General features: G+C 42.4%; 7 protein-coding genes across 8 annotated transcripts; 3 read left to right on the top strand and 4 right to left on the bottom strand.

Moving 5' to 3' along the window:
• Positions 1-19,528: 19,528 nt before the first annotated feature.
• On the bottom strand, positions 19,529-20,924 carry olig3 (oligodendrocyte transcription factor 3). The gene has a single exon (XM_079560248.1). The coding sequence runs from the start codon at positions 20,829-20,831 to the stop codon at positions 20,019-20,021; it is 813 nt and encodes a 270-aa protein (XP_079416374.1). The 5' UTR covers positions 20,832-20,924; the 3' UTR covers positions 19,529-20,018.
• Positions 20,925-34,809: 13,885 nt separating this feature from the next.
• Positions 34,810-37,972, bottom strand: LOC306965241 (uncharacterized protein). The gene is made up of 2 exons (XM_079559508.1): positions 37,857-37,972; positions 34,810-35,952 (listed from the first exon to the last, which is right to left on the bottom strand). The coding sequence occupies exon 2, from the start codon at positions 35,875-35,877 to the stop codon at positions 35,104-35,106; it is 774 nt and encodes a 257-aa protein (XP_079415634.1). The 5' UTR covers positions 35,878-35,952; positions 37,857-37,972; the 3' UTR covers positions 34,810-35,103.
• A 2,796-nt stretch (positions 37,973-40,768) lies between these two features.
• On the top strand, positions 40,769-58,575 carry ifngr1l (interferon gamma receptor 1-like). Its single transcript, XM_079559509.1, is given in 6 exon segments — positions 40,769-40,970; positions 56,645-56,771; positions 56,849-57,030; positions 57,925-58,178; positions 58,180-58,339; positions 58,419-58,575. Coding segments are annotated over 6 exon segments (942 nt in total). The 5' UTR covers positions 40,769-40,894; the 3' UTR covers positions 58,562-58,575.
• Positions 58,576-64,160: 5,585 nt separating this feature from the next.
• Positions 64,161-67,876, top strand: il22ra2 (interleukin 22 receptor, alpha 2; the record flags this gene model as incomplete). The annotated part of the gene is made up of 5 exons (XM_079559393.1): positions 64,161-64,224; positions 65,059-65,173; positions 65,250-65,428; positions 65,505-65,653; positions 67,733-67,876. 5 exons carry the CDS (start codon positions 64,161-64,163, stop codon positions 67,874-67,876), a joined length of 651 nt encoding a protein of 216 aa, XP_079415519.1.
• A 5,644-nt stretch (positions 67,877-73,520) lies between these two features.
• map3k21 (mitogen-activated protein kinase kinase kinase 21) lies at positions 73,521-90,620 on the bottom strand. Its single transcript, XM_079559499.1, has 10 exons — positions 89,098-90,620; positions 79,408-79,588; positions 79,173-79,321; positions 78,750-78,925; positions 77,907-78,147; positions 76,525-76,647; positions 75,183-75,333; positions 75,005-75,099; positions 74,041-74,829; positions 73,521-73,922 (listed from the first exon to the last, which is right to left on the bottom strand). The coding sequence occupies exons 1-10, from the start codon at positions 89,876-89,878 to the stop codon at positions 73,564-73,566; spliced, it is 3,045 nt and encodes a 1,014-aa protein (XP_079415625.1). The 5' UTR covers positions 89,879-90,620; the 3' UTR covers positions 73,521-73,563.
• An 836-nt stretch (positions 90,621-91,456) lies between these two features.
• pcnx2 (pecanex 2) lies at positions 91,457-112,924 on the top strand. Of its 2 annotated transcripts, none has more exons than XM_079559632.1 (40): positions 91,457-91,901; positions 92,667-92,866; positions 93,302-93,419; positions 93,535-93,571; positions 93,860-94,365; positions 94,439-94,633; positions 94,893-95,366; positions 95,500-95,674; positions 95,738-95,882; positions 95,957-96,093; positions 96,176-96,251; positions 96,371-96,503; positions 96,661-96,803; positions 96,881-97,034; positions 97,428-97,460; positions 97,537-97,708; positions 97,789-97,899; positions 98,562-98,653; positions 98,722-98,831; positions 98,916-99,024; positions 99,342-99,434; positions 99,519-99,669; positions 99,779-99,920; positions 100,477-100,654; positions 100,738-100,846; positions 100,927-101,056; positions 101,312-101,370; positions 101,457-101,672; positions 101,826-102,079; positions 102,285-102,518; positions 102,607-102,710; positions 104,211-104,355; positions 104,438-104,668; positions 104,929-105,086; positions 105,774-105,890; positions 106,671-106,849; positions 108,471-108,637; positions 108,718-108,792; positions 108,986-109,162; positions 110,579-112,924. In XM_079559632.1, the coding sequence occupies exons 1-40, from the start codon at positions 91,749-91,751 to the stop codon at positions 110,750-110,752; spliced, it is 6,366 nt and encodes a 2,121-aa protein (XP_079415758.1). In that variant the 5' UTR covers positions 91,457-91,748; the 3' UTR covers positions 110,753-112,924. The 2 variants fall into 2 exon arrangements, with proteins under 2 accessions (XP_079415758.1, XP_079415757.1); XM_079559631.1 differs by having other exon boundaries at positions 96,176-96,254.
• Positions 112,925-116,155: 3,231 nt separating this feature from the next.
• rgs17 (regulator of G protein signaling 17) lies at positions 116,156-127,324 on the bottom strand. Its single transcript, XM_079559609.1, has 7 exons — positions 127,164-127,324; positions 126,063-126,170; positions 125,822-125,930; positions 123,898-124,028; positions 118,069-118,134; positions 117,759-117,990; positions 116,156-117,592 (listed from the first exon to the last, which is right to left on the bottom strand). Exons 3-7 carry the CDS (start codon positions 125,822-125,824, stop codon positions 117,404-117,406), a joined length of 621 nt encoding a protein of 206 aa, XP_079415735.1. The 5' UTR covers positions 125,825-125,930; positions 126,063-126,170; positions 127,164-127,324; the 3' UTR covers positions 116,156-117,403.
• Between the last annotated feature and the right edge of the window lie 16,855 nt (positions 127,325-144,179).

The following is a 144,179-nucleotide window of genomic DNA, read 5'->3' as shown; positions in this document are numbered from 1 at the left end:
ATCACAATCACAATATCATATATATCATTTTGCACAAAATACTACTGATCTCCATGTTACATCATGATGAATTCATAATGAATTAGGCATCCATTCATGTTCCCTTATTACAAAGTGTTAGAATTAACCTCACACGCCGACAGCTATCAGTAACACTTCATCTTAAAGTACATTTAAATATTAATTGAAGCCAATCCTTCATGTAGGAATTTAACTGGGAGTGGAAGGACAGTCCATTTGGGAGTCATGTTACGTGTTACTTGTGTAATAATAGCAGTACTCGGAGCGGCAGTTGCTCAGTTAGTTGAGCATTCGCCAAAGGACCCAGAGGTCTTCCACACGTGCACAGCCTCCTCCTCAGATATCTGCATGCACTGGATCGTGTGTGTGTGAATGGATGATTGACGTAAATCCCTTAGATGGATGAGCAGTGTATAAACTGTCTCGTATAGAGTCTGGCAGTTTAATTTAAAAATTACTAACCCGGCTGTACAGCTAAAGCTATCCCCGATTCACAACGCTGGGATACGTGTCTACCTGCAGAAGATACTCTGACTGCCATGTCATTATGTGATTTACGCAGCTCTGAGCCACAAAGGCAAGGAGCACAGAGCAGAGGCCGTGGCTTTTCTCTCCCATGAACATTAATAACATCAGCAGGAACAATAGCAGTGCTGAGATCAGACGGAGCTCCTCCATTGTCTCCACCTCTCCTCCTGACAGGGACCGCTCGCTTGGGCTGCAGAGGAGCGGGAGGATGGAGGGGAGGACCTGCCACCTCTCCACAGTACAGCTCAAGTGACAACAGCCAAAACTTAAAGAGTTGGATTGTGGCATCTCCGTTACCAATCATGTTAAATTTGATGTTGTGTAGAAGTCATAATAGAAAAATCCTACCTAGAATAAGATGACTCTTAAGTTTGTATATTCCATAACAATGACATCATACGTTGACACTTTATATCCCATTTGTAATAGATAAAAGTGGACGGGAAGGGGTTCAGCCTATAAACTGTCGCCTCCCTCATAATCACACAAACGTCACAACGACTTCAGCGGAGAGAGCAGTGAGAGGTGGACAGTGTCAATAGATCAGAGGTCCAGCGGCTGACCAGAGCCGTCCCTTTGGTCATTAATCATTGTAGGGAACAGCCACCGACAAGCTCCTCGGGACCAGACTGGTCTTTGGGACAGGACCTGCACAAATGCCCTACTTTCTAATACCTTCTTGTGTTTTGATCATATTAATCAAACCCTAAACATGTTGCCCTAAACTTGAGTTTTGAGTTTGGGATTTGAAAGGTGGGAGTGAGTCAGTGTTGCGGAGGTCAGGAGGGAGGGTTGATCATCTTTGAACATGTTTCTGCTGATTGATTAAGTGCTAAAACAAGACAGCACCTGAGTACGAAGGCCGCTGTCCAATTTAACGTCTCATGTTATTGGACTAGAATCAGTGGTGAGCCCCAGAGCAGTGTGTTGTTCAGAGTTTCAGGTCATGGCCCCTAAGAAGGGGCTGTCCCAGAAAGATGATTACCAATAACTGCAGAGGTACAGTGAGGGAGTCAGAAGGTCGATCACTGCATAGTTGTCTAAAAGCCCGCAGGTGGTCTAACATTTTTGTTGATTCAGTTGCTTCTAAATAATTTTGTTTGTAAGCTTATTAGAAATAGAAATAAGTGAATTAAAACTATGGTTTGCTCAAAATACAATCATCTTATTACTTATTAATTGGAAATCTTGACGAGAGAGAAGAAATAAAGCTTTAAATTCAGGGTGTGGATGTTGAAAGAATAAAAGAAAATAAAGTACAAATAAAACATATCAAAATCAAAAAGCAGAACACATGATCGATAAAAACTCAGTTCATGCATGATATACTATTCATGAATATTACCATGTTTTCATTGCGGGGCAGAGGTCCGGGGCAACACTCATGAATCATGTTTTTCTGAATAAATCTTTCGTGAGTAAAAGTTGTTTGAATGGAGTTTTCATGAATGTTTGGTGGCCTCTTTTTCTGGCCATAGTCTTGACAAATAAATGATTTTTGTTATGCTGGATGAAGGTGTGGCACCAGAGGCAGTGACGCTCCCCTCCTGAGTCCATCGACAGCCATGTTTCTGTTGTGTTTATTCAAACCTTGATGGGCCTTAGGCTTCCACTTGCTGCAGCACTGGTGCTGCCTTTCGCCCAAGCAACGCCACTTTGGCAAATAAAGAAGATGAATGTGTACAAATCTGAAAGCAAACATGCGAGATTGTCAGCACCGCGGGCCTGTGGCTGGGAGCTGAATGATGATGTCGCTTAGTGCTCTGACAGATCACTTAGTGCCTGGACAAGGCCACAGACTCTCCGCTTCTCCTCCGCTTCCTCTGCTCCTCTCCTGGGACCCCAGCTCCATCCAGAGCCATTTTTCAGCCAATTTATTTCTTGATGCGGTCTAACCTGGGGCATGTCCCACTGGGAAGGATTTATGTGGTGATTAATGACGGGTATTTAGCCCAGGTACCATGGGAGCCAGAGCCCATCTGCACTGCACTGACAGGTACAGGAGCAGACAGTGCAGGACAGTCCTACAGCAGGCTGCACGCTGGCCCACAGGTGTGACTCTTGGCTGTCAATGCCCAGACATATATTCTACTTCTGTTTTTATACAGGTCTCTATCTCTTTAACTTCAGATGTGTCTCTGTGCACGAAGGGAAGAAGCAGCCAGATGATTTAGACATCATTATACGCTTGAACGACCTGTCTCCTCCACTCCATCATGATCCATCCCTGCACAGAGCAGGCCCAGATGCCAGAGCAGCCTAACCAGATTAGGCTGCGGACAGGTTGGTGGCCAGTAGCTGTCAGAACCACTCTGCCTGTGTCGGTGCATATCAGCATATATGAAAGCAGGCTGTGTGATGGTGATTAATGAGCGGGCTAACCCAAGCCCCTCTCATTCTGTCAGAGAGACAGTCAGAGCCTTCACCCCAGACAAACTCCTCATCTGTGACACTGTCCTGGTGTCTCTCCAGTTTTGCCCATTATGATACTGGACACATTACATTATATGCACCTAATTGATGGATTGCATGTTAGATAATGACACAGATCAGCTCTAGATAGAGTACAATGTTGAGGAGCTGTCCGTAGAACACAAAGCCTGAAGGCCTTGGCCCCGGGACTCTTTGAAGCCCACTGAGATCAAACAGCCGAGCTGGCCGTGCACAGTTTAGGTAAGGAGCAGGGCCCGACACGACACTGTGGGCTGGACAGGGGAGGGAGGGACCAGGACAATGGCTGTGGGACAGGGTTGCCCACTTCCGAAGATAAAATCATATTTGGAGGGCAGACGTCCAAGACCCCCCCTCACGCTGTCCCACCCCCCTGTCCCACTCTGAATATGGACAATGACTGTTTGCATTTACAGAACCATAAATCAGAAGTGCCCATTGCCACAGAGCAGCTGGCACGTTTGCCAATAATTATAATTATTAATCATGCCGATTTCACGGTCTTCAGTGGGACGGCGGGAGACTGCACGGAACAGGGCGCGGCTGGCGCCTCCGGGACCGCAAAGCAGGCTGGGAAAGGTGGTCTACAGAAACCATGAGAAGGGGGACACAGTTGAATCCACACTGTACTAACTGTATCACTATTTATCTCTACCAACTTTTATGCTTCATGATGCAAATTGTGAACTAGATTATGAACCTGTTCACTGACAATGGCAATAAATCTGATAATAATAATAATAATAATAATAATAATAATAATAATAATAATAATAATAATAATAATAATAATAATAGTTTAATGTTTTTTGGACTAAAATGAAGTGAGGACCTTTCTGTTTTAAAGGTATTACAGTAACTTAATGTATTGTATTGGCAAACCTTTACACTTACATTGAGGAGAAACTCAATTTTGTAACAATTTTGCATTGACAAAAATAACCAAAGAAGATCCTCCTTATTTTTAATTTTTAATCATCAGCTAATAAAGTTTTTGCTCAAAACAACAATTAGTTCTTTCTATTTCCCATGAGCATAATTTACCTTCAATAATTTATGGCTTAGTATGTAAATGTTCAGTTTCTAATTCTAATGTTAATCCCACATAAAAGTATTGTTTTTCTCAAGCAGTTGTTGCCTGTTCCTGCTGCCTCCCTCTGCTCAACAGCTGCCTCCCAAAGCTCCCACAGACGCACTGCCAGAGCGTGCCTTGCTCTGAAACCGTACTAACCCTGGACCCGAGCATAATTAGCTGCCTATCTGTGGAATATGGCAATTTCCTTGTTAAAAATGTGCGGGGTGCTTTCCAGTAAGTGTGTGTATGCTACAATATGTCTGTGCATGTGAGCATATGTGCCATCGAGTCTATTGTCATACTGTATACATTTGTGCTGAGGGCTTCACTGCCCGCTGGACAGATGGGCGCTGCACGGGTGTGATCAACAGAGACCTGAACCCCGTGGTCAGTACAAACCAGTAAATACCACGAGGCGTTTAGGGTCCAGCTCTGCTCACTGCCGAACACATGTCTGCTTTTGGCATGCGGGCGCGCTGAACAGATGCAGCGTTTAAATCTGAACTCACACCAGAAAAGATACACTTTTTAGGCTTCGGTTTCCAAGAAGTATTATACTGTACAGCTCAGTGCCGTCCCTAATTATGGGTTTTTGTTTGTTTTAGATAAATTAACTGAGCAAATAGACAGAATAGAGCACTGCTTCAAGCTGTCTTGCAGAGTCAACATGTGTACAGCTGAGCAAGTGCATAACTGTGTTCTGTGTTACTGCTCCTTTGATAATCTCTGAAGTTTTTAGTTCCCAATGCAGTATTTTATTTTATCAGTTTGGATCTTTTTTTTTATTATAGGCTTTGCCACTTGCTTGTTACTGTAGAATGTGACCCTTAAATGCTCTTTGTCAAAAACAGAAGCTGACGTTCGCGAGATCAAACCAAAAAGAGTTGATTTCTGAGATGTCATAGAGTTCATATTGACAGCATTCTGATTCTATTGAGAACAATAAGAAACATTAAGTAATGGCTGTAGTCCATGCATCCTGAGAGCTGCTGTAACATGACGGGACAAGGCCTTTACCTAAGCACCCAGCTTTAAATAAATCCGATTATTTCTCTTTTCTTAACCTCTCACTGGAGGAGGAGACGTGACAGCAGGTTTGATGGATGACCTGAAATGGGCTCAGTTTGCTGAGCTCTCCTCCTGCCGCCCCTCTCCTCTCCTTGCATAACACAAAGTCCCCTGGGCAGTGTGGGACAGGGGGCCCACAGACAAAGGCACCGTGCTGTCCCAGAGCCCCATCCTGAGGGAGAGTGCTCTCTGCTGAGCTGCGGCCGTTAATAAGCTGCTAATGAGGAAACAGACCCCTATTCTGTGCTTACATCAAGACAGATGGACACATGCGACATGTTTGTTTTACACTTCCTACTGATATGACGGATGAGACAAGACAAGATCTCATTAGCTCTGCGTATAGAAGAAACACTGGCAGCAGCCATTCAACATCAATGGGCATTTAACATATACAGATCTGCTAAATTAAAGATGGCACTCTGAAGTACTGCACTGATCAAAGTCTTTTTCTGACTGTGCCCACAACACACACATTTCCTTTAGCACACAATTTGGCAGCCGTAGTTTGAATAAAAGTACTTCTGAGGAGATGATCAGTGTCATCTTCTTTTACTTTGTGACATTTTTTTAGCTTCCAACTAAAAGTTGAAAAGTGAAAAGGGCTGCAGTTAATTGAATTTGGTAATTAGAACAAGTATACAAGCAATAATATTTCATTTGTATTTTTATAAGAGAATCTCACAAAATGAAAGTGTATTTGGATTTATTCTTGTCTTTCATCTCATGTAGTTTTATCTATTAGTTCCATCAGCAACAGCCCAGTCAGAACAATACCACCATTGTAACCCATTATTTACATTCATAGAATAAAAAGTGAGAGTGAAAAGTAAACAAGCCTTCAACAAGTTTCTGGAATCTACAAGACTTTGGTATTTGCTCCCAGCTGTCGTGAACATGTTTGCGAAGTGAAACAGGAACAGATGAATCTATTATGAAGATGTTGGAATGTACTAACAAGACCAAATCAAAGCCAGTAGATTCCTGAACACCACGAGCCTTCCGGAGACGGGGTTTTAGGCCTGGCCGTCTCTGCTCTCCTCTCTGGCCCCCTTTGTCAGAGGAAGTGGCCTGCTGTAGACTCCAGATGTGCCATACAGACAACTGATGCCATTAAAGGCGGCACCATTACAAGGAAGTGTGCCTCCCTTGTAATGGGCTTTGTCTTGTCCAGCGGAGGAAGAGGAAGACTGACAGCAGGCCTGTCACTTAAGTGGCGCGCTCTCACTCAAAGCCCCATCCCCTCCTGACTGTCCCGTTTGAGCATACAGATATTCATATGGATGTGCCCCAGCAGAGAGGATAGCCACTGTTAATGGACCACTAACGGGATGACCAGGCCTCTCCGACCCCCCAGCACTGGATGGGGCAGATGTGTGTGACGGACACACGGCGCAGGAAGGCGGGGAGCAGCGGTGGGGGGGCGGTAGTGACTGACAGGTCCTGCAGAGGCGTCAGAAAGTGACAGTGTGACAGTTTTACAGTGGGTTTGTTTTAATTTTGTTAGTCTTTATCAGACGCCAACCGCCACATCATACATCAGCACCAGTTATAATTATAGATGCTGTAACGGAAGATTGGGAATTGTCTGAATAATAAAGAAAGCACTCACCATCACTTTTTGCAACAGGAAAAAAGTGAAACCGAAATAATACAATTAGCAGTAATAGAGAAGCTATAGGAGGCACCTGCTGTGAGGGTCGTTGGGCAGAGATGACTGATAAATCATCTCTTAATCTCTTGTCCTTAAACTTCATCCACCACAACATATCAACAATATTAACAGAACAAAGGCAGCAATTCAATGCCCTTTGCCCGTTGAAAGTAAGACTGATTGCTCCGTTGACAGTCTCCTCAAAATATGATCCTGCCATGTGCTTATTGCAGGATATGTCTGTTAGATTAAAAGAGCATTCATAGAAAAATGGTCGGATCAGTCATTCAAGATCATTTATAAGATGAACTGAATGAACCACTTGTAAATGAGCCTTAGTATCTTCCCTAAACCAAAAAGCACCAGCCACTAGCCACAACGGTCGATTTTTAGACAAATATTTGAGTTGTCCTGGTCCTGACAGCGCATAAGGAGCCCATAATCTCCGAGTATCGGTCTGGAGCTTGTATGATGGAGTGCTGTGTGCGTCCTGCAGACCGATGCTGTTGTCCCTGGTGCAGCTCTGTGTCATGGTCACCAGCTGCTGGATTCCAGCGCAGCATCCAGTGGCTATTAGCACAACATCTGCTGCTTCTGACATCTTCAATATCGCAAATCTGAGCAGTGCGGGTTTCAGGACAGCACAAGAAGCCATGGACCAGAGCGCTGTTGTGGGCAGCTAATGCGCTGCGTTAGTTTTAGTTCTCGAGTTGTAGTTTGCTCCTCTGTGATTAAACTAATATCGAACTTTTTCAGGCAGTCATGGACAAACAACACATGCTTAAGGATGTATACAGGAGGGAATTTATATATATTTCAAACTCATTGATTGTATTGGATTGGGAAACTTTATCTTTGCCATTACATTTTTGTTTTGATTTAGCACATTCTCTGATCAAACCAAACTAATAGATGGAATCATACAAATGCGTGTTCTCCCAGCAGGGTCCCACCTCTCTCACTTACAACACCTCAGATTAAAGCCCCTGTCCGCTCCTCGCATCTGTTCATTCACATGTATGTATTCAGAGATCAGAGGCTCGCAGCCGTCCCGCCGATCGCTGTGTCCTGATTGGGTGAGGCCTCAAGGGAGCCATTAGGTACAAAGCGTTAACATCTGCCAGACATTACAGAGCCAGAGCAGTTGTGATTTGTCCATATGATGAATCCGTGTGTGTGTGTGTGTGTGTGTGTGTGTGTGTGTGTGCTGTCACTTCTGCTTTTAGACGGCGGAGCATGTTCATAGTCATGGCTGGGGTATAATAACGTCATTGTAGTGATGAAAATGTTGACTCTGTTTGTGCATCATTCCTTCACTCCACTCTCAGTGATGGTAAAATGCTGCAGTCGCCACAGCAGCCCTTGGGATTGACTGACCGAGGCTGCCAATCTGTGCCATCACTACTACCACTTCATTCATATATAGGCAAGGCGGGTGAAGTGACTCAAGGACACAACAGTCATCACCTGTGGGAGCCGGGATTTGAACCATCGACTGGAGACGACCCGCTCTACTATCTGAGCCAATGTTGCCTACACAATACATAGATAAATAAATAAACAAACAAGTAAACAAACAGAAGCACTAAGTACTAAGCATGGGAGCTAATAGAGGCTTAGAGCTTATCGTCTGGCTTTGATGGAATCTTCGCACTAATCTCCGACGTGTTTGGCGACACTAATCTGCATTCACTCCTTTCTCATTCCTCTGTTTACTTTCTGTTTTTGTATTGTGGTAAGCGGCATTTTCTTCTTATTACTGGTAAGCAATGTTGTGAGCTCATTGGGTATAAATAGCTACCCAAACTAGATCTACAAAACTGATTTGCAAGGCAGTCACCAATAAGCTATACCTGATTCTTTTTCTAGTAATGGAACAGAAGTTGCTTTGTCCTCCTTTTGTAGATTTGGAACTCAGACATTTGTGGGGGGAAAAAACACTGTGCCTGTAATTATAAAGCATTTAGAACAATTGCAGGCTATAGTTTTCTTGCATTTCTGTGAAACTGACCCTGCAAGTTGTGAAAAGAAGTGCAAATGAATGGTGACTACTACGTTGATTTGTGTACTGAAGTAACGAAAACCTGGTACTGGATAACGAACTGAAATTATGGACAATTAGTACTGAACTTACATAAAGGTAACTAATTGTGCTGCCCTGAGCTGGAAAATCAACAAACATGAACTGATGTCTTAACTTATAGTAACATGCTAACTTATAGTTAAATAAATATGTCTTTTGTAATATGAACATTCCTGTCATTTCACATCATAACGAACCTGTGTGCCTTGTACTTTGTCAGTCTGTATTTAGTTAAATCTCCAGGTGAAACTCCTGGGGTGGCGTTGTGGCATTTAAAGCTAAAGTAAAATCAAAGTTAACCCTCACCTTGCCACATATGTATATGTTTTTCTCCCATTAGGGAACTTTAGGGGTTCCGTAGAAATGAGTTTGGACCACAATATGTCACTATTACCTTTCACTGTTCAACAACTGTTCAAAGTAAAGTTGTCAATTGATAGTGTGTGATAGTGCAATGGATAGACCGATATCAATGGCAACCCTTTGTCAACCAAAAGTGTAGGAAATCTCCTGCTGTTAAGTGCAAAGTGTGAGGTGACATTTATGGTAAACAGTGAAATAATACTGGATTGTGTTTGATTTGTACAAAATATGTTACTGATACTGATCCAGTTTATTTTAGCCGAGAAATCCAACTTTAAGCACTGTTTGTGGGAAAGGAAAAGTGCAGCTTGAATACTTAACACTTGTCAGAATTTTACTTTTCTGAATGACAGTTATTTATTTTATCATTATCAATATTTTGGGGTTGAAATCATCCATTTCTTTTCTTCCATCAACCACCCACACCCAGGATGTCAGCAGCACGCGTTGACAGATTATTTACATTTGTTTGTTCTCCAACAAGCTGTCTGGGTGTTGTTAGCATTGATATTGATCAAAATCACCAGCTGTGACGGAGTGGGCCTGGCAGCTCCATCAATGAGGCTGGGCCATGCCAGCTGAATGCAGGCCAGAGGGAGGAGGAAGCTAAAGAGTGCTTTTAACAAACACACACACACACACACAAGCACGCACACACAGACAGACAGGTTATCGCTCTATCAAGACGACGTCAGTGATCATCGTCCAGAAACACCTTAGTTTCCCCGACGGTCCAAACTCATTTAGAACTGATTGATGACTTTCCTATGATGAATTAATGTCTGAAAGTGTTTAGCGTTTAACAAAATCTAAGGAAAACAATGAGCAGAATCACTTAATTTCGACAATCCCATACACCCAATATTATTAAAACAGTACTAAGTAACTTGTTTACATTAAATCTTTTTCGGAGGGTAATACAAGTGTTGATGGGATGATTGGGATGGCTTTCATCTCCCCCTGGTGTCTCTGGCCAGAAAACCACACTCGCAGCTTTCCTGCACCAGGTCGGTGTCACCAACACACACTAATGGAATCATGAAGAAGAAGCTAACAGGCAAACGGGCAAAGCTAACAGCAGGCTAGCGCCACTCCATTCTGTAATTGGATGTACAATATCCCTCTCTTCCTTTGTCTTTTCTGTCAACATAGTATTTACTCTCATGGACAAATAATGAGTTAAAAAAACGCAACATGCTACGACACCTGCAGTGGCGCTTATGGCCTCTTGGGGCATGAGTTACTTAGTTCTGCTTTAACACTAGTGTTTACATGCACGTGTACATGTGAATTGTATCATCATCACAAAATCTTTCCTTTTTATTATTGCCCATTGGATTCCTTTTCTCCATCAGCTGTGTACCAATGTAATTTCATTTTTTTTTAACTTTAATTGGACTAAAGCTAAATTCATAATAATTAATGACTTAAATATCCAGATATTTCCGTTGACTCATAAAAAGTACAATTTTAAAAGAACAACTAAAAACATCTGAACTTCAGTGACACAGTTTGAAAGAGCCTCATATCATTTAAAGCCAATGCGAAAGGAGCAGGTCTGTGCTTTGTTCACGTGCGAGAAGCTCCATCTATCCGTGCAATATAATAAAACATACTAACTAAATCTTGACTAAAGCTGAACGATATTTCCATCAACAGACTAAGAATGACCACTGCTGTGTGCAATCATTATATCATCATAGCAAATCCGACAAAGACTTGTTCCCACTCACACTGGTCATGAAGAAGTTGTCTGAGGTGACGGAGTTTCTTTTACAGATGGGGTTTGATGGGGGCAGTTGGCAGGTGTCAGCGGTGCAGCATATGGACAGTGAGTGGAGAGGTGTAATGTATATACAACGCTGCCAGCGTGGGCCTGACAGACAGAGAGGTCAGCCCAGAGTGAGCGGAGCCTGTGCATGGGCCGCTGCCAAGCCACGTATTTACAACTGCAGAGGTGCCATGTCTTGAGTCTGCGCTAATTATAATACAATCTCATACCTGCTGCGATCAGAGGAAAAGGGCGAGGGTCACCTTAGTGTTGCCAGTGATTGTTTACCTATTTACTGTGTCATTACTTTGAAGCAACCAGCTAATTAGCTTTGAATCCTGTCTTACAAAGTAAAAGGGGAAGTTCACATTAGTTCAATCACATTCTTTGATTGTTTTACAACAAGGGCGGTAGGTATTATGTATCTAAAAAGAACTTTTGCGGTATTATATAGTGCTGTGCATTACAGAAAGTTAAAGTTATATTTCAGGATTTTTGACATAGGGCCTCATTTCCTAGTTTCATTTCCTAGTTTCTGGTAATATATATATTTTTAATGCATGCAGTCCTTATATTTGAAGAGTTTAGTGGTGCTAGGCTAGTGCTAGGCTAGTGCTAGGCTAGCGCAGTGGTTCTCAACCTGGGGGTCGGGACCCCCAAGGGGGTCGCAAGACAAATTTGGGGGATCGCCAGATCATGTAGATAAAATATACATATTGTTTTTAGCGTGTAGTATAATATTTTATTGTCGCATGTGTGTGTGCTATTTTACCATAATTGTATTAATTTTATTTTAGCCATATGTTTTTTTCTTTCTTTTTTAAGAATTATGTAGGCTAATGTTCCCCGATTTCTCACGGTGTGACCCAGGCGGGGGTCACGAACCCCTTTCACTGTTATAATGGGGGTCGCGGCTCCAAAAGGTTGAGAACCACTGGGCTAGTTCCTGTTTATGGTAACTAGTAGCCTGCATTAAAAACAGTCTGACCCAAGCACAGTGCACCTGAGGCAAATCACTTATAACACCAATCTACCAATATAAATGTCTGTGTTGACTGAATATTTTTGTTAAATATAATAATTTTGCATTTAAAATAACTTATATTTGAGGATCAGCTTCCTGATTGTAAGCTACACAGTTGCGGAGTGATCTGCTAGGTTACCGGATCTACAGTAGTTTGTTTACCTGCGGCCGGCATTACTTCAGGTGGAATTCACAAAGGAGCTTTCTACAAATCAGATACGGCAACGTTTGGAGGACTACCCCATGATTTTGAAGAGGTTTTTAATGCAGGCTACTAGTTACCATAGACATGCGCTAGCCTAGCACCACTAAACTCTTCAAATATAAGGACTGCATGAATTTAAAAAATCCATATATCTCTAGAAAATCCACAGCATTTTGGATAACTAGGATATGAGGCCCTATGTCAAATCCTGAAATATCCCTTTAAGTTTATCATCAGAGCTAAATGTTTTGGCAAAAGCATAGATGTGTAGCCTATGTCAAGATTTCAAATTTGCCCTCCTATAGCAAGGTCCCTCATCATTAATAATTTTGGTAGTTTCCTGCAGGTTCTCAGTGACTTTAAGGCAATTACAATAAGACACTGAATAGACAGAACACTCCGTCGCAGCATCGGAAAAGCCACTAAAAAACTTGCAGCCATCTTTGAACTTTTTATGATGCATTAAACAAAGCGTTACTGCCCTGGCCCGGACAAACACAGCTCTGATCGCTTTATTTGTGTGTGTGTGTCTGTTCTTGGCTTCAGCCGAGGCTCGCTGTTGACGCCCATGTTTCACTTTGTGGCTTGGCTCTTCCTGCTGAGTGGGGACCTGTCACCCAGCTCTCTGCCAGGCCCCGGCAACTACACACAGGGAAATACGACATACTGGTGTCTCACTTTGAAGCTTGGGAGAGTTCGGGATTCACTTGCAAACATACAATAGCTTTAAGTCTCAGAAAACTTTTGCACATAGAGCAATTTTCTTACATCTTTTGTTTCAATTGTTGATGTTTAGGTTCAATGGCAGGTCCTGTCTTCCTTGTGTCATATGTTGTTACTGTGTTTTAATGTTGCTTAGATTCTGCTTTTGGGCGGTTTAGGTTCATGCTTTTAATAATCAAACCATCTGTATAGAACCAATAGTAGCATTCCTGTCTGAATGGTAAACTGTGAATGGTCAGGAGGACTTGGTATTAACATTATTAATCACTTACACATTGGCCCGTTGAATTAAGCATAGTAAATTTAAATTCTCTTGTATGACATTTTTTGTAAATCAACACATTCATCTGATCTAAAAAGGGGGCCTTACTATGACTGAACTTTTTAGAAAGGCCGCCAGTGAGCAAGAGTTGTTTTCATCTTTTCGAACCTTCATGGTTTTCATGCTTCCAAAGAGCTTTGTTTTGCTTAAAGGCACACCGTGCAGCATTTTACCCAATAAATGAAATTGAAATACAAACATTTATTTTATGACAGATATTTTCATCATTGAAAAATACCTCCTAAATGAACAAACAAACATGTGCTTTTGCTGTGAGCAGCTCAGCTCTCCTAAGACATTTACCGGGAGTGGGTGCGTCTCCAGCTCGTCTCCATGGAGATGTGACTAAAGTCAGCAGAATTTGAGATTTAAAGGAACAGGCCACCATTTTACTACTTGAACTCCTCCACTTACCTCAAGTGGAGGAGTTCAAGTATCTCGGGGTCTTGTTCACGAGTGAGGGGCGGATGGAGCGTGAGATCGATAGACGGATCGGTGCGGCGTCAGCAGTGATGCGGTCGCTGTATCGGTCTGTCGTGGTGAAGAGGGAGCTGAGTCGGGGGGCAAAGCTCTCGATTTACCGATCGATCTACGTTCCCTCCCTCACCTATGGTCATGAGATTTGGGTCATGACCGAAAGGACAAGATCGCGAATACAAGCGGCCGAAATGAGTTTCCTTCGCAGGGTGGCTGGGCGCACCCTTCGAGATCGGGTGAGGAGCTCAGTTACCCGGGAGGAGCTCGGAGTAGAGTCGCTGCTCCTTCACGTCGAAAGGAGCCAGCTGAGGTGGCTAGGGCATCTGTTCCGGATGCCTCCTGGTCGCCTCCCGCGGGAGGTGTTCCAGGCATGTCCTAGTGGGACAAGGCCTAATGGAAGACCCAGGACACGCTGGTGGGACTATGTCTCCGAGCTGGCCTGGTGTCGCCTCGGGGTCAGAACAGCAGGAGGAGGTGTGTGTGGATCGGGAAGTCTGGGCATCTCTGCTGAGACTGATGCCCCTGCGACCCGGCTCCGGATAAAGCGGAGAGATATTTTCTTACCTGAGCTTAGACAAGTTGATGCGTAGCTGTCTGGTCTTTCAGTCACGCACAAAGACCAAAGATGTTGTTAGCATTTTGCCTCTCCTCCGCTCCTCTATGGGGCCAAACGGGGGTGAAGTAGTCTCGAAGTGCTCCTAAGGTGTTATTACGCACTGTAATCTAGTGCCCCTTTTCATCCGCTTATAAAATGGACATGTTTCATTTTTGTGTAACTATACTTGGATCACGTAACTACTCACGTAACCATATTTAAATAGGAAAAACGTGGAATAGCTTGGTCGTTTCTAACTTCATCCCCGTTTGGCCCCATAGAGGAGAGGAGGAGAGGCTAAATGCTAACAACATCTTTGGTATCTCAGTATTCAAAAACGGTGGCCTATTCCTTTAAGGTTCTCATCCAAATCCATTCTTAGTAGTAATAGTATTTTCTGTGCTGAGCTGATCATTGGGAGCATGTTTTGTACTGGCAACAGTATAGTCCAAAATGTTACGCACTGTGCCTTTAAATTTGGACATATCATCCCTATTAGGTAATCTTACAATCCTGTCTCAAATCTATACAAATTGGTCGTCCCTTTAACATCTGTGTCCCCCTGGCCTCACTCGCTCATTTACACACAGTTGACAATCAAGGACAGTTGGTTTTGAGCGGTGTCAGGACAGTTTCCCTCTCACGGGGAGTCTCCAAACTGCAGGCGCACTGGCACGGCGTCAAACACTTGGAGAGAGCTTCTTTTTTTTTTTTTTCCTTTTTTTTTTTTTTTTACTGCCAAGCGCTGAACGCCATCTGTCAGTCACCGTAGGAGGACATTACCACTGACACATACGGCCACTTTCTGTCCGCCGAAAGCTGTATTTATGGTGCACCAGAATGGGCTTGTGTGTCGCAGAATGGGACCGCCAATCTATTTGTTCTGCATAGTTTTGAACACAGCGTGCATTTTGGCAAGTCATATTTGCGCTATAGTATATAGAAAAAAATAAAGTTAATATAAAGTCCTATTGTGTGACATCACGACGCAGCGAATAGTTGAGGTGAAACTTTCAGATGATTTACGGTGCAAATGTTTGTGAAAGTATCCATAAGGTGTGATGGATGGCTTTATTAAGCGTTTACTAATGTGTTACAGATGTGATCCAGGCCATTCATTACAGACAATGTGTTGCTAGGTTGTGAAAAATCCATTGTCTGCTGCTTTTCATTGATTTTAAAATGACAGTGACAAATTTAGCCCGCAGCATCTGTTGCTTTTAAGTGGTGATAAGTTGCAACTCGCAATTAATTTTTGTTTAAAGTTTGTGCCTAGATCCATTGCATTTCACTGTGTTATATTAAACTTTTTACAAACCATCCTTTTTTTCATTAAAGCAATACTTAAAGCCAATACATAATATAACTATAGTAAAGTTTGTTTACACAACTTTTAAGACATTTTGTCATTGTTCCCATGTCTTTTTCTTGCTTTTATTATGAACTATTAACTTTTTTGTTTACCTTATGTTTGATCAAGGATATTTCAGATGCCAGATTGTGAAAGTAAAGTCTCCATTCGGGCCCTTTCCACTCCTGGAATCTTTTGAGTGCAGTCCACTTGGCATTTGCAGATACTGTATGAGGAGCTGAGGGCTGCAGCAGTTTTGAGATCTTTTTAGCTTCTGCTTTGGAGCAGAAACATCCAGGTTTCAGTGATATGTAATAGGGCAGGACGATATGGCCTAAAATCTATATCACAATATAAAAAGGAAATATCACGATAACGATATATTTGACGATATATAATTGACAATGGAAAAATGACTTCAGAATCCCATTTTTAACGGCAAATACGATCTACTCACGCAGTTTACATCCTTCATTTCATTTTACTTTTTAAGCACTGTCCCCGTGTTCTACAGTCAGTGTTTATGCTGCTCTGATGGAGCTGAGCGTAACATAAATTATATTGTGTCCACAACAATATAAAAAATTAGAATGACAACAAAAAAGTACATTGCGATAACGATATGCAATATGTCCCACCCCTAATATGTAACATGCACTACATCAGTGTTTTGGGACGTTTAGTACTACATCCAATACCTTTTAAGCTGTAGTCTTGTTGCTACTCATTTATTCATTTCCTGTAGTGAAAAATTCAATTTGGATGCCTTTGTGCAACTTGCTAAAAGTTTGTTATGTTTTGAAGCTGGCTGTACTTACATGATGTCACTAGACTCCTGGCCTCTGTGATACTTCCATGATAGTTGGGCACCTTATGGGAATCCTCTTTGCTGCCTATGTTTTTCAGAATGGGAATAAAGGTACAACATAAATGGCGCAATTTTGTAGAAAATGATTTACTTTGAATAAGTCTCTGATCTAAGTTCATCCTGTCCTCATCTGACTTCGTGTTAGACTCAACACAGACATGCTCTCCATCACACGGCACCTTCAGCATCAGGACACGTCCAGCCTGATTTAAAAAGACTGCACACGTATGCCGCTCTCCTCCCACTCTGTCGCTGCGACCCTGGACGGACAAAGGGAAGTGTCAGCAGCACCTCCTCAATGCACAATTAACATGCAAATGAGGGCCTGTCGCTAATGGCTATGGCAGAGCTGCTCTTATGATGGAAATATGCTTTCTGTTTTGGCAGTATACGGGGCTAAACATTAGTGTGCGGAATCAGCTGAGGAACTGACAGGTTATGGGACAAGGGAGCAGGGGTGGGAGGGCTCTCTGGGGGCTTCCCTTAGGGCACTGTGGGGTAAAGGGGAAAGAGAATGGTCCGTGCACCTGCTTCACTAACTACATCTAGACAGAGGACGAGCCGGCGCTTCTAATCAGCTGTCACACACGGCCAATACGTTATCCACTCAACTGCTTTTGTTCTAGAAAAAGACTTGTGCTGGAGGCCACTGACCCTGATCATGGGGAAATTTATTTTCAATTGCTAGCCTCGAGCACAGGGCTTGAAGCAAGGAAACACACCAGCCAAACCAATGGGAAAACCTGAGTGAAGGCTTAGTGATGCTGCAACTGCCCAAGCATTGCTGTCTATTCTTTCTATATAAAATATTAACTTTTATCTTTACCAGTCTTGATCAAATGTCCCCTGTGTTAGTATAATAAATAAAAAGTCCCCCCACACAAAAACAACAAGGCAAACTTCTCATGGGCCTAAAACTCTCAAACTAATATTCTATTCTACAGCCTCTGAAATGATTCAAATTTACAAGTATTTCATAGGTCTGTGTTTTGTATAGGCTCTTGTTAGCATGAGTCCGAGCATCAAAAGAAGTGCCCAGCTGAACAAAAGCTCCCTCGGCTCGTTCTGAAGTGTTAAACCAGTGACTCCTATAGAAACAGGTGTGCGCTCTGTGGAAGTGGCTTCACTTTGTCAAGCCGTCTGAAAAGACTTCTGACATCTACAAGTCCATTCAGTTATCACTGTTTTTTTGGTGTGTTTTTTTAAACAAAGTACACAGGATTTATGGAGAGGTTATCCCATCTGCTTGTTCAGTCATGGGTTAATGCTGTGGTCTGCAGCTGCACTTAGTGAGACCAGGGTCCACTTACGCCGATGTGGATGACCGTGCGTTGATTAACAGTGGTGTTGAATTCCTTGGACCACATTATTCTTTTGCCCTGTACGCACAAACAAAAACGAATTTGTCATTACATGTGCCTGGCTTTCAAATGTGTTTAAGTGAATTAGCTGCTGCCAAAAACAGAACTTTCAACATTAGGGTAATACAAAATGTCTTAATTGGAGGATCAATAAATAACAAAAATAAAGCAGAAAAGTGGTCAAAGAGGCTGTTGAGAAAAGATGTAAGCTTTAAATTAATTTATGCAAATACAATAGAGCAAGATGCAAATAAAATGCACTAATCAACTATTGTGAGTGGGACTTTTCTTTACAATCCTGCTGTAGGACCCTGAAACCTCCTCATTTACATCTTCTCCCGTTTGTCCTGCATGTTATTAACACCAGTGTTTGAGCGTGTTGGTCCGTCAGCCTGTAAAGTGTGACAGCAGCAGTTGTCTTTGCTTAACTCGGCTGCTAATTAGCCAGAATTAAGAAGTATTTCTGCGCCCATTGAGGAGTCCATTTCCTTTGAAAGCCGGGCATAATAAACCTTAAGTAATTACCCGAGCTCATGACTATTAACTCGCAAACTGCCAGCTTCCCTTGACAACATCCGCGTCAGTGTTGTGCGCTTAAAAGGCCATTGCCGCTTCCCAGCTATTTACATCCCATCTGGCAGTTCGCGCGCGCTGCACTCATTCCTAAAGACAAAAAAGGGAAACTGCGAAGTCTTTCAGCGCTTCCTCAACTCAGACACAAGCGCACACACCGAGCCCCCGATAAGTTACAAAAGGCCTCGTCCCGTTTTAATCCGCGCTCATTTGCATCGACCGAGGCCGCGGCGGTGGTCTGAATCTGAATCTGAGTCTCGTATCTCGCCTTGTGTAAGAACCTGTAATCCCGGACGCACGGCCTCTGATGTCTTTCCCTCAGCCGGTCCCCCGTGAACAATTAACTTGTAATCTCCACAAACATACATTCTGTTAGCGCGGAGAGGAGAAAAAGCGCGCACCCAAGGGACGCAGCGCGCAACAAACGCTCGGGTGCGCGGGGAGATGTTCAGCTGGGATCCATTAGCGGCGCACCGCTTTTCACTGCCTCATTTGCTTTGACCAAAATCTGTGTTCTCTGCGTGAAAATGTCACAGTGAAATACAAGGAAATGAGCGGAGCCTCTGCGGAGGGAGCGAGGTGTGGGCATGGTGACGTCGGTGTTTCAAATGGACACCCGGATCTTAATGCAAAACCTTCACCATAAATGTGCATGGGCCGCATTATTACTGTAGAGAAAACAAAATGTGTTTTAGTTATTGCACTTCTTTGTATATTTGTTTTTGTCTTACGAGGCTAACTGGTGTCACACTGGTGTGGGCCTAACGGTTGAAGGCCAAAGTTGAGGCCTGCGAAGTAAAAACTAGGCTGAATAAATGGATTAAATCATACGTGTTTATAAAAAAAAATGAAATATAGGACGTTAATTTGCTAAATTTATAGTCAGGTAAAGACCCTGCAAAAAGGCTCAAGTGGAAATAAATGTTGCAGAAAAGATAAAGAACGTCAGTATATGTGATCATAATGTGGATTTTATTGAAATTTTTTCCAGGATTTGGCAATAATAAATATCATCAATAATCAACAATGTACAAAAATAAAGACACTGGTCTCTGGCATCACAAATTCTGTTCAGCAAAACGGCCATGCTGTGATCATTGGCTTTTACACCTTACAGAAAATAGTGAGCGCACATGGGGACGCAGAAGGGCGCAAAAACACACTGCATGTTCACACACTGTACGGCCAGTCCTTGCTACAAGGCACAAAATACTCTTCGCTTTCACAAAATGATGATGAAATTAGGGTGAACTAAAGAGGTCCATGCAGCACAGACAAATGCCACTGCGTAACAGGAGACACAACTCAAGTCCGGATCCAACTTTTTACCTCTGGCAAAAATAATAAGTCCTTGTTACAAGGAGAAATAAGGTTCTTCTTTTAGACAAAGAGTCAAAACATACACACAGCATGCAGCGATGCCCAGACAAACTCTAATTTGTACAATATATACATTCCTTTACACATCTTTTACAGTGTCTGATCAGTCTTTGTCTGTCAGTGCGTTATTTCATGGTGTCCTTAATGCTGTCGGCCGTGAGCCTCGTGAGGCCGCTGGAGGAGATGGGGATGTGTGGAGGAGGCTGGCAGATGGTGCAGGGGCATGGCAGTCCTGCCCAGTGTTGGAAGCCCGGGCCCAGGGGCAGCGCGGTGGGCACCGGGGAGCCCTTCATTAGGGGGTGCGGGGGTCTCATGGAGGTCAGCCCGGGCAGAGAGCCAGGCAAAGACCCGGAGGTAGACGTGGAGAGCAGCGGGTGAACCTGATGTGCCGCCGCAGCTGCTGCTGCCGCTGCTACGGCTGCGGCCACGGGCCCTCCCGAGTGCCCCCCGGAGTGGCTCCCGGGCACTGTCCCGCAGTGGAAGGCGGAGTGTTGCCCACCGTAAATCTCTCCAACGAGCCGCTTCATTTCATCCAGGGAGCTCGTGAGCATGAGGATATAGTTCCGCGCGAGGAGCAGTGTGGCGATCTTTGACAGCTTCCTCACAGAAGGCCCGTGCGCGTAGGGCATCACCTCGCGCAACCCATCCATGGCCAGGTTCAGGTCATGCATGCGCTTGCGCTCACGGCCGTTAATCTTGAGGCGCAGGTTGTACATTTCTTCCTCCGTGACTTGTTTCTTTAGCTTGTACTTACTGCTGTTCTTGTCTCCCGACCGCAGGTGCTCTGGGGTCATTTTGTGACGCTCGGAGTGTGGGGTAGACGAGGACACGGAGGGACCCACGTGCTGGAGGTGGGGAAGATGATGATGCTCGCGTAAGAACATGTCATCCATGTCCGGGGAAGAGGCTCTGCTGCTCGTGCTGGAATCAGAATGCATTATATGTGCGCGTGGGCCGGGGTCCTCCCTCTCTTTCCGTTTACTTTCTCTCTTCTGTCTCTGTGGTGCGCGCCGTTAGCTGTGACTCCGTCCACTGCGCGTGTCAATATGTGTCTGTGCCGCAAGGCAGGATATTTATACGCGCGCAGACTCAGAGCCTTTCCTATTCGGCCGCGGGTTGAAGGGTTGACGGCGAAGGGGCGGTGAGCTGGGACAGTCCCATTCACTGCCATTATCAGCGCGCAGTCAGGGGCGCAGCGCCGCTCCTCTACACAGCTCTCCTTTTCTTCAGTACTTTTCTTTCAAACCTAAAATATATCCAAATGCACCAGAGTGTGTTTTTTTTAACTCGTCTTTTTGCGTGCTTATTTTAAAATCACCTGTATAGGCTACGATTGGCTACTTTTTCATATATTCAGGCTTCTCGTCTTACTTTTCCGGATAATGCGTAGAGCCTAAATTCCTTGAGGAAATAATTTCCTTGATGCAAACACGGTCAGTTCTCTTTTTATTCTGCTTTCTTTTTCTCAATTCAAATATTTTTTAAATCGCACTTTTCCGTTTAGAAAGGCCTAGAAAAAACACACTTACCACATTTAATTAGCCTTATTATATAGGCTATATCATCCTAAAACAGAAGGACAGCAAAACTATGCTGGCATGTCTCGTGCTTGTTCTCTGAGCCGGTTCTGCGGAAGGGGAGCTGGACAGAGGTCCACTGCGAGCATCTCTCCGGTGAACTTCACGGCGGTCAGCCTAAAGACGTTATATACGGCATTACGTCATACTTATAGCATACTACTATACTATGCAATTTCTCCATCTGTGAGATCAATAAAGTATCATCTTATCTTATACTACAACTACTACGACGACGACGACAACAACAAATAATGAAAATGATAATAATAATAATAATAATTCTGATTATTAATATTATTATTAAGTTGTACATTTTACACAGTGAAAATTTAATTTGCTTTTTTAAATTTAAGTCAATAAAACTACAGCCCTCCTGATTATAGATGGAAATGGCACATACTGTTGTTTGAGGGGTTTGTTGACATCTTATTTAGCCTCTTCATATAACATCCAAATGCACATGAAGAGTTCAGACAAACTTTAAGCCCTCTCTGTCCACTCTGAACTCTCTCCACTCTGAAGTGTCCACTCCAGATCTGTTTTGTGGTGATGGAGAGGCAGAGCAGGCCTTAACAAAAACGTGTGGACAAACACTGACCACCATCAGCTCAACATCCCTCTCCCCCTCTGTGTGCTCCTCCAAACCCCCATAAAAAAAACTGTCACAGATTATTCTCCACCGGATCCCCCTGGTCGAACCATAAAAAAAACTTGCATTCACATTCCTCATTGTTGGTCCAGCAAAAGAGTCCAGCTCATAAAGGTGCGGCCGTGTCTTTGCTCTCTCTTGGTGGCATTAGAAAGTGTAAAGCTTTGAATACCAATTGCTTGAACTGGACATATGTGAATCCGCTGTAAGCCTACTAATCCTGTCCCCAAGTGTTTCTTTGTGTTGGAGGGGACTGCCCCACACAGAGAAAGTGTTCCTAATCCTGCCAAAGTGTGATGATGTGGAGAAGAGTGAGGAGGGACCCTGATCAATACGTCTGAGTGGCAGATATGAGACTGGGTAGATCAAACTTTATTTCAATTATGTACCAAACTAAAGGTGTCAAATCAAAACTATTAAAACAAAACATAACTTGAGAACACAATGGTTTCTCTGCACTATAGTTTTAGCCACCAAAATGTTTTGCCTTGGTTTTATCAACATTTAAGATTGTATGTCATCTCAATGTGTTGTTCAAAGAAAGTATTTGTGAAAAACAGTGTAATATCTTCAAAGCTACAACTTTGGCCCTTGCTGCATTTATTTAGTGGGAGAAGCTAAGTTACTGAATGAGTCATATTGACAAGTACCTTTGTCTGTTTTTAACAAAAATAAAAGGCTTTGTAGCTCTGTTCAAATATTTGAAATATACCTTAATGAAGACAATGGCAAAGAAACCTAAACAAAATGTCTTGTACTAATCTGTTCTTAACCAGCAACTTTTATAGGCCTAAAATGTAATTATAATAATACAAATTTGGCTTTTTCTATCATCACTTTCAACTAGGGAGTCAGTTTCAGTCCCTTGGCACACAGCAGGTCTCCCACATCCTTCTCTCTCACTTCAAGTCATCTGGCTTAAATAAGTGCCCTCTACTATTGGTTACCCAGACAAACAGCCAGTTTCCAGAGCAGAGTCTGCTTTAACCAAGAGATGTGCTCCTTTAGATCAGACACAGCAGTAGTGGTGCCAGTGGTGGGTGGGCCAGAGCTAATGAGCCCAGGGCAGTAAAGAGTGAATGGAGGTGTCCCTCCTGGAGCACAGTAAGACCCTCAGAGCTGCCCTGCTGCTCCTGCACAGAGGAGGACGAGAGCAGAATCTGAGCGGGATATAAAGCTCACTTCATTGAGACGTGCTGTAAAGGTCATGGCTAAAGGTCGCTGCAGTCTGGTGCAATGAGACCAGACTTGACATGAGAAGTCCATGTCAACATACATTTGTTTTAGTGTCCTTTCTCTGGGCCGTTTACTGGCGTGAGCTTGTGTGATTGTTTTCCCACAGTTGAATGAACATCAGCAGTAATTTATTATCATGGTGAGGTAGATTTAGAGCGGGAGGTCATGAACGGCTAAAGACATGGTTAACAGATTCGGCCACAAAATCATGTGAGTGTGCATTTTGTTGCTATAGTGACAGGACATTCATGACTGAACAAATTTGATCCTATACTATATAAAAAGAACCATTTGCATTTTTTCCCTCATTGTCTGACATGAAACCAGAGTTAACTTTAAATTTTTTAGGTCAATTAAAAATGTTAAAAATATTTCTACACAGGTTTATATAACTTTTTGCAAAAAGCAAAAGTTTACTTACAGTAGATGTCATTAGTATTTGGTAGCATTGGCTTTAAACTATATAACTCAGGTCAAATGTTTTGGATTTGATGGTCCATTCCTTCAAGCAGAACTGGTGTAACTGAGACACAGAGGCCACCTTGCGTCCCATACATTTTCATCTGGATTGAGATCAGGACTTTGTGACCACTTCAAAACATTGACCATGTTATCCTCAAGCCACTTTGTAACCAGTTTGGCTTTGGCCTTGGCTGCCTGGCCTGCCAAACTACATGCTTTTTCAAAGACATGTAGTCTGGGAGCGAGCGTGATCTCAGCGATTTCCCGGTTGGCGTGACTGACAGACGGGATCAACCAAGCAGTTGGAAGCCTTTTGAAAACGCTGTTTCTTGCTCTGGTTTTAGGGATTTTATTATTTTCTGTATTATTTAAAACAGACGACAGAGCAGAAGAAAACAACGTTTCAGTCGCCCCGCCGCCATCTTTAAAGTTTTGGAAGAGTGCAGTGACAACTCCTGCCTCTCTGTCTGTGAGTGGTCCGACACCGGTAAAATCAGGAAACGATAGGCTGCGAGCAGCTTCCCAGACGGTTCTTCTTTTGAACAGAAAGGAGGAGCGCCCGGCTCGCCAGGCAAATGCTTGGGTCATTGTCCATTTGGAAGATCCATCTGCGCCAAAGCTTTAACAACATAGTGTTGTTTCTTCATGATGTCGTCTATAGGTGAAGTGCACCAGTCCCTCCCACAGCGAAACAGCCCCACAGCATGATGCTGCCACCCCATCAGTCACAGTTAGGATGGTGTTCTCAGGCTTGCAAGATTCCCCCTTTTTCCTCCAAACATGACAATGGTCATTATGGCCAAATAATTCATTTTTTTCCCGTCAGGCCACAGGATGTGTCTCTAAAAGTCTTTATCCCTTTTTTTATTTGCAAACTCCAATCTGGCTTTTTGATGTTTCTTTTGGAGTAAGAGCTAAGTAGCCTCTCAGCCCATGTCGGTACAGTACTTGTTTTACTGTGGATGAAACTCTTACCAGGTTCAGCATCTTCACCAGGTCTTTTGCATTTGATATGATTGATATTCACATTTCAGACACAGCACGTTCATCTCTGGGACACAGAACCCGAGTTCTTTCTGATCTGTATGATGGGTGGACATTTCCATTTCTTTTTTATGCTTGCGTATAAATGGTTTGAACCAATGAACCTGGCACCTTCAGGCATCTTGAAACTGCACCCAAGGATGAACCAGACTTGTGCTTCCAAGTTCATGACATCTGAGCTTTCTCAAATTGTTTAAAGGTTTAGTTATCTTAGTGTAACTTCTGACTTTGTAAAAAGTAACAAAAAAAATGTTTCTTTCTTCTGGCATTTAGCAAATAGAATTAAAAAAAAATGCTGATGTGTCTTTTTATAAAGTGTATGTAAAAATCTGATTCCAACTGTATATTTTTTTCTCCCCATTACTAGTCAGTACATTGACCAGAGACAACATTTGGCAAGGTATTTCTCACCATATTATTAAGTATAAGATCATTCTAATCAAATGTCTGCCAGTCATACCCTTAGTGATTCTTTAAAATACAATAATTTTGTTGATAAAATAACTGTGCTGAATGTCTCTTTCGGCTTAACCCTCTTTCACCCTGCGCTTTCATATCAGATAAAGTCTATGGGCCTAAAATCCTTAAAGGTGCATCATGTTTTTATAATTCTCTGAAAAGAATAGGAAAAGAATGTATTCTGGCTCCTCACAACTCATTTTCTCTAGATTTAATAATATGTAGCATTGGTTGACTCATGATATGATAAAACAGTTCAAAGTTCTTTGTTGTGAGCTTGTGTTTTCGTCTGAATATCAGATGAGGACAGGAACAGGGAAGAGAAAACAAACTCCTGCTTGGACTAACTTCTGAAAGGCGCCTTCTTACCTTGCGCTTTTGGACTAATTCTGCGTAAAAGTGGATATCAATAAGACGCGTCTCTCTCCTGCCTGTTCTAGTGTAAAGTAAACAAACCTTCAAATTACGCAGAGACTTTAATTAAAAGGATGATCAAACAGTGAAATCCTGTTAACTACAGAGCTAAGGAGCCTGAATGTGAAGCTACCAATTAATATGTGTGAGTCTGTTTTGTTCCAGGGAAGACACTGGCAGCAATTAGGCAAAACAAGAGAAATTCATGTTTTTAACTTATGAGGCGGACAGCTTCAGGTCTTGTTTGATATTGACAGAAAAAAAAGGAAAATGTTCTAATGCACTCACACGACTGTTGAAAGTACATCAGAGCGTCTTCATGTTGTTCATCAGTTTAGACCAAAATCGTTTCAGCCTCTGACAAACAACAAAAAGAGGATTTGTGTGATTACTTTTCCTGATGTGTTTTAATTCATTGCTGTTTGAGAACTGGTGCCTCTTCTGACTCGGATTCCTCTTTTAATTTTCCTCAAATTTGCTGATGATCTCGGTGATAGATTTTGACACTCGCCCATCTCCCGGGAAATTAAATACTAATCTCACATCGTGTCTGTTCTGCTAAATTACTGTCACTCTTCTAACACCATCATCTTGTTCGTTCCCTTAATCATTACCCTTTGATATCTTTTAGTGGTGACTTTTCACAGTCTCCAGTTCACTTCCAGGAGCCACTTGTTTCACTTCTCTTTTGCGCCACTGCCTGTATTATAAAGTGTCAGGAGAGTCACCAGGTAGGTCACATTCCCCCTAACTGTCCATAGCTGCTCTCTTTGCCACACATTTTAACAACCTGGTCCAAAACTTTAGTTGACTTAGCCTCTGTCCCCATCTATCAAGCGGGCAGCAGTACATGACCGGTGCACTCTTAAGTCCCCTGAATGGCGGCACTTTATTACTCCGTTGTCCTCCCTAAAAAAGTGGCATTTCCTAAGACAATATGTCATTTGTACTTTCATTGACGGCCCAGCTGCTTAGCGGTGTAACCTCCATCCACACACAGGTCGCTCCAGCTCTACCTCACGCCTCGCTCCTTACCCCACAACCGCACATGTCTAATCCCTCCAAACACACAAACAGGTCGGCTTGCGTGGAGACCACCGCCTCATTTTCTGGTCATGTGCGCCCATTTACCCGTGGCCAAAGCGGACACAAAGTGACACAGCCAGCAGAATGAAGCAGGAGAGGAGGAGAGGAGCTGAGAGGGGAGGCCCTGGGAGGTGGCTGATTGTCCCGAGCTGCTGAATGGGACGGTTAAAAGGAGAAGCTTGTTGCTTAGCCGGTGCAAGAGTGTGGTTTATGTGAGTATTAGTGATACTGCCGTCATAAACATTAATCAGACGGAAATGCAGTATTGTTTGAGTGATGTCTGCCATCATTATGCTTGGTAGACAATAAAGTTTTTCTATTCTATTCTAATATGACTGGAAATACAAAGGTTGTACAAGTTATAGTTGGAATCATTTAGTAAATAACAGAAGTGTGGCTGCCAATTCTCATAGGGGAGACCAGGGCTATTTGTCACGCAGGGGAATTTGTCACATTGCTAGTACTGATATATAATATGTGTATCCTCTTAATTTTCTCATTTGCACTGAAGACATGAGGACAGGACACATTTGAATAGTTTTTATGCCTTTTCCCAAACTTTATTTTTGTAGTGAGAGCTTCCCTTTAAAGGGAGGGTATTATTCAAAATGGAGCTTTACATCATGTCATTATGTCATTCCCTCATTAAAAACATGCCTGAAGTGTTGCCTTGGCACATTCACGTATTTTTGAGTAATCTGTAAAAACTCTGATGGCAGCCATTTTAGGGATAGGTTTGGCTGAGTCCTCCTAAGAACGCCTCCACCTCCTGGAGACGCCTCCGAGCTTTCGTCACCAGCCGAGTAACCAACCACTGCTCCTCAGCAGAACCCCCTCCCCACTGATGCCACAGACAGCGTGTGGAGGGGGCGTGTCGGAAAGGGTCAGAGGTTCTTAAAGAGACAGAGGCCTATTTCAAGACATTCGCTACAGCCATTTTGAGAGAGCAATTTTATACAAGGCAGTTATTTTAATTTACTGCATTTACAGACCAACAGAAGGTTTCGTCATCATTGTAGTGTGAGATAGACTGGTGCTATGTGATTGAAAAAAAAGCATAATACCCCCTCTTTAAGAGACTAGGTGCAAGCTGGTCATTTTATACTCACTACTGCCACCTCTGGTCTTACACCTAACTGCAGTCTCTATATTAAGCTACTGCATGACAGAATGTGGTACTGAAACTTTTTCAGTGGCAGTGCAGGATTTTAGAGGCAGTTGTGGTGAACAGGTCTGAGCTCATTCCACACATTAGGACATGACTGGAACATGTAGGGGGAGGAAAATACTTAATCTTAACATTTTTAAACTCCGTATAGTCCCTTTAAATTAGTGATCTGAAAGACAGAGACATTAGCTTTGACTTGAGCCATTTTCGAGCGAGCATGCTAAAGCTGTTTGTTGGACACTCTGGGTTATTTGTCACAAAAACAGAGGGGTCATTTGTCACATGGGGAATATCATGGTGGGACAATTTTTTTTCTTTCGTGTTTAATATGTTTTTATAATAAATATATATATATTAAATAAATATATTTTGCCGTATATTTGGGTCATTTTAGTGGATTTGTACATTTTACACATTTGCAAAATCAACAGTTAGTTCAAATGAGTGTCATGAACACATCTGGCATTGTGTTTTAAAACACATTTTGTCCTTTTATCTCAAAACGCAACAAAGCTACAAAGGTATATCAAATTTCAAGTTAGCATTAAAAACAATAGTGACAACCAACCCCACACCTTGTGACAACTTGCCCGGCATATGGGGCACATTGTCACAGTCAATTTTGTTGTGTTTGACGGCTAATAACTATTTATCACAATACGACAGAAAAAAGAGAGTAAGGTCAACTTCAAGTCAAGGGTTCAAGCTTTCATTTAATGCACGTCTGACTCTGAACTCTAGAAAATAGGTGTGACAAATAGCCCCGATCTCCCCTGTTCATGCACAGGTGGAGTAAAGAAAATAGGTGAAGTGTCTTGCAAGAGTCATTGTCAATATGCACCAGTCATACCTGTGGACCTATGAACAAATGCCACTGAGTCACTGTCCACCTTTATGAAACTGATAGCTTTCCTTGTTGGTGACATGTTCAGTCGCATCACTATGAGGCCAGGCTTGCGATATCAAATCTAAAAATGAAGACGTATCTTTTTTAAATGCACACTAAGGAACACTATTCCGAAGACCAGAGGAGTCAAGGATATTTATTCAACTTATTTATAGACCCCACAGTACGAACTTGTGAAGGTAATTTCCAAAGCACATAAATGCAGAAAGCAGGAGCATAAGATTCACATTGTTCATTGCTGGAGCTTGTCCAAAATGAAGCAGATCTTATATACTTTCCGAGAATAGGAGATAAATTGTCCATAAAATTAATCTTCTGCATATTTTAACGCTTCAAGAGAAAGTTTATGACCCGAGAACTGAACAGACAAAAGAACTTTATCAAACAGAGATGTAGAAAGGCCGATATGACTGGCTCCTATAGCACGTTGAATCATGGACTTCCCTGTGTAGTGTATGCGTGTTTTGACCACGAGCAGCCATAATAAAAAACACAACAGCACAAGACACATTTTTCAAGTTTGTTTGACGTATTTAAAATGCTAATAACCAGTTTATTATGTGCTACATCAAATGCAAATGTTCTGTTTTACTGCTGCAAAGTTGGAGGCGAAGCTATCATTTGCATATCTTATGTCTGTCTCCTTTGCATGCGCGCAGGAGCCGGGGTAGCGGGCAGACTCCCAATAAATAACATTAACAGGCACATTAGATAAACAAGTTCCCAATGATGTGACGATTAGCCGGGGGTACGGATCCGGTTGTCCTTTAAATTCAGGTGTTTGACATGGGAGCATATGTTCCTCCCAAATCAAAACAACACCGCCGTATCTGTGAGCAGAAGGATAAAAAAAAGGAAATTAGGAAAAACAACTTAACAGCAAGCGCTTTACGATGTTGAGGAAATGTGGGGGAAGAATTTGCCTCTTTAAGACCAACTGGCGACTGCTGCTTTGGTGTTTGTGTGTGTGTTTGTTATGGAGACAGTTACAGCAATAGTTTAGACTGCTGCCTAAAGTCATGATCACTTTGGAAAGCCATTGAGAAACACACCAGTATATGAAGTCCATAAATGTAGCTATATATTACAGTTAAAGCTGCGCCGCCTGTCAGACAGCAATGCATTATGGGTATGAGATGAGTACATCGACAGTTTGAGGCACACTTACAATGCTCAGCATGTTGTAGTGATTTGGTGTCATATTTTGGCAAAATGTCGCTCTTAACTTTGTTTTAACCTCCAGAACTTTTGAAACTAAGTACTTCTCTGTAGCACAATAATGTCTGATAATCATTATTTATTCAATCTGCACTTTGCTTGTTACTAAACATATCTTTACATGTGAACACGTACATTCACAGTAGACACGGAAGCGTCTTGCACAAGGACACAACAGCAATCTGTTCAAGCTTGCATCAAACCTCCAGCCTTTGGTTTAGGGGTCAATGCTGTTCACTGACTCTCTTTTCAGACAACTTTACTTGATATGTGGAATCACATTAAAGGAGCCAAAAACATCTTTATCTGGTGGCAAAAAAAAAAAAAAAAATCCCCATTTATTGATGCAATAAATGAGAGTAACTATTAATTACAATGGGTTACAAACATGGATTCAGAATAATTTTGCAACGCAGAATCTGAAAATGACATCCTATTTTCTGTATCAGATTAGGTTTTTGTGCAAAGTGTATTTATTTATTTTTTAATCGATTTTTCACTAATTAGGATGCATTTTTTAAACTGGGGGTTGCTTTATTTGAGTAGTTTTCATTTAAGATTTTGTGTAGCAAAACATACACATAAATGCAAATTATGTAACAACCAACCCCACTTAATTGTGGACAGAGAGGCACCAGGACGGAAGACTTTATAAAGACAATACCCTTCGACAATGGCCAAATCATTGAAGTTACACTTATACTTATTATTTACGTATTTTGCTTATTACACATGAAAGGTACTGATCCAAACAACGTATTCTCTTTATACAGGTTATACAGGTTATAATATACTGCATGTTTGTTATTTTTGATTTAAACCAAAGACTCTGAAAAATGAATCAAAGACAACATTCTACCAAAAGGCCATTCTAAGTGAAGTATATAATGGATAACAGCCAGGCGTTATTATGTCCTCATTTGTCTCACTCTCCATTTATCCGCTGTTTTGCCGTGAGGTAATTCGTGCTGATGCTCATTTGTTCCCATTTTACTGTACACATACTCGATACTCAACTCAAACTCCACTCTTTTCTCTGAGACACAAACAAAGTGTTGCGGCTAAAGCTGTCTTTCGGCGCTCCTCTCCTCTCTCACCAAAGTCCCACCATAATCTCAGTCTCCTTCTCTCTTGCTGCTCCTAATCCGCTCCATAGCCGTGAAAACAGTCCATGGGAGAGAGGTGACCCGTTCTAATAGGCCTGGCCCACCACCCACAAACTGGAGCCCTGGTGGGTCTAGTCCAGCGCGCACACACACACCGAAACCCAGCGCCTCATCTGGGTTTACATTGTACATTGTAAGAGGTTGTGATCAGCTGGATAGAGTGGCGTTGGCTAAAGCCCCATTATTAGCCTGACTTGGCCCTAACAGCACTTTTATAAGAGACGATGGAGCAGCACTGGTGTGTGCAGGACAGGCAGGTCACTGGTCTGGTAACATGCAGGGATGAACAGTTTAGCTTCATCAATTGTGGCATATGAGCCATCAAAAAGTATCTTGAAGAGTGTCACATAGTGTACTTTCAACATGTGTTCTTTTTGTCACACTATCAGGTGAAGAACAAACCAGCTGAAGATTTTGAGATAACAATTCAGATTCAGTAGCCAATTGTAGCCTCCCTATGAAAAGGTCTCGGTCCATAACTTCAGCAAGACCGCATTTTACATCCGGTTCCTTATCGTGATGCCCCCCCCCCCGTGGAGCCCACCCCAGTCTAACCTCTGAGCCAGGCTGTTAGCAGTTAGCTCCTCTGGCCGCCAACAGATGGGTGACAGGTCCCCGGACAGGCTCCATGTGGGGGGGGTCAGAGCCTCTTTGGGCGGCATATGACCACGCACGCCCCTGCTGACAAAATGGTACGTGCCATTCACAGAAAAATCATTAGAATAATTCAACATCTTTGTTTTTGCTTTGCTTGTGTTCCCTGGAGGAGCAGAAGCAAGTGCTGGGGAAAGGGAATAGATGCTGCTGCCACAACAACCCAACAAATGAAGCTTCCTGTGACAGCAGACAACGTTGGTAATTGAAACAAAAAATAAATGGAAGAAGGACTGACAGAACCACTTTGAGCTAATGGGGATCTGCTACTCATCAATAACTGACCAGTATTTAAGCATTATGCAAGCACAATATAGACAGCATGCAGCCCCATCGGTCAGGAGGACGGGTCCGGTCAAATATAAGAATTTAGTTGAGTTTATTACTTTATAAGAACAATGTGCAAAAACATACTAGATATAGCTTTCCATCGGCAGGCCCTGAGCAGGTAAGTTAATACATTACAAAATGTGCCCAGATACATCCAAACCACTCCGATGTGTCATCACAGACAGGGACTGTTATGGTAGGCAGAGGTGCAAGCTGCAGTGCACAGCTGAACAAGAGTCTATGTTGGGTAAATGATTGACCTGACGTGTGTGTATGTATGTGTTTCTGCAACATCCACCTCACAATTCTTCAACCTCGTATTTATATGTGCCTCTTCTCTGTGTTTTATAAATGGGAGCTGATGTGACTGGGCTGATTTATGTCCTCACGCTAATGAATTATACACATTTGCAAAGTTGGTGGGTGAAGTCTGCCAGATCTGTGCCGCCCCGCTCCTCTCCCGCTCCATCTGCACCTAAAAGACCCTCGCGGCCCGACAATGAGGTGACCATGTCAACGCCTGAGCCGAAACAGAGGGGATGTAAGAGGAGGGGGAGGGAGGGGAGGACACATTAACAAGCTATAATCTCAACTGCCTTATCCATAATGCATTGTGTGGGCCAATTTACATGGTGCTGGTCCCTCTGGGAGAAGGGAGATCATTTATCACAGTACTTTATTAGCTCCCTTACACACATGCACAAACGTTCTTTACCAGCCCCCCTCCACCCTGTCTCCCCCTGCCTCTGGTTTGTGGCCTGTTTTGTCATGGTGGCTATTTCAAACTGCTGCTGCCCCCATAAAGCAGCTCCAAACGGGATTTTGGACTCGATGACAGGGATTTTTTTTTTAAATTGTAGTTTGTTCTTGAAATGTGGCATAGGTGTGTGGTGAGAAACATAACAAAATAAAACAGCTCAGCTACAAAATGAGTGGGGGAAAAAAGGGGGAAAAAAAGATAAATTATCACTAAAGATAATATAGTCTATTGTTGTTTGCTTGGCCTATTGGTAAGTGTTGCCATGATGATTGATTTTTTTTTTTTTTGGACTATTAAGTATAAATCAACCAATGAACTAAAGACACATTTAAACATTTGAGCTTTATGCCTATGGATATTTTTGGAAATCCTCTGAACCAGAGCTGGGCCCGTGATGGCGCATTAACGCTGTACAGTACGTTCCGCACAGAGAAATAGATGGCCGTACACGCGCGTGTGCGTGACAGATCCATCAGACCACGCAGACGCCCCGTGAATAAAAAGAGATGCAATTATATCCGTATATGTGGCTCCGCAGTCGGTGCGCCATACCGTACCATTAGTATCACAAATAAGTAATAATTTGCTAATGACAACATTATGTTGAGTCAGATTAGGGGCAATTAAAGTGAGTGATATTTACATATGCCTAATGAATCACTGGGCTGGCAGTTCTAATGAATATTCATCCAGGCATTTCTCCCCTGCGAGCCGCAGTTTATAAACTGAATTATGGCTGATTTGCCCTTTTAAAAATGAACATGGGCGCATCTCCCACAAGGAGACGGCGAACAATAACGCCTGATTATAAAAATGTTTTAGTGCTAAACTGGTGCGGGGTAGACGGCGATGGGTGTTTCAATAAAGGAGGTGTTGAGGAGGGAGAGCCGAGCCTCGCCACTTTATCTGTTTCGTTTAGTTCAGGTCGATGGCCATGGGCGCGCCTTTACGTGCTACACGTTTTGTCCAATTAATCTATAGACTACTACATCATATAAACGCCATGCCTGGCTTGAATCTCGGCCAATGGGTCTCTTGTCACTTGTGGAGGGTAAAAATCCAGGGCCTCGACCACGTGACTGACCTCTCAGGTGCGAGATCAACAGGCGCCATCAGCTCCATTCAAAGCCTAACGAGCACCCGGCGCTCATCTGGCAGGTGCGGCTTCCTCGAGAAGGGGGTCTGGAAACGCTTTTATCTTCTTAAAACAGAGAGAGAGAAAAAACCCCAAATTGTCTTATGTTAAATAATGACAAACAAATTTTCTTCGCCAACCAGTGAAGAGTAGACTAATTATCCGGCAGCACATCGGCCTATGGTGATTTGGTGCTTAAGGTTCACCACAATCAGGTAATTGTACATGTATGGACAAACATGACGAGAAGCAAAATAAAAGGATGAAGAAAATAATAATGAATACAACAGTTTATTTGTCTATACACATTTTTACAAGGACTTGAAGCACCTGAAAGGGCCAAAATTAATGTAAAGTGCATTTGTTCCTTTGTGATTACCTTATAACATGCAACTACTGTCGCATTAGTCTGTGTGATTTAAACGGAAACATGGCTGTTCTTAGCGGATGTCCATCATCGATTTAAGGGATTCAATTTTAAATATTCTGCGCACCATAAAAAGGGATTTGCTGCCACCTCGTGGTGGACATTAGTCACTTTCACTGTGAGGACTACAACTGAAAACTGCCAAGCCTAGAGTCAAACATTATTGTTTCAGGTGTGTTTGGCTGTAGAACAAGTGTTAATAACTTAAGGTATTTTTCTCATAACTTATGGAGAAGTATTTGTTTGTCTTTAAGGAGTTATAGCTTTTTCTTTTTGACTCATTTTGCAGACATCCTGCATTGTGCAATAGCAGGATACGCTTAGAAAAAATAAGTTATTGGACCACTGGCAGGTTGCTTAACACGCAAAAAGAAATAGGTTCTTTCTCAAGACATTTGGATCATGCCACCTAGGCTGTGTGTGTGCAATATTCAAGCATACAATAGTTAATGAAATACAACAATGTATCTGTGCTCCAAGAAGTTTACCGTACTTTCTGGGTTATGTAACCCGGGTCAATACACAAAGCTGACATATATGGTGGATGTCTCTGGCAGCTGGGGCAAGTGGAGGTCAGGAAAAGGCAGTAGTCCATCACTGCTGATGTGTGTCTGCACAGTGTAGGCTTTGACCTCTGCATCAGAGTCTAGTACTGAGCTGTAGATGACTCCCATTCTGGCCTGTTCGTGGTAGGCTGCACCTATCTCTCTTCCCAGGAAGACATCCTGGCTTCGCAGGGGGAATAAATCCAAGAACTCTCTTTTTGCTTCTGTATTTAAATCCTTGTTTGTGTCTGTGACCCTGTTGTAGATGAATGTGCTTAAGTCTGCCCCATTCTCTGCCTCTAACTCAGAGTTTCTGGCTTCCTCCAGAATGGGTTTCCTCTGTAGATTAACCAGAGTCAGCTGCTCCAGGTGCTGAACTGCAAAGTATCCCTCTTGGCTTAAAGCGTCTGAAGGGGCAGCTCCTCTGGGCCCACCAGCACCACAGCGAACCAGAGTCAGATGTTTTACCTCTGAGTTGTTGAGAAGTCGTGCTGTGCTGGAGGCTGACGTGTACCAAACAGTGAGTCGCTTCACCCGGAAGGCAGGGGAGGAATGCAGAGGAACGCGCACAGACAGCTGCAGGTCCTCACAGCTGCAGTCGGACAGCGCAGACAGGCTGCAGGGCGGTGGGTCGTTCACATAGTACAGGTCGCTGGGTGTTACATAAGCCACACGCAGATCCAAAGATACCGCCAGCGAGAGCAGGGCACACCACAGACAAGCATGTGGGCTGGAGGCAGGCATCACTGCTGAAGGACTGTCTCACGCACCATGGTTCTCAGCGGTCACAGAGGCTTCACAGGGCTATGTACAAACCCACTGAAAAGAAATGAGAAAGTTAGGGATGTGCTTGGGTCGTTCTTCTGGCCTGTATTAAATTTACCATTTAACCACGGTCATCACAGAGGTAAATCTGCGATTATTCTGACGATAATTGTGATATGTTTAAGATTCAGTTGACAGTGCAACATTAACCTTTAAAGGAAGACTCAAATAAAAACTGCTAAAGAAAAAAAAAACAAGAATCACATTTATTTCATTCTGATATCTCTAAACTGCAAGATTAGCAGGTTATATAATTAATTGTTTTGGAGACAGTTTTTGTAGTTTTCAGAAGACATTACATTACCTAAATAACTGCAGTCTTTATAAATGATTTTCCTAGCTCCAACCTTTAAACCCTAACTTATACACCGAATGGTTCACAAAGTGCCATCCCCCCAAAATACCTCACCTTCCAAGAACCACTTCATCAGATAATGTCTAAACCAGAAAACCATCAGTGGAACTACAGCTCCCAAGAGGCAGTTCATAGTCTCGCCTTAAAATGAAAATGAAATATGTTTCAAAATAGGCGCGTGTTGTGGCAGAAAGTGAGAAGTACATTTGAATATGTTTTACTTTAAAAAGCTATATATGAGTATATGGTTTGAATTCATCTTGAGTTACCATTTTGTCCTCCTTTCAGATTCAATTCTGTAAAGCACAATAGCACAGTATAGTGGCCAATCGCGTCACAGATACGTGTTGCAATAAAAGTTGTTCACGGCAAATTCACATTCACCGCAAACAAAAGCCATGCACCTCGTTTTTACAAAGGCTTGAACATTTCTATAGCACGCCGTTTGAAGTGAGAAGCTGTGAGGTGGTTTCCCTTCGCATGTCTTATCTGGTAGTTATTTCATTGCCAAAACGTGAAGAGAGGGAAGTGGACAAACTGACAGCTGGATTAGATCAGTCTTTTGAGAGCTTTGCACAGTTAACTTGACGAGGGTGTGTTGCTCTCTCGCCTGCAGTCACGGACATTGGCAAGTGCTCAGAGGCTTAGTTGAAGTGTACGCACACACACACACGCACACACACACACACACACACACACACACACACACGCATGCACGCATGCACGCACACACACACCAGTACTGCTTGTTCCAAAAACACCAGTGCTGTTGTTGGATTGCACACACATCATCCATAACACAGTCATCACGAGTGAATGGCTGTCCCGAATCTAACGGCATCTTAAAGTGAGACAGACAATTCTCTGGAAGTTCATACGAAGAACCGAGGATGTATAATGTTACACACAGTCGTCGGGTCAGCAATTTTAAACATGCTTCTCTGAGCTGTACCAAAGCTTCACCACCTACATACAATTATAACTGCCCAGAGCAAAGATTCCAAGGAAAACATTTTCTGGGAAGACATTGTTTTTAAATGGTGGGTTTTCAAAGTTCTCGGTTCCTGTTTGGGAATAATATCACGTTTCGGTCTTTCTTCTATCCCTTCCATGAACTTTTCAAAGTGAGACTTCATTTTGAAACCAAAAGTGGACAAGTTTATATGGGATGGGTTATTTGCAGTATTGTTGTCATAAAGAATAGAAAGAAAGTGGAACGACTGTACAAATGGTCACTTCCTCAGACAATAAAGTTGAGACTATGAGGGAAGTTTCTTAAAATGTGATGCTCAAAGTCTATGTAGCAACAATAATGGAGCTATTTGTTGCTAACACTAATTTAAAAGGAACAATTAACACAAACAACATTACTCTTACATAACATAGACAAGAATGCAAATCAATGTGTGCAGCAGACAGCTTAGAGTAGTCAATGAACACAGTCCATAAAAGAAAAGCAGAACGTTTCTTTACTTGCTATTGTTACTTTATATACTATTCAAAAAGAACTGCTGGTGAAGTGGAACAGTCGTGTAAAACTTACCTCGGTCCGCTGCAGCTGGAGCTCAGACATGAATGACTCACTTTGGGCTCAGATGGGGAAGAAAAAGCACACATGCAGATGACGTCAGTCTCTGGGAAAGTATCCACCAGAGGAAGCTGTAAATGAAGAGAACATGTCGCCCTCACATTTGAAGCCAAGGTTTGAGTATGCTGCAGGTTACACAATTGTGTGTTTAATACATCCCTATATGGTTATGATATACATGTGATACATTCTTATTTAGGGTAACACAATAAACAACATTCAGGTTACCATATAATTGTAAGGCTGAATTTTGACTCTCCTTCGCTGCAAAACGTTTCTTAACTTTTCTTTCTTTAATTATCCATCTTGTACGTGTTAGTATCTGACAGATGTGGGTTTCAGACTTTGCTCTGATAGAGCACTGGCCAACAGTGTCAAGTTGTTATACTATTACAGGCTTATAACATAGGTAGAACGGGGTAATGTGGGACAGCAGGCAATGTGAGACACAACCCGGGATCTAGGCAATAGAACACAAATGTGACCATTATATTTCCAAGCCCCTCCCATTCCACCCTTGCCAGGTAGGAGAGGTTGGTGCTGGGGCTGTGGTAAGTATGTTTTTTTTTTCTTCTTCTCACAATTAAGTGTTTATTGCATGTAAAAGTACATTTTCTTGCTGAGAACATCATCAAGTGTTGTGTCTAAACAAATTGCATTGGGTAGAAAAACTTCAACATGTCCAACATGTGAACCCATGTGCTTGATGCCAGTTAAATATGAGCCTGAATTGCTAGAGATGTTCTTTCTAAAATGGTGGCTGTGGGGTAAAGTGAGACAAATGCTATGGGGTCAAGTGAGACAATAATCCAGGTCTAGCCGGTGTCCTGAGTCCCAGGCTCTTCTAACTGGTTCTGATGGTCCTATGTTCTGGGCCCCAGACTGTGTAGGCTACAAGCTGGTTTTGACCACCCTTAGTGCTGATCCCCAGACACCAGCTGTTCTGACACCCACACTGTGAATGTTAGTTACATTTTGAGTCATATTATGTTGTTTTTCATTTACTTTTAAAGAAGCCTACGTTGGATCACTTTCAAGTGTTTAAAAAATGACTCATTTGACCCCGAGACTGTGTACTCGCTGGTTCAACTTCTGATTGTCCTGTGCTGACCCCCAGACACTAACTGTTCTGACTCCCACAATGTGACTGTTAATTAAAACATTTTGAAAGAGTTATGTTGTATTTGATTGACTTTTAAAGCAGCCTATTTTGATCACTTTCAAACATTAAAGGAAAAAAAAGCTCATTTGACCAATCCCCATGATTCTGTGACTAGTCCAACATTAGTTTGGGAATGTGTGGTTGTCAGTCTAGCTTTTATTGTTACAAAATGTCTCATTATGGTATTTCTAAAGTGGTTCACTTTGATTTGATTTACCCCACCAGCGGGGTAAACTGAGACACATGACCACTATTTTAAGAACAATCATATTTTCATTGACTTTTGCCCCGAAGACATGCTAATCATTTCCAGAGCTGGGCAACATCCTGAATTAATGGGAAATGACAGATACAAAAAAAACAGATATATAATTTTAGCAAACGTAAAAACTGTATTACATTACCCCGTTCTCCCATACAATATGGTGCAGTTTTATATCGTTCATCGTTTAAAACTTGTTTTTATAAATTATTTTATACTTATAATTTTGTTTCCTCATGAAAAATACACCTGTTCATTGTAGCACTCAAACTGCCTCTTCAACAATACGGCTGATTGCTAGCTATTGTTCCCAGTTTAATTCAGATCTATTTGCGGTCTAGTATGCACACACAACATGCAATAGCCTTTTGTATGCGATTGACTGTTAGTTAGTCGTTAGTTACAGTCATATATCTCTTTTTTCTTTTCATTTCTTTTTCTTTTGTTTGTTCTATTATTGGTATTTGCTTATTTTCCTGTTATGTTTTTGTGTCTCTTTTTGTTGTCTTTACAAACATTTTCTTCTGAAATAATAACAAAAAAATAGCCTTTTGTATAAAATGATGACGCTTGTGCTCAGATCTGCTTTTTCCTGCACTGTTAAAGTAATAGTCTGTAAGTTTGCAAAGTGAGGAGAGATAAGAGTGACATTTGAAAGTAAACAATCAAATGTGTCCTCCCTTTAATCAGAAAGCTTGTCCTAGTTTGCAAAATGTGGATAGCAGAAACAGAACTTTCAGAAGTAAATGATTAAGCTCCTCCCCCTCCCTCCTGATTGGACCTGACAGGCCAGTTCACAGGAAAGCGCTTCTCATTGGTCAAAGTTGTATCCCGGGGATTCTGATTAGTTGTAGAAATCAGCAAAGGAAGGGACTTTATGAATTATATTATTTAATATTACATAAGTTACGTCAAATTTCAAGCTCAGGCAGTCAATTATAGGCCTACACAATCTACTACATTTGTAAAACATTTAAACTTTGGCCTATTTAATTGTATGTTACTTAGAGACAATATGTCGTATTTTCCTCATGGCTAATAGTTCCCCCAAAACAAGAAGTAAAACTGTTTACCATGGGAAATTTCCCTCGGTATTTTCCCGTTTCACAGCTGCCGTCACGTGCTGACCAGGCAAAACGACATCATCTTCTCCAACATAAAAAAAAAAAAAAAAAAAAACTCATTAAACTTTACTCTAATATAACGGATGTACAACTTAATGTAATTTATTTAATTTAATGAATTTATTTAAGCTATATTTACTTTTACAAATATTTACTATTACCATTTCCTCAGACAGCGGTTGGAATGATTTAGAGGAGGCGGGACTTTTCACCATACGTGCGCCGCGCCACAACCACCAGACACAGGACATTTATTAACGCCCACTTCACTCTGGACAGTGCTGCAGCGGGGTGTTGCCTTGCTCACATATATTTTCTAGCTAAATAACTTACTCACTAGTCAATCACGTGCAAGTTGGCAGCATTTGGCACTCGGATCTTGTCTAATTCTCGCCCGCCCTGACAATGCCGTTTTCATGTTAGGACGCGAAGAGCTAAGGAAAACATGGACACGAAATACCGAATTCCCTACCACTGCGCCGCCTCTGTCCTGCTCTGGATACATGTGCTCGAAGCCATAGGTAAATATCACGCATCATGCCACATAGACGGCCACAGCTAGTAATATTGAACCTTATGATGCCGAACTGCTAAATAACGTAACGCCCTTAAACGAGGTCGCGCGACGTCCGTTGGGATATGCTAACTGGACACTGCGGTAAAGTGGCCCGCCACTTCCAGACCCACGGTAAAGTGGCCCACACTTGAAAAGATGTTGCGCCTTTTGCCGGTTACTTACGGTAATAGCAGATTTCCTCGTCGTACAGCTTGCCTTTTCCGTGTAATTTCGCTATGAATAAAGTTGTGATCATCACTCTTTTGTAGCTAATGATGTGTGTTCATTAATTTAGGGAAATAGAGTTGCGCGCACGCGCGCGTTTGTTTGTTTGTGTGCGCGCGCGCGGTGGCTATAACTTCATATTTCTACCACAGTAGTGGTCACGTGACGGCACGGACAGATGACCAGCGTGTATTGAGAATATAGGGAACTATTCATCTTCATTGTCTTTTATTCCCTACTTCATGCAGTTTTATTATTATTATTGTTATTATTATTATTATTATTTAAAGATTATAAATATTATAATCATTTTGACAGGGCACCAAGGACGCTCCAAAGGGAACAAAATTCAGGTTTTCAAAAAATGTTTAAAAAAAATCCTTGAGAGGTTTGCAACTAATTTCACTGCAGACATGGCCTCAGTGCTGCCCCCTATCGCCCTGCCAAAACCAAGTCCACTTTTACTGTGGAAATCTGAAGAAAACTGAGGTTGAAAAAGGCCAAAATGGAACAAATTTCAGGTTTTCAAAAATTCTTTAAAAAAAATCCTTAAGAGGTTTGCAACTAATTTCACTGCGGACATGGCCTCAGTGCTGCCCTCTATCGCCCTGCCAAAACCAAGTCCACTTTTACTGTGGAAATCTGAAGAAAACTGAGGTTGAAAAAGGCCAAAATGGAACAAATTTCAGGTTTTCAAAAATGCTTTAAAAAAAATCCTTAAGAGGTTTGCAACTAATTTCACTGCGGACATGGCCTCAGTGCTGCCCTCTATCGCCCTGCCAAAACCAAGTCCACTTTCACTGTGGAAATATGAAGAAAACTGAGGTAGAAAAAGGCCAAAATGGAACAAAATTCAGGTTTTCAAAAATTCTTTAAAAAAAATCCTTAAGAGGTTTGCAACTAATTTCACTGCGGACATGGCCTCAGTGCTGCCCCCTATCGCCCTGCCAAAACCAAGTCCACTTTTACTGTGGAAATCTGAAGAAAACTGAGGTTGAAAAAGGCCAAAATGGAACAAAATTAAGGTTTTCAAAAATTCTTTAAAAAAAATCCTTAAAAGGTTTGCAACTAGTTTCACTGCAGCCATGGCCTCAGTGCTGCCCTCTATCACCCTGTTGAAACAAAGTCCACTTTTACTGTGGAAATCTGAAGAAAACTGAGGTTGAAAAAGGCCAAAATGGAACAAATTTCAGGTTTTCAAAAATTCTTTAAAAAAAATCCTTAAAAGGTTTGCAACTAGTTTCACCGCAGCCATGGCCTCAGTGCTGCCCTCTATCACCCTGTTGAAACAAAGTCCACTTTTACTGTGGAAATCTGAAGAAAACTGAGGTTGAAAAAGGCCAAAATGGAACAAATTTCAGGTTTTCAAAAATTCTTTAAAAAAAATCCTTAAAAGGTTTGCAACTAGTTTCACCGCAGCCATGGCCTCAGTGCTGCCCTCTATCACCCTGTTGAAACAAAGTCCACTTTTACTGTGGAAATCTGAAGAAAACTGAGGTTGAAAATGGCCAAAATGGAACAAAATTCAGGTTTTCAAAAATTCTTTAAAAAAAATCCTTAAGAGGTTTGCAACTAATTTCACTGCAGACATGGCCTCAGTGCTGCCCTCTATTGCCCTGCCAAAACAAAATCCACTTTTACTGTGGAAATCTGAAGAAAACTGAGGTTGAAAAAGGCCAAAATGGAAAAAAATCATTTTTAAAAAAATATATAAAAAAAAAAACTTAAGAGGTTTGCAACTAATTTCACTGCAGCCATGGCCTCAGTGCTGCCCTCTATCGCCCTGCCAAAACAAAATCCACTTTTACTGTGGAAATCTGAAGAAAACTGAGGTTGAAAAAGGCCAAAATGGAACAAATTTCAGGTTTTCAAAAATGCTTTAAAAAAAATCCTTAAGAGGTTTGCAACTAATTTCACTGCAGACATGGCCTCAGTGCTGCCCCCTATCGCCCTGCCAAAACCAAGTCCACTTTTACTGTGGAAATTTGAAGAAAACTTAGGTTAAAAAAGGCCAAAATGGAATAAAATTCAGTTTTTCAAAAATTCTTTAAAACAAATCCTGAAGAGGTTTGCAACTAATTTCACTGCAGCCATGACCTCAGTGCTGCCCTCTATTGCCCTGCCAAAAAAAATCCACTTTTACTGTGGAAATCTGAAGAAAACCAAATTAATCTAAATACTCCCACATTATCCCACTCCTACCCTCCCTCCACTGGCTCCCAGTCCATCCATCCATTTTCTTACACTTTTCCGTTTCCAGGTCGTGATCACATTGCACCAGCCCCCTATGGCCTCCTGCAGGAATGGGTCCACGGAAGGACGGCCTCATGATTCAAACCGGCCTGTTGGTCTCTCATAAGGGGCTCCCAGTCCGCTTTTGTGTTTTTTTTTTTTAATTTGGACATTTGTTTTTGAGACGTCGCCTAGCATGGCGCAGCCGGGGCCCCACAATGGAGCCAGACCTGGGGTTGGGGTCCGAACGCGAGCGTCTGGTGGCCGGGCCTCTGCCCACGGGGCCCAGCCCGGGCACAGCCCCAAGGGACGACATGGGCCCGCCCTCCTGTGGACCCACCACCCACAGAGGGATCCGTAGGTTTCGGGTGCAGAGAGGACTGCGTGGCAGTCAGAGGCAGGTGCCTCGACGACCTGGTCCGCCTGCGCAGCTTCTGGCGTTCGGGACATGGAACGTCACTTCACTCCTGGAGAGAGGCTGGAGTCTCCATTTTTCTGGTTGCCCGCAGGGAGAGGCGGCGGGCTGGGGTGGGTTTGCTCATAGCCCCCCAGCTCAGCCGTCACGTGTTGGAGTTCACCCCGGTGAACGAGAGGGTCGCATCCCTAGGCCTTCGGGTTGGGGACAGGTCTCTCACCGGTGTCTCGGCCTACGGGCCCAACATCGGTGCAGAGTACCCGGCCTTCTTGGAGTCCCTGGGAGGAGTACGAGATGGTGCTCCGACTGGGGACTCCATTGTTCTACTGGGGGACTTCAACGTCCACGTGGGTAACGACAGTGAGACCTGGATGGGAGTGATTGGGAGGAACGGCCTCCCCGATCTGAACCCGAGTGGTGTTCTGTTCCGCTGGCGGGGGAGGAAGCCAGTCAGACCTGGCAGGCCCAAACGTGTTGTGAGGGTCTGCTGGGAACGCCTGGCGGATCCCTCTGTCAGTGGGGTCTTCAACTCTCACCCAGATTCCGAAGGAGGCTGGGGACATGGAGTCCGAGTGGACCATGTTCTCCTCCTCCTTTGTCGATGCGGCTGCTCGTAGATGTGGCCGTAATGTCTCTGGTGCCTGTCGTGGCGGCAATCCCCGAACCTGGTGGTGGCGCCCGGAAGTAAGGGATGCCGTCAAGCTGAAGAAGGAGTCCTACCTGGCCTCGTTGGCTTGTGGGACTCCGGAGGCAGCTGAGAGGTACCGGCAGGCCAAACGTGCTGCAGCTCGGGCGGTTGCGGAGGCTAAAACTCTGGTCTGGGAGGAGTTCGGGGAGGCCATGGAGGAGGACTATCGGTCGGCCTCGAAGAGATTCTGGCAAACCATCCGGCGCCTCAGGAGGGGGAAGCAGTGCTTCACCAACACTGTTTACAGTACGGGTGGGGGGCTGCTGCCCTCGACTGGGGATGTCGTGGGGCGGGGGTAGGAGTACTTTGAGGATCTCCTCAATCCCACCGTCACGTCTTCCGATGAGGAAGCAGAGGCTGGGGACTCGGAGGTGGGGTCGCCCATCACCCAAGCTGAAGTCACCGGGGTGGTGAGAAAGCTCCTCGGTGGCTCCGGGGGTGGATGAGATGGAGAGATGACCTTAAGTCTCTGGATGTTGTAGGACTGTCTTGGCTGACACGCCTCTGCAACATCGCGTGGCGGTCGGGGACAGTGCCCCTGGATTGGCAGACCGGGGTGGTGGTCCCTCTCTTTAAAAAGGGGGATCGGAGGGTGTGCTCCAAATACAGAGGGATCACACTCCTCAGCCTCCCCGGTAAGGTCTACTCCAGGGTGCTGGAGAGGAGGATCCGGCCGATAGTTGAACCTTGGATCCAGGAGGAACAATGCGGTTTTCGTCCTGGTCGTGGCACACTGGACCAACTCTATACCCTTCATCGAGTGCTCGAGGGTTCGTGGGAGTACGACCAACCAATCCATATGTGTTTTGTGGATCTGGAGAAAGCGTTCGACCGTGTCCCTCGTGGTGCCCTGTGGGGGGTGCTCCGGGAGTATGGGGTCCGGGGCCCTCTGCTAAGGGCTGTCTGTTCCCTGTATGACCGCAGCAGGAGCTTGGTTCGCATTGCCGGCAGTAAGTCAGACCAGTTCCCGGTGCGTGTTGGTCTCCGCCAGGGCTGTCCTTTGTCACCGATTATGTTCACTACCTTTATTGACAGAATTTCAAGGCGCAGCCAGGGGCCGGAGGGTGTCCGGTTTGGGAACCTCAGGATCTCATCTCTGCTGTTTGCAGACGATGTTCTGATGGCTTCAACAAATCAGGACCTTCAGCTGCCCTGGGGTGGTTTGCAGCCGAGTGTGTAGCGGCCGGGATGAGTAGAGTCGTTGCTCCTTCACGTCGAAAGAAGCCAGCTGAGGTGGCTAGGGCATCTGTTCCGGATGCCTCCTGGCCGCCTCCCGCGGGAGGTGTTCCAGGCATGTCTTATTAGGACAAGGCCTCGTGGAAGGCCTAGGGCACGCTGGCGGGACTATGTCTCCAAGCTGGCCTGGTGTCGCCTCGGGGTCAGAACAGCTGGAGGAGGTGTGTGTGGATCGCGACGTCTGGGCATCTCTGCTGAGACTGCTGCCCCCGCGACCCGCCCCCCGGACAAAGCGGAAGAAAATGGAAAGATGGCATTTGGTTTTTAAGTCTCTTCATGGACATGCTCCTCACCATCTGTCTTAGTTTCTGGACGTCTACCATCCAAGCAGAGCTCCTCATATGGTATTCGATGTCCCCAAGTATATAAGCAGTAGGGGGATTGTGCTTTTAGTGTGGCAGTACCAAAACTGTGAACCTCACTCCCAGTCAAACTGTGAGTCATCACTGACTTGCTGTTGTTTAAGTGTAGACTAAAGGCCTTTTGTGGCAATTATGACCATGTTTGAACTCCATGTTTTGAACTTGATAGGGGGCAGCACTGAGGCAATGACTGCAGTGAAAGATCTTGCACAGCTTCTTTTAATATTTTTTAATATGATGCAAAATTTGTCATTTTATGTCCATTATGACCATGTTTGAACTTAATTTACTCCCAATTTCTGCAGTAAAAGTGGCTGGTCTGTTGCAGGTGGGTAGGGGGCAGCACTGAGGCCATGGCTGCAGTGAAACTAGTTGCAAACCTCTCAAGGATTTTTTTTAAACATTTTTTGAAAAACTGTTTTTTTTTCCATTTTGGCCTTTTTCAACCTGTTTTCTTCAAATTTCCACAGTAAAAGTGGACTTGGTTTCAACAGGGCGATAGAGGGCAGCACTGAGGTCATGTCTGCAGTGAAATTAGTTGCAAACCTCTTATGGATTTTTTAAAATAATTTTTGAAAAACTGATTTTTTTTCCCATTTTGGCCTTTTTCAACCTGTTTTCTTAAAATTCCACAGTAAAAGTGGATTTTGTTTTTACAGGGCGATAGGGGGCAGCACTGAGGCCATGTCTGCAGTGAAATTAGTTGCAAACCTCTTAAGGATTTTTTTTTAAAGAATTTTTGAAAACCTGAAATTTGTTCCATTTTGGCCTTTTTCAACCTCAGTTTTCTTCAGATTTCCACAGTAAAAGTGGACTTGGTTTTGACAGGGTGATAGAGGGCAGCACTGAGGCCATGGCTGCAGTGAAATTAGTTGCAAACCTCTTAAGGATTTTTTTTAAAGAATTTTTGAAAACCTGAAATTTGTTCCATTTTGGCCTTTTTCAACCTCAGTTTTCTTCAGATTTCCACAGTAAAAGTGGACTTTGTTTCAACAGGGTGATAGAGGGCAGCACTGAGGCCATGGCTGCGGTGAAACTAGTTGCAAACCTTTTAAGGATTTTTTTTAAAGAATTTTTGAAAACCTGAAATTTGTTCCATTTTGGCCTTTTTCAACCTCAGTTTTCTTCAGATTTCCACAGTAAAAGTGGACTTTGTTTCAACAGGGTGATAGAGGGCAGCACTGAGGCCATGGCTGCAGTGAAACTAGTTGCAAACCTTTTAAGGATTTTTTTTAAAGAATTTTGAAAACCTTAATTTTGTTCCATTTTGGCCTTTTTCAACCTCAGTTTTCTTCAGATTTCCACAGTAAAAGTGGACTTGGTTTTGGCAGGGCGATAGGGGGCAGCACTGAGGCCATGTCCGCAGTGAAATTAGTTGCAAACCTCTTAAGGATTTTTTTTAAAGCATTTTTGAAAACCTGAAATTTGTTCCATTTTGGCCTTTTTCAACCTCATTTTTCTTCAGATTTCCACAGTAAAAGTGGACTTGGTTTTGACAGGGCGATAGAGGGCAGCACTGAGGCCATGGCTGCAGTGAAATTAGTTGCAAACCTTTTAAGGTTTTTTTTTAAAGCATTTTTGAAAAACTGTTCTTTGTTCCATTTTGGCCTTTTTCAACCTCAGTTTTCTTCAGATTTCCACAGTAAAAGTGGACTTGGTTTCAACAGGGTGATAGAGGGCAGCACTGAGGCCATGGCTGCAGTGAAATTAGTTGCAAACCTCCTAAGAATTTTTTTTTAAGAATTTTTGAAAACCTGAAATTTGTTCCATTTTGGCCTTTTTCAACCTCAGTTTTCTTCATATTTCCACAGTAAAAGTGGACTTTGTTTCAACAGGGCGATAGAGGGCAGCACTGAGGCCATGGCTGCAGTGAAATTAGTTGCAAACCTCTCAAGGATTTTTTTAAAACATTTTTTTAAAAACTGAATTTTATTCCATTTTGGCCTTTTTTAACCTCAGTTTTCTTCAGATTTCCACAGTAAAAGTGGATTTGGTTTTGGCAGGGCGATAGAGGGCAGCACTGAGGCATGGCTGCAGTGAAACTAGTTGCAAACCTCTCAAGGATTTTTTTTAAACATTTTTTGAAAAACTGAATTTTATTCCATTTTGGCCTTTTTTAACCTAAGTTTTCTTCAGATTTCCACAGTAAAAGTGGATTTTGTTTTGGCAGGGCGATAGAGGAGCAGCACTGAGGCCATGGCTGCAGTGAAATTAGTTGCAAACCTCTTAAGTTTTTTTTTTTATATATTTTTTTAAAAATGATTTTTTTTCCATTTTGGCCTTTTTCAACCTCAGTTTTCTTCAGATTTCCACAGTAAAGGTGGATTTTGTTTTGGCAGGGCAATAGAGGGCAGCACTGAGGCCATGGCTGCAGTGAAATTAGTTGCAAACCTCTAAGGATTTTTTTTAAAGAATTTTTGAAAACCTGAATTTTGTTCCATTTTGGCCTTTTTCTACCTCAGTTTTCTTCATATTTCCACAGTGAAAGTGGACTTGGTTTTGGCAGGGCGATAGAGGGCAGCACTGAGGCATGTCCGCAGTGAAATTAGTTGCAAACCTCTTAAGGATTTTTTTTAAAGCAATTTTTGAAAACCTGAAATTTGTTCCATTTTGGCCTTTTTCAACCTCAGTTTTCTTCAGATTTCCACAGTAAAAGTGGACTTGGTTTTGACAGGGTGATAGAGGGCAGCACTGAGGCCATGTCTGCAGTGAAATTAGTTGCAAACCTCTTAAGGATTTTTTTTAAAGAATTTTTGAAAACCTTAATTTTGTTCCATTTTGGCCTTTTTCAACCTCAGTTTTCTTCAGATTTCCACAGTAAAAGTGGACTTGGTTTTGGCAGGGCGATAGGGGGCAGCACTGAGGCCATGTCCGCAGTGAAATTAGTTGCAAACCTCTTAAGGATTTTTTTTAAAGCATTTTTGAAAACCTGGAATTTGTTCCATTTTGGCCTTTTTCAACCTCAGTTTTCTTCAGATTTCCACAGTAAAAGTGGACTTGGTTTTGACAGGGCGATAGAGGGCAGCACTGAGGCCACGGCTGCAGTGAAATTAGTTGCAAACCTTTTAAGGTTTTTTTTTAAAGCATTTTTGAAAAACTGTTCTTTGTTCCATTTTGGCCTTTTTCAACCTCAGTTTTCTTCAGATTTCCACAGTAAAAGTGGACTTGGTTTCAACAGGGTGATAGAGGGCAGCACTGAGGCCATGTCTGCAGTGAAATTAGTTGCAAACCTCCTAAGAATTTTTTTTTAAGAATTTTTGAAAACCTGAAATTTGTTCCATTTTGGCCTTTTTCAACCTCAGTTTTCTTCATATTTCCACAGTAAAAGTGGACTTGGTTTCAACAGGGTGATAGAGGGCAGCACTGAGGGCATGGCTGCAGTGAAATTAGTTGCAAACCTCCTAAGAATTTTTTTTTAAGAATTTTTGAAAACCTGAAATTTGTTCCATTTTGGCCTTTTTCAACCTCAGTTTTCTTCATATTTCCACAGTAAAAGTGGACTTTGTTTCAACAGGGTGATAGGGGGCAGCACTGAGGCCATGGCTGCAGTGAAATTAGTTGCAAACCTCTCAAGGATTTTTTTTAAAGAATTTTTGAAAACCTGAAATTTGTTCCATTTTGGCCTTTTTCAACCTCAGTTTTCTTCAGATTTCCACAGTAAAAGTGGACTTGGTTTCAACAGGGTGATAGAGGGCAGCACTGAGGGCATGGCTGCAGTGAAATTAGTTGCAAACCTCCTAAGAATTTTTTTTTAAGAATTTTTGAAAACCTGAAATTTGTTCCATTTTGGCCTTTTTCAACCTCAGTTTTCTTCATATTTCCACAGTAAAAGTGGACTTTGTTTCAACAGGGTGATAGGGGGCAGCACTGAGGCCATGGCTGCAGTGAAATTAGTTGCAAACCTCTCAAGGATTTTTTTTAAAGAATTTTTGAAAACCTGAAATTTGTTCCATTTTGGCCTTTTTCAACCTCAGTTTTCTTCAGATTTCCACAGTAAAAGTGGACTTGGTTTTGGCAGGGCGATAGGGGGCAGCACTGAGGCCATGTCTGCAGTGAAATTAGTTGCAAACCTCTCAAGGATTTTTTTTAAACATTTTTTGAAAACCTGAATTTTGTTCCCTTTGGAGCGTCCTTGGTGCCCTGTCAAAATGATTATAATATTTATAATCTTTAAATAATAATAATAATAATAACAATAATAATAATAAAACTGCATGAAGTAGGGAATAAAAGACAATGAAGATGAATAGTTCCCTATATTCTCAATACACGCTGGTCATCTGTCCGTGCCGTCACGTGACCACTACTGTGGTAGAAATATGAAGTTATAGCCACCGCGCGCGCGCACACAAACAAACAAACGCGCGCGTGCGCGCAACTCTATTTCCCTAAATTAATGAACACACATCATTAGCTACAAAAGAGTGATGATCACAACTTTATTCATAGCGAAATTACACGGAAAAGGCAAGCTGTACGACGAGGAAATCTGCTATTACCGTAAGTAACCGGCAAAAGGCGCAACATCTTTTCAAGTGTGGGCCACTTTACCGTGGGTCTGGAAGTGGCGGGCCACTTTACCGCAGTAACTGGACGTTGCTATTTGCTAACGTCAACAACTTAGCTTATTTTACTGCGTTTCTAACCTGTAATAGCAGCTGTAGTTCGCTATCTTTTTTTTAATCCAAACTGCTGTGATGATAGTAAATCCTTCATAAATGTGCAAACCAGCTCTGCTTTGCTTTATTTCGAGTGAAGTATAAAAGTCATATCGCTCACCAATGTTTAAAGAGAAAAAGATGGATTGATGATAAGCTGTAGGCTAACTGTAACTTAAAACACATCTTCGGGATAAACAAAACAAAACAAAACTACAGCATATTCCCTCTAAACTCATTTATTATCTTCAACCAAGTTTAAGACATTGAGATTTTTGCCTTGTTCTTGCTTATGTTTTTGTTCCTCTTTTTCTAGTTTTGTGTGTTGCTCAAGCCCTGTTTCTCAAGTTGCGCATTTGGTTCCTGTTTAGTTTTGTTGTAGTCTTTACTCATATTAGATGACGTTATACGACAGCTCAAACATTCATGAACATTCAGTTATTAGGCCGTTGTTATACGGTCATTCACCTAGTAACATGTGTGCTACGTTGAATTATTCTCGGGAATCACAAACAATGAATGGACATAGTGTCACCAACATGATGACTCACTTGTTGTAATAGTCTCTGGTTCACAATATCAGGCCCAGTGTGATGAAAAACAAAACAAAAAATAAGGCTGTTACTGGTAGTTTACAGTTTTGTGAGAGATTACATGGGGACTTTCCTCGTGAACAGCCTTTTTTGCCTTTATTATGACTGAATACAAGACAAAACATTTAGTCACACTAATATTTGACTATTTGCCACACGAATTCCCCCTAAACATCGTCAAACATGGCCATTTTAATGATCTGGAGTTCATGTTTTTACTTTGGACGTGTGAAAAGTGTCAATAATCCCATATTTACACTGACCTTAAATGAGCTGGTTTGGTCACCGCTTTATTCTTAAAGAGGCTAGATGCAAGTTTGCCATTTTATACTCATTACTGCCAGCTCAGGTCATACATGTAACTGCACCTTCTATATTAAGCTCGTGCATGACGGCACTTCGGACCAAAGTAACACGTTTTTGAGTGCAGGATTTTAGAGGCAGTTGTGGTGAACACAACACATTAGGACATTGTTGGAACATGTAGGGGGAGGAAAATACATAATTTTAACATTTTTAAACTCCGTATAGTCCCTTTAACATTGTTCCACTTGTACTAGTTTTAAAAAGGCAAAGATACAGAATTACGGTGCGGTTAAGTACAGTTTTATTACAAAATCACATATAAAGTTAACGGACTGTATCCAAGTGCCCTCTGAATGTGAATCTGTACTATATACATAAATGTAAAGGATACAAAAAGAAAGATATGCTCAATGCATCAAAGCGATGGACAATAAGAAAGCGATAAAAACAAAAGGGGATGTATTTAATGAACCTCTACAAAGCTATGATTCTGAATCTGCTTTTAGACTGAAAGGGGTTTATGTTGTGAGTTTAATCTCCAAAAAGGATTCAAACTGGCAATAAATCTGACTTTGTTGGCCAATACAATTTTTCCTCGACCCCGAGCCCGCGCAGAGCCTGTCAGCAACTAGTTGCAGTTTTACCTGAAATGTTTTCATATTCTTTAGACATTAAAATGGCATTAAAAGCATTCAACTTGGCTTGCTGAATCAGAAATGGACCTCTTCCTATAATATAATGATTTAGCCTGTAACCTATGCATTGTAACCCTCATGTTTGTTTGTTTTGGTTTGTTTTTTTTGGGTCTGTTCATGTTCATTTGTGCTCTATTATTTTTGTATTGTGCATGCGGACCAGGTCGTCGAGGCACCCGGCCTCGACTGCCACCCAGTCCTCTCCGCACCCGACCCCTACGGATCCCTCTGCGGGTGGTGGGTCCACAGGAGGGCGGGCCCACGTCGTCCCTTCGGGCTGGGCCCGGCCGGGCCCCGTGGGCAGAGACCCGGCCACCAGACGCTCGCGTTCGGGCCCCAACCCCAGGTCTGGCTCCAGGGTGGGGCCCCGGCTGCGCCATGCCGGGCGACGTCACGGTCCTTGTATAGTGTACGTCCATGGGGGTCTTTTGAACTGCTCTTCGTCTGACCCGTCACCTCGGACCTGTTTGCCATGGGAGACCCTACCAGGGGCATAAAGCCCCAGACAACATAGCTCCTCGGATCATTCGGGCACTCAAACAACCCCACCACGTTAAGGTAGCAGTTCATGGGGTTGTTGGGTCTGTTCATGTCTCTCGATTTACCGATCGATCTACGTTCCCACCCTCACCTATGGTCATGAGATTTGGGTAATGACCGAAAGGACAAGATCGCGAATACAAGCGGCCGAAATGAGTTTCCTTCGCAGGGTGGCTGGGCGCACCCTCCGAGATCGGGTGAGGAGCTCAGTTACCCGGGAGGAGCTCAGAGTAGAGTCGCTGCTCCTTCACGTCGAAAGGAGCCAGCTGAGGTGGCTCGGGCATCTGTTTCGGATGCCTCCTGGTCGCCTCCCGCGGGAGGTGTTCCAGGCATGTCCTAGTGGGACAAGGCCTCGTGGAAGGCCCAGGACACGGTGGTGGGACTATGTCTCCGAGCTGGCCTGGTGTCGCCTCGGGGTCCCCCCAGAACAGCTGGAGGAGGTGTGTGTGGATCGGGAAGTTTGGGCATCTCTGTTGAGACTGCTGCCCCCGCGACCCGGCCCCGGATAAAGCGGAAGAAAATGGATGGATGGATGGATATTTTTGTATTTTACTTTGTCTGCAATCGTTTTGTTTCTATAAAAAAAAAATCAAAATGTGAACCATAAATTTGAATAACACTTTTGCTATTACTATTTGTAAATGGTAGAAGTATTACATTATAATTCACCTTTACTGCAGTTTACTTTTTCTCCCAGCTACAGAATACGTCAACCTTACATGCACTGAATTTAGACACGTGATTATGTGGTTTGTCATGTGACTTGTGAAGGTATTGTCAACGTTATGATGACAGCCCACATTTACCACACTCGTGGTTGACACCTTTTGCACCACATAGCTGCATGTGTGTACGTACGCCTGACAACTGTTTAGCCATTCAGTTTATATCCGAAAATGAAAGTGTTTATCACAGCATAGTGACTCAGTATTTGTAAAGGTGTGGGGTGGGGAATTACCTTACCTACCCGACTAAAAAGGCTGGTCGCTAAAAAGGCTGGCCAGATCATAGATTTAAAGTCAGGTCCATAAATATCGTGACATCGTCTCAATTCTTATGTTTTTGGCTCTATAAACCACCACAATGGATTTATAAATGGAACAACAAACTTTCAGACTTTAAGCTTCAATTTGAGGATATTAACATCCAAATCAGATGAACGGTGTAAGAATTACAACCATTTGTATGCGAGCCTCCCACTTTTTAAGGGACCAAAAGTAATGGGACAAGTGGCTGCTCAGCTGTTCCATGGCCTGGTGTTTGCTCTTCCCTCATTATCCCATTTATAAGGAACAGATGAGACGTCCAGAGTTCATTTCAAGTGTGATATTTGCATTTTGCAATGTTATTTTCCTGTTACAGTTAATTCTCAATATGAATTGAAGAGCTATCACTATCAGTGAAGCAAGCCATTATTAGGCTGAAAAATCAAAACAAACCAATTAGAGAGATAGCAAACATATTAGGCGTGGCTAAATCAACAGTTTGGAACATTATAAAAAGAAAGAACACACTGGTGAGCTGAAAAACACCAAACGACCTGGAAGACAAATGTGGTGGAGGATGACCGAAGAATTCCCTGGTGAAGAAAACCCCTTCACAACAATAGGTCAGATCAAAAACAGTCTCCAGGAGGTGGGTGTATGCGTGTCAAAGTCAACAATCAAGAGAAGACTTCACCAGAGAGAATACCGACGATCAACCACAAGGTGTAAACCATTGAGCCTCAAAAACAGGAGGCTGATTAGAGTTTGCCAAAAAAACATCTGAAACAACATCCCAGGACAGATGAGACAAAGATCAACTTATACCAGAGTGATTTGAAGAGAAGAGTATGGAGAAAGAAAGGATCTGCTCATGATTCAAAACATCCCACCTCATCAGTGAACATGGTGGTGCAGCATCATGGCATGGGCTTGTACGGGCCAATGGAACTGGTTCCCTTGTATTTATTGATGATGTGACTGTTGCCAAAAGCAGCAGGATATATCATATTCATATAGATGCCACTTCACAGTGCAGATGGACAAAGAACCAAAGCTACTGCCAAAGCCACCAAAGAGCTTTTTAAGGCAAAGAAGTGAAATGTTATTTAATGGCCAAGTCAGTCGCCTCAGATGAATCCAATTGAGCAGCATTTCACTTGCTGAAGATAAAACTGAAGGGAAAATGTTCCAAGAACAAGACATTTACAGTAGAGGCCTAGCAGAGCATCACCAGGGATGAAACCCAGTGTCTGGTGACGTCTGTGCCTTATAGACTTCAGGCTGTTATTGATTGCAGAGTTTAATTTACAATGGTTACTTTGTCCCATTGCTTTTAGTCCCTTAAAAGTGGGAGGCACACATACAAACAGTTGTAATTCCTACAATGTTCATCTGATTTGGATGTAAATAGCCTCAAATTAAAGCTGCAGTTTAAGCACCTCAAATCCGTTGTAGTGGTTTATAGAGCCAAAAACATAAGAATTGAGTTGATATCCCAACATTTATGGACCTGACTTTTTACTTGCCTGTGAGCTGAACAAATCGTTATTCAAACTCATTTATCCCTTCCGCGATAAGCTTTTTAAATTCAAACTAAGAGTTTGTGTTTTTACTTGGTCTTTCTGGACCTTTGTGGACTTGTTGTGGCACATACTGTATAATAAATATGTCATGATTGTTCTGTCTGTATGTATGGCCAGGATGAATTCTCATTCTCGTGAACACCCGGCCTGAACAAAACTACGAGATCTCGGCAAGAAATTAATGATGGTTATAATGAAACTGTAAAATGTTAATCCTACAAAATGTTAATGAATTGCTTAATACGTTGTTGTAAATGCATTCAGATAATTTAAGACGAGTATGTTGCCCTCCACTGACTGAGCACCTCTGATGTGGTTCATGAACATAGACAAAGCGCTTTCCTCTCTACAAACCTAACCTGATGATTTTTTTTTTACAACCTAGAGGGACATGTTAAGCGTAGAAAGGGGCTCAAGACATAATATAACATATATGACAAGGATATACAAGACGCGGACCAGAGCCAGGGTGCCCAAAGTGCCTCAGGCGTTTTTTTTAAGTGACACACATCTCCAGAGGTGCTGCAAATTTAAGAGGTCTCCACCATTATAACCTCAAAGAGTAATATTTTATTGTGTGACAGAGCTGACATTTATGTTCTAAGTCGTGTACAGTTCAATATGTGGCCCGCAATGAAAAACGTTTGCACACCCATGTTTCAGAGGGATGTGTGTGGCTGGCAACATGTGGGTATAGGAACAGTGGAAGTGGCATGATTATCATTGTTTTAATCTCTGATAACTGATATGTAATGTGTAAGGTATTGTAACAAAGCAGTAATAATAATGTAGAATAAATAATGACGAGGAAAAAAATGGAAAAAATAACCTTTAGGTCATTCGAGGCTTCTCCTCCTTCTATTTGTGTATAATGTTCATAGGAAATCTGCAGAAAGGGAAATGTTTTTGCTTCCTGTGATTGCCAGTTCAAACACGCCTTGTGCACTCAGGTCAGAACAGTTTGACCTTAAAATCCGGCACTGCTAAATGGGAAATGCGGATGATGATTCATACTTAAGGAATTGCTGAACAATTGCTGGTCAATCTTTATCCCTCTGGCTCCCTCTGGTGTAGTCCAGCTAACATCACCGGTACTAAAATGTGCTCATTTTCCTTTTAGTGCCCCCTCCAACAAACGTGACACTACATTGCCATAACATGACGAACATTCTTTCGTGGGGGTATGAAGATTCTGTCGATGGAGTGACATTCAAGGTGTTTGTCGGATCAGAATCAGGGTCTCTTGGGTAAGTCTCAAGGAAGTTATTGGTTGTTTTGATGAAATGTAAGCTGAAAAATGTTTACATATACATCTTTCTTATAGGGGACCTGTTGTACTTTGGGTGAACCCGCCTAATATGTCCATCGACCTGTCCGAGTATTCGAACCCAGACGACGATTACGGGGTTCTGGTGTCTGCTGTGAAGGGAAATAACGAATCAGAGTCAATGCCTGAAGAGGGATTATCATACAGCTATTGCAAAGTCTCTCCTGTAAATGTAAAATGTAAGTCGGGAATGGAATGTTCAATCTGACTGATGACTGATATACTTTATATATTATATATTTTACTGCTTTTTGTAGGTTTAGTAGTAATTAATCATCTTTATCAGCTATCTTACACTTTGTTGGATAGAAAATGCAATATTAATTCAAAACGGTTGAATGAAAGCATCAAGTAGTTTCACCTTTCTAGCGATCTCCCCCTCCTACCTTCCCTTCTTCTGTGCAGCTGTTTCAATAGGAAAAACAAATAGTCCGTGCGGCTCGTGTGGTGGTAGTGAAGCTATGGAGAGTGTTGTTTCTCTGTGATGGGTAAATAAAAGCTAGGCATTGAGAGGTGGATCTCTCAAGGACCGGGAGGAGCTTTTTGGAGCTGCCACAGCAGCATGATGCAGCTCCAGGTATATTTTTGATGAGAAAACAAATTGTAACATGGTAAAAAGTTGATTTTGCATAATATTACCCTTAAACATAAATCGAATGAAAAAAATCCGTTGTGTCCTTGGGCGAGACACTTTATCCACCTTGCTTTTGTCTGAATGTGGTAGGAAGGACGTGATTTGTGGTAGTTTGGCAGCTATGCTGTCATCAGTCTAGTATAGTCGGGGGAGTGAATGGCCCACTGTAGAGCTTTGAGGAACTAGTAGGGCGCATCCAAACCATTACTATTATTATTTATCAGTGTTGCATCTTTCAAAAGATCAAGCCATGGATATAATGACTGCTCAGATTGCTGGATTGAGAGTAGCAGTAGTGTGTGAGTGAGTAAAGAGCCTAATTGTGACACAACTGACTGAATGTACAGAAAAGAACTACCATATACAACTATGCAGTGCTATGACCTTACTAGAGGATTTGTATTAATTTATTTTTTATTTTCTTGCCTCTGGTTGACAGGTAGTTTGGACCTTCCTTCTGTAGACGTAACTACATTAGAAGAAAACCATCTCCATTTCAGCTTCACACACCCAGGGGTTTTATATCCTACCAGTAAGAAGCCGAGGACGAAGAAAAGCCTCGAGTCCCAAGGCCGTCTGCCTTTATTTCAATACCACGTTGAGGTCCTAAACCAGGTCAGTCGGTGTCCAAGCCTTTGTTCACACATTTTTGTTTTTGTAACTGGATGTTTAAAGAGAAAACTTCTTCAAGGAGTCGCGTAAGTACAGCTGCAGTGAGGAGAAATGCCAGGGCAAGCTTCATGTCCATGGCAGTGAGCAAAGCTACTGTCTGAACATCAGTGGAGAGATGAAGAGGATGTCTGTGCGGGCCACCAAGAAGTATTGCTCCGAGCCTCTGAAAGCAGCTGGAATCAGTTGAGTTTCAGCTGTTTTCTGCCTCCTATTTCTCAGCACATAAGCTTTTAACAGTTTTTTTTGTAATTGTGCGTTTAGATCCCGTTGCTTACATTGTTCCCATTGTCTTGGTGTTGGCTGTGGCTGTCGTCATTGGGTCCATGGTGTTTGTTAAGAGGACCAGACCCCAACGCCAGACTCAAGTCCCAGCAGCTCTGGTAAGTTCATTCTTTCTGTTTTAACAATGTTAAAAGTGTGACCCCTCATGTAAACCCCACTTTAGGCCCAAAAGTCAAATTGTAAACAAAATTGGTAATTTTCACACCAAAGTCAACCTGCTAGAATATTTGAACCTTCAAAGTACCATCTGGTAAGATCAAGGTCAAATCAAGACTTAACCAGGTCTTAAAAGGATGTATATTAGACCTGAATTTGACTAAACACGTCTAAACATAACATCACCTAAATGAAATATATCTACTGGTATAATTAGAATATCATGGAAAGTGCATTTACTTCTGTTATTCTTAAACTGTTAAACTCATATATGATCGACTCATTACATGCAATGTGAGATATGTATAGCCTTTATTTGTTATGGCTCTGCTTGTAAAAACCCCACATTAAAAATCTCATTAAATTAGAATATTTTGAAAATGGACTGTAAGCCATAATCACAAAAATTATAACAAACAAAGGCTGGACATATGTCACTTTGCATGTAAAAGTAAGAAGTAGAAGTAAACACACTTTTTCATGATATTCTAGTTATATGATGAGCACTTGTAATTTATTAAATGAACAAAATGTAAAATTACCAGAAGAAGCAAAATCCAACCAGTGATTCATGTTCCCCAGTTTGAGAATTACTAAGAAAAAATTTCAGACAATGATCCAATTATCGAGGCTCACAAGGTTAGTGCATTTGTTGTGGGGAAGGACATTTTTAATATTTTAATAGTGATACCAAAAAATCTAGTGACATGAACTTGCACATCACATATCACATATTTACTATCTGTGCTCTGTTACAAAGCTTCACAAGGCCTTCATTTCTACACTGTGGGGTAGAGTTTAGTTTTTGGGCCCAAATAATCCAGCCCAATCCAACCCGGGGATAAAGCCCAAACTGAAGCGAGCCCGAAACAAACCCGATGTAAATAATGATCTTTTACTTAAGGCCTGGTCAGAGCGCACTCTGTGCAGTACATTCAGCAGAAAGCAGCCCGGGACACACACAGGGCAGCCCGGGACACACACAGGGCAGCCCGGGACACACACAGGGCAGGCCGGGACACACACAGGGCAGGCCGAGGGGCGCACGGTGTGTGGGAGAGGTTTACGCTTCGCAGGCAGCACTCTGGTACTGGCCGTGGGAGGAGAATGGCTGACAACTCCTCTATTTTATAATAATATAACTACTCATTTTGTATCCAATAGACTAAGCTTATAGCTTATATTTTTTATCAGAGATAACAGTGATAATAATAAAAAAGTAAAAATCTTAAAGCCCGACCCAAACCTGACTATCATGCGTGATGTGATATCTCGGGCATTCCATCTAAATATTCACAGTATTGTATTTTGAGATGTCTAAACTGTATTATTTGCCGATTTTTTTTACACAAAAAATGAAAGAGGAAGCCACTAAATGAATGTGTTAGTTGTGATACAAACTCATTCCTAACTTTTCTAACATAATTGTAATATCCTGATTCTTCACAGGGACAAGTTTATTGGCATAATTTGCAACTTTTCAGGGTCATTGTCGCAGAAATGCTTGAAAAGAGTTCATGAAATGGATACAAATGCTTTGTAATGGACAGTGTTTTCCAACAAATGTCTGAGTCTAAAATATACTAAGGGGGAAGAAAGTGAATTTGTTTCACTACTTGACAAAAATCAGGTACAGTGCCTTTAATAGTTGCAGCACATTTAGTAACACATTGTTTTTGTGTGTCTTAAAGAATTTTCATGAGGGGAAGAATCAGAAGAAGAATCAGACGGCGCACAGCGTTTTGGATGATGAGTTTGCAGAAGTGGAGGCCTCCTCTCCTGAACCTCTCATCACTTCGGACCAGAACACATCCAACGACAGCTACATATTCAGGGAGGAGGTGCGCTTGCGTCTCGGAGTTCCTGACAATGAGAATGAAAATGAGCCAGAGGACGGCTACACACAGGGCAATTGTTTAGATGAAGATGATGAACAAGAGGAGGAGGAACCGGCCCCAAGTGCTTATGAGCAACGTAACATGCACTAACTTCCCTGCCATCATTCGCTTTGAATTGTTTCCCCGATTGAACCACGGGACGAGATTTTTGTTAGGCAGAATCTGCCTCCAGAAGCTGTTGCACTTTTAGTTATTAACTATATAATTTACGCTATCTATCCACCTTATTCCTGGGGTCACTCGTGTAGAAATGAGGACGGGGCAATTGCCGGTGAGATGCCAGAAGTCGCTTTGAGCCATTGGTTTCCATTGGTCTCCAGGATGAGATTTAGTTTCACATAGCCGTTTATTTCAACATTTCAAGATGATTTTCTAAAAGATCAGGCTCCATAACATTTGAAAAGATGTCCTTGCGCAGCTCAAGAACATGTTTCGCTGTTTGCAGTTGAATTAAAAAACAGATAAAGTGACATTTGTGGCTCTGGAACATGTGATGTTTGGAACATGCTCCTGGACTAAAGCTGGGCTTACACTGTGACATGGAGCAATTTTGAACATGCCATCTTTGATAAGAAGAAAGCCCACAGAGGTGTCTCACATGTAAAGAGCGACAACACACCAGACTGACCTGCTCACTCTGACTGTAGGCGATACAAGCTGAGCTGGGTATGAATACATTGCATTTTAAATGTATTAGTTATGGAAAGAGCATTACAGCTTTCTCTGAGTGTTTGGAGTAAAACCCTTGACCTATTTAAACCGCAGACATGGCGTGTTTCTGCGTAAGTGCGACGCATATAATGAGGCTTCATAAACAGACAGTAGCTCTGTAATCCGAAAATGTGAAGATCTCTGTGTTTTTATGCTGACAATCCATGCTTTAAGCTTAAAGTACCACATCTGAGTGAAGATCACAGAAATAGAAATATCCACAGAGGTTAAGTGGAGACAACTTGGCCAACACTCCCATTGGTCAGAAAACGCTTTCAGTTATACGTCTGTTTATTGTGAGCAGCTAATGGCGGTTCATAGTTTGGTTATAGGTTTGACAGCTTGTGTCTCTAGAGCAGGGGTGTCAAACTCATTTTGGGTTGCGGGCCGAAATTCAGCTCCCATGGTGGGTCGCGGGCCACATATAATAGAGAAAATGTTTCCAATGAATGAATAATAATAAGCTGTGATTTGATCAAAGCCCCAACTTGACTGTAGCTTCATCAATGACAACGGCTTACACTTGTATTGCACTTTACAAGCCTGTGTCCCAAGTTCCTGAAAGTGCAGTAGTTTTTATTCATTCACTTGGTGGTGGTAAACTTGTATTGAAGCCACAGCCGCCCTGGGGCAGACTGTCCATTTACCACATGGCTATATAATGTGTTGTTCATATCCTGAGCTCTTATTATGTCAGTGCCCTCTGCTGGACACGTGTGGAGCTCTATCCTTTTTTTAAAATTTAATGCCCCCTAGTGGCTAGAATGAGCATTCTGGTAATTCTTTAAAAATTCATAACTCCGCACAGGAATGGGCGAGAGACTTACTTTTTTTTCCCCACATACTCTGGAATTTATGCTCTACAGGGCAGGGGCCGGATTAAATCATCTCGCGGGCCGTATGTTTGACACCCCTGCTCTAGAGCAAATGAAAAGTGGATTAAAGTGCGCGGTCTACATGCAAACAAACTGCGGTCCTGGTCATACTGGAAATCCCACTAATGCGTTACGCAAAGGCTCATGGGGAGTAGGAATTAGGTGGATAGGTGTTTAACTGAATGAATTTAGTGATTGGCAATCCTAAACATTTCATTGGATAATCACATGTTTTTAATGTGTCTTACACTGAAATGATGTATATATTTTTGTTTTTGCACCTTATCAAAAGAATGAACAAAGAGTGCCTTTGATAATACTTATGCATCGTAACATTAGAAGTGCCACTACATTATAAGATATATGATAATTGAAAATATAATTAAGGCACTACATATTAATCATCCAAGTGAATATTTGCACTTTAAGTCTTTGCGGAAAAGAAAGTAGTTGTAGAAAATAGATTGTCCCGATGAGAAAATTCATTCAGTGAGTTAAACAAATACACAAAGACAACATTCTCCACAACAAATCCAAACAACATGTAAAGAACAGGCCTGAACTCAAACCATCAACCTCATACCTAAAAAGACGTATCAGAAAATGTTTAATTGTTGAATTTGTTGCACCAAGAGAGCAACAAACACAGCTTTTTACATTTTACACTGAGTGCTGGTGAAGCCTGGGCGAGTTAAATAGGTCAATCTTCTCCATGTGGATGTAGGAATCCTTTGATGGACTGACGTTGTTCGCACCTAAACAGCTTCTTTGAACTGCACTGAGAGTTGTGTCTACTTATCATGTTGCAATTGTTTTTTATTTTTGTATTGTACATTTTAGCATTAGCTATTGGTGAACCACGGAGCAACTGTCCTTTTATGTTGAAATTGTGTCATTAAGGAAAAATACTCTTCTTTTATTGCTCCTTCTGTCATGTCTGCATCACACTGTCTCTGATTAAACATAACCAACATAACCCATGACACTGTTTTTAATTGAATTTGCCAGTGGTTTACAGCATTGTACTGTTCATTATGGTGTATTAGCGTTGACTTTATCTGTTGAATGGCTTGACTATAAACAGGTAAAGGAGAAGCAGATTGTGTTGTGACATTTGAAGCTTCCATGTTGTGCCTTTGTCTCTGGAGTTGTGCTCGCCTTCCTCTTTGCTGTAACCTAATGCGTGGGAGTAGGACATTGTTTTCCTAGTACTGAAAAGTACCTGCTCTAATTGTGGGAATTGATCAAAACTGACAATGGGTTTACTGCCAACACCTTTAAACTCTGCCCATAGAAAGGGCATAGAGATTTTCAAATATCGTTGACTGGACTGGGTTGATTTTGCTTCTGACTTCTGAAACTCATCGCTCTGGGAACCAAATATAAGATATAGGTAACTACAATAATATAAAATATAGGTAACTACAAAGCTCCTCCAGTCCAGTCGATGATATTTGAAAAGCTCACTTTTGCTAAGCCACTGATTGACATAATTACTTCACTTTCAGAAATATATCACAGGTATTTTTGCAAAAACATTGACACCTCTCTCAGATGATCCAGAATCAATATTTGGTGCCGCATAATGGTGAAAGTAATTCATCTCAACACCTCAATCTATAATTTAAAGCCACATGGATATAGGTTTAAAAAGTACAGTCATGTGATAAAAAGACAGTCATGTGAATTTCATACATTGCACAACGAGCTTCTTGTAGATGGTGAAGGCATTTCCAGTAAGGAAGGAGACAAGTCATTGTCTACCGTAAACAAAAAAATACCTGCATTGTTGTATAGTTCAAATATTTTGAATGTTTCTCCATCAGACAGATGGATGAATGTTTCTCAAATGTAAGCCATAAATAAAGTTGTTTGAAAACCGCTTCAGGGCTTGGACTAAGATTCCCGTTTTGTAAATTGATCCACCCATTAAGCAATGCCAGTGTGTTTTTGGTAAAAACCGCCTGCAGAAAGGAAGGACACGTGTGAAATTGTATCCTCACGTAAAGTAAGGGAAGTGGAAGCGGCATAAAACCCAGAGATGCTGGAGCTTCAGTCCAGTGTCAGACTGAGTGATGAATATGCGAGCACTGTGGGGCGCGGCGCTGCTGCTGGGGACCATAGGAGGCTGTCTCACTGCACAAGGTACACACTTTTCACTTACAAACTGCTGTAGCAACACCCAAGAGTATTATCAACTTAAAATATATATATGTGCCACGCTCATACACAAATACTGTTCTTGTGTGAAAGTAGAAAGTGACTTGACACCTTTACAAGTAGTTAACTGTAAAAGGGGAAATCACCAAATAACTTTTATTTAGTGTGATCTTAATTGACTTCAGTTACAATATAGTTGTAACTTGTGATTTACCGTGTCAGACGATTCATTTAAGAGTGGAGATGTTGACATGATTCTGGTTTAGATTCAGAAGTCGCGCACAGAAGGCTCCTGTAACCAGGGGCGCAGATAGGTTTTTGAAACTGGGGGGGACAAAGCTGCTCAGGCATGACAACCTATCAAACTTAATTGCCCATCATTGCAAGACAATAATGCGTATTGGTACGGTTTCTAATCACTCACCAAGCATGCCACATGACGTATGAAAAAGCAGTCCTGACGTAGGCTACACTGTCTGATAACCAAGTAAACCAACAGCTCGCGTTTCGCATTTTGACACACGCACAGCCCAGTCAACACAAACACATGAGCGCAATACCGTTTCTCGCCGCATATCAAAGTGAATGGTCAAGGGAGGCGCTGTTTCGCACATTGCAAAATGCTTGCAAGATATTTTTCTTCATAAAAGTGAGGGGGACGGATCCAGGTGAATGAAAATCTGGGTACGTCATGTCCCCCCCGTCCCCCCCGCTATCTGCGCCCATGCCTGTAACAGACACGCAACAAAGAAGTTTAATACAAATAATGTGTTGCCTAATGTCTGTGTTGGTGATATTGACTGTAACCTGTGGCTTCAGTGAACCTGGTGCCTCCTGCCCATGTGCACTTCTACTCTGTGGACTACAACACCACTCTGGTGTGGACCTCGCCCTCCAGGAGCTCCTCACTCAAACACTACGTCCAGTGGAAGATGTGAGACTTTCCCATCAGTGCATTTCTAGTGTCGCCCCATGACCCTGATGTAACAGGCCGGTGTGTGTGTCTGCAGTTACGGCGAGCCTCGGTGGCTGGACGTGGACGAGTGCCAAGGCATTACAGAACCCAGGTGTGACCTTAGCAATGTGACCTCTGACCTCACAGAGTGGTACTACGCGCGCGTGCAGAGCTCCGCGTCTGCTGCTAAATCCGCCTGGACAACATCGCGCAGATTCAGCCCGCGCTGGGACTGTACGTCACAGCGTTCATTCATGTTTCAAAAATAAGGAGGTAATTGTACTTATTTTGTTTGTTTCTCCCCCCCCAGCCAAGATAAGCCCGCCTTTACTGAAGCTGAACGCCACACCGAAAGGCATTACTGTCCGTGTGAAACCTCCGCGCGCGCACTCACAGGTCCGGATGAAGCACCGTGATCTGCTCTACAAGATCTTCCTCACAGGAGAGAGCGGACAGGAGGTACAAACACTACCATGTTTAAATACTACTGCGCTTCGGTCACGGCAATGGCCTTATAGTGGCCCCTAGTGTCCATGTGCAAGATCCTTCACTAAACCTGTATGAAATATTGCATGTGTCCATAGTGTAGATTAGAATGACTCTCTTTCAATCAGAAACATAACTCATACAATCAATAAAGGATCATTAAAATAGCCAGGGGGTCCAAAATAATGAATGTAGTGAAGTCTTACATGTGGGAGAAAACGAAACAAAACAATAACAACAAAATAAAAAAACAACAAATAAACAAAGACAGTTAAACCGAGGTTTCTGCAGGCAACATCAAGTCGAGTTAATGACTTTGACTCTTTCTTTTCCACAAACCGCGCAGTAACAATTGAAGGGTAAAGCACTGGTTCAAACACAGATGACAGTAGGTGGCGGAAATGAACCTTTAAGTTGAGTGCCACCCGCCAGAAAAATGCATGAAGAAGAAAAAAAAAAACATTATTATTATAGGCTACTATTATTATTATTATTATTATTAAAGTCTTGCTATTGTCACTGATTATAGTAACAGTAACAACTATAAAGACAACAACTATTGGTAAGAAACATATACATTCATACTAAAAGTATATTGGCTATAGAATTAAACATTCATACAATGCTTATAAATAAACATTTCAACCTGGATAGACTCAAACAGACAAAAGCAGCGATTAGGAAGATTTATTGACATGTATATTAGTTTTGGCGATCAGACCCCGGCGGTAACATCGATGTATGAAAGTCAGTATGGATAAACAGCTTGTAGTTAGGGATGTCTTCCCCCGGAGCCTGGACACTGATGGTGGTATGGAAGACCCGTAAAGCCGCAGCAGGTAGAAGCCGTGGATGGAAGAGGCGGAGATGGGGCGGAGGTGGGTCGCAACGCAGCTGGGAAGCGAACGAACCATGATTGCTGGGGCTTAAAAGCGGGACCGAGGGCGATGATTGGCTGCTATGGAGGTGCGGCTCTTACGCTGATGGCTGAGGTGGAGGTGTGGCCCTCTCGGAAGCGATCATTGGCTGAAGGTATGTGATGCTGAAAATCGTCTCCCAGGTTGAATTAACGCCTAGGCTTCATTACATGAATCATTTTACAACCATCATCATTATCATAAAACAAATGGAATTGTCGTTATTAGAACCTATATAATTATTATTACCCAATAATCCCACTATATGAGAATATATATAATATATATATAATTCTACCTGAATTTTTTCCATTTGGCATCTAACAGAAATAAACAGCAACTTATTTTTATGTTTGCATGGACTGGATAAGCTTTAACTTGGTTTAATTTCACCCAGAATAGTCCAATCCAACTTTCTTCCTCAGCTGCAGTCACCGGGCTGATGTGCACAGCTGCTGTGTCTGTCTGTGCTGCCAGAACTTCCAGCTGTTTATCTTTTAGTCTAAGGAAGAACAAGTTGTTTTGTCCCAAACCACTAACGTATTGTGTCTTTAATACAGCACTATGAGCAGCAGACAGATGATGTTTTAGCCCCTGATCAGTGACAGATGATGTGAAAACAGCCCCAACTTTTCACACCAAGTATCACTAATATTTGACCTTCCAAGTACCACCAGGTTAAGAAGATCACATTTCACGTACTAAAGTGGATCTAAAAGGGGCCTAAAAAAGACATAAATTGGTGAACATAAACATAAAAACACATCAACAACATACTGTAAGTTTATTATGATGGAAAATATATCTTAACCGTGGTGTAGAGAAGAACCTATTGTTTCAAAGTAAAAGTAAGTAGAGTATGTTGTTAAAAAAACTACGTTCTAATAGTTACTTGAGTAAATTAATGAGTACATTGGTAACGCATCGTCTCCTCCCACCGTGACAACACACTTTTCACAAATGAGCTGATGCGATTTTACGAGCTTCCATATTACAAAACACAACCCACACATGATCTTTAATAATCCTATTGTCCATTGTCGAAAAGAGGAAGAGTACAAACTCACAAAACAAGAACATAACAACAAAGTATCACCTTTTCCAATGCTGCCATTTGATCATTTGTGCTTCACAGAAAGAGTTGGAGATAGAGTGCTGCTCTTACAGACTAAAGGACGTGAAGGGCAAGGCTCGATACTGCTTCCAGGCCCAGACCATCCTCCCGCTTCAGGCCCGAAGTAGCGTGCGCAGTGAGGCCAAATGCATCACCTCACAGTAAGTACACACCGACTTCATTTGCATGTTTGAGTGAATGGTGTTTTGAGACAGACAGTCGGGCAGTATCATCACCAGGGAAAGCGAACCCCTCCACGGGACAAAAGATGACAAAACAAGGAGGCAAGTGTCCGGTGTCGCTGCACAAGGGCCCGCGGCGTAGAGACGGGGACGGGGAGGGAAACAGAAACTCCCCAGGGAGAAATCCAAGCTGCACAGTTTCTCTACAATGACTCTAGTTTTGTCTGCCCGTCCCGCCCTAAAGACTATTTTTAGATCATCAACAGACGTGGAGATTGAGTGATGGCAAATTGTTGGACATGGCGAGGAGAAGTGGAGGATCTTCACCGCAAGATTTACTAGTGTTGTACTTAGTCTCTTAACCCCCTCCTGAACCTGTTTGACTTCAGCCAAATCTTAAAGCTTGTTGAAAAAAAGTGTCAAAATAGAAGAAGAAAAATGAGACGGAAACGAGGATGAAGAAATTTGACAAAAAAGTGAAAAAGAGTGACGAAAAAGTGACAAAAATCGGACAAAAAAGTGATGAAATTGAAAATTTAAAAGCGACAAAAATGTGACAAAAATCTGACTAAAGAGTGACAAAAAAGTGACAAAAATCTGATAAAAAAAGTGATTAAAAAGTGACAAAAATCAACTTAATAAGTGACAAAAATCTGACTAAAGAGTGACAAAAAAGTGACCAAAATCTGATTTAAAAAAAAGTGATAGACAAAGTGACGAAATTGAAAATTAAAAAGTGACAAAAATCTGACAAAAAAGTGACAAAAAAGTGACAAAAAAGTGTCCAAAATCTGATTTAAAAAAAGTGATTCAAAAGTGACAAAAATCGGCCTAAAAAGTCACAAAAACATGGTGAAAGCACGACAAACGCAGCGACAATGAGACAAAAGAGAAGTGGATCAGTTTTTAGCTTTTAAATGAGGCATTACACTGTAAACTGTCCAGTCTAGAAACGTCGAGATTTGGGTAAAGCAGAAAGTGAAGCAAATGGGTGCAGTTCAGGTGGGGGTTAAGAGGTTAATACTTTAAAGGTTTTTATTTATTTATTTTATCAGTAAGATTATTTGTTGATACTTAATTCCTAGTCTGATTTATTTAGCATTGTCATTTTATATTATATATTATTTCCAAAACACTCCTTGGACCTAATGTGCCAACAAAATGCGTCCAAACATTTAAACCTGGCTCTATCATATTGGCAGTTTTGTTTCAATTGATATCTGTCATCCCCCCTTTCACCTGCAATGACAAGTAATGAATGTTTCCCACTCCAGTATCATTTAAAACAGAAAACTCCTCTGTTGTTCCTCCAAACTCCAATCCAGGTGTTGTTACTGCCACAGAATTGGCTGTGGACAAACACTAAGACTGACTTCTGCTCTTTCTTTCCTCTCCTGATCATCACTGAAGATGAATGGAAGATCTACTACACGTTTAGTGACCACATGGAACAAAACTACCTTCTCTGCAGCTCTCGAGAACCAAGAGTACCTTTTCTGTCTCATGTTCGATGTTACACCGATCAGGAATTACATGTTTTGTCCACGTTATAACTTTCTAACGGTAGTTTATAAGTGGGATGGACAGTGAGCCGTGGTCCTGTGGTAGCGTAACTAGTAAAGCAGTAAATAAACCTTCTGTCTTACTAAAAGAACAATCTTCAATAGTTTAAACTAAGAAGACTGTATGAACATGTTTCAAAGATGTTTCACGTTCTAGAGCAGGGGTAGGCAACGTCAGGCCCGGGGGCCAAATCCGGCCCTCAAGCATCGAACCTCTGGCCCTCTAAATAAGTAGATTATTACGCATATAAGAGATCAAATACCTGCTAAAGTAGGGGAGAGTGGGGAAAGATGAGCCACTTTTTGCTTTAGTGGTTATTGTGTAAAAATAGTATAATATAAATACAACATACTGTTTACATACATTTTGGAGTACATGTGTTTTTTTAATGTTAATCTTCTAAAAAAAAAGTGTCTTGTGGCTCATTTTACTCCAGGGGGAAGATGAACCAGGTCTTGGGGTAAATTGAACCATCATATTTAAAGGTGAAATTGACACTTTCATTTTAGTGATTCCCATTCGCAGTTTTCTGAGAAAAGAAAATCATAATGTATATTTTTGTTATTATATGCTCCATTATTTTATGGCTAATTCGTTTTTTCAATGTTTTGTCTGGCGAGTTTTATTTTCAAAATGTGGCTCAACTTTCCCACTATCTCGACTTATCTCACCTACTGTAAAAAAAAATGGAAAAATCTATCTTTTAAAACTTTGGCATTTGCAGAAAATGGTTCTTCAAAGGTGAGGTACGGCCATTGGTGATAAGGAAGAAAATCGTCCCTTTGTGACACAAACTTGCCTCCCGCTGTCCTAGAATGTGATGATTTCAGATGGAAGGCAGGAGCCGACATAACCCTATAAATAAATAACAAAACAATACAACCCTATGGGAGGGATACAGTTTTTGTTAGAAATTCCCAAAACTAAAATGGACATATTGTACCTTGTCAAAATCTCGCACCTATTTTTGGTCACCTTTTCAGAGACAATAATTTGACTTTAGTTTAATTTTGAGACAGTTTTTTTTTGTAAGACAAAAGCATTTCGACCATGGAAATACCAGCTGCCCACCGCCTCAATTTTAAACCTGTGAACCCAACCTCCTGTAGGGTCCACCCACATGCAGCTGTGTCTGTTATTCTACACAATAATATGGTAGTTTTTATTTGTGGATTTTCTGTTTTGATAGAATTTCTCTCAAAACAGTGACATTCCAACACTGTGTTGCAAAGACTCCTGCCCTCCACTTGAAGCTAGGACAAACAAATCTATATAGTCAGAAACACAAGTATATCTAAAATACAGCTACATTCATAAGCACTTTTCTACCTCATAGGCGTAGCACTGATGCTGTTTCATGTTTTACAACTTACACTTGCGGTACACAAGGTCAGTGAGATCACAAAGGTCAAGGTCTGTGAGCAGCGCCACGTTCGAAGTCTCATGCACTTCGACTGGAGCGCTCTCCCTCACATGTCAAGGACTGCCGAGTTTATTGAAATGAGAAAAAGTGCCTGAAATCCTGCTTTTTTAAAAATTTTATGGCACATTTTTTACTTTTCACTCAGCAGATATGATGTGTGTGTTGTTTTTATTGTCACTTACTGTATTGCCATTAAAGACGCTCTTCAAATAAAGTTTACTTGCTTGTTTTCTGTAGGTGTACGGAAAGCAACAAAATACCTTGACTCTGTTTCTACCGGTGCGGAGGGAACTTAAAGGTGCATTATGCAACTTTTCATGAGGAAAGCATTTTTTATATTTGTGCTTAATTGACCTTTGAGTGACCCACTGGTGTATCCATCACGGTGGCCGATACAACTCTCCAGGATCAATTGATTAATAGATTTTCTGGTGAGTAAAACAATTGATCCTGGAGCACCTTTGAGTGATTCAAATCAAGCTGCCAGCTGTAAGCAACTGTCCAGACTTGAAAAAGCAAAGTATACTACCTCATAATAACACACAAATTCATTACACTATTTAACAAACTGTCCTCTCAAATCCAAAGAAACATAGAGACATGTAGCTTAATTTAGCCTTTATTTATAATGTTGATACTCTTGATCAATCAGTGGTGAAGTAACCAATACTGTAAAGTTAACCAATCACTGATTTCATGTCAGTGAAATACAAAATATTGCTCACAATGAGGGGTTGTTCATTACATTTTATACTGAGAAATTAAGTTAAAACGTCCACAATAGCAGCTAAGATCAGTGGTTTTGGTCCTGGAGAAAGACGCCATAGTCTTGGACAGTAATTTGGTCCCAACAGCCTCACATTATTGCTACAGTTAAGTGGAATGTCATAGGCACAGCGGCCAAATGTACAGCTTTAAACCATGATTCAGGGGCCACACTCCACTCTTACAGTGAACAGACTTCATTGCTGTTGCTTAAAGTTGCAACTCTAAACCGTCGCTCATCAGTGGGGCCTCAACAACTTAGACAGCAGTTTTACAATACAGAGCAGTTCACATTCGACATCAGCAAGAAAGACCATACACACAGCCAAGAAATCATATGTACACTATTTGGAAATCAACGCTCTGAATGTGAACATTAGAGTAACTCATGATGAACAATCAGCAGAGCAGTGACTTAAGTTTGCAAAAAGGGGTCATCAGTTCAAAACAGATGTTCATTTCGTTCTGAAGGAAGTACCTGGGAGTGACCATTTTGAGCAGTACATACAGCAATGAGCCCTTCATTATCCTGAGGACATAAAGATCAGTGGCAGTGTCAAAATTATTGTTAGGATTTTCAACTTCTGTAAACGTTTAGGTAAACTCCGCAGAGCACTTTCTTAAGGCACCAAGACATTCACTTTATAAATGCATTAGTTGTTCATTACAACTCATTGTCAGATTAATAACATTTGAAAGAGGTCAGACATTATTGCTTTAGGTTTATGACAACTCTCAGGCTGTGCAATCTTTCCATAACTACAATCTTACCAAAAAGTACAAAAAGATAAATTCTATTTCTAATACTTTCATAAAATCTATATTAGAAACATGTGACCCAAAGGTCAGTAAAAACGGATCAAGATTTTTAATAGAAGACTGCGTTCAGACCGCAGGCCTTAGTGCTAGGATTTGATTTGTTGCAGGGTCATTCATATTTTATTAATTTAATGTGACTATTGTTGAAACGCTTTAAAGCATCACACATGCACAGAAAGAGACAGTGTCCCACAGTGTCTGTGCAGAAGTAAACATTGAAACACATCTGGCAATGTTTATGTTGTTGTGGGAGGCCAAACGAGCAAACACATTTACAACCTAATCTGGAAGACACAGTTTTTTGGTCTGAGGCCTTTTGTGGAGCAGAGGCAGAGACGTCTGTCCAGAGAAACGGCTTTACTCTCACAAACAAGTCCAAGTGTTGTTTCCTTCTCGCTCCTGTCTACTTTAACGCAGAATAAATGGCTTTTGTGGTGTACTGGGGGCGTAAACGTCAGATCAATGTGATCTGGCCATTCAGACACACATTTAGGATGTGCTGTTCAGACTATCATGAAAAGATTAGGTACAAGTTGCAAAGGGACAAACAAATTGGATTTGGGTCACTTTGGCCTGAAGTCTGAGCGCAGCCTTCGTAGTAACTCTGGTATTTTGGGAAGACCAGGTTTCGGCACCCGTACAGACTGCACTGCACACGCAGTACAAACAGCTTGCAGCATTGAAAAAAGTAAGAACAAAAAAACATATTTACAACAAGAGAAATTTGTTCAACATTTTAGGGTACACGCATGCATGATTCTCAAGTCCAAAGCTAGAAGCATAGGCATGCGACTCTGCTAAGGTAAGTCGACTTCTTCATTAAATTACCTATAAAAATATATATAAATATAAAGGTGAGGGTTTTGTGTTGCAAAATGTGCAGCTGCGGTCAACGTTTAGCTGCACTAACAGAACAGAAAAGTGTGAAAGCCATCAAGAGACCTGTGAACAGAGGTGGCAGTGAAGATCAGCTGATCCTTTTTCACAACTACTGCAGCTTCAGCTGTAACATGGAAAACTCATCTAGGAGATTTCACTCTGATGCAATAACTTCTACAGAACAATAAGGCAGCACTTCTGTTCCATCTCCTACTGGGAGTCTATGAGAGGAACCCCTTCTCCAGTTCAAAGACAGAGGGTCTGCCGGGGGAGCTCTGGATGCGGCAGAGGGGCACAGTGCAGTCTCTCTTCTGGCCCTCAGTGTCCATGTCCAGCAGGGAGCAGCCCACAGACACCTCTGAGCTCAGCACCATGCTCAGGTTCTGCGCTGCCTTCTCTCCGGTGTAGTGGCCCAGAGAGTAGCTTTTGTTGCGCCCCCGCAGGAGAGCTTTCAAAGACACGGGACGTGTTTTGGGCCCACTCTCACCTCCAGAGGGCGCCACATCTGTCCCACCATTCTTCTCCTTTTCCTGCTTCTTCTGCACTGTTACAGGGTTTGGGACAGTGGTTGGGCCATTTGCTGAAATGCAAACAGACGTCGATTAGACAAAGATCAAACGGATGAGTAAGTACTGAGAGGTAGATTTCATAAAGGAGCTGCTGCAACATTCATGGCTACACTGCAGAGAGTCACTCACTGGTGTGGTTGTACTTCTTGCGGCGCAGACGTGTGGCAGGGTTGTTGTTGCTGACTTCTGGCGGTGCTGTGCTCTGCTGCTGCGCCGTGGGCTTGATGCTTTGACCGTTTGCAGACACAGCAGGGCTCTGCTTGGACAGTTGTGAGTCGACGTTGGCAGTGGTTGACTCCTCCTTCGCAGGGCTGGTCTGGGGGACCTCGGCCTCAGACTGTAGAAGGCACTTGGTGGAGTTGCACTCCGTTATGGCCGACATGGAGATGAGATTAGGGGCAGTGTTGTGACTGGACATGGCCTCATCTTTGCGGGGCCGGTTGTTTGGAGGCGAGGTGCTGCGACGAAACCTAGTTGCACGTTGGAAAAGGCCCTCCTTCTTCTTCTTCTCCTCCTTTTGAGGCTCCAACTCGTCCGCAGCGGCTGAGTTCTTAAGTGCCTCCCGTAGGTCGTATCCCAGGACGACAGATGCCAACAGAGAGCCACACCCATACAGCACGCTGTCAGTCTTGCGGCGAGCAGCTGCCCTCTTCAGGCTGTTGGTCGGGGTGTGCTGAGGTGTGGTAGAGGCGGAGGAGGTGGTGGTGTAGGGGTCTTCAGGTGTCTCTAAAGGGCCACTTGGACTCACTGGTCCTGCACTGGTGTCCCCTGTCCCATTTTGTCCACTCGGACTGGGCTGCTGCTCGTCCCGCCACAGAGGTAGATCAATGTACACCTGGTTGGGGAACTTAAGCTGCTTTGGTTTGTTGCTGCTGTCAGGAAACTCCAGGGCAAACATTTCATCTTTACCCAGTCCAGCTAGAAACAGAAAATCAGATAAGACAAGATACAACACAATCATTTAACCTTTAGGCACTAAACATAATCTGCCGTCAGATTCTCTGTTATGGTATGCACATTAGAATGTAATGCACACATTGAGAACGGTTTGAAAAATAGTCAGGCGTTTGTGCATTTCGAGAGGTCGGCTCACCTTGTTCAGCAAAAAGTGCAGCGAGAGGGACATTCTTCTGACACTTCACGAGGCTGGTGGACCAGGGGTTACTGCCGTCAGAGAGAGGCCGCACTCTGCAATCAGATGAGCCAGATGAACATATATGCTTTATCAACACTAAATCTGACCGTAAACATGAAGGATGTGGGCTTGATACCTCTCTGTAGCATTAGGCCTCTCCTTGGTCTGCACTGAACTGGGGCCCCATGTTCGTCCTTTCTTTTTGATTCCCTTTTTCACATCATCGAACTCCTCTGGCCTGAAGAGGGAGCTGCGGCCCCACGTTCGATTGCTCTCATCTTTAGTAACTGTTGAATAGACAACGCGGTGTAAGATTAATTCAACCCTAATAAACAAAACACGATTGGCTGATTTTTCTGGAGCAAGATTGATACTTTTTGGAAGAACAAAAATCAAAGCACATCTTAAACCCTTAGATTTGTTAGTCGCGATGCTACAAAGTGAATTAAGCCGTGTAATCATTTCACATTTTCTCAGACACCAGTGAGGGGGAAGCAGTTAGGTTTCAAACCACCAAGTCCTGTTCAGTGTGAGGAGTTTTTAGTGTTAGCCACCGCAACGACCAGAAGAACCACACCACTGTTACACATGGGAGCTCGGTGCTTGCCTTTCCTGTTGAACCCTGAATAGAGCTCGCTGGTCAGGTCAACGTCCTGTTGGTAAACATACATACTGTCCCTCTGAATGTGGGACGTCACTGAGGAGGGGTGGAATATAACAAAAACATTAGCAGCGTTCTTATTCCTCTCATTCATGCTGGAGGTCATATGTGATGTACGGACACTGGGACAATGGGCCAGATAATCCTTATTCTATATTCTATAGCATAGTAACGGGATGAAAATAGCATTGAGAACAAGCAATTGAGAAGTAATTGAACAAAGGCTACAAAGGCTGTTACCCTTGGCGACTATACTACAGTATTTCCATCCTATTACCAAGTTATATCCAGGCTGTAAAGTTAAGTAAATAAAGCGCAACCGTCGTTGTTATTTTGGCCGCCTAATCCAACAAATCTCACACATGAGCAAAACTCAAGCTCAGTATGAAGAGCTATATTTTCTCTCGCAAATAGAGTTGTCTCAGTTCCCAGATATAAAAACTTGTGCCTCCGTGATTTAAACGTGAGCCAATCGAGGCACATTCAATGTCTGAACGTCAGATGTGGAAGCGTCTATAAAATGCGCCGGAGGAATTTGTTCCCAGTTATTGCAAGGGCGTCGGTGCGTGACTAAAGCCATTATCAAACTGTTCAAACAACTGGCTGACAGCTTGTGGCTCTGGGCCCTTTGTTTGCGTCGCCCCTTTCAGTGTGAATGTTACTGCTCCCATAAAGTTCGGCGGCAAGAGCGCTGTAGGAACTTTCCAAATAGTCATGGCTGTTGACACAAAGATTTGACTGAGTTACAATTTATGCACTTGACCCGGCCGGAGCGCGGGCACGGCGCGTTACGCAAGCGCGCCACCGCAGGACTCACGCTGAATGGCCCGCAGGCGTGGGATGAGAGTGGGGCTGCTCGGGGGAGACGAGCTGGTGCTGTGTAGACTCCGCCTCTTGTCCATGGAGGGTGACGCCTGCACCGTGATCTTGTGCTGGAAGTCTGCAACGCACAGAGGCGCATTTGGATGAGCGTGTTGCACATAGTTTAACAAAATCTTATACTTTTGCAAACCCAAATAAAAGTCAAGTGGAGTTAATTTGACAAGAGTTACTACCACTTTAGGCCCAATCTCAATTCTCTTTTCTACCCCTACCCCTTGCCCTTTCCCTACACCCTGAAACCAAGGGCTAAGGGCGAGGGTTGAAAAGACCGCCCTAAGAAATGGGACAGCCCTCCATTTGACTGCATTTACTATTAACACAGATGATTATGGTTATGTAAAAAACAACAACTACTGAACCAGTTCATCACTTGACCGATACTGTTCTGTAACACCTAAACAACAGGACTCGTCTCATCCTAAACCCAACAGATTTTCATCTATTTCTGCTTCATTCGGTGCTACATTCTCCTTCCCCCGTCCGTGTGTTGCGGCTTCTACCGTGAGTCGCTGTGGCTGCAGCCAGAGCTGTAAGAGATCTGCTCATGTAGCGCACTCAGCGGGGATGGACAGAGGTAGACCCGCTCACAGTGCGCTCAGGGCGGGGACAGGCACCCGCAGCCTCCACTCTGAGCCCGGGCCTGAGCGGAGGCTGCCGAGGTGCACTCAGACCGGGGACAGACAGCCTCGGACCTGGGCTCAGAGCACAGCGGCGCGGGCAGACAGACAGCTAGGAGACAGACAGCCGGGAGACAGACAGCCGGGAGACGATGAACCCCGTGTGTCATGGCATTAGCGACGTATCAAAAGTTTGGAAAGAAATTGCAAAAGTTGCCAATACAGCGCAAATAAAGCGTTCGCAGCAGCAAAGCGAAAACGTAGAACTGACACGTTTAACGCAATAGACTGTTCTAATTGTTGCACAAAGCGAATAAAGTCACACACGAAGAGTTCTGCAACTTTATAAATGTAGTAAGAGTGCTTAGTGATGATGTTCGTGAATTCATTTCGCAGCTTATTTCCGTGTTTTGTCAAACTCCTCCTACCCCTTCGTCTGAAGTGTGCATCTGAAAAACCCTCGCTTGAAGGGCTATGTGGCGCTCTCCCTCACCCCTACCCCTCACCGCAAAATAGAATTGGGACACCCCTTCGTCTCTCGTGAACGCGCAAAACGAAGGGAAAGGGCTAAACGGAGGGGGGAGAATGGAGATTGGGCCTTAGTCTTGCCATTTACTTGTTTTTCAAAATGACATTGCAAGATTTCTTTATTATTATATGTTACTAAGTTCCGTTGCTGTTGTAACAGACGTTGTCTTACCTGAGGGCAGGCTGATGCGGTTCCCATCCTTCAGTTTGAGGCGGGAGCGCTTGAATTTGCCTTTCCGCTTCTTCACATTGGGCTTGTCTTTGTTGAGTTGGAAAATGAGGATGTTGAGCTCTCTCTCCAGCACATTGATCTCCCTCTCAGCGAGCTGCTGCTCCCTGCGCTTCAACAGCTCCTCCTGAGACTTCTGCTGAAGAGCGGCTCTTGTCAGCTCCTCTTCTCTGGAACGCAGCTCCTAAAACAGAAAAAAAAATTACAACAACGGAACTGGCAGATGCTCAACACTTCAGGGGAAATTGTAAAACAGTGTGTGTTCTATTTCCCACCTTGGCTGTTGTATTATTAACTAAATACTCTGTTCTAGTTGTTCAGAAATTGTTGGATGTTCATTGTTTACAAGAAATCTGCCAAAAGAATGATTTCAAATGCTGACGATGTTGTTTTTGACACTTCACATAAAAGTGGAGCCTGAGAACTGAACTATTAATAAACTAAACCGACTGTGATTCAGCCTCCGATTGGCTGACCCACTTTGCTGATCTTGCAGTTTCTCAAAACACTAACGAACCCCCCACTTAAAGCCAGTGACGGGGGACTTGTACAGAAGCAGATTAAGGTCTTAACAAGGGGAAGTCCACTGAACGCCTCAACACTAATCGGTTGTTTTGTTAAACAGGCGATTAGTCTGTTTCACTCAATGCAACCAGTTAAACTTAAAGCCTTCCCCAGTGAGACACAGTTAATTAATACTTCTATGCGTTGAGTTGGAATGAACGGAGACAAGCTGCTGATATTGTGCATGATTGGAGCACAGCACAGTTCGGTTCATGCCACTACCTTCTCTTTGGTCCTAAGCTCGTCAAACATCTCTTGGATTTCCACACGCCAGTCGTCCTGCATGATGTGGAAAGAGTCCTGGGGCATAGTGGCCATTACAGCCTCTTCGATGGCAGAAAGCTGCTCCAGGATACAGGAGAACGAGGGCCGCACATGGGGGTCCTGGTCCCAGCATTCTGCAGAACACCATTAATAACACATGAAGATCTGTGTAGGTAAAGTCATCACAATCACTGCATTATTTCGACATAATTACAGGATAATCCAATAACTGCTGCAAGTAAGCCCTGTAATTAAATGTTAACATGCTACAACAAAACCCCTTTCACTTCACAGAAAATAAATGAGTCTCTGGTTTAGGCAATGAGTTAGGGTTGGAGTTGTAATCTCTTGTAGTTATGCAGATGCAGAAGCATGATTCACCTTCCATGAGCTTGGCGAATGGTTCGGGACATGTGGATGGGATGGGTAAAGTCAGTTTGTTGACTGCGACACCATAAGCTACAGCGAGGCCATCAATGCCTCGGTATGGCACTTCTCCTGTTAACAGCTCCCACAGCAAGACGCCATAGCTGTAAAAACACAATTCATGTTTCACAGCAGGAGGACAAATGAGGGCAGGTGAAGCGGGTGTAACAGAGTATGCCTGTGTCCGTACCTCCAGACGTCACTGCCTTTGGAAAAGAGGGATGACTTAATGACTTCAGGGGCCATCCAGGAGTATGTGCCGGCGGCGGACATCTTTGTTGTTTTGTGCCACTCCCGAGCCAGGCCGAAGTCTGTGATCTTCAACGTTTTCCTCCCGATGTCATCATTCTCAATCTGTTCAAGTAATAAAACTGGGAAACACAAAAGGCAGCACAGTAAGACACACTGTGAATAGAAGCTTGTGGCTTTGCTGTAGAGATGACCAGTTTATTGTTAATGGCAGCAACACTACGTGTCTTCTAAAAAAAAAAGTTTTTACTAAAACGCTGATCACTTTAATCTGTGTTTTGCTTCACTGCTTGAGTGTTCGTGTAGTCTGTAGTTTTGAAATACTTAAAGCTGGCGTACCTGATTTTTCCTGTTCAAAGTGTGAAACTTGTTTCTAGCTCTCACAATCCCTCCTGTCAGCCGAATTGTTCAAGCAAATAAATTACGTTTCAAACGTGTTTTTGCTGTGTTTACAACATACTAAAATAGATGTACTCTACAACAACAAAAAGCTTGAAGTTATAGTAAAGCATGTTTACCGACATTCTTCATTATAAATGAAAAACAGAAAAGTAATTTAGGTTTGGGCAAATATATGAGAGCAGCCATTTATGGGCGGGTGAAGGCAGGATAGTCGATATGCAAAGGCCGAAAGCGCTGTGCAGGCCATTTATTACAGTAGAAACAGGAGCGCCTGTCCTCAGGTCCTAAAACTGTTCAGCACATTAAAGAAATGAGGATCCCAGTGAACCTCAGAGTAACACTACACTAGGCCTAAGGAACAAGCTCTAGACACGTGAACACCTGCGCGGGCCAGGCCCAACACAGCCTTTTCGACTGTTGGTAATTGCAAAAATGTCTGCCAAAAGTTTGCCGCAATGCAATGTTTGGATATCAAACATGTCCAGGTTTGATAAAAGTTAAGCTGATATTGTTTATCTGAATGCGACGCACGAGGCTGTGTTTGAGTGCTTTAAAGCAGTGGTTCTCAACCTTTTGGCGCCGCGACCCCCATTTTAACAGTTAAAGGGGTTCGTGACCCCCGCTCGGGTCACACCGTGAGTAGCCAACATAATTCTTAAAAAACAAAGAAAAAAAACAAATGGCTAAAATGAAATTCATCAAACTACGAACAAATAATGGCACTCTGGTAAAATAGCACACACATGCTACAATAAAATATCAGATTATATGCTAATGAAAATATGGCTATTTTATCTAAATGATCTGGCGACCCCCCAAATTTGTCTCGCGACCCCCTTGGGGGTCTCGACCCCCAGGTTGAGAACCACTGCTTTAAAGGAACAGGCCACCGTTTTTCCATACTGAGATATGTTCTTACCTGAGCTTAGACGAGTTGATGCGTACCTGTCTGATCTTTGTGCGTGCGCTCAGTCACGCAAAAAGACCAAAGATGTTGCTAGAATTTAGCCTCTCCCAGCATATTCACATAGCTCCAAACGGGGGCGAAGTTGGAAGCTACCACGCTCTTCCACGGGCACGAACAAAGACCAGACAGGTACGTATAAACTCGTCTAAGCTCAGGTAAGAACATATCTCCGTATGAAAGAACGGTGGCCTGTTCCTTTAAGGCTGCAGATAACAGTCAATAACACTGTAATATAAAGAAAACCAAGTGATGTCAGCACTCTCCTCAGACCAGACAGTTTTCACCTTCACGATGATGATGATACACTGGACAATGGAATTTCCCAAAGGGGTTCAATCAAGTTCACTTTAACTTTAACAATGTAAGATTTTGCCACATGCAACACGACATGCAACACATCGCCTCGAATGCACTTGCTTCTATGTGGGCAGAACAAAGAGATAATTCAAAGAAGATCACATCGCTGAAGTACACAAAGTATAACCTATCCCGTGGCTGAGCATTACAAAAAGGTGGGACATAGCAAACCAATTTCTCTGAAAGTGGGTCTTAAAAAGGAGACTTTAAAACCTTATTTTGGGTGCCTCATCTTACGATATATATAATTTTTCATTATGTCTCTGTAAGAATTAACTAGCAACAATGAGGCACAGAGTTGGTGAAGATCTTGACTGGGGTTCCTCCTGCTGGCAGCTGGAGGAGTAACAAAAAAAACAACCATTCAGTTTGAATTCACGGCGTGGTTAGCAACATAACCACGCCGTTAAGTAGCTCAGTTAAGTAGTAACCGCGCTAACACTACGCTGATGAACACACTTGCAGCGTAAATCGGCTTAGAACCGATATAATGCTGGATTATGGGCTTTCAAAATGTGGAGGACAATGAGACAAATGTATTCAGGAAGTACAGAACAAAGCGCTGACACCGTAGAAGAAGAAACAGCTCAAATTAACAGCTTTTCCAAAGGATTACTCAAAACTGCTTGAATGTAGTTTTTCACTGTAGGTACTTCTTTGCCCCCGTGGGAACCTGGAGAGCACCAGGCAGCCTACGACATTGATGAAATGCGGCAAGCGCTCCCATAAACTGTATCGATTTCTGCTATAAGGCTGTATTTAATCAAAATTGCTCTAGACCCACCTATATTTAACTTACATTTAAAACAATTTACAGCGTTTCTGTAGCATTCCCATCTGCAGCTCTGCTCTTGTAGCTCCACAGGTTTTAGCTGTTGCTTACTTGTCTGCACATGCTCAGTTAGATGATCAAGTCCTGCACAATATTTGACTAGGGATGAAACGATGCACTCGAGCGCCATTTCATTTATTTATTTATTTATTTAAACAAAAATGAATATGACTTTTTTTAAAACCAAATGATGTTTCTTATATTTTAACTTATATTTGCATTTTTGTCCTTGTAACAAACTGAAACGATTCTTTTATTTTTTACACCGATTCACATTTTAAGTCGCCATTTAAATCTATTTCTGATGAATCATTAAATCCCTACATTGGACTGTTTGTAATAATAATTTTTAAAAAAGCATTAAAAGTTCAAATTCAAAGTTTGGATCAGAATGAGCAATAGACCTTTTTTTCCCCCCTTTTAAAAAAAAACTAATTTAGTATTATTAGTTTGCTGAGGTCTGACGGTCAGATGGAGAAGACAGCTTCAGACTGTGATCCTTTGATTCTTACGGTGTTATTTTCAACATTTTGTTTTCAACCTTTTGCCAGGATCTACTCACATTACATACTGTCCCATTTCATTATTAACACGCAAAGATCCTAGAGCAGGTCAAGCTGTTATGGCTTTTATATCCTCCTGTGCTCACTTTAAAAAGCTCCTTCAGGTTCCTAAACCGAGTAACTTAAAGGTAAAACTTTGTGCAGGGAAACAAAGGAGCCTGATATAACGTCTGTTTCTTTTGTCAGAACTTGGGTTCAAATTCCCATGGGAAAAAAAGAACAGACATAGATAAGGTTTTAGATACACTTGTTTCGACTTCTGGGTGTTTGCACAAAGAAAGTTACAATTTATATCATTTGTGCCACAACCAATCAATGGTTTTCAAGACAACGGCGCTGAATGAGAATCATATCATGACCTTGGTCTAAACATCTCCCAAAAAAAGACAACGTGCCATAACACACACATTTAACAGCTAGAAAACAAACCAGATATAAAAGCCTATAGCACAAAACTTGACCTGACACGAAAGCAAAAAACACAAACTAAAACGTATTAGTTCGAAAGACTTGTCCCACCACTGTTCCAAATGGAAGCAACAGGGCTTCAGGAGTAAATGTTCAATTAGGTGAAAGATGTATATTTCCTTCTGTAAGACTTAAAACAAAAAGAGCTTTGTGTCTATCTACTGCGTGTAGGTTCAACTTCATTGGAGTATAGTGCTGTCATCACACAGATACAATGTGCCTGTCTCTGATATGTGGCCCTACGTAGCTCCTCTGGGTCTGCATTAAAAACCCAGCTAATGGTGCCATTACTGGCCTTGGGGGCTGAGGGGATCCTCTACCCAGGCTGCAACAATGGGAATTCCATTACAAACAGGTTTCACTGCACCAATGATATACTCCTACTTCCTGTTGTCAAGTTCTCTCGCACTGATTCTGATTCCATAGATTCCTCCCAGCAGGCTCTGTGGGTTCATAATGACTTAGAGTGGCTTAGTTACACAACCCAAAAGAACAGTGGTTTGGGGATAAACCCTGTCTACGCCGATTGGCTGATAGAATGTCATGCCAATATTCTTTTGTGGCTCCGTAGTACTTCAGTGTCAGCCCTCTAGAAATACCTAAGACAGTAGGATCTTCTGTCTCCATGCTGTCACCGGACAAAAACACCTTTAAGAACAGCCACATTACAGTCGGTTCAACAGAATAACTATGATGATGATTAAAATGTCTCTGTAGGGCTACGTTTAGCATTAGTTTGCCCAACATGAGTAACACCACCACAAAGAAAATTATTAATAAAGTGATATATCATATTTGGTTTAGTGAACAAATAAAATACAAAAATATAGCTTATTTGAAGAAACAGTCTTTCACAGTAACAAAAACATTAGCTGGGCTGTGATTTCTGAATTAGACTAGAGCCTTAGGTATGGGTCAAAAATATATGAGATTACATTAGTTATATGTGTCACAACCAATGACAATCACAACTAGTGACCAATGGGACAGGGGCTGGCAAATGGTAAGTGCCTCATTTTGCAGGGACCAGATGTTGGGTTAGTCCTGAGCCGCTGCGACTGGGCGCCATTGACATAATATGACCAGCATGTCAGCCACATTATGTCAATAGGCCCTGTATGTCATTGCCATTTATTCATTAAAACATTGTCTGACATGATCGAAGCCCAAAGAATTTAAGAAAGTGTTTTTTTACAGTCATTCGTGAGTCTTTTGGGCACTTGTTGTGGCGTCCCTTAAACTAGAGCAAGTGTAAACATAAAAATATGTTTTATAAATAGATTATCTGCCTCAGAGAGTAAACCAACACTACTGTGAAACTATTCATGAGCAAAACAAAGTGGACCAAACTATGAGACAATCTTGCCAAAAGCGAAGGACCCATACTGGTCTCTTCACTAACCAATGGCTCACGTCCAGCCTGGCCCCACTTTGAAGTCCAACCCCTGACCTCCTCTAATTTCTAGGGTCTCTCAAAGACAAACATGCTCGAACAAGATCTAGAGTACTGAGCAAAACAAAGCAGTGTTTGCAAATGCAGACAGCAAGTCGAGGGAATGTAAAAAACATGTGCTTGTCATTGGAGTTCAACTTCTAAATGTCATTTTTCTCTACAGTTGCAACTTCCAGTAACCAGCGCAAAAAAGACAAAGAGTCAGAAAACAAAAATACAAAAAGGTTTCTGTTTTGAGTTGGTCCTGTTCCCTTTCTTCTGTTTTCCCATTCTTCTAAAAAGTAGAGAACAGTACAAGGCAACTGGAGATGCCTATGGCCCCAAGGTAGACCCCACCCTGGGTCCAGCCCCTCTCACTGGCCTTTCCAACAGTAGGTCTTCAGGCAGAGCCATCTTTCATGAGGAAACAGTGGGAAGATCAGAAGCAGAGCTGCTTCTTCAAAGCTGATCCCACGCTTCTTCCCTTTGCTCTCAGAGCCTCCAGCTCAGTTTGAAGCCGTTAACGGTAAATGGTCTCAACTTATATGGCGCTTCTCAAAACACTTTACAGCATCGAACGACTCACCATTCACACTCTCATTCATACACCAGCAGTGCCGCCGCTCACCTATACTCTCATACTCTCTCTCTGCGCTGGCACCACATGCTCTGAGGGGCACCACATTGAGACAAATGTGACCGAAAGGCATTGTACAGTATTTGTGCCACTGTTTTATTAACACAGCGAACAAAAAACGACCCGTATTCAATGAGACTGATGAGAAAGAAGAGTTATGTGTGCCAATGCGACCGATGATACAGCGCACGTGGCCCGCTCAGACAAACGTAGTAAATTCGCTGCAAACCTAAGATGTTCTGATAAAACATGAGTGTCATGTTCTGTGATGCCTGTGCTCGCAGGGGCAAGGAAACAGGGGAAGTTGCAGAGAGGGCAGACACGTCTGAGCTGAAGTTCAGAGGTGGAGCAGAGAAACTCAGATTCTGGGGGGAGGGGGCCCCAACTATTAAACTGTCACATCTAAACTCAATTAATAGTGTTCACGACACTGGAGCCGGGATTCGAACCCCCAACCTTCTGATAATGAGACGTTCTACCATCTACCACTGTCGCCCGGAAACTAAACTAAATGTGTCAATGTACAGAAAACCATTTAGAATACTCACAGTCTGAGCAACTGTAAGCGTGTGACTGTCATGTCACTCACTCAATACATTACAATGATTTTGACAAACAAGAAGTTGTGTAAGAATGCCATCTGTCCTGATTGATTCCATTTCAATTGCAACAACAGATTTGACGAAGTGGCATTTTCTAAATTGTACTCAAACTAGTCACAACCTCAAGAATGCTTCCTGCAGTAACTTTCCCAACCTGCTCTGTCTCACTGCTGAAAGAGTGCCCCAGGCAGTGGGGAATGGGGATGATGGGAAAAGGATCAGGCTTAAAGGCTGACTGAATCTATCATGGTCACGTCTCTCTGGGCCGCTTTGTCGACTGGCTTCCTCTTTTACTTGTTTAACTTCACATCAGCTCATAACCCAGGCATTCAAACTAAGAAATACTCAAAAGTGTACAACAAGGACCTTTCTGCCATGTTAGCATCTATTAAAGTGCCACTGGGCTGGGAGGCCATTGGCTGATTTTGAAGGTAGCTTCTCTCAGCTGTGGGCCTTTTCCCTTTTCAGACTGTCCCACAACAATAGGTGCAGTCAGGGAGAGGTCATAAAAAACACGGTGAAAGCATCCACTCCTCCTCTCTTCCCTCTGCCCATTCTCTCCTCACAGAAAAGACAGCCACTAACTGTCTGTGTGTCACCAAGGGTTATTGTGAGGGAGCCAGAGCAAGTTACCCTGCAACACCTCGCCAAGCTTTGGTAACACTTCCTCTTAGCTCTACACAATATTATTACCATTAAATACATACAAGACATGCTGTATTATTGTGTCAAAAGAGTGGATGTTTCCAAATGTCCCAATGTGATACAGGCTAAACAGTTGCATGTGACACACTCAAAACAAACTGCACCAGTTTCACTGGCATTCTAGTGCACATTCCTGACATTCTCACAGCGGCACCAAGATGTGAAACTCTAAAGTTAATGTAGGTTGCAGATGGTGGCCTTGGGCCAAGTTTCAGTTATCATTTTGCTCAGTGGAAATGAACACGCACATCCAAAGAAGGTAAAGCTACGTGCTGAATCTGAAAATGAAGCAACAGTAAAAAATGTTGCTTCCTACAGCAGTAGGAGCTCCAAATGTTTTATTTACTCACACCATATCAAGAATGTGATGTTTCAGGCCACATGCCCTTCATCAGACAGTTATTATTTTGGTCATATCTTTCGCCACTCCTCCTGAAGGAGAGAGTTTAAGTAGGAAAATATATGGAGGGAAAAAAATAAATCTAAAAACGGATTATTTGTTACAGTTTAATAATTCAGTATCTTGTAAAATCACTGTACAAATGTGTGGCACATTTGCTGCCTGTAACAATGTATGTTTAAATATGCAAAGAAGACCGAATAAATAAAGTTTGTTTTATCACTTTTTCAAATCTATTTTGGTTATGGAGCCCAGAGGCACGAGAAATACTGACAGCAGAGGACAAGTAAGTTGAAAAGTAAACGAAGAATAACAAGGAAAGCCCCTCGGTTGAAGCCAATAAAAGAGTAGCTGCTCTCTGGGAGATTAAATATGAACTGAACAAAACAAAACGAGGGCTTTGAGACCCTCCGAGTTCTAGCCATTCTTTTGGCCGCAGTAGCCTAGCAACCGCTGCTTGACCAGTCCATTGTGCAAACGTATGTTAAGCTTTTATCCCTCATTAGCAACATTCCTCCCTGCAGGCTGGGATTTTCCAGATTAGGTTGAAAAACACAAAAGAGATTGGCCAAATCTCACTGACTTCCAACATATTACTTTACAGGCTAATCATTGATCAAATAGCTGTGTGTTTGTCTGTGCGACGCATGTGTGCCCTGTGAGTTGATAAATAACTGGCTGAGAAGTTGAGTCAAGACTGAGGTGTTTGGCTTCTGTTTACCTGTGGGTTCATGTTTACTTTCAGTGCATTAGTGCGACTTCACTTAAAAACACTGTGTACCAGATGTGTCATGAAAAAAAGGCTTTTAAATATCAACATTAATCCTCCAAAGCTGACAGGCTGCAGTGTGATATCCTTATTGATATTTATTCATATTTCCTTCACAGAAATATGCTTTTCTAAGCTGACTAGTCAACTCCCATAACAGATGACAGGCACAGAATAGCATGTTACATTATAGTAGGTTTGACAAGGGGGAACAGCCTGACACTCCACAGGGTGCCCCTTCATGTGTGGAGCAGACACTCTCTCTTGAATTCACAGCCCTCTTTACAGGCAAACACAAATTGTCACTTCATTCAAATATAAGTCAACAAAGGATATTGACTAAAGATGTTCAGGTTGCCGACCAGTGCCAATCAGCTCCCTGCATCCTCAGGTGGTGCAACTCCGATCAGCCTTTATAACACGGTTGTTAGAAATGGATTTACTTTTGATAATATTGATAATTAATGCAGGCCTAAAACATCACAGATGATTTTGTGTTTACATTCTAGCTTGCATGTTGTTTTTCAAAGCATTAGGTTTCCCCCCAGTTTAATACCTTGCCGTGCAGTTTGAGCTTAACAGCCACAGCACCAGAGCTGCTCCCCCTAAAGCCCCAGGTCGATCTAGTGAAAGGGCCGGGGTCATATTACACACTCACACACACACCTGGAAGACATGGGTCAATCCTTTTACTGGGAATCTCTTACACAGTATATTATAGCTTTAGTCTTTAAACTAAGACTGACATCTAACTTAGGAAGAAGTTTATTTTACATTAAGTATTCTAGTGCTTGAGTAGGGCTGGGTACTTTTCATTATTTTAATACCAATACTTAACAGTAACACTATTTGGTTTCAATACTGGTAGCTGAAAATACTTTTTCGATACCTTTGCCACATTTTTTATTATCTACAACAATAAAACCAAATATTTTATGCATTGCAAAATTGTGTTTTTTTATGTTGTTAGGTTTAGAAGTCTAACTATCTATTTGACTTGCAGATAAGCTGAGTACAATACCTGTGCGGTATTCCTTGACCACATCTGGAGTGCTTCTGTGTGAAATACCTCTTACCCAATGACCTCTTATCAGTGGTAAACGACATGGTTGGTTGAAAACATGGCCGGACACTGGGTTTGTCTGGTTAAGTGTTTAGTAAATCACTGAATATTTGAACAGTTAGAGCCTGGGGTGGGAGGGGGGCAGGGATGTGTGTGTGAGTAATGGATTGAGGGGATGGGAAACCCACAGCTGAGCAAACTGGCCTTATTTCACATCCTCTTGAGGATGTATCCCACAAACAATATTTATTTTGATTCAATTCATTCAATTTTTGTTAGTATTGGAATTCTTATTATTCATAAATATCATCCTGGGTCTTAGCGTACTTAACGTATGTGTGCCAAATACTTGCCTTAATTGAGTTTAGATTTTTTTAACAGGTCAAACTATCAGTAATGTTAATGATGAAACAATAACTACACATTGTACTTACTGTTACTAGACTTAAGGTCCCGGTGAATGATGGGCACCACAGCCCCTTCATGCAGATAGTGCATTCCTCTGGCAATCTGCACGGCCCAGTTCACCAAGATGTGCGGTGGGATGCGTCTCCCGGTCAGCACCCGGTTCAATGTCCCTCCTCGGGCATACTCCATGACCAGACACAGGTTTGGCTCCTCCAAACACACTCCCTCTAGTTTTATAATGGTTGGGTGCTGCAACATGGAGAAAAGTTTCGCTTCTTGTTTAACACTGGCAGCGGTAGCGGTTATGTCTTCATCTGGATCTTGTCGAGCGGCCTTCACAGCCACCTCCTGATCTTTCCATGTGCCCCGATAAACTTTGCCAAATCCTCCTACGCCAATGATTTCTTCTAAAACCAGTTCACTGAACGGGATTTGCACAGGCGAGCCCGGGACACGCTCTGGTGTAGTCGTGGCTGGGATGCGATAAATAGCAGGCTGATAAGTGACATAGTTTGATGGAAAAATCCCGACCCGGTGGTTAACCTTGCCCGTCCACCAGCCCTCGTCCCCGGATATAGCAGCATCCTTGGAAAGCACCTCCACCACGTCCCCACGCCGCAGACTGAGTTCATCTTCCCCGCTGGCCTCGTAGTCATAAGCAGCTGTCCACAGGGACCGAGTGGGGCACAGAGGGGCAGAGTGGGCCCACGACCGCGCTGTGGGGGGCTCAGTCCAGCCATGCTCCCCGGTCCCACCGCCTCCCGGCCGCTCTTCACCGTTTGGGGAAGCGGCCTGAGAGACATCCATTTCTCGGTGGCCGTTGCTGCACCATAGGGTGCTGAGCTTCTAGATCAAATAGTAGAATATTGAAAAATAAACCTATTTAGATGAGGCATCGTTAAGTCGCATCTGTGACACGAGCGAAAGAGAGCAAAGGGGAATTCCCTGCCCTGCGCACTGCAAGTTGACTATGTCCAAAGTCCTGGGAAAGAGCCCCAGCGCCGTATCCACGTCGTCACTCTTGTAAAGTCAGGCGAAAATACTTGGCCAGCGTCGCTGCTTTATATGATGTAGTAATAAAGCTGTAGTAAGCCGAACTTATAAAACGTGTACAACAAGATCCAGCATCTACGTTACTTCTGGGCTGGTCAGCTCGTCGCGCACGAGCTAAAGCTAGCCTGTGTACACTGATGGGTCGGTTAAGTTTTCGCAGGTGCCACAGGAGGTGCACCTGCACCTCCTCGCAGAGAATTGAATCTAGTGGCTTTGTCTTCTGAAGGGCACCACAGAGACCGCTAAGTAAATGTTTAAATAAATAGGGTATAACTTGCGGTTTGCAGTTGTTACATCCATATCTATAGTACATACCCAACTTTTGGCTAGCAGGTTAGCTTAGCATTGGACCGCTGTCACCGCAGTAAAAATAAAAAAAGTTAATACAAGATTATTCCGTGATCATTTTGAAGCGCAGGACAGACTGTGAGGAGTCGGAACCTCTGAAAAACATGTTGATTCCAATATGTGCAAAACAGAAAAGCTACAGATACGGGTCCATCAAAACAACCCCCACGGCACAGTCCGGTGTCGGAGTCGCAGCGACAGTGGCGGTGTTCGCGGACGCTGCTCTGCTGCCGCCAGTGAAGGGCTTTGATTGGTTAACTCTGTGTCACGTGACAGCTGCAACACCGGGGGAGCGGGAGGAGCCTGCGGAGGAATGTGAGAGCAGCGCGCGCCTTCTGGAAGAGCTGTGGGAAAAGTGCACTGACTGCACTGACTGCACTGGCTGCACTGTTTAACCGTGAACAACAGCCCACAGCCCTGACGTTTAATATAATAGATCCATGGCCCTGATCAACGACATCAAATGGACAGGAAGCGACCCTGAACAATTTTTTGCACCTTTCTCCCTACAACCGAATGTTTTCCTTTCTGGACTCTGGGATAATGGGAGCCCTCCAGTTGCAGTTTAATGATAAAAGAAGCGCGGTATTTTAGACCTAGATATATAATTGGACTGATCCTCCCTTTTCGAGGGCTTCCACAATAACTGTTGTAGTAAAAAATATCAGCCTGTAGTAATCAATGATAATAACAATAATAACAATAATAACAATAATAACAATAATAACAACAATAATAATAATAATAATAATGTAAACAATAAATAGTATGATCCGCTTCTATTATTATTATTATTATTATTATTATTATTATTATTATTATTATTATTATTATTATTATTATTATTATTAAAAAGTAGTAGCAGTAGTGGAAGTAGTACTAGTAATTGTTGATTGTTGTAGTAGTTCTAGAGTATAAATATTCCTTTGTGATTGGCCCAATCTGAAAACACAGAAGGAAAGGATAACATGGGGGAGGGGCCGAGGAATTGTGGGAAGGACGTGGTGAATGCTGCGCACCAAAGGATGCTGGAGTAGAGAGGCAGAGAGGTGAACAGGACAAGATGAAGATCGAGACATCAGCACCGGAGCAACTAAGCACAGGCTTTAGGACGACGCCGAGGACGAGCTAAGCGATGAAAGACAAGGATACAATCTATCGCCCCAACATGGAGGCGTAGCGCTCGCTGCGCATTATAAACATCATTTTACTGTAGCCTAGCAGCAGCATCATTCACCCGTCCAACCTGAGCGGGGAGGAGGAGAGCGAGGGAGACATGGGCTCCCAGGTTGTGCAGACCCTGCGCCAGGGGGTATGGGCATCTCTGACTGGTGGCTGGTACCATGATCCGGATCAGAACAAATTCAACAACTCGTGCCACCTATATTTGTGGATTTTCCTCCTGATGTTACCTTTGTCTCTCCATCTGGTGAGTTACAATGTGCACTCATAACATGACGTTCAAGGCCGCTATAGGCTGCCTGACGGAAGCAGAGCGTGTCATGCGTTCTTTTCCGAGAAAACATTGCGACTCTGCAACAACCTGCCAGAATCATGACTGTCTGGTTGCTACAGAAATACAGGGTCACATCAGATGAATGGACATTGTCGCAGTGTTTTTTTCCTGTATGCAGTGAGAGGACGCATGGCTGCTCCTGAATGCGTGCCTGGCTTGCGTTTGTGATTCGCTTTTGTCCTGTGTGGGCTACAACTGTTCTTCACAGGTGACCAGCAATCACTCCAGCATTAGATTACAATTTTATTTCAAAGCCACAGTGAAGAGGAAGCCAATTTAATGAACAACGATTGTTATAGTTCCTATATTTAGCAAAGTTTAATTGCTTATTCGGGCCAACTTTCCAGTCATGTTCATAATCAGCTGTGTCTTGTGTTTGGAAACAGCAATTGCTTCTGCAAAAAGCTGCTCTCTCTGAAAGAGCTGCTGCCATGTTACATATTTCAAAGTACAAACTAAAGCACTGCAAATTAAGCTCACAATAGCTCACCAGGCCTCCTGGGGCAGACATTAGGCAGATGATCTGGCCATATCTGGATCGCATATGTCATCTGTTCTATTAATTGATGTTTATGGAACAACTAATAATGCCTTGTACTTTGGGTAAACTTCTCACCAAGTTTTAGAGATGGAGGTTGATTAAAATATAACGTTTTCAAATATGTTTTTTTCTCCAAGGCACTACCTCCGACAACCATGGCTTTAAGCATATACTGCTCCTCCATCACTGCTTTCTTCATCCTTATCAAGTTGGCCAACTACCGGCTACATGTGCTCTTCGATGAAGGCGAGGCAGTGGTCCGAAACAGTCTTTCTGACCTCAGTAAAGCTCAAGACAAGAAGAGTAATGCTTCAGACGCTTGCTCTGCCGGTATAAGGTAATATGAAGTAAACATCTCACACTTCTTTATCTTGTGTTTTCATTATCTTTTTAACCAAGGATACAAGTAGCATGACATAGACAAACATATTAGAGCCAAATATGATTGGATGAAATCTATTCTGTAATGACCCAATGAAGATCCCCAGTGAGGCAAGTTATTATGATATCTAGGTCAATGTGAATCTCTCCAATGAATACAAGACTTTTCTGACCCCAAATTCAAACATGCAGTGTGGCGTAGTGCAGATTTGCAAATATCGTCAACTGGACTGGGTTGATTGAAGTCTTTTGAGCCCTTCGTATGAAGTCTATCCTCAAGGACCTCTTCTTTGACCAATGCTGCTATTCTATGTGATATTATTTGCTTCATTCTCAAAGTCTCTGATCTTGAAAAGCAGTTAATGTTCTTAATCTTCCTTTTGTCTCCCAGGAAAAGCAGTACTGTGCCAGATAGTGTCCCGATGTCCATGTTGGGTCGAAAACGCACCAGTCCTGTGATCCAAGTGACTGTGAAACAGACGGAAACTGACCCAGGCCTGATAGGAGTGGTAAGTTCACATTAAATAGACAATAAAAAATATCTAAACACAATAAATAAGACATATTGAAAGCTGTATCAGTTCACATTTGTAACATAATTGTTTTGATTTGTCTTCTGGTCAGGAGGGCTTAAAATCTGACGACGTGAAAACTGTTGAAGGTGAGATTATTATCAAAAGTAAAAAACATTTAACACAACAGATGCATTGAATTTTTGCTTGGTCAGACAACTTCCTTTTTGGCCGATACATCGTTTTCTTAGCCAAGACTAAGAGCAGTTCAGTTTTACATAGCGTAGTAAATTGATTAATTCCTCTAAATGTTCAATGTGACCTAATGCACTTGTGATTAGTCAGAGCCAGTCAGAATGATTCACTGATAGAATACTAGCGCTAAAATATGACCATGCAAAAATCCTTTGAATAATTTGAAATGATGTCCAACACAGGACAAGTTCTGAGCACTGCAGAGCAGAGGCCATTGGCAGTCGGCCTACAGCCCAGTCCAGAGCCCTCCCCTGATGACCTCTCCAGCCCTAATCCAGACCAGGCTGCCCCCCTGCTGCAGGCCCAGCAGAGACCCCCGTCCCAGACAGAGAGAGAAGACGTACGCCCCACATCCTCCAGCGGGACTGCTAATGTGGAAGAAGACATATTTGAGCCAGCAGTGAAAAGAAAAGAGGACAGTGAGAACTCTCACACAAGGTTCGATCAAACAGAAAAGCAAAAATCATCAGACAATGATTCAGAAAAAGAACAAAGAGAAAATGAAGAAAAAGAGGCGTCAGACCAGGACACAGCAGATGAAGGGCTGCCTCCCTCTAAAGGAAGTGGAGATGAGAGTGAGGAGGAAAATCGAGTACAAAAGGATCCCTCGGATGCCAACAACAACTCACTGCAGAGCTCACAACATGATGATGATGAGTTTGTGGATATACCAGAACTGCCTCTGCAGGTACAGAATACCTTTTGATGTTAAACATACTGTTCACAACAAAATAAGTTTCATTAATTGTCCTTATATTTAGTCGGAGGAAGAAGAAGAGGCGTTTTGCTCAGATGAGATAGAAGTAGTTCTGGTGGATAACTCTGGTCCAGGCCCCGTCTCGTCTCAGCTGGATGACAACGACACCGTTAAAATCATCATCACCATGTCGTGTGACCCTGAGACCGCTGCTCAGCTGGAGGAGAGTGTGAAGCAGAGCTTGCTAGAGAATGCACAGGTTTGGCATTTTGCAAGGGAACATTATACAAGTGCTCTCCACCATTATGGAAACTCATATTTGTTGAGCACAGATGAGCAAATAAGATGATTGGGGAGGGGGATGCTGTAATTATTCTAAACACATAGTAGTTCAAGAAATGGATAAATCAGATGTTAGTGGGTCAACAACTAACATCTGCGAAATAAATCAAAGATGGCATCACTTACCTAGCTGTATGATAGGTGTTAAATGTTGAATGTACCCTTTTTCTCGATAGGCACAGAAGGATGCTGGGGAATGCCACATCAAGATCCCTGTCATCACCTTTGACTCCCCAGACCAGGAGCAGCCGGATTTGCAAAGAAGAGAAGGAGCAACAGGCTCTGAGGACGATCAGACGCCCAAACAACAACTGAGTCCAACCGAGGAGTTCCACCTTTGCAGGGAAACCACCAGCTCTGACTCGCCCACCGTGGAGTGCCCAGAAACAGGGCTGGATAACCTGGCACTACAGCTGACTTCGGAGAGCACGCCCAGCCCACAGGTCACCAATGACAACAGCTCTTCGGGCATCGACGTGAACTCGCACCCTGATGACACCGACCCCCTGGAGGGTAGACCGGACACGCGGGGGTTTCTGCGTATTCCGCCTGCTTTGGGCCGATATGGACCTGGAGGGAGAACACATATCCGAGGGCTCAGCATGGACAGTGGGAAAGATGCAGTACTCCTTTCGGATCGCGCCAATACAGTATGTTGAGCTTTACAGTCCTTTGTCTTAAAGAAAGAACAATCATATTTTGGGATCTGTTTTTATTTGTATTATTATATCTCATTCACAAACGCCGCGACCATTGTTACTCTGATATTTGTCTATTTTTCAGACAACCATGACAAGTTCCAAGTCAGATCTGGAGGCAAAGGAAGGTCAGATTCCCAATGAGTCTAATTTCCTGGAGTTTGTTTCGATGCTAGAGTCCTTAAGCACTCGAGGGGGCGGTGCAAGTGCGCAGGACGAAGAAAAATCTGTGGACAAAAAGGAAGTGGCTGTTGCAGAAGGTAATTTTATTTGACTATATATTAAATAATGAAATATCTCAAGTGAAATGTTTTTATTCATAGACAATCCAAGTACAACCTCCCCAACAAATGAGGCAATCACAGAGACCAGTGCTAATGCCAAACCAGACAGGCCTAAACCTCCTTCCAGCCTGCCCACCCGTCAGGCCATCCCACCCATACACATCCCCATAGTCTCCCCAGACAGGTACAAAGTGCTGCAGTTTGAATAATTACTGATGATGTTTTCTTTTACTCTAACCTGTAACTTTGTGATTTAAGTCCCCAGACAGAGAAAGACCCAGATTACGATTCATTGCCCTCACAGACCTCTCAGTCGGAAAGCTCCATGCTGCAGGTCATTTGCAGACCAGAGGCCACCAACAAAGAAGAGGCCTACACTTTCCACACTGTGCACAGTAAGTGGATGATCTCAAAGTATTTAGTGAATATTATGGGTAGTCTGGCGTCATATGTGTCACTCTGTGTTTATCCCATTAGGAGATAGGCCACGTAAGCTCTATGCAGAGAGAGCCCTAAACTTGCCACTTGGAGCTGAACTCATTACGGGAAATATGTGGTATTATCATTCTTTACTGCCTTTACTTCTACCTTTCGTTCTTCCTTTCTACGCTCATTAATGTGTATTTAATATGTACATTTGCCTTTATTTATGGATTTCGCTGGTTCTTTTAGTGACCTGCTGTCCACCTCGTCCAACTCTGAGTGTCAGGACGGGCTGATGGGTCATTCTGACTGTCCTTTCCAGCGGCGCATCATCCCTGCTCACAGGCTCCGGCCACGGAGGACACACCCAGAGATCTTTCAGGTTACCATTTCAATAAATGCATGCCATTGTTCCATTTTTATTACAGATCTTCATTGCTGGTGTCTTTTCTTGGTATTCATTTTAAAATCATCTTTTTATTAATAATTACCTGAGTGCCTTTGATGTTGATGTCAATGCATAATGGTGTGTGTATTAGGAAGAAGACTCCTTGGATGAGTCATCAGAAGCATCCACTCAGGAGAAGCCAAAACAGAAAATTTATTACAAACTCAGATTATTTCCAGGAAAATGGATTAGTATCCTCTATGACCGTCTGACTTTGATGGCACTTTTGGACAGGTAAATAAATAAAAGAAGGATCATTACGTATCTTGTTCTTTCTTTCACATCCAGATGTGTTTCTCTCCTTCCTTCAGAAATCAAGATGTCCGAGAGAATCTTGCGGCGGTGTTCATGGCATTCCTGGTGTCCTTCCTGGGTTTTGTGCTTCTCAATCATGGCTGCTTCAAAGACTTCTGGGTGTTCCAGTTTTGCCTGGTCATTGCCAGCTGCCATTATTCTCTTCTAAAGGTAATGAGCAAGAAATAGGTAACAGAACATTACATTTTGTGGATGTTACTTTTGTTGAGCAGTTTATGTAGCATCAGTGCTTGACCAAGAGACATGAACTCAAGACATTGAGTTCCACTGCACTTTTCTGACCATTCAATGCTGGCTATGAAGAGGGATACGTTACCTCTGTTGAGTGTCATACTGATATGCAAGCCAAAACATACGGTGTTCATTGTAGAGCTTATACGACAGAGATGGTACAGCGTAATCCAGTATGATTAATAGTGATTGAATTTATTCTCTATCAACTTTGACGTCAGGCTAGCTTCTCCAAATGAACTCTCAAATCTCCAATGTCAGTTTCAGTATTTCTCTTTCTGCTTTTTAAAATAATGTTTGTCTCCATTTTAGAGTGTTCAGCCGGATGCAGCGTCACCTACACATGTAAGTGGATGATGCTGAATGGAAAGTCTATCAAGTGAAACTTCAGGTGCATCATCATTGTGTAAATCATCTCCAGGGTCATAATCAGTTGGTGGCCTACAGTCGTGCCGCCTACTTCTGCATCTTCTGCACTCTGATCTGGGTGTTAGAGCAGCTGCTCGTTATAAAGGACCTTCCCATCTCTAACATGTACGGGGTCACTATCGTCTGCCATGATGCTCTGAGCTTCATACGGGACATGTTAGTAGGTAGGGATCAATGCTTACAAATGTGGGCGGGTTTCAACTTACCCAACATGGTGACTGAAGTACGTGTTCTCCCTCAACAGGTTTCACATACTGCTTCCCCGTCACGTTCTTAGTGGGTCTCTTTCCACAAATCAACACTTTCACCATCTACCTGTTGGAGCAGATTGACATGCACTTTTTCGGCGGGACAGGTTGGTGACATTTTAGGCCGTTCAAGTTTAGAGATGCACATAGGGACGGGACTGAGATTATTAAGGTATAGTATCTGTGGCCAAAAATAGAGTGATATTGTATAATTTTCTTAACATTAAGGTTTTTTATATATATTTTTTTTTTCATTACTAGCCCAATTTTTTTTTTATATTAACTCATTATTGTCATTTTGAATAGTGTAAATGTAGTGAACCTCTTAAACCCCACCTGAACCAAGCACATTTTACCCAGTTCGGCTTTACCCAAGTCTAAAAGCTTCTTGATGAAAATGGTCAAAATAGCAACGAAAATGAGGATGAACACGCAACAATAGAGCAACAAAAACGCAAGTAAGTCTTAGCTTTCAAATGAGGCGTTACACTGGCCTATAGGCTACAACCTTTTAGATTTGGGGTAAAGCTGGACTGGAGAAAATGCATTGGTTTAAGGCAGGGGGTTATGACAGATCATTTCAGTTTGCATTCTGACTGTGGCATACCTTCAAATGGAAAATCGTCCCATCCCTAGATGCGCGTGAATTGTTGACATTTCTTTGTTGTGTGCATGTAGTACTGCGCCTATTAGGCTTAATTCCTTACTATGTTTCTTTATAAAACATACTCATGAACATATAAGTTATTTCTCTCTTGTTGTGCTTCAGCGGCTACAAGTCTGGTTTCCGCAGTGTACAGCATCCTGCGCAGTCTATTAGCCCTGTCTCTACTTTATGGGTTCTGCTTTGGCGCTCTCAAGGTAAAACGAAACAATTCATTTTACACATACACACATTAAGCAAACGGTCTTTGTTTCGGTTGATGCAGGAGCCCTGGGACGAGCAGCACACTCCGGCATTGTTCTCCGGTTTCTGTGGCCTTCTCGTGGTCTTTTCATATCACCTCAGCCGGCAGAGCAGTGACCCCACTGTGCTAATGTAACTGTTCATCATGTTGAGTTGTTGAGCTACAAAAGGATTTTCTGTTTGTCTCAGCTAAAAAAAAATGTCATGCTGTAATAGGTCTCTGATCAAGTCAAAGCTTATGCCAACTCTAGTGGAGAGTGAGGAAGAGGAGGAGGAAGATACTGACATCAAAGACCCACTGCCAGAAAAACTGCAAAACTCTATGGTAACAATTAACACTATATTTAATAATATGAAGAATACATAAACATTTTGTATGTGTTGTGGTTGGATATCTTCACTTTCACAATTATCTGCTTATTTATCTGTTTGCTGCAGTTTATGCTTACCTTGTATTGTAAGTGATTGAGACTTGACATTAGGGGGATTGTCTTGCTTGCATTGATTCACATTTTACACTATTTCTTTATTGAGACATTGTGAGCACCATGAAAGCTTTGCCAAAAGTAACTACACTATTCATGTGTTGATGAAATGAATTATTAGCACTTATAGACACTAAAACGTTTCTCTGTTGTTCAGAAGGACATACTGCTCTCTGATCTGGTCGTGTGCTCAGTCGCCTACATTCTCACGTTTGCCATCACAGCAAGTACTGTGTTTCTCTCTCTGAAGGTAAGGTCCTGACATAACATTTTCATTTTGACCAGTGTTTCAACTATATATTTAATCTTGGCTGTATGTCTCTTTTGTTTACAGCCTTTTGTGACAATTGTACTGTACGCTCTAGCGGGAACAGTGGGCTTTGTGACCCACTATCTGATTCCTCAACTAAGAAAGCATCACCCGTGGCTGTGGATCTCCCATCCAGTTTTGAAGACCAAAGAGTACTATCAGTTTGAGCCCAGAGGTGGGATACTCTTGACAAATGATGGCTCTCTTTGCTCTCTCTCTCTCTCTTCATGATACTCTTTTATTGGAGGCTCTATGCAATGTGTGATCCTCTATGTGCTTTGCAGAAGATGCAGTGCTGATGTGGTTTGAGCGTCTGTATGTTGGCCTGTTGTGCTTTGAGAAGTATGTGGTTTACCCTGCCATCATCCTGAGTGCCCTGACCAATGATGGTTTTGCTCTTAGTCACCGCAAGAAGCTAGGAATTCAGTAAGAGGCTAAATTAACTTTCCATAGAGAATGCACTTGAGTTTATTATTTCATTAAAGGAACAGGCCACCGTTTTTGCATACTGAGATATGTTCTTACCTGAACTTAGACGAGTTGATGCGTACCTGTCTGGTCTTTGTGGGTGCGCTCAAAAAGACCAAAGATGTTGTTAGCATTTAGCCTCTCCTCCTCTCCACTATGGGGCCAAACGGGGGTGAAGTTAGAAGCGACCAAGCTTTTTCCGATTTAAATATGGTTACGTGAGTAGTTCCACCATCCAAGTATAGTTAAAGAAAATTAAACAAAATCGACATGTTTAATTTTTTGTAACTATACTTGGATCGTGTGAACGCTCAAATAGATAATAGGGTCCATAGAGGAGAGGAGGACAGGCTAACAACATCTTTGCGCGGCTGCGTGAAAACGTAAAGACCAGACAGATACACATCAACTCGTCTAAGCTCAGGTAAGAACATATCTCAGTATGGAAAAACGGTGGCCTATTCCTTTAACATGTATAATAGTTTCAAACGTAATAGAATTTGTTCCTCTTCAGCTGCGATGTCTTCCTGACAACTGTCGCCGGGCTCAAACTCCTCCGCTCCTCCTTCTGTGATCCCAGTTTTCATTTTTTGACACTTCTCTTCACACTGGTGTTTTTCCACTTTGACTGTCCACGCGCCTCAGAGAGCTTCCTCCTGGACTTCTTCGTCATGTCCATTGTCTTCCACAAAGTGAGAAACAAGATGTTGTTGACCTACAGAAAATAACACAATGTTGCTATAGTTCATCTCAAGATGTGTCTCTCTTTGAACAGATGCGGGAGCTGCTTTTGAAGCTGCATTTCATTCTCGTTTACATCGCCCCGTGGCAGATCGCTTGGGGAAGTGCGTTTCATGCCTTTGCTCAGCCGTTCGCTGTGCCTCGTATCCTTTCACTGAGGTCTTTGTATGTGACACGTTTGTGTAATTCAAGTGGCTTCGCCTTGACTCAAGTGTGCGCCCAGATTCTGCCATGCTGCTGCTCCAGACGCTGCTCACCACAGTTTTTTACACTCCTCTGGCTCCTTTCCTGGGCAGCGCCATATTCATCTCCTCCTATCCACGGCCCATCAAGTTCTGGGAGCGCAATTACAAGTAAGACACTGACAGGAAAGAGAAGACTGTAGTGGAGCTATTTGTGACTTTTACTTTGATCATAGATTAAGGTTGATTCAAACTTGTTCTGAGTGATTCCTGTTTTGAGTCTGTGACGTCAATAGCCTTCTCTTCTGTTCCTCTTTTTCCAATGACGATGCTTCAACATACTCAGCTTTGATGTTTTCTGTAAACAGTCAGTGTTTTGTTGTGCAATGAAAGATACAACTTTTTTGTCCCCTCAATCCCATGTAGCACGAAGCGTATCGACAACTCCAACAGTCGATTGGTTTCACAAGTAGATAAAGAAACAGGTGAGAGAATAATTAACATGCTGTATTTTGTCACATTTGGAGTCTTTCGTTTGGTTATTTTTATTCTTTCACTTCCATGTCCCCAGGATGTGACGACAACAACCTTAACTCCATCTTCTATGAGTATCTGACCCGTTCACTCCAGCACTCACTTTGTGGGGATCTTCTTCTGGGTCGATGGGGCAACTGCAGCGCTGGAGACTGCTTCATACTTGCTTCAGATTACCTTAACGCCCTGGTCCACCTGATTGAGATTGGTAATGGTCTGGTCACCTTCCAACTCAGAGGACTGGAGTTCAGAGGTATACAGTCAATTGTGCATACTCATTAGTATCTGAATGTCTATTACAAGGAAAATTCTCAGATTCAATCATCTAGCCATCAGAATAAGTGACTTTTGAGATCGAATCCTTGTGCTCTGGCTTCTGGTCTGATCAAGGCGTCTCTTGTCATAGGTACATACTGCCAGCAGAGGGAGGTAGAGGCTATCACAGAGGGGGTTGAGGAGGATGATGCGTGCTGCTGCTGTGAGCCTGGGCACCTTCCACATATGTTGTCCTGTAATGCGGCCTTTAACCTGCGCTGGCTGGCCTGGGAGGTGATGGCCACAAAGTATCTGCTGGAGGGATACAGCATAAGTGAGAACAACGCTGCGACTATGCTACAGGTGTACGACCTCCGCAAGCTGCTCATCACATACTACCTAAAGGTAGGACTCATACAAATGAGTATGTGCATAGTATGTCCATAAACACTGGTGGATTACCTGCTTGTTTAAATCAAGATATTCCCTTCACCTGATCTGTGCTATTTCTTTGTCCACCTTGAATGTATATTGACAAATAAAGTCCTAAAAATGAAAGGAAAAGGCAAAACAAATATAAACTTGTCAATGCCTGGTGTTCTGTCCCCAGAGTATTATTTACTACCTGGTGCACTCTCCCAAACTGCCCACTTGGTTGAAGGATGAGTCTATTCAAGAGGCGCTGCAGTCGTACACAAAGTGGCACCACATTGAGCGCGACCCGCAGGTGTTCAGTGTGAAGATCGATGAAGACTACGTGCACTGCCTGCAGGGGGTGACCCGCGCCAGCTTCTGCAATGTCTACCTGGAGTGGATCCAGTACTGCTCGAGCAAGATGGAAACTGTAATAAACGTCATCTATGAATGTGAAGTCACTGCTGAGGTAAGGAGTAGTCTTATTAGTTAACCTTTTCGACCTCTGTTTCTTCTAGCCTGTTGACTGTGATGAAGACTCTCCTTTGGTCACACTCTCTTACGCTCTCTCTGTTCTGGGAAGAAGATCGCTTGGTACTGCGTCTCACAACATGTCTAACAGGTAAATAGTACATGTCATTTCAGTCAGGTACACATTTGCAGTTTTTTCCTCACTGTCTGACATGAAACTTTTTGAAAATATTTCTATTTGTCAAATTCCAGAAGAATGAGAGATAGAATTTTCTGTGCAATTTTGTATTACTTTTTATAAAACCAAAAGTTTAGATACACTAAGATTGCTATACTACAAACAATTTGGGAAAGCCCAGATGATGATGTCATGACCTTGGAAGCACAAGTCTGGTTCATCCTTGGGTGCAGTTTCAAGACACTTGAAGTGGTTAAAACTATGATGGAAATGACCAGCGATCATACAGGTCAGAAAAAAGACGGGTTCTGCGATGAAAGTGCTGTGGTCTGAAATGTGAATATCAGCTCAAGAACAAATGCACAAGACCTGATGAAGATGCTGCTGAACCAGGTAAGAGTTTCATTATTCACAGTGAAACAAGTACTGTACCGACATAAGCTGAGAGGGTCTTCTGCCTGGAAGAAGCTCTTACTCCAAAAGAAACGTCAAAAAGCCAGATTGGAGTTGGCAAATAAAAAAAAACTATTAAGACTTTAATTTTTGGAGACATATCCTGTGGTCTGATGAGGAATGTTTGGCCATAATGACCATCATCACGTTTTGAGGAAAAACGGGAATCTTGGAGAAGCCTGAGAACACCATCCCAACTGTGAAATGCGGGGGTGGCAGCATCATGCTGTGGGGTTGTTGTGCTACGGGAGGGACTGGCGCACTTCACAAAATAGATGCCATCATGATGAAAGAACACTATGTGCAAATGTTGGAGCAACATCTCAAGACATCAGCCAGGAAGTCAAAGCTTGGGCGCAGATGGGTCTTCCACATGGACAGTGAACCAAAGCAAACTGCCAAACTGGTTACAAATTGGCCTAAATGGCTTAAAGGAAATTCTACCAAATATTAATGAAATGTATTTAAACTTTTGGTTTTGTAAACAGTAATAAACAATTGTGTAGATTTTTTTTTTCATATATTCTAATTGACCTAAAAAATAAAAAAAAGTTAATTCTGGCTTCATGTCAGACAGTGAGAAAAAATATGCAAATGTGTCTTTTTATGAAGTGCATGTAAACATAGGGTTCCCGCTGTAAGTAGCTTCTTTTGGGGCCTAGTGTAATGGGGACAAATTTCGGGCAAAGACTTAGAGCGCTCTGGAGGGACTATGTCTCACAGCTGCTGTCCTGGGAACGCCTTAGGATTGGGAAGACCTGGAGGAAGTGTGCATGGATGAGGAAGTCAGGATATCTCTGCTGTTATCTCTACTGTTAATGTTATAAAGAAAGTTCCAAGTTTTTCTACCTTTTGTACACTTTGTACTATACAGCATTGCAGTACACACTACGAAGATGGTGCTGTTGGATACATTAACCTGTAGCTGGCTGTATTTTGAGTCAGATTTGATCACAGCTAAACTAAAATGTTTTTCTTGCTTCTTAGCACTCATTCATTTTCTTCTTCTGCTTCTCAAAGCCTGGAGTCATTTCTATACGGATTCAATACACTGTTCAAAGGAGATTTCCGGATTGCCACCAAAGATGAGTGGGTCTTTGCTGATCTTGACCTCCTGCAAAAGGTTGTCGCTCCCGCAGTCAGAATGAGCCTTAAACTGCACCAGGTAAATGCACATGAACCATTTGTAAGAACCAATATCAGTTCAGGCATTGTGAAAAATGTAACATACAATTGCATGCATTTAGGATCACTTCACTTGCCTGGAGGAGACCGAGGAGGCCTCCATCTTGTACGAAGCCATCACAAACTACCGCAGCAGCCTGGTGATCTGCCATGAGAGTGACCCGGCGTGGCGTAAAGCTGTGCTGTCCAGCCGCGACACTCTGCTCACGCTCAGACACATGATTGATGACGGGACGGACGAGTACAAGATTATCATGCTGTACAAGCGCCACCTCAGCTTCAAGGTCATCAAGGTGAAGCAAATGTGTGAAAGACAACATAAACTTAACACATTCCATAAAACATAGCCCTGCTTGAGAAATAAAACATGTCCCTCACCTTTAGTGCATTTCGTTAATGGCAGTTAATCATATGTTTCTCTGCTTTAAGAACTCATAAATCTCACTGTCCTTTGGGTTGAGCTGTCGGTCGCGCTGCACCTCATCTCCCCTCTTAAAGCATCTGTCTTCATGTGTGCTGTCTTACCTTGTCATTTGTCGACATTTCATTGCAGATCAATAAGGAGTGTGTGCGAGGTCTGTGGGCGGGACAGCAACAGGAGCTGGTGTTTTTACGGAATCGCAACCCAGAGCGCGGCAGCATCCAGAACTCCAAACAAGCCCTGAGGAACATGGTCAACTCGTCCTGCGATCAGCCCCTGGGATACCCCATGTACGCCACGGCGAGACTTGCGATTTAGACTTCATAAGTAGACTTGTCATGTTGCACCAGGATTTTATTAATTTAGATTCATTTTTAGACATGCGTTAGTAATGGTGTTACTTCTGGTCCACACGTTTACACCCAGTTTAGACTTAATTTAGTCCCAATTTAAGTTCAATCATTTTTAGTCCTGATTTGGTTGATCTAGGCCGAGTGGCACTTGGAAGGCAAAACGATATTAATAAGGAGGTGCTTTGTTTTGAGAACTGTTTATATACCCTTGTCTTTACCTGCTTGTTTCGGCTGCTAGCTCTTAGCCTGCCTATGAAGTGTGACCGCGTGCTGTTTGATACAGATAAGATAAAAAGCAGACAACATCTCGAACTGCCAGGCTATGAAATATTATAACCAAGTGCAATTTCTCATGAGTGACGTATAGACTTATGTTCAAATCTAGAGTCAGTTCAAATCAACAATTGAGAGTGGACTGAAATAGGTACTGCTAACAGTGTAAACTACAGGGTTTCTATTTGAGTGGGATCCATTGTTCTGCTCTATTATTGAGTATGTTTAGCTGTCTACTATAATGTAGCGTTAGCCGCATCGTTTTCCACATATGGTCCTCCGGATAGGCACGAATGTGAAGGTCTTCATAGAGGTTCGTGATGAAATAACCCTGTTTCTCTTACCTCACAGGTATGTGTCTCCACTGACAACATCCTACGCGGGAACACACAGAACGCTGAGCAGCATCGGAGGAGGAGCTTTGAGCCTGGACGCCATCCGCCTATGGTTCTGCTCCAAATGGTTACGGTCAGTAATGTGTAGCGCTCGAGTGATCGAGTCAACTTGTACATTTAGCATGGATAGGGCTTTCCTGGAGGTGTGTGGGTAATTAATTAGAATAGCTGGGTTCACAATATAATCACATTGCTACACCATCTACCTTCCTTCTCCCCTTGTCTACATATGGACATGATTAAACATTTATAATAGTTAAAAATAGCAGCGTAATGCTCGAGTCTCTCTTTGGATTTACACATATTGATTGGACAGACGTTTGGCTGCACTTCTGATTTAATGTTCCTCAAAAGAAGCGACAGAGGGTGTGCCAGCTGAAAAAGACTCGGGCCTGGGCCAATATCGTTAACTTTCTGCTGCCCCGGCACTCCCAGCTTCCATTGAGTCTTTTTACATCAACATCACTTTCACTGTCAATTCCTGCCCTCTGTAAAACGTTCTAACTAAGGCATGGGCTTTTTTACACACTTATACACACAAACTGCACTGCTCTGTGCTAAGCTCCTTAAGGGTTGAGTTTTCCTTTCAGATTAGAGTAGATTGCTAAACCTGTGTCATTGGCGTTAAAGTTAAAGTCATTGTCCTAATTCTTCTAAGTCGCCGCCAAGGAACCAAGATCCTCAGAAACGTTTAACAGCTTTAGGAGGAAAAGTAGCCCGTGTGTGATGGACTTATGTAATCCCTGTTCCTCAGTGCACAGTGCAGGCTCAGTGAATATTTGATGCCTTTCTGCAGGGTTACACTGATGCGAACATGAATAAATAAATCTAAGTGTGTGTGTGTGCTTTGCAGGGTGCGGAAAGACAACCTGACCAGCTGTAACAGTGGCGTCAACATAGAGGACGTCGACTGTGGAGCGGGAGGTTCGTTGTCTCTGAGCCACAATCGGCCTTCGTCGGTCACGTCCAACAGCCTCAGCCTCTACCAGAACAGGGCGCGCAGCTCACACAGCCGCCGGCACCACAACTCCGGTAATGTCCCCGCGCAGTTATACCATCATCAGTTATATTATGTTCAGTTAATGGTTTGTATTTCACTGTGCATTCAATTCAGAGGTTAAACAATACCTAGATCAGTTTAAATGTCTCAAAATGAGCATAATAGTTTGAGTTGTTTTGACTAGTTACAGCAGTACTAAGTAACTTGTTTTCCTTAATAAATCCTGTTCGTAGTCCTTCTGGGGGTAATACAAATGATGATGGGATGGTTGGGGGGGGTCTTTCATCTCCCCCGGTGTCTCTGGCCAGAAAACCATGCACACTAATGGAATCACAAAGAAGAAGCTAACAGGCTAACGGGGAAAGCTAACTGCAGGCTAGCGCCACTTAAACAGTATTTACAGCCAAGTTTGAGTAAAAAAAAATATCTCCATTGTGTAATTGGATGTACAATATCCCTCTCTCCCTTTGTCTTTTTTGTCAGTGTAGTATTTACTCTCACGGGCAATTAATGAGTAAAGAAATGTAACATGCTACGACACCTGCAGTGGCGCTTATGGTCTCTAGCCTGGCTAACGCCAGACTAAAATCACAAGGGATATTTAATCTGGGGACCACCAATTAATTTTCTCGTAGGAAAGGTGTGGTTTATGATCGTCCATAGCCGTTTATTGGCCGCTACGAATGTCTATCATGCGTCTGCACGTAGCCACAGCCAATCGTATCAAAGTATGAGATGACGTATGACGTACCCGCTGTAAACTTTTGAGCTAAACTATTTAGAATAAAGTCTAAAGCTTGATCGAAAAATAGCGTTGTGTCTGCTGCTGTCATGTTGGATCTATAAATAAACTTTTTCTTTTTTATCCGTAAATAAACTACAAGCTTCCGTATATCGAATAGCGCGTCATCGTCTTGCCGTCCCTCCTCGTTCTGTGATTGGTTCCCAAATCCATGCGAAAATTTCGGCCATGGTCCCCAGGCTGCTGTTCAGTTCGAAATATACCATATAACCATACCATATAACTTCTAAGGGCATGAGTTACTTAGTTCTGCTTTAAGATTCAGTTGGGCATTTGAACTAGATTATTTCACTCGCCACTATACATTTTGTCTTTATTTCAGGTTAATTTATTTGCCCATGGGGTAAGAATATTGCACTTGTCCGATTGGCAGTTTTACTTTCTTATTTCAAGCAAGATGACCTCAGAACCAGTGAGAAATGTCCTCAAACTAGCAAAGCAAGTCTACATGAGTGAAAACCACTCAAAACAAGATTAATATTCAAGCAATTAAACCCATGCTTGATATTTAGTTTTAGTCTAGCTCTTCACAGACTTATTGTCAAAACAGTGTGCTCGGAGAAGACAGAAGCACACGTTCTGTAAGTCAAGGTTATTGCCCAAATTGGAAAATAATATATTTTAAATGTATCTTTACAAATACATATTTACTGAGTATGTTTGATCAAATAGTTTATTTTGTGGATCTGTAAATATTGTAAATAGCCAATATAGTCCCGTCTGCACATATGGCAGTGCCCTCAGCATTATCCTCTCTGTCCATAAAGTAAAGGGACCAAAAATGAATAAAATGATTATGTTTTTAATTATGTCATTGCATGTGCAAGGTTTGATGCGTTGTGTCACCGCAGGCAGGAGAGAATACCGGAGCCGTTCAGTGCAACCTCAGAGCCAGCGTCCCCCCGTTACCAGCCAATCAGGACCCATCCTGGACACGGGCTCCTCCCACGGCCTGGTGCAGCGCCTGTCCAACAGTCAACTATCCTTTAACACTTCTATAGCCTCAATATTCTCACAGGTACAAACACCTTAAGCCAGTTCTCTTCTAAAATGACTGTACAAATGCTGTCATGAACATTGTGACTTCCGTGTTTCCAGGTCCCTCGTCTCTCAGGGGCAGGTGGGATCAGTTCACAGCTGCAGGCCACGCAACACCAGCAGCGCGCCAGCCAGGTGAACAACATACAGCAGCTTGCATTATCATAAGAGAAATCCTTGTTTGTTGATAAAAGTCAAAAAGTAATGGTTGGATTTGTGCTGCAAAATAGAAGAAGTGTTTTCACAATTTTCATGGATTTGGAATTCTCTGAGACAAAGGGTCTAAATCAGGAGTAACATTCTGTGTTTTGTGTGTTTGTTATTCCAGGTCTCATCATCTTCCTCCACCCTGAGCCTTCTGTTTGGGAAGCGAAGTTTCTCCAGTGGCTTGGTCATCTCTGGCCTGTCTGCGGCTGAAGGGGGCAACACCACAGACACGCAGTCCTCCTCCAGTGTCAACATCGCTGTGGGGCCCTCACACCGATCCAGCAGCCGCGCCACGCAGGTGCAATGAACTATATCTACATCATCTAAGTTTCTATAGCGTAGCACTACACAGTACCGTTATTGCTATATAGGTGACACAATAGGGGAGATCGGGACTATTTGTCACACGGGGTAATTTGTCACATTGCTTTTTATAGCCACACTAGAGGGCGCTGTACGTTGGTACTGATATATAATATGTGTATTGGTATTCCTCTTCTCTTCCAATTGTAATTTTCTCATTTGGACTAAAGACATGACAGGACACATTTGAATTGTTTTATGCCTTTTCCCAAACTTTAATGTTTGGTTTGTTTCTGTAATGAGAGCTTTCCTTTAGTTAATGCGTTAAACAAAAGACACTGATCTGAAAGACAGAGATGCTAGCTTCGATTTTTTTTTTTTTCCTTTATTTTTCCAGGATAAAAAAAAAATCTCTTTTTCAAGAGTGTCCTGGCCAAGATGCTGGGGAACAGGTTTACATACAAGCCATTTTAGAGCTAGCATGCTAAAGCCGTTTGTTAGCTAGCTTACATTTGTTGGTAAAGTTGACACTCGGGGCTATTTGTCACAAAAACACTGGGTCATTTGTCAGTATGTTTTTCTGATCACTTTATCTTCACATTAGCTTTTCTAGAGGCCGTACATTTGGGTCATTTTAGTGAATTTGTACATTTTACACCTCATAGAGCATTTAGCAAAAACGCATGTGGCCTTGCAACTGTTTTAAAACATATTGTGTTCAAAAAAAAGTTACAAAGCTTTATCAAATTTCAAGTTAAAGGGGCTAGATGCAAGTTGGCCATTTTATACTACTGCCACCTCAGGTCATAACTGCACCTTCTATACTAAGCTCATGCGTGACGGCACTTCGGACCCGAACTTTTTCCAGTGACAGTGCAGGATTTTAGAGGCAGTTGTGAACAGGTCTGGACTCATTCTACACCTTAGGACATTGCTGGAACATGTAGGGGGAGGAAAATACATAATTTTAACATTTTTAAACTCCGTATAGTCCCTTTAACATAAAAAACTCCATGAAAAACAATAGTGACAACCAACCCCACACATTGTGACAACTTGCCCAACTTGGGGCACATTGTCACAGTCGATTTTGTTGTGTTAATAACTATTTATTGCAATATGATAGAAAAAAGAGAGTGAGGTCTATTTCAGGTCAAGGGTTCAAACTTCCATTTAATGCAAGTCTGACTCTTGTGGGATTTTCTGTTGATGAGCAGCAAACTCTAGAAAAAAAGAGACAAATAGCCCCGGTCTCCCCTACTCACATCACAAGAAGCCACAATATGTCGCAAGAAATAATCATCTAAAAACCTAAATTGGTTTATTCTATTGTTATGTCAGAATTCAAGACAGTTATCAAATATAGCATTTTTTCCTAATTGTGGGCTGTATGTTTTCTGTTTAATCTTAGTGGACTTCTGAGCCATATGAGAGTATAGATGCCTCCTCGTCAAACACTGCAGTTCCTGTGAAGGGCGGCACGCAGGCGGGTGATCGAGACGCAGCCCAAGGTTTGGACAAGACACAGGAAGAATCCGAGTCCAGCTCGACTGCACCAGAGACAAAGGATCTGAAGACGGACTGAAGAACAACAAACTTTCAAAACATGTGCTAAACCATTCACAGTGCCCAAACTCATGCCTATAAACAGAGAAGACTGTACGTAAACACACACACATGGTGATGTAAGGAAGTGAAGAGCAGTCCTCCGCATGTGGTCTCGCCAAGGGTCTGAATGTGAAGGTCCAGAGCGACTGGGGATCGATGTTTATGATGGAATAAAAATCTTTTTAAATGGAACTTTTCTGGAATCTTTATATGTATTTACCCTTTACGAAAGTAGCTTCAGCTGCAAAGCGGAATAGCAGGTTTCAATTAGAGCATTAGACATCTTGATTAGTTTAAATTACTGGAATTAAGAAGGTTTATTTATTAAAGCTTAGTTTATTATTAAACCTGGAATCACACCCACTCCCCTCACAACTTTTAGTGAACATTGTCCACACTGCAAGCCACAAATCACAAAAAGAAGACACAATCACGTGGGAAAAATCTATTAAGTATTTATTGTAAGTTGTTACATTTAGATTTCTTTCTCTAGCAGCACTATTTTTATTACAGATATTCAAGGGCAGTTAACATATATTGGAGTTTCTTTGTTAATGCTAATGTGGTTGCCATGTAAACGGAGACAAAAAGACAACTGAACATCGGTTGAATGGCCGTGTATTGCATGAAGTCACAGGGCTGTCTTGAAATGTGCATGGACAAACTCGAAAGGGCTAAAATCCAGCCCTTTAGCTTCATATAACTTAACAACAGTACAAAATAATAGTCAACAGCATTTGTTAAAGTTACAATTTCAGTTGATCAGAAAAAACGTCAGTGCATGTTTTGGCAAAGTCTTGGTGATTGTGAGTGTGATTATGATTTCAAATGATGACCCTTGAGAGTAAACACAACACAAACCCATTAACTCTGACCTCTTATCACCCCAATGTAAGTAAGAGGGTACAGTATTATTATGATTATTATTATGTCATAAAGATGTGACAACCAAAAACGTCAAGGTGAAATATTTGTGGATTCTACCACTCTTATTTGTGTCACCAATGAAACTAGTTTTCTAAATTGTGTGGAATATCTCAGCCACAGACGATACAGTTGTGTATTATGGTCAGACGAGGAACCACAAAAGATGTTTTGATGCTACTTCTTCCACGTTTGACGCGTTGAAGTGTTCATTAAAAGGTCAACTTCTAAGCACTCATGGTAGGGCCATGGTGCTGTGATCATTAGGGGGTAAACTGTAGATTTTTTGTCTATATTATCATTTTAATCAGAAATCTGGCTTGAGTGGTTTAACACTTCCATCGTTGGCAAAAACATTTATCCTGCACAGGGTTCCACAAACAACACAAAGCTTGGTAAGAAAGAAAATATATATATTATCTTTAAAAACCCTGTCTATCTGGATTGGTGAAAAGTATCAGCAAATGTTGACGAGTCGGTTGTGAACTACCACTGGTCATCATGGTGGGAGAGTTACTGAAATCTATGAGATGCAAAACATGAATTCAATACAGAAAGTGAAACATACAACAAAATGAAGCTCTCAAAGGAGTTTCTGGTGTTTTAATAGTCTGCATACTGCAGTACTTGAATACATACTCATACAGTATCGTTTATAGCAAATAACTGAATTATTTCATTTATTTAGCAAAAGCATGCTGGATAGAAAAATGTCACTATTCAATCACTCAAGTGACAGTACAGTTCTTTTCACCCGCAGGTCACGTTTATGACAACTATCATCTATCTACAAAGGCATGACAGAAAACCAAGAGGTTTAGGCATCGAAATCAATAAAGAGAAAAGTGATTGCCTAAAATCTGGAGTTGGAGCCGTCTTTCAGTTTGACGAGCTCCGCAAAAGACCTTCTCAAAGTATCACAAAGACCCCAGCAAAATGACAGTGTTGAAACAAAGAGTAATTTCTGCCGTTAGAAACACAGGCTGCTGTCTTTGCACTCGAACTGCTGTGATGACACTGAGAGAAACAAGTGAAAATCCAAGACTCAAAAAAGTTGAGGTTGTCTGTGAAGTGAAAAGAGGCACCAAATCCAACTGAGGGAACACACATTTCCAAACTATGACCTGTCCCCGTTACCCACAATGCGCTGTGAGAGCACCTGAACAATTCTCCCCATTTCAGCCGTGGAATTAACAACTGTACAAAGTTCTTCAAAACAAGACCTTTCTAGACCTAAATAAATACTCAGCATCGAACATCAGATTTGGCCGTTGAGCTAAGTGAAAATGGTCCTTTTGTCCTCTCGAACACAACTGCCTCAGTGGACAGTAGAAAATAAAAAGAGGAGGACAGCCCACTTCTGCTGATGACGCTCAACGCTACTGTAATTAACACAGTGATAGTCTTTAGTAAAATGTGGCTACAGAGCTCGAACAAAGAGTAAAAAGTAGAATAAAAGCCGATGACACTACGCTGCACTCATTCAAAGACGAATTCACGACAGCTGTGTGTGCGTCGTCCAGCAAAAGAGAGGAAAGTGTGTTCTCAGAATTTCAGGGCAAGTTAAGTTTTCTTTTTTTAACGCACAGAAACAACTTAACGGACAGTGCTCATCTGAAAGAGAACATTTCAGCTTGTTTTCCAGGTTTGTTCCACATCAGCTGTCCACATCCCTCAGAAAGATACATTTTGTGAAGAGACATGATACGATACTGTGTCAAAGTCTTAGGCAGATTTGAGAGAAAGAAAGGCAATGCTTGTGTTGTCATCTCTCTTCGCCGTGGAGTGGAAGAGAGTTCAGCATTAAAAGGGGCTTTTGGCACAACACAGCCCCTTTTATACGGCAAGGAAAACAACATTTTTGGATTTGGTTTAAAAAATGTCAAGTTATCCTGATCAAAATGGTCCTGATTAAAATGTTGCCCAATACCAATTGTCATACCAACATTAAAAAAAAAAAAAAAAAATCATATTGTGATTAAAAAAATAAAACACTAGGCAGACTTTTTCCCACACCTGCCTAAAGGTTTTGCACAGCATTGTATGTTGGCTAGTTTCCCCTTTATTTAAAAACACTGCAGAGAGAGCTACTGGTTACTGGCCTGCGTAATGAGTTTCCAGTTTCACCAAGACTCCAGCACACAGCCACAGAATTGTCAGACAACACATTTATTCGTTTTTCTTTTATCTTTACGAAGGCATACGCAATTTTCTCTGTATATTTTTTGTCATATATATATATATGTATATATTATAGATTTATATATAATATTCAAATAGAAACAAAAAGCTTTTTTTTTTTTTGCTGAGCAGGATTGAAGAATATCAGCAAGGGGCAATGTAAACCATGGTCCATCTATAACAAGTAAGAGAGGCATGAGCTTGCCACTTTCTCAACTCAGCCACAGTTAACAGATTTGCATAGGCAAAATGGGATTAGCCCTTAGACAGTGGATTTCCTGAATTCTTTATATAGATGCAAAATATACTTCAGCTCAAAACAAAATCTAAAACATACAAACAAAAGAGAGTAACAATAATGTCCACTAGGCCAAGCTCTCCAACCCCTTTCCAATACGATTTTCTGTGCACATTGTGTTTACAGTGTTAGGCTTCAAGTACATCTAGAACAACTTGTACATTAACAACTCGATGTGAAATAAATTAACCAACATGAGAGGTAGTGAAAAGCCTACAGAGACACTTTAATATATGCTATATATATATATATAGATATATATATATATCTATCTCATCTTTTCTATATATGTATATATACTGTATTTGTTAATATAGAAAGGGACAAGAAAAAGTCTGAATAAGGCCAAAGCTTTGCAAACCGCCTCCATCCCATCAGGATAGCTCTCAACCTTTTATCAGTAAAAACATAAGCCTCATCTGGAAACCCACGGAATTTTAAAGACACAAAGAAGACTCTACATGCCATTTTATCAAATAATCTTCATTTAAGTGCTGTAAAAAAAAACTTCTGAATGTTTCTCCACTATATTAAAAGTCACAACAAATTAGGTGAGAATGGCCAAAAGCAGAACCTTAGGTTTCTGTGATCTAAGTCATGGTTGTAAGACACAGCCCGACTTCAGCTCACAGTGACAGACTCGCGCCAGCACAAGTGGCTGACAATTTACCAGTCACCCTCAGTACTAGTAAAGCACACACTTCACTACGTATACATGTAAACATGTTTAATTGCACCATGATTTCAGTATTCGGATGTAAAAGACACATTCTTAGAAGCTGTAGACTTGGTAAAGAACATGGAGCTGTTCTGTGCAGAAGAGGGATTTTTGTTGTTGTTATGTGACATTTTGGCAATTGTTTACCAAGTCAAAATGTTACAGATGTTTCCAGAAAAGTTTCAAGAAAAAAAGAGAAAAGAGGCCCTTCATTACGCCGTAACCTCTGCTTCTCAACAGGGCATGCATGCACAGCTCTTCATTAAAGCAGCTAAGCACCCGGACAAGCCCTTAACGATGTTAATGTAGTCCTTGTGTAGGTACTGTATTGCCAAAAGTTAAATTACCTTTTTATTTGTTTTTGTTTTTTACAAAATTATAATTGGTTACCATTAGGACCCAACACCTACTATTCTCCTATTCAAACAATACTTCTATACCAACACCGGTCAGAGATGGAGAGCTCGTATCGTAATGTTGGCAAAAATCTTAAAATCATATTTTTTATTTCCAACAGTTGACGAGAGGCTGCAAGTCAATTGGGGACGTGGGATGGGGGTCAAAAGTACTTTTCCGGCCATCTGAAATTACAATTTCTCAAACATACTTTAATATTGTGCAACATCTAATCTTTTTAAATGTAATTTTCTTGGCACATAAATTCCAGGTAGTCTTGAGAAGTGGCACTGTTTTAGACCAACTAAACTTTGGATTGGCAACCTATAAAATCAAAATAGCACATACTGCATTCATGCACTTTCTACTGCACATCCACAGGCCGAGAACAATGTTCACATCAAAAACTAAATGTCCTTTCAATACTAAATAGTTAATAGGACATCTGGCAAGACCCTTTTCTATATTTGTATACATATATTTTTAACTTTTTTCTGTTACATGTGTAACTGTACCATACACAGACACATCTATTATCATAGCATGCTGGCAAATTCAGATTTAAAACAATCCAGAGTGTGTGACAGCTGGCTGTGGGGTGAAGGGTTAGCATGGCTAGCACAAGCATGCTAACTGCTTGTCTACAACATGCTGAAACCCAGATTGCCTTGTACAATAAGGCTAACGTGTTACAACTACAAAACCTCTAAGCTAGTCTGTTAACTTAGCAATAAATTGTAGAATCTCCTCAGTAGCTCTACAAGGCTTCATGAAAGACCACTACTCTGTTTTTAGTCTGTGAGCTAAAAGACATTGCACCCAAAGTGGCCTGTCACATCTACGCATGGTCTCGTATGGACTTTGTGTTTGGCACCTGGTTAAGCTGACATGTCACAAATGACATCCATCATCAATAATTTCATACAGACAAGATCGCGAGTGTTAATACCCATTGATTTGCTGCAGATACTAAACCAACCTCACTTGTCTTTAGCCCAGTATAAATTAAATTGTAAAATGTAAACGCGTCTTCTCTACTGAACATGTTCAGAGGGATTGGGAATCAAAGTGGGAATGGCTCCTTCCAGTGGCACATGTGTTTGTTGGCCAGGGTGGCTCTATATGGCTGGAGGGGTGAAAGGTAAAGAATGGGAGGGCAGGATTTGTTGGACAAACTGTGGTTTCTTCTCACAAACTAGCAGCTCGTGTGCTGCCTTTCCTTGGGTCTAAAGGCATTTTCAAGTTCTTGAGTGTTAATAGTACATGTAGCTGCCCAACCACAACGCTAGCCCTTACTTTTCCAAGTAAGTATTCAAAACGGAAAAGTGTCTGGACGGACAAATAGATGGATGGACAGGTGGAAAGACATGGGCAGGTGCTGCTGCTGCTGCCTTGATAATAAAGGCTTTCAAATCTCACCCACTTCACAACAAGCTTAAGCTTAAATTGGCAGAAGTATGTTCCCTTCACAGAAAGTAAACAGCCAGACAGGTTGACTGTCCAAAACATCACAAACTCAACAGTTGCAGTCCATGGCTAATGTTGTTAAAAGACAGTAGAGAAAAACAGCTGCATGCAAAGCCAGTGCTTACTGGAGAAGCCCTAACTTCCACCATGAGTGAGGTGCTTTGACTACAAGAAAACTAAATAAAAAGGATAAAGCAAAGAAATAATGAGTGAGTAACATAACGATGTTAATACAGTATTACAGTACAAGAACAGTTGGCTTGTCCTTTTTGTGTCTCTTTCTATTTGTCTTAATGTCTTGCCCAGAGTTACTAACTACTGGCCTCTGGTTAGCCATGTCAAGCATATGCAGACAGGCAGGCAGGCCAGTCATCCACCACAAACTGTCTTCGCTACACAATCACTGGCAAGTATTATAGCCATCATTTGACCAATAATTAACCAGCTAAGGCCAACCTCCAGCATAGAGCTGGATATGAATTGCTTAAAAATATAAATAAAAAAAAAACAGCTATTTTGGATGTCATTCAGTCTCTTCACAAACCAGGTAAAGTGTTTTACTCAAAACCAACTTCTGGCACCATAGTAGCATTTGAAGTTTTAAGTAGTAGTATTGTTGGTATAGAATGGCAATAGAGGAGTGCTTAGGTGTCGAGGCAAGTGCGCCTCCTGTTGGCCAGGAGGTCTCTGTAAACCGAGGAGTTGAGGAACCGTGGGAAGGAGTCGCGGTGCATGAGGGTGTAGATCTGCAGCTGGGCCTCCTCATACATCAGGTTACTGGGCTCTGACAGACTCTGATTGATGCCTTCTCTGACCCGAGAGTCCAGGCTCACCTGAAAGACAGAACAAAGGGAACATCCGTGGCTTTTACATACAGAGAGAGAACATAAGGATCAATCTGAAATGCACATAGACATGGGTTTGTAATAATGGTAATGCAATGTCTGCTTCAAACAAATGGGTTTAAAAAATAAACTGCTTTAACAAAAATCCCTTTACCTCTTTGGGTGACAATATGGACACATAATCTTCATAAATGATCCGGGCCTTTTCTTCCACAACAGCAGGATTGGTTTCCTTCTTCAGCTCATCACAGGCTAACCAAAACAGCAGATTGTCCTCACTGTACTCTGAGCGCAGGAACTCTTGGAAAACCTCTCGGCCTTCTAGAGATCGAAGCAATAACTCAAAGCTCCGTGCCCACGACAGAACCTCGTCTAAACTGGGATGTCTGCAATTAAACAAATAGGACACAGGATACAACTATTTCAAGTTTTCTTTAAGACCAGAACATGTGGGAGGCACTTACTGTTCATCTCCAGCCTCAATAGGGTCCATTTTGCAGGTCTGACTCCTTTCAATCCTGTCCTCATTCCTGTGGAAATAAATGTCAATATGAGAACAATAGATATGCCAAGGTTCATGAGCTACTATCCTAAGCTAAACACTTAGGATCAAGATGCTCACTTATTCCGGCACACATCTCCATGCCAGAGGACACTGCCACCCTTCCCTGACTACTTTCACCTGCTCCCAGCCCCCCCACACCCACGTCTTCAGCCGACGCCATACGGACCTGTGAGGCAGTGCAGTTGTGACTCTGAGGTGGTAGTTTGCAACACTGGGGCACCTCAAGGCACTGTACTCTCGCCGTTTGTCTTCACAATCTACTTGTCGGACTTCAGATACAACTGTCATCTGCTGTCATCTGGGGACAACCTGGAGTACCGGTCGGTCATCATGGATTTTGTGGACTGGTGGACTGGTGTGAGCGCAACCACCTGTGCTTGAACACCAGTAAGACAAACTAAATGGTGATTGATTTCAAGAGGAGGACACTACCGCACACACTAGGGACAATCCAGGGGGGGGGGGCATTGGTGGACAGCTTCAAGTACCTGGGTGTTCATTTCGACAATAAACTGGACTGGTCCCACAACACCAACGCCCTGTACAAGAAGGGCCAAAGTCGCCACAACCTTCTGGGGAGACTCCATGTCTCCTGATGACACCAGGCCAATAGTTGCACAACTGCATTTGAGATATCAAATCCTGGATGACAGAAAACTTTCTTCAGCATAACCAAGACAAAACTGAGGTTTTAGTGATCGGCCCTGAGGCCCAGGAAGATAAACTTTTACCAAAACTACAGTTTAGGGCTGAAACAACTAAGTGGGGTCCTTCAAATGTTCTGAGCAGATTTCACCACTCTGTCCAGCGCCTTTTTGTCCAACACAGAGCAGCTGCTAAACCACACTAGCATGTTGTGCATCAAGATAATCTCTATGGAGTATGTGTAGAAGGAAAGCAGCAGAGGTCAGGGCAGATTGGCTCTGCTTAGAGTCCTTAAAAAGGACTGAGGAGTGATGAGACCCCAGCCTTACTGTCTGCGACCGGTTGGTGAGAAAGTCCTCCATCTGCATGTGCAGTGGATGATACCCAGGTTCTGCAGCTTTGAGACAAGATGGCTGGAGCCGAAATCCAGAAAGAGCATTCTTACATATGAGCCTGAATGCTCCAGGTGACAGGGAGTGGCATGAAGTGCGCTGTTAATGGCATCTGCTGTCGACCTGTTGGCGTCATATGCAAATTGTTGCTTGTCTATGTCTGGGGGAAGAGAACATTTCAGATGTTTCAGCACAAGCCTCTCAAAACACTTCATCACAGTGAAAGTAAGGGTCTATAGTCAATCAAACTATCACTGGATGTTTTCTCAAGAACAGGGACAAAGGCAGCAGGTCTGAAGCATGGAGGAACAGTGCAGGAAGACAGGGATTGGTCTGCACCGATCCTCACAGTACTCTCCCTGGAATCCTATCAGGTCCTGCTGTCTTCCTGGGGTTCACTTTGAAAACTCTCCCAACGTCCATTGTGGTCACAGTTAAAGGCAGATGATCCATGGGAAGAGGTGGTGCAGATGGTGGGGGCCCCGGTTTAAACTCGAAAAAGGATGTCAAGTTCCTCAGCGAGCCGACTGCTGTTGTTGCTGGCTGTGCTCTTGCACCCTTTGTAGTTGGTAAGCTGCTGTATGCCTTGCCAGACACACAGGGATCTCCCTGTCTAAAATGCCATTCAATGATGTCCTTGTAGGCTGCTTTTGCAGTTTTGATGCCTCACTTTAAGTAACTTGCGTGCAACCTCTGTGTCACTTTATCAATCGCCTGCACTATGACTGTAAACTTTGCAACGCCAATGTTGACATTATGATTTTTTATATTCTATAACTTAATTTATATTTTTATATTGAAGTTTTTTATTAATTGTTTATAAGATACCTCCATTTACTACTACTTGTTTACACATTGTCCTGTTCTTCTTGACTGCATTTCCCTGACAACATCTTATCTCTAATAATGTGCCACTAGAGACTCATAATGGGAAATACTAAAAAGACAATACAAATACATAAATTAATTAACAATGGTAATATGTTGTAAAGTAATTTAGTACACAACAATAGAAAATAGGTTATAGTGTAAGGAGATTTTTGTGCACAGAAAGAAAATCTCTTTTAAAAGTATGGCTCTGCATCAATTTCCTGGTTGTCAGCATGACCCTCTTGCCTCATATAATAAACAACTCCAGTCACAGTGCTTCATATTCAATGTTAACAACAAAGGCTCAGTTGAAGGCTTCATATAAACTATAACAAACGTACACGCAGTCACACATGCCTCACCACAATGCAATACACATGAAGCTGTCTATTTCTGTCGCAGCATGGATGATCTTTCCTTCCTCTGCCGGTCTCCTGTCAAAGTCCTCATTGTGCACCAGTAATGGGCTAAGCTAGCCCCAGCCCCCGGGCACCCTCACAATACAGCTAAATATACAAGCTGTTCTTCACAGCTGTTTTGCATGTGATGTGCGGATGGAAATAGAAAGCAACCAGACCAGATAAGGCAAATGAATGAGGATGGGTTAGCGGGTGAAGGGAGAGATTACCAGTAATGAGGAGGAGAAAACTGTCATCAATAATAACTTTTACAGCGCTACATTTCATACGCTGTTGTTCCATAAGAGTAAATTAGTCTTTATTTATCCATGTCTGCCAGACTAATGAAACATGCAGCCATGTGCATTTTGGGGCGGGCATATAATACAATACCAGGAACCAGGGTTTGAAGCTCAGACATACAAGTAGATAAAGTGAGACATTTTAGATTAAACAACTACTCGGAGCTTAATATACTTCAAGCCTTATCAAACACCTACGGTACATCCATGTTCCTGCGGACATGTGCAGTTGATGACACCTGGGCCATTAAGAAACTATAGCACGCACAATACTGTATTATAAAAGGAGTACGACACAGTACGTATGTTCCCATATTGATTTTTAAACAAATATTACAATAGTTAATGTTGGTAGAAAACTTAAGTATACAGGATTATTCCATGAGACAAATCTGCAGTTGTTTAGTGTTAGTGCAGAGTCAAAGACCACTCACTACACGTCCAGACCACAAGCTGCCACCACTTCAGATGAAGCAGCGTGAAAGAAGCCACCCATTCACCATTCACTGAGCAAAAACAATGTTTTCTTTCATTCCTCTCCCTCAAAAGCAGCCAAAGAGAGGCGGAGAAGCTGCAGGAGCACCACTGCCTTTGGTGTCTTGCTAAAGGGCAAAACTTGCACAAAGTATGAGAGCAATTCCTCATCCTCCTTAAACAAGCATTCAGGTTAGAATGCAAAATATTCTTAAAGACAGACTAGATTTTGATGAATCCACTTAGAATTGAAATGCATTATCTACACTAAAATGAACATCTACAACCTCAAAATCAATGTGTAAGTTTAAATGTTTGAATCGAAGTATTTAAGAGGTAGAGTGAGAAGCAGGAGCTGGACACCTTTGCCCAGGGTATGAGCATAAATCCTCTGGAATCCCTGCATGTTGTCACTGTCAGAGTGAGTCTCACTCCAGTCTTGTCTTTGGGAACAGTCACTGTATGTCTAAGTGAGACTCCACTGGGACACCTGCAGAATACAGCAGGATCCAACGAGTCTCTAGGTTCATTTTACAATAATGTAACGAATAGAGATGCACCAATCCAGCTCCGATACTGATACTTTACTTTATTTGTCTCCCTTGGGAGAAATTTGGTTCAGACAGGGTCTTTGCTACACATGTAGACACCACAAATACAATACACAAGAATACATGTATAGTTAACCAAAGACTCACATGAGCAGTGCATTTACTTTGTACACCCCCTGGGAACACACACCTACACGCACACACGCACACACGTGCACACACGCACACACGCCACACATGCCACACACGCACACACGCACACACGCACACACGCCACACACGCACACACGCACACACGCCACACACGCACGCACACGCGCACACACGCACACACGCACACACGCCACACACGCACACACGCACACACGCACACACGCCACACACGCCACACACGCCACACACGCACGCACACGCGCACACACGCACACACACACGCACACACGCACACACACGCACACACACACGCACACACACACACGCACGCACACGCGCACACACGTCACACACGCATGCACACGCGCACAAGCACACACGCACACACGCCACACACGCACACACACGCACACACACACGCGCACACACGCACACACACGCACGCACACGCGCACGCACACACACACGCACACGCGCACGCACACGCGCACACACGTCACACACGCACACACACGCACACGCGCACACACGTCACACACGCATGCACACGCGCACAAGCACACACGCACACACGCCACACACGCACGCACGCACACACGCACACACGCACACACGCACACACGCCACACACGCACACACGCACACACACGCACACACACGCACACACGCACACACGCACGCACACACGCACACACACGCATGCACACGCACACGCACACACGCACACACGCACACACACGCACGCACACGCACACGCACACACGCACGCACACACGTCACACACGCACACACACGCACACGCGCACACACGTCACACACGCATGCACACGCGCACAAGCACACACGCCACACACGCACGCACACGCACACACACGCACACACGCACACACGCACACACGCACACGCGCACGCACACACGCACAAACGCACGCACACACGCACACACGCACACACGCCACACACGCACGCACACACGCACACACGCCACACACGCACACACGCACACACGCACACACACACTTCTGGTCATTAAGCCGCATCATTGAAACAGGGATGAAAGAATATTTGTACCGGTTATAGAGGCACCCGGTATCATATATCAGCATCGGATCGGCGAATGCCTAATAAAGCAATTGCATACATTTCATGTCCCAGAAAATGTAATGAATAAACACAGATGTAATAATAAATAAAAATAATATATACAAATTATTATTATGATTATAATGATTATTATTGCTTACACTTGTATTGCACTTTACAAGCGTGTATTACCAAGTTTCTCAAAGCGCTACACTGTAGTCATTATTCATTCACTCTATACTCGGTGATGGTACGCTACTATTGTAGCCACACCTGCCCTTGGGGTAGACTGACGGAAGCGATGCTACCAGTCTGTGCCATCAACCCCTCCGACCACCACCACTCACTTACACTCTCATTCATTCTGGCCTACTGTACATGTTGTAGTGGTCGGGGAAACCGGAGTACCCAGAGGAAACGCAGACACGGGGAGAACATGCAAACTCCACACAAAAAGGCCCCGTCCGGCCGGGATTGAACCCGGGGTCTTCTCCCTGTGAAGCACGAGCTCTAACCGCTGTATCACTGTACGAACTAGGGATGCACAATTACTTTGAATCAAATCTAAATTTTAATGGTCACATTAACCAAACCACAAAGACTGAAATAACTTATGCAACGCAGTATAATGTCTTCTAAAAACAACAATACGTTTGATAAGGATATATCATGACTACAACTTTGTGTGCTAAGCATTATATTAAAAAGGCTTTTTATCAATTGTGAAGTAGCAAGCGAGTCACTTACACTAAAAGCGCCCTGTGAAAGTATTGGCACTTTTAGTATAATCTTGTGTTACAACAAGTTTCATCAGTAGAATGATGGGCTTCAGTATCATAATATTGGAGCAATGTTCCTACCAGAGACACTTGCAGCAGCCGCACCAGCAGAGGCAGCAGGTGTTGGGTCGTGGCTGTCCAGGGGCCTGGGCTGGGGCCTCGATGTGCGCCGCCTGCCTTTTTCTCATCTCCACTCCACTCACACTGCGGGGCTGAACACAAATTAATTATGTTGAAATTCATTGAAAACCTGAACATTTCACTGAATGTTTTGGTTAAAAATTAGCAAACCTAAACAGACATAGGGAAACTTGATTTTATCTGAGTTTCAACCACAATTTGCTTATTTATTCATTTAGGGGAAGAATAAAAGAAGATTGTGAGTGCTAAAAGTTGCAACACTGATTGGTGTGAGGGGGAGAGCACTCAAGCAGGACAGAGAGGATTCCCTTCCTTGTACGGTGTGAGGGGTTTTGGCAGGGGGCCAAGCCTTTCACTTGGCTTTGACAGACAGTGGACTATACACATGCATTTCAAGGGCTGCAAACACACACAAACAAAAAGCCTCTCTATGCATGACAGACATGAATGAAGAGACAACGGCACCACGAACAAACACATTTGTGAATCCACACACATGCATGTTGGCCTCATTATCCATCCACTTTTCAATAGTAATTAGTACTGAAAGTGCCAGTTGGAAAATATACACGTTTTAGGAGGATATCAATTTGAAAAGGAACAAAATCAACCAAAAAGATGTACAGTGCACACCAAATACACTATCATTTTGATGAAGGAAACACATAAATAAAAATCACTATGAGGTAAGAGAGTGATTTAGGAATTGCAAATGGACACTTATTACTTAGTACTTCCTAGTATATTAAACAATGTGTTATACGCTATAGCGCCCCATCAGTGCCTTATTACAAAAAAAATATGAATAAAAATGTTATTTACTACCTTTACACAACAGCTACAAATACTAGAAGCAGAACAAAATCTCACCAGGGGATGAGAGAACTGTTTACTACCAAACTAAAGGGAATATGGAAATCGAATATATAATAAGACTGAGCGTATTAGATGTAATTTGTCAGGGCCATGTCAATTAAAATAAGTATGCCGCTGTGATCTCCACTTAGTCACTGTGGGCATCGCTGCACATTTCACATCCTGGGGTTTCCTTGGCCGAAAGTGGAAGATAATTTACATTCAACTTGGCTGAGATAGTTTGAATTTAAAGTCACTTAAACATTACAAAGCACTTCAATTTGATAATTATGGAATAAACTGCCCTTTGGGATGGTGTAAATAAGCAAACACACTAGAACTCATTGTATCTTGTGTATTCTGCTAATAGCCAGGGCTATATAAGCTTTATGCACGTATCTCCCCAGGGACACAGAAAATGTGTAGCTTGTGAGCTAAAGTACCATGGACGACGTCTACTGTACTGTTATTGTAAACTCCAGCCGCTCTATCAGAGTTACGAAGTTTAGAGATCATTACACTCCTGGAGTGTAGTCCAGTACACTGAATGATTGCAATGGATTACACTGAACTAAGAAACGAAAGTAATAGCCTTACCTGTAAGTCGTCATTCATTATAAAAACATCCACACACATCCGTCCAACATACAGAGTTAAAGTGATAATCATACTTCTGCATGTGAAGCTTTTGTCATACAGCCTGATATGCAAATATTTTACAGAGAGCCAGGGTGGCTCTTCCTATTTTTGTGTCCAGCCAGTGGTTGCGAACAAACAGGTTTGGGAGAAATAAACAAAAGCTCTGTCCCAAATGTACAGATAAAGGCCGACCACTTAAACAAACAAATATGGACAAGAAATGGAAAGTAGACACGAAACCTAGCTGATGTTGTTGTTGTAAAAAAAAGATTGCATTTCTGAATAAAATCTGAATAGTAAAGTGTCTAAGTCTGAAGGTGCTTGATTAGGAAACATTTACATTACATCTCCCAATAAAATGTCAACTTACCATGAATTAGTAATTTACAAAAAACAGGTGAGACAAAGTCATGGCGTTGAGGTAACTTGTTGCTGGATCATAGTAGTCTAGCTGATGGGGTGACTGACAGCTGGACTGTCTGTTTGGCTCTGGAACTGGCTGCAAATTTAGCAATGAGGTTGGTTTGACCGAAGAGAAGACAGGTTACTGGTGTCACCATCCCTGACCCACTTCAGCAGAAAGAGACTCAAGATCTGGATTGAACTTTCACCATTTCTTTCTTCGTCAACTTGTTCCTGGACTCTCGCCGTTTCCTTCTAGACTTCCTTAAAAATTGGTGAATGTGTCATTTACAGATTGAGCAGTGAAAGCACAGCATCTGGAAGACAAGAAGAGCAATAGGTTTAGAACAAGAAGAGCTGTGGTATTATGTTTATTTATACTTAAACGGTATGCTTGCTCCATCCTACTATAGGACTTTCTATGGCAACTTCTAGACCAATGTGTAAAGTTAACTGATGAGATCTTTGTCAGTTAATGTGTCGGCTGAGACTAAGATGTGCAATGGAAACTGATGTTTTGGTGTAATTAGAACTCAATGAAATGATGCTTTATATATACACTTCTACATGTGTTCTATTTCAATTCCTGCACAGTGTATTAAAATGATAGCATTTTCTTAATGTATTATTATGATGACTACTACTACTACTACTACTACTACTACTACTACTACTACTACTACTACTACTACTACTAAAATCTTCTCTAATTGATTTATATGAAGTAGTCAAAATGGGAAAAAGTGCTTTAACTAATTCGTCACTTACACTATAGTTTAAACCCCCTCAAAGTGATACAGTGGCATCAAGCTCGTGCTCAGGGTGACTGGCTGAATCAGATGAATGAGGAAGTCTGTCAGAATGTAGTGGCATAACTCCAGTGACTCACGCCCAGGGGAGGCTGCAGACACATGATCATTGAGATCAGTGCGGCTCTCACGCACCGACCATCGGGAGAGGTTCGGTGGTGGACTTCAGTGTCGCAGCCTGAGTCTGGGGCCTCTGTGCAATAACGAGCTGCTGCTCGAACCCTCAGCCTCAGCTAGCCCACCCTGCAGCCCCTACAGATGGAGACAGCCGGTGGCGGCAGTGGGAGACACCCTCCTCCTTGCTGGGTCCACAGTGCTGGGTTCAGCGCTCACCGACACAGCTTCATTGCACACATAAACACCACCCACTTTGTTGTTGCTAGCTTAGCGGCCCCAGGTCCGCTATGTGAGGCAGCGGAGAGGAGGCGGTGGCAGAACAGCAGCTAGCGCCGTGCTAACGACAGCTAGCCTCCAGTGTGGACGCAAGAATTACTTTCTTACCCCTTTGCCGCGGCCTGTCAGTGTCCTAGGCTGATAGCTGGTGAAATGTGGAGGTCCGGTACTCCTTTAACGACATCGTATATTAAAATCCCGCAGTGAAATGTCCATCGTCGCTGTTTTTCTGCCATCCGCCCCACTTCAGCACCGATCACCGCCGAGCCCCTGGATGCTCTGCGCAGGCGCGCTGCCACCGCCGCTGCTCCGCGGCTGCGGTCTGCAAGATGCACTGAGGACGCTCAATACATGCACTGTTTTGTGTTACACAGCGGTAAACTGCAACCCAAACTACACATACGTCCCTTCGCTACCACAGAGAGCTTCTATCTTTGACTAGTGAAGAAGGTGAAACTGCCAAATAACTTCACTGTGACATAACTTTATTGGAACAGCCTACCTGTGTGAGCTGTGTGAGCTGTTGCAACAATGATTTGTAATACAAAACAAATGCGGTATTTTTTTTCAACTCTGGATGTTTAAACGAACACGGAACGGAGATCTGTACAAACACAGTCGATTTTCTTGCGGAGAAAGCAGAGATGCTGACGTTTTATTTCATTTTATTTTTTTTAACAAAGTCAGTCTGTGCAGAATGTGCAGTGTGCAAAATGAACATAAAACCAGAGCGCGATCCTCTTCATGAGCGCCGCTAACTACACTATTACCATATTCTCAAGCCATTGACGCAGGGGGGCACTAAAGCGCTGCTCTCTCTCGCTCACATCCAGCCAGAATGCCAATAACCGCAGTTTTCTTTTCTGAAAGTGCATGAGTCTTTATTTGGCCTCCATAAAACAAATTTAACTTGACCATGTTAATTGCAAAATATGTTTTTCCAAAAGCAACAGCTTGGTACATAATAGCCTGTGTGAGTGTAACCTTTTTAAATTACGGCCAAATAAATGTTGCTTGTTTTGACGATGCACTATGTACTTTAATATAACTTTATAATTCTTTTTATTGATGTGACGGCTTCAAAGATGTTTGAAAAGCAACTTTTGATGAAACCGATGGAAAAGCCCGGGCCATAAATAGACTAGTTCAAGATACCTCGAGCCACAGGTCTTGATGGTTTGTCAGTTATAGCTGAATCTTAATTACATTGAAAAAAAAAAAAACATTTACCCCAGATCCCACTTCTCTCTGATCCACCACCCCACAAACCACTAGCTATAACGACGAAAATAACAATTTCATTGTAATCGATATAATGGCCAATGATCTGATTTATTGGTATTTAGCTACTCATTCTTGTGAGTTTAATAAAGATCAGACCAAATTACTGTGACACATAACCTCTTTGTTCTTTTTACCCAGCCTAAACAAACATACAGTCTTATAGGCTACCTTACAAAAGCCCTGCCCTGAATGGAAACACACACTGATATGTGCCAAAAAGAGGAACTGCATTGTGCTCATGCCTGTTGAACGTGTAGGTCTATTCATGTGGAGGCCCCGCTATCATGTGATTCTCTTAGCTGCACAACTCATTGGATGGAGCAAAGATTCTGTAAGGGTTGATGCTGAAAAAGGTCACATGAGAGGAGCCCATGGAGGATTATTCATTCATGAGAGAGGGAAGATGAAAGACACCAAATGCAACAGCAGCAACTCACATAGGGTCCAACTATATGGTCCTTTTATCTTACAAGGTAATGGATCTTTTCCATCAAATCTTCACTATGTAAACACTTTTGATGTCACAAACATTTGTATGAGAGGAGCGACAAATGTACTGTGTGGACTCAACATTATTGATAAACAATAAAGATAAAAACAAATAATGAAGTTTATAAAGAAACCGTCCTCAGGCCTCAATACTTACTCGCATGCACCTTAGAGATTGGTAAATGATTTATAACCTCAGATATAAAAGCTTTTACAGACCCAACACACTAGACCCAACATGCTCTAAATCAGAAATGAATAATATTTTGTAAGGTCAGTTGTTATTTATAAATCATTGGTTGTCTGGATAACTCTGATTAGAAGCTATAGAAAGCGTTAAGAGGCTGTTATTTCTGCAAAAGGTGAATGCACAAAATATTGACTTAATTTTTCTTTTGTGGTGCCTAAATTTACGCACATGCCCAATTTTGTTTGAATAATTCTTGCACACTTTTCATACATCATATAAACTTTATTTTATTTCTTAAATATCACTATGTTTGTCTCCTATCTGTTATATTTAACTGAAATGTCTTATCCGGACAGCCAATGATTTATGAAGGAAAATCATGAACATTTACAGGGGTGCCCAAACTTACCGCTGTATTGTAAAATGAAGCACTTATTGAACACATTACTGTCAATGTAATGGTTGTATTATTGCAACAGATTCTGTAAAATGGCACTGAATATAGTGGTTAGCTGATCGTGTTGAATGTCCTAATTCTGAAGCATATGTCCTTAGATGAATGCATGCAACTCCAAACCCTCATGAAAAGACTCGGAACAACGGTGTGGCACTGTGGGTGCATTGTTGTGAAAGAAATCTGAAGTGATCCAAATCAAATTGTGCTTTTGTCAAACAATAGAGAAATGAGGTCATGAGGACATCCTGTTTCTTGAGTTTCTTCTTAAGATGAGATGATGAATATTAATAATGAGTACCCCAGATCCCAGTCAGTGTCAAGTGGTAAATTAAAGGGTCCAGATTTATTGCTCTTTTGTAGTTTTTGTGTATCTGGAAACCGAGTAAAGCGATTCACCGATAACATGCTAAATTATCTTTGCAATTGAAGTATAAACTGCATATACGTGAACAATGACTATAAAATGCATTTGACTTTAAGAATGTTTAAAATGAGATTAAGGATTAAGGCTTAACTTGCTGTTTAAATACCAAGTTATTAACTTGTGTTTTTGTTGTTTGTCCAGTATAATTCAGTGGGTGCCAAAATGACACGTTTTGCAAAGAGTAAATTCATGTATGGTTTGTTAGGGCAGGAAACAAGCCTGCGAAACCCACCCCATGGCGTGTGGAGGCAGGGAAGCAAACCGTTCGAGGTAGACTAAAAGTCCTTTATTGATATGGACATTTCCAACTCTTGTTTTTTATTTATTTTTTCTACACTCAAGAGTCAATAGACGCACTCACTTCCAAATATCAGCTACGTTCATGTGTGGTATTATTTGGTGACATGTTGAATTGGGGAAGAATGGCTAATCCACACATGCTTTTTCAAATGTTGCAGGCCATCAGCCTACCTGCTTTTTGGATCTACATTTGTCAGGCGGCGGCCAAGACCATTATAGTCAGGGGGAAAACTCAAAAACTGTGCTTAAAAACGGACCTACGGACATTACTTTCAGATTTTTGGCAACATTTTTATTAATTCAAGGGTGCCGATTTAAGAAATCAATGTTGCCAAGCTCAGTTCATGGTCAAATCAAATTTTACCATATTGCTGGGTTGCATGTGACATCACAGCGCTCTGAGGGCCTATATTATTATATAGAGGTACAATTATTTTGTATTTGAGGACATTTTTGGTCCTGTACAGAGAGATCATGGACCCAGAGACTGATATTAATGATCATTTTTGTAATTCATAAATGTTCTTTTTAGATACAACTCAAAAGTGTACAGTAGGAGCCCATATGATGAAATAATCAGGGTCAGATTGAACCTTTAGTTGTGTTGCTTTGTGATCATTGACATTGACTTTATCATCCAAATCTATGTACGTGGCACAGCAGTTAGTGCTTGTGCGTCACGGCAAGAAGGTCCCGGGTTCGTTTCCCACCTGAACAGGGCCTTTCTGTGTGGAGTTTGCATGTTCTCCTCATGTCTCCGTAGGTTACCTCCGGGTACATCGGTTTCCTCAGCCACTAAAAACATGTACAATAGATTCCCCTCTTGGGGTGGGACTCCCCTGAAAAAGGTTCTTAGTGGGACTTTCCTGGTTAAATAAAGGTCAAATAAACATTCAAATCACACAATTACCTTGATGGAGAAAACGTTATATCTTTAAATGGTCATGTGTGGCCTAATGTGCTTGACTGCTGAACATGCATTGTATGTGTGGCTCAAGAAGAAGAGGTGATGTTGTATTTTTGATTCTCTGTATAGGCTTTAGATGTGGTATAATTGACAATGAATCTTCATAAACTTATTGGACATCTTTTGAGAAGTCAAAAGGAGGTTCTCCTTCAAATCACTAAACGATCCCAAACTGTTCTGTATCTTCCTTGGCCATGCAGCTCAGAATAACAGAAGCTGCATTGCAGTCCATTTGATGACATGTTCAACAGCGAACTCATGCCTTGGCCCTTGAGCAACGATGACAGAAAACTCATGAGGAGATTTTAAATCACATAGCCGCATCGATTTTATCCCAAAAGTTTCACGTATGCCTGCGCCATAGAGCATTTACTTTTTTCCTGTGTGGTAAGAAAAGAAAAGTTGGTATCAGCTCTACAATCTGATTGTGGCTTCAGGACTTTACTGTGAATCTTCTTCAAAAAAGATATCAAGGCCTATAGAGATTATCTAGAGGAAATATTCTGCTTGTGTTCTCTGACTCCTGATGGATATCTTACACAAAGAAAGCAAACTAACAATAAAACTGAGTCTGGGAATAGGAGCTGGGAACATTAAAAATGTTATGCCTTTGTCACACGAAGGATCTTTTGGTTTCAAAGATTCATAAAGAAGCAAAACAGCACAATTTAGAAGAAGATAGGTGAAAATGTCAACAAAATAGACACAAGCTAGAGACCATAATGCAACGTCTCAGAGGCATGGCAACGCCCAAAAACAGTTTACCATGCCATGAGGAGGCCAATAAAAAGATATAGCTTGGATTTTATAGCTTCTCGTAAAGACCAACATTCAGGAATATGAGCAAATCTTTACAGTCAAGCTTAATAGAGTCATTTGGACTACAGTAGATGAAGTAATATTGTGGACACATTAGAGGTTGTAGGTTTTAGGCTATAATATCATATTCAGTATTGTATTGGTTATGAGAATGTGTAAGAATTTTGCTGGATACCTCAAGGATGATTCATTGAAAGTCATGCAATGGAATCTCAGTCTGTTTTTTTAGACATATAATCACACCTGTTCTTGTTTGGATAAAGTGGAGGTTTTGTCTGGAGGTCGGGGAGTACCCGGAGGAAACCTCCGGTGCACCGCCTTCTGGGTGTGACGCTGTTTCAGAGCGTGGTGTCCTGCACTCGGAGCTCCCCCCTCCTTTTTCATCCTCCTGCGCAGCTTACTCCGCTCCACAACAGTCTTTCACCATCTTCTGGGAAGAGCGTAGCCAACAAATATAATCCGTCTTATTCTCCAATGAATGAACATTTGTCAGAACAATAGGGATAGAAGATTTGAGTGGCTTAGCTGCGAGAAAAATATGTTTTGCTTGTCGTCAACTGAAGAATGCCTGTGCCGAATGCAGTCACTATACAACAAAGTTTACATTGGATCAACTCCCACGTACTCTGACCTATATATACTGTAAATCACATATTAAAATAAATTTTTCACTGGACCTGAATGTTCAGCCACAAGTTGGAGAGTTTAGGGGGGCAAAATCCTATAAAGAGGAGGAAAGATGGAAGATGGAAAGAATGTGAGAAAATAATATTTTTGCATAAAAAAAGGTAGCTGTTGCCCCGACCATGTGACCGTGATTTGCTACTGATGTGCGCATTGTGTTGCAATACCAATAGACCCTTACCCGTATGGCATTCGGGCCTAATAATTAAGCTATAAATATAAATGTTAAACATGTATTGCTTAATTTTGTGTGCTTAAAGAAGTATTTTAATTGGGGAACTGTTGCGGGCACTAAAAGTGCACCTGTGAGCTATGAATACCTCTGTGGTTTTGGTGACAAAAGATGATACAGGGAGGCCAAAGGTATGGAAATCCTAAATTAATTGTGAATTGCCTTGTCTTGCTCAAGTATCTGAAATCCCAGCTTTACCTTGAAGCATCTTGCAAGAAAATCTATCTGCAGGGAGATGCCAAGCTGTCATCTTTCATAGTTATCACCCAAATGTCAAAATCTATTTCCATTCAGTGGCATCCATGGCACGCATGCTCTGTCACACTGCAAATCTCCATCTCTCTGGTTCAAGTCTACTTAAAGGGTTTTATTTGTCATTGTCCAATAGTACAATGAAATTGCGTGGATCAGATGTTCGGGTTAGTCCTGAGCCGCTGCAACTCTGTGCACCGCCATTGAATTTATTAATTAATTGATCCCCATTGTTCAGAAAATGGGATTAGGATTTCATCCTAGTGTACATTAGGCGAGCCTGGAAAGGAAGAAAACTGAAATATCATGAGTGCTTTTCAGAACTGTTGTGAAAGAAGAGAATCAATATGCAATAATCACTGGAATTCCACCTGTGCGCTTTGGTCAGACCACCCAGATTGCCTCCGTTCAGTGTAATTTAAGAGTCAATTTCATTTTCTCTCTCCCTCTCTTACCCTGCATATTATCAACGCTGGACATTTGGCTGGCACTTTATTCCCAAATCTCAAGCGTAATTTGCCTTATGCCCCCAGTGAGCCAGACAGCTACAAGTCACATTAATTGGTTAAAGCTACACTGTCTCCCCTCGGGTCAGCCTGTTCAGGTGTGAGGTGGTTCATTACATGCTCAAAAGGGCTAGCCTTTCAAAACCCTGAGAATTCAGGTCATGAATTAAATCCGCACATCTAAAGCCAATCACTGCATTAAAGTTGTGTTTGATACAAAGGGAAATGGAAAAACCATTTGGAAACAATTGCGTTGCTTAAGAAATCCTAATCTGTCTGTCTGTCTGTCTGTCTGTCTGTCTGTCTGTCTGTCTGTCTGTCTGTCTGTCTCTGTCTGTCTGTCCTTGCGCCGGTTTTAGGGTTTTTAATCGTAATTGGACCGAGATGGGTAAAATCGGAAACTTACTGCTGCCCAGACAGCTCTTCTTTTGAACAGAAATGTGAAGCATCTGGCTGGCCAGGCAAGTTTAGATCTTATATGCTTTTCCATTTTTCCTCCACACATGATGTGTGTTCTTTCCAAACAATTCAACTTTGGTTTCATCAGTCCACAGAACATTTTGGAGCATCCAAGTGCTCTTTTGCAAACTTTAAACGTGCAACAATGTTTTTTTAGACAGCAATGGCTTCCTCCCATGAACCCATTCTTGTTCAATGTTTTACGTATTGTAGTGTCAACAGAGATGTCAGCATGTGCCAGTAATTTCTGTAAGTCTTTAGCTGACACTCTATGTTTTTTTCCACCTCACTGAGTATTATGCGCTGTGCCCTTTGAGTCATCTTTACAGGACAGCCACTCCTTGGAAGTGAAGCAACAGTGAAGCCAAACTGTCTCCATTTATAGACAGATTTTTTCTAACCATGGATTTATGAACATCAAGACTTTTAGAGATGGTTCTGTAACCTTTTCCAGCTTTGTACAAATCAACAATTCTTGATCGTAGGTCTTCAGACAGCTCTTTTGAGTGAGGCATGGTGCACAAGATGGAGAGGGCACATGTGCAGTAAGCTTTTGTGGAATGTAAACAGTGAAAATGAAACTGATTCAAGGATTTATGATCTACAGAAGAGATGAGGAGGTGAGTTTATTCTTCAGACGTAACGGGACTAAAGCAGAAAAACCTGTCAGTGACTTTTACTGTCAGTCCAAAAACACAGACTGACTCGGCCGTGTTTTTCTACTTGTCACCTGTGGCTCGCAGACTGCAGTGGAGCAAAGAGGAGTGGAGTAAAACCATCATAGGTACATGAGTAAAACTCATTGTGTAGATTATGGCAAACAGACACCACTCTGGCGCTGTGATGTCATCGTTTTAGTAAAAGTTGCGGAGACGTCGTAAGCGTTGCGTAAACGGCGTTTTGAGATCTTTCCACTCTGGGAGCTAGTTTGGAAAATGTTCGTTTACAGACCCCCAAAACGCCGGGCTCGTAGGGACGATACACTGGATTGATAAAATATCTTTGCGTTTGGCATGGACAAGGCCTTAGTGTGTGTTTTTCAGTGGGGCCACACCTCAGTGACTGGACTTCAGGTTGGCTCACAGCTGACTCTAAATGTCTGCATAAACTTGTCAAATTAGCTCTTGGAGAATCCTTTGCCAGGAGGTTCACTCACTTATTCCTATGAATGTTTATGTTATGGCCAAAAACAATATGATAGCATGTAATTGTTTGGGTGGTATTAGTTTAAGCAGACACCGTTTACTCATTCTTGTGATTTTAGTAAAGATCCACATTTTATGACCAATTTATACAGAAATGTGAGAAATTCCAAAATGTTCACATAATTTTTTTCCTCCCACTGCACCTGGCCCAGTAGAAGGCAACCTGTGGCAAAGCCCAGCCAAACAGGAAGCGGGAGAGTAGAGAGGGCAAACAGGGGAAGGAGAGGCATTTTTATACTACTTGGTGCTGCCATCTGCTGACTACTAGGGCATACGACTTCAACCCACTACATATAGTTCTAAGGTTTTTACACCTCACTTGCAAATGTACTGGTAACAGGCCATAGTCTCCTTCCAAAGTTTAATGGGGCAAGAAAAGAATAATAAATCCCACTGATACAGCAATACTATATTTTGAGAACCACTACTCAAACATGAGGAACTGTGTGGAATATGTATTAAACTACTGTGACCTGTTTGTTCCTTCAATATTGGCCCAATCAACGCAGTCAACAGAACATGCAATTGCTTGCCATGACTCTTGTCCCCGTTTCCTTGGAAACACATGTCACGCCAACCATCGCTCTGACAGAATAGATCAAATCAATAAATGAATACCCCTGACCTGCTCTGACTTAACCAATTCTTCTTACAAATTAGCCTTCTCAGCTCCTATTCTTCCTGTTCCTTCCAGACCTACAGCTGCTCTGACTGCCCTGAATGAATTTTAAACTAAAGAAGAAATACTGCACTGAGCACTTGCAGACAAAATAAGCCATTTAGAAGCAAGCGCTCAACAATGCTTAGTGTAGTTCTCCAAATTGATTCTTACACATTCCCCCAGCTTTGCCACTTTCGTTTGGCTGACCATAGGGATTTTGCTAAATAAAAGTGCAGGAACACTGTGTGAGGTTGTTCTTCCACATTTAACTCAAACTCAACAAGAGCTTGAGCATATTTTATAAAAATCCATATTCAGCATTTGGACTTGGCCCACTTCTTCTCTGCTTTTTGCTTCCCAGTAAACCCAGTAAATCGGTCCACCGTTCTGTCTGCAAATACAGTGTCTCATGTGTTGACGTTGGGTCTGTATTTCTACAGGTTTAGGACAAACACAATAATAAAAGCAGCACACGATTTTTTATCCTGTTTTGGCAGGAGTTCAATCAATTGATAACTGCTTTGTTGTCATTTAAAAACAGCATTACACCTGTACATAGTATGTTGTGAAAGTGCATAACAATGGTACAGATCCCATTAATAACCCTCTGTGTAAACATGGCACATCAAGAGTATATCGCTGTTCCAGGCACAAAATACACTCTCTTTTAAAGGATAATCTATAATATATTTGCTGAACAAAAATCATGAACCTTTCTTGAACATTTAATCAAAGCTCCACCTTTAGGGGTTCAGTTAACGTGCGATGCTATTTGACTAATCAGTGAACTGAATCCATCAAATGAATATTTCAACCATCCTCAACGGCACTAGTGTGGCATTTAAATGCAGTGGAGACATTCACACATTTGAAAGATGGTTTTACCTCCTGGACCCGGCTTATTAACGAGCCAGGCTGATGTTGGGTCATTAGCTTCCTGCAGACAGGATGAGTGCGACATGCGACTGCTTTGGACAGTAGCAGAGTGCTTATGCATCAGTCCTTGGGCTTTTTCATACTTGATATTAATCCCTGTGTTTTGGCAAGCACACAGCATCTTGTAGTAAAGTATATAATATGAATGCTGTAAAATGATGGATTTTACAGCATCCCCCCCCCCCACACACACACACACACACACACACATCCTATGATTATTCCATCATCTTGAAGTGGGGTGTAATTGGTGAATGGTAATTACCATAATGACCAGGCATGTGATTTTTCTACCAGTCGATCACTGTCGAGGCTTTTTTTTTTAATCACCATCTTGCTATTGATTTACTGAAATATCATGCAAGAGCCACTCCCGGCCTCCCTCTCAATATCACTTTTACTTACAGGCTACGTTGGTGCAAAGGTGCGTGAAAAGCATTCCTAGTCAGTAATTACAAAGACTAATTAGAACCAAGGGGAAGTCGCTCCATCTGCCCACTCTGAGGCAGAGGAGGACCGTTCTTTCCTCACTGACTGACTGGGGATCTCTTGGGACAGTGGGCACGAAGTAGGAGCACATCATCCGCAGCTGTCACCAAGGCCGCCTCTGTACCAGTCACAACTCCCCGTGCTCCTAACAAACTAATTAATTGTAGCCCTTGATGTTTTTCGCACTGTGACGACATTGAGGAGGCACAAATCATGCCTCGAAGCCAGCCGCGGTCCCTGGGAACAAGTTTTCACAAGGGTCCAATCATTCAACATATATAGACTAGATCTCCTCTGGTGAGTGTGTTGTGTCACCTCTAAGTTCACAGAAACCAAAGACACCTCCATAAAGATGCCACACAGCATAATATTTAGATAACAGTTACAGAAGGTGATGAACTTTTTAATAAGACTTTTTCTTGGTGAGTACATATATTGCTACAAGTGTAAACATACATTTTGACTGTATATTCATACTAAACAACAGAAACATGTATATGTGAATACACTCAGCAATAAGTCCCCCCACCCACACCCTCCCTCGCTCCAGGACCTAGACCACCTCAGATTCATTTCTGATACCCATAGCATTGCTATGTCCAGGAAATCCAGGAGCCACTTTTGTCAGTTCACCTGTCATGGGGTCTTCCATCTGCAGGCGAGAAGGCGTTTTGCAGCTGTAAGACCAGCCAGCAATATTCGTTGCTCTGGGAATGTGAGTTTCAAAGTGGAACCATCATTAAGAAGCAACATTTCTAGCAAGCGTGGTATTGGTTTAGACACTATTTGATCTTCCAAAAAGAATTAGAATTTGAGCATTCCCATACTAGATGGATGTAGATGTATGTAGAGTATGGGGTGTAAAATAACAAGTCTTATGTATAAAGTTAAAATGAACTACCTGATGATTTGAGTTTCTTGAAGAGAGTAGTATATTTTGAAAGATCATTTTCCAGTCTAGTTTTGAGCAGTGTGTTTAGTGATTAGAGGATCGACTGGTGCATGAATGAGAGTGCGAATGGGTGAGTGGTTCTTTGATGTGAAGCACTCTGACTGCCTAAAGCAGGTAGAAAGACGCTATATGAATGTGACCATTTACCATTTTAGAGTTACGCTTCACTTTTTCTGGTTGGTTAGTCTACATTCATGGTGAACTAAAATATCAAAATACTACTGCTAGATAAGTCCGTTTTTCCATATTTACTTAAATTAGAGTTTAAGTCCGGCCGCACACGGTTAATGGAGTTGTTTTGTTGATAAAAAGGGGATTTTAGATAGGCTATCTCATTTAGTTCTTGGTGATAGATTAGTACAAAATGTATATATATTTATTGAAAACATTTTAAACAACATATGGATCAGATTGTAGGTAAGAAAGTAAATTATGTGTGCTTTATTGAGCAGTTCTTGGTAGTGATTACGACGATACAGGTAAGGCTGCAACGACGCGTCGACGTCGTCGACGTCGTCGATTACGTAAATACGTCGACGCCGTTTTTGTGCGTCGACGCGTCGCTTGTTTACATTTCACTTCCAGCGTGACTGCGCGTAATGCAAACGCTGCGACCGACGGGGGAAAAGCATGGCAAAAGTCGTCAAAAGTGTGGGAGTATTTCCAGAAACAGCCTAATAATGTTGTTGTTTGCACACTGTGTCGAGCGGAAATGTCGTATCACAGCAGCACAACTAACCTGGCTAACGCCAGACTGCTGTGTGCGCTCCAATCACTTCGAACTGCAATATCACTTGTGATTTTAGTCTGGCGTTACAGCACAACGGCTATGAACGAACATGTGAAACGAAAACACCCGCGGCCGCAAGGGCCCCGCATCTCAGTCAAACTACGGTGTTGTTTCACTGATTAATCAACGCGTTGTTACGGGGACAGGCTCTGACAGCGCGCACTCACTCTCCGCCTACTTTGCCGCATATAAAACCAAAACGGAGCAGTCTGCAAGTGGATGAGCAGGAGAGACCGACCGCCTTCCCCGTCTCTCCCAACACGCGAGTAGGCTACTTCTCCGCTCGTGCCCCGCTCGGCCGTCTGTCTCCCGGTTCTCGCTTCGCCTCATGCTGCCCTCATGCGCGGCTGCATCACGTCCCCGTGTCCCGGCGCTGTTCTCATGTTTTCTCTGCGCGGACTCGGGGCATCGGCCACACACTCATTTAAACTCTCTTCTTGTTGTGTCTAGCGGAGAATCAGGACAGTAGTTTGATGATAGACGAGAGTAAAGCCGTGTCCGTGGCCGTTTTGTCTTAAAGAGGAGTTGAATCCACACGGTTCTCACGAGCACAGTAACTTACAGTAACTCTGGTTCTCTGAATGTGCACAGTCTGTAACGGGTTGGGCGACTCACAGGCTAATTCTCAGTGGTCAGACAGAAATAACCGTCAGGTGCAGGTTTAAGTTAGTTTTAAATCAGCGGTTCCCAAACTGTGGGTCAGGGCCAGAAGTGAGAGAATGGGACCATTTGCCATTTACTATTTTAAAAAGTGAGGAAAATAGACTAGTAGTAAATAAATATATAAAAGCCATGCCATTTGGACACATCAATGTTTTTTTCTTCATTTTAAATGAAAAAATAATCGGTAACATGAAAAATAATCGCTAGATTAATCGAAAAAATAATCGATAGATTAATCGATTAATCGAAAAAATAATCGATAGATTAATCGATAGAAAAATAATCGTTAGTTGCAGCCTTAGATACAGGACTACTGGAGTGAATCAGTGTAACACAACTGTTACCATGGAAACCACCAGAGTCACACAGACAGTCAGCAGGAAATCCTTTGTGGAATAATTATTTGTAAAGTGCTTTTCACATGACACAAGTCTCCCAAAGTGCTGCACACAGTGTAGATTTACTTCATTCCCTACAGTGATGGTAAGTACGTATGCAGCCCCTGTGTCCCCTGGAGTAGACGGAGAGAAGCGCGACTGCACACATCTGTGACCACCACCTTTCAACCGTCTTAGCCAATCTGTAAACGACTGTAACATCTCAGGTCAAAGCGAGTCTGTAGAGGAACAAATTATGTTTAGCACTTCTACTGAGTCAGAGCATTGCAGATGAAGTACTTTGAGATGAAACAATACCATTAAGCTCACTGTGGACAGTTCCTGCAACTTCAAGGAGTCGTCAGAGTCATACTTAATGTACTGGATAGATGGATGAGATACTCTGTGGCTGTTTAGTCTGGCTGTACTGAATCATCTGTGTTGTGTGCCATCAACGTAGCTTTTTGTCCAGAGCTTAAACAAATTACATGACCCCTTTACATAGCCCAAAAGAGTTGGCCGATGTTTACATTCTCCACACAGCACAGAAGTAACAATGAGGATGTACAGAATATGTATGTACTTTTAAACTGTCACCTATGACAGTACATCTTTATATGGTTATATCAAATCACAGCCCATTACAAGTCTCTATACCCACTCCAGTTTGACAGTCAGCCGGCCTCCTCACTCTGCTGAAAGATGCAGGAGACAATATGTGATGGCTGATCACTGGTCATCCCTGTGCTCGAATGCTCCGCTGCTCCATCTCCAGTCTGTCAGGCTTTGTTTTTCTACATTCTCTCTGGACCATGGACCACTGTCGTGTCTCCTATTAAAAATACAACCACTTCTGCCCTTTGTATTTGTGCCCTTTTGTATTTCATGCACTTCCAGGGACCTTTGTCTCATACTTGTCATTCAGGCTGTGTGTAATGATGGCTTGTCATAGAATTGAAAGACAGCACATGGAAATTATGATTTCTGTACAGTTACTGAATCTGAGATTCCACTTCTTCTAACCCTGCACAGCTTTACTGTATATATTTTTTTTTAACGTTCATTCAAATGTTTTATTCAGCTACAGTGTAAATAAAAAGACAGCTTTCATCAACGATACGAAGAACCTTTAGTATATAGTACATTACAAAGTATAAAAGAAGGGTCCGGCTTGAAACATCACATCATGTAATCATGACAACATGTGATCACAATCAACATTCTGGGAGAGTCTGGGATTGTCCTTTTGGGTTCACTTGTATAATTGTTCACTCTTGGATCCTGCACACATTGGCCCTCATTTATCAAACTTGCGTACGGTAAAATCAGACCGTATGTGGGGTTTACGAAAAATTTCCGCCTGTTTTGGCATTTATCAATCTGAGCGCACCGTACACTCGGTGTAGGGTGCGCTCAGATCCTACACCAAGTCAGGAGGTGGTGCACATGATACACCAATTTTAACTAAACACTAAACAGCGCTGGAAAACACTTTTTAGCAGCATGAATTGCATTGCCACATCGCATAAAATCCACATCAATGATTTAAACATGAAACAAGGCTACAGCGTTAATGTTTATGGGCAGATTTGATTCAATGTTGCGCTGCATCGACATGCTCCTCCACGGCACGGGCCGAGCTCAGAGGCTCAGCCCGGACCAGAGACACTAGAACCTGGACTGCGGGCCATAGAGACACTCATGGTGTTTTTTACATATTTTCTTTTTAAACAAAAACACATGCCGCTGCAGTCGGGACACCGGGACTCACCTGGGTCTTCGAGAGGCCCTGCTCCACGCTCTGGCTGGTTTGAGCGTCAAGTCTGTGGACCGTATTCCGTGGCGCGAGCAACCCGGGTGTCAAAGAAATCCTTCGACAGCACCACAGCTTTCTTCGGTCCGGACGGGTTCGTAAGGTCCGGGAGTGGCGCGCGCAGGGTCTGCTGATCGCGCGCTCTCCTCTCCTCAGGGGGAAGCTCGTCCCGTCGTCGGGCTGTCTTCGGTCCGGACGGGTTCTTTAGGTTCCGGTTGGCTGTGAGCTCTCCGCGCACCTGTTCCCTCCCGGAGGAAATCTCTGCTCAGGCCAAAAGACGCGCAGTTCTGCCCCGGCTCCAGCGCTGAGTCCGCGGAGCTGACAGATTTTCGCTGGTCCAGTTCATGATCCAGAGTTTGCTCGGACTGCAGCGTTACATCCACGCTTTCGTCTTTTTACTACACTTTTTTTTAATGTGTTTTAATTTTATACCCTTTTTTATATAGGCAATTTAGGCCTACAGCGTATTTAATAAACGTTTTTTTGAATTATTATTAACCTATTTCTTTTCAGTAACTGTGATCTTGGATTGGCTATAAGGCTATTGTGGGTTTCTAATAGATTCTTTAATTTTTCTCATGCGCAAAAATATCATATTTGTTGTGTTAAAAACAATTCTTTATCATTTCCTGGTTGGAGAAATGTTCCTTTTTTGCCGTGTTTCGTGCGTGCGTGCCGTAAAACCCGTGGGTGAGGCTTCCTGATTATGAATATTTTGGGGCGTTTCATTCAAATGACGCTGGGATTTCTCCGTGGCATTTACCATCGGCTGCTTTTGCGTACGGAAAGATCTGAGCGTAAAGCACGGGTTCATAAATGCCACGCGCACTCTGGCGTATATCGCAAATGCACCTACACGTACACCGTTTTTGTACGCAATGTTGATAAATGAGGGCCATTGTCTGAATGCGACCTTTTTCCTCTGGTCACCAGAGGTACTGTCATGTCACATAACAATGTGACAATAGGACTCAGTCACCCCCATGTTTTTATTATGAAACTGCCAAATGAGTTTTCAGTAACAAGTGATGCCTACTTCACAAATAGAATGAAATGCTCCGTGAGTGAAAAAGCCAATTTCCGGGCAAAATCAATTTATTTGCGATTATCTGAGCTGATGTTCTTGTCATCCTCTGTGGACTGTCACTTGTGTCAATGAGTGTGTGTATATGTAGCCAAGTGCAAATTAGCTGGACTAAATTAAATTCTTATCTCTCAAGACAGGGCTGATGTTTTAAATATTCATGTGCTGTTGACGCAATGAGGGAAAAGGCATTTCAAAGATTGCCAAATCATTATTTTTGTACATTGACCCAGACACCAGAAAACACATGAGGATCATGATGCAACTTCTTAACATTTGCACCCAAAAGACTGAAACTGCTCTTAAAAGTCACCTCCATTCAAGTTGAGCTGCATTTTTGATTTGTGGTTTCTACTCTTTGTTTCTTGTAATGCTTAAATTTTGACCATGTTTTCTAAAATCTTTTTCCTGCATGATAAGCACTTTGGATTGTTGGAAATGGGCTATATAAATTAAGTTGACTTTGAATATTACTTGAATGTGACCCTCCAGTGAATGTACTGCAAGTCATATACCCTACTCAATTGCTCACTTCTGCAAGTTTGATGAGTGGGTGAGTGTTGTACGTAATCTATTATCTCATTGGATGTTCTGTTTGGAAATGTTGAAGTAATTGACCGTATTTCTCACATTTTCAGAGAACTTGAACTCTAAAAATGTTTAAGTACTCTCTGATTTGTGTAATAATACTCAAAATCCTCTTGAGGGCCAGAGGTTCTACTGGAGGGCTGGATGTCGCCCCCGACCCCTGCCCTACATTTTACAACTAAACATAGACTGAGATAATGGACACATTGCTTAGAGATAATGGAGAAATCGTCATGCTCTTTGCTGAATTGTTTTGTGGCTAATGCAATTTTAAACCATTATAATGTAAGTGCCATGCGCATAATATGGCCCATACACCATAAGAAAAGCAGTGGAGAAGAAAATGTTTTCTTGTCCACTTAAAAGAGGCTGTATCTCTTTGGGCCTCTGAATTAAAGCAGGTTAGGAAGAGTGATGGGTCTCTCAGTCACGCTAATAAAAGTGAATGAACTCAGACCAGTCCCTCAAATTGTACCTCATGGACTTAGATGAATAGGCTTTAA

Source organism: Gobius niger (assembly GCF_951799975.1).
Source record: "Gobius niger genome assembly, chromosome: 7".
NCBI classification, from domain to species: Eukaryota; Metazoa; Chordata; class Actinopteri; order Gobiiformes; family Gobiidae; genus Gobius; species Gobius niger.
This window is presented reverse-complemented; position numbering and strand designations above follow the sequence as displayed.

Excerpts from the sequence above, each read along its gene's own strand:
- olig3 (XM_079560248.1), bottom strand. The coding sequence starts at position 20,831 with ATGCATTCTGATTCCAGCACGAGCAGCAGAGCCTCTTCCCCGGACATG.
- LOC306965241 (XM_079559508.1), bottom strand. The coding sequence starts at position 35,877 with ATGCCTGCCTCCAGCCCACATGCTTGTCTGTGGTGTGCCCTGCTCTCG.
- map3k21 (XM_079559499.1), bottom strand. The coding sequence starts at position 89,878 with ATGGATGTCTCTCAGGCCGCTTCCCCAAACGGTGAAGAGCGGCCGGGA. Across the intron at positions 79,589-89,097 it reads GGACCTTAAGTCTAGTAACA|TTTTATTACTTGAACAGATT; the intron begins GTAAGTACAATG and ends TGTGTTTCCCAG. Across the intron at positions 79,322-79,407 it reads AAAGGCAGTGACGTCTGGAG|CTATGGCGTCTTGCTGTGGG; the intron begins GTACGGACACAG and ends GTGTTTTTACAG.
- pcnx2 (XM_079559631.1), top strand. The coding sequence starts at position 91,749 with ATGGGCTCCCAGGTTGTGCAGACCCTGCGCCAGGGGGTATGGGCATCT. Across the intron at positions 92,867-93,301 it reads GCTTGCTCTGCCGGTATAAG|GAAAAGCAGTACTGTGCCAG; the intron begins GTAATATGAAGT and ends TTTGTCTCCCAG. Across the intron at positions 96,504-96,660 it reads CACACCCAGAGATCTTTCAG|GAAGAAGACTCCTTGGATGA; the intron begins GTTACCATTTCA and ends TGTGTGTATTAG.
- rgs17 (XM_079559609.1), bottom strand. Across the intron at positions 117,991-118,068 it reads ATTGAGGCTGGAGATGAACA|ACATCCCAGTTTAGACGAGG; the intron begins GTAAGTGCCTCC and ends GTTTAATTGCAG. Across the intron at positions 117,593-117,758 it reads CCATATTGTCACCCAAAGAG|GTGAGCCTGGACTCTCGGGT; the intron begins GTAAAGGGATTT and ends TCTGTCTTTCAG.